The sequence below is a fragment of the Cervus elaphus genome, chromosome 30 (assembly GCF_910594005.1).
Source record: "Cervus elaphus chromosome 30, mCerEla1.1, whole genome shotgun sequence".
NCBI classification, from domain to species: domain Eukaryota; kingdom Metazoa; phylum Chordata; class Mammalia; order Artiodactyla; family Cervidae; genus Cervus; species Cervus elaphus.
In genome coordinates, this window is record NC_057844.1 from 6,696,344 (window position 1) to 6,840,522 (window position 144,179).

General features: G+C 35.9%; 1 protein-coding gene across 4 annotated transcripts; it reads right to left on the reverse strand.

The window, feature by feature from the left end:
- Positions 1-9,193: 9,193 nt before the first annotated feature.
- PCDH17 (protocadherin 17) lies at positions 9,194-120,550 on the reverse strand. 4 transcript variants are annotated; one of them, XM_043892148.1, is made up of 5 exons: positions 115,744-120,550; positions 115,534-115,617; positions 80,600-80,658; positions 80,294-80,466; positions 9,194-13,904 (listed from the first exon to the last, which is right to left on the reverse strand). In XM_043892148.1, the coding sequence occupies exons 1-5, from the start codon at positions 118,102-118,104 to the stop codon at positions 13,222-13,224; spliced, it is 3,360 nt and encodes a 1,119-aa protein (XP_043748083.1). In that variant the 5' UTR covers positions 118,105-120,550; the 3' UTR covers positions 9,194-13,221. The 4 variants fall into 4 exon arrangements, with proteins under 4 accessions (XP_043748083.1, XP_043748082.1, XP_043748081.1 ...); XM_043892147.1 differs by having other exon boundaries at positions 80,294-80,463; positions 115,534-120,550; XM_043892146.1 differs by having other exon boundaries at positions 115,534-120,550.
- Between the last annotated feature and the right edge of the window lie 23,629 nt (positions 120,551-144,179).

Here is a 144,179-nt window from a genome sequence, read left to right on the forward strand (position 1 = left end):
CCCAAGGAAAATGCACATATATAATGATGCATGTGCTTCAATGACAAGGGAAAGTTTATTGCACCAAGTTTCATGCTCTAGATCACAGGAGGTCAGAAAACAGTGCTTTATTACATTAGGCTGTGATCTACAATTAGCACCCCCATCTGTCTGAGGCCAATAATAATCAGACAAGCAGGAGTGATGCTGAAATTTGGCAAGACATTCTATGTCTCACTTGTCTTTTACATTTCCTAAAATGAACATACCCTCACAATGAACTTTGTAGGACTCAACATCACCTGTAGAAATTACCTTTATTGAACTGCAAGCACTCTAAAGATGAAGAAAGAGAAGATTGAAGCATAAAGTCAGTGCACTAGTCATGAGGGGAGAAAGCACCTGGGTTATTCATGCTCTCTCCAGACTCCAGGTTCAGTATTGCCAAGACGGGATGAATGGGTTCAGTTCAGTTCAGTTCAGTTCAGTTCAGTCGCTCAGTCGTGTCCGACTCTTTGCGACCCCATGAACCGCAGCACGGGTAAGAAGGTTCTTATATTCATTATCTTCTGTTCTCTCAAACTGTTCCCATTTCTCTCTTTGCTTTGGTGTCTCATTCAAAATAGGGCAGGTGGCATGTGAGAGCTTGTCTATATGGATGTGAGAGTTGGACTATAAGAAAGCTGAGTGCCGAAGAATTGATGCTTTTGAACTGTGGTATTGGAGAAGACTCTTGAGAGTCCCTTGGACTGCAAGGAGATCCAACCAGTCCATCCTAAAGGAAACCAGTCCTGAATATTCATTGGAAGCACTGATGCTGAAGCTGAAACTCCAATACTCTGGCCACCTGATGCGAAGAACCGACTCATTGGAAAAGACCCTGATCCTGGGAAAGATTAAGGGCAGGAGGAGAAGGGACGACAGAGGATGAGATGGTTGGATGGCATCACCGACTCAATGGACATGAGTTTGAATAAACTCCAGGAGTGGGTGATGGACAGGAAGGCCTGGCGTGCTGCAGTCCATGGGGTCGCAAAGAGTCAGACATGACTGAGTGACTGAACTGAACTGAACTGAGGGGCAGGTGGAGTCACAACATTTTCTGTGAAATAAAATGCAAATTTCACTACGTAAATAAACCATTAGGAAGTAAATTACCTTGAACAGTAGTGGTATTTCAGCTGTTATATTGCTTTTCTATATAGAAAGATTCCAGCATAAATAAAACCCAGCAAGTTTGTGCATGTGCTGGAGGGTGACCGAGTCCCTCTAGAAAGAACACATCATAGGTTCAGACTATGGTTTTCCCTTTCACAATGTGTTCCTGGTCTGTTGGTAACACCAGCCTTCACTACAGTGTATGTTAACTTTACTTTTAACTCACTTAGTGCATATTTAGCTGAGTTTTACCAAATAAAATCTCAAATGTGGATTGGCTATGGTAACTACTATTTGTATTAATTAGCCTGTCAATGTGCAGACTTTCATCTTTGCCACTGGAGTTCCTGTCACCCTTTTAACACATTACCATTATTATTTTTAAACCAGAGTCATTTCAAGTTCAAATTCATAAAATGTGCACTGGAACCGCCCACCCTGCTTTACAGATGGGTAAAACAGAATATGTGTCAAAAGAAATAAAACTTTTAAGAAACCATTTGCACTCACCTTCCCCTCACCTCATTTAGAAAGTCAGTCTGACATTTTTGGCATTCCACATATTACTTTGAAAGAATTAAAGTCAGGTCAGAAGATGCCCAAGAAATCAATAGAAACATTCATCCTATAGCATCTGGACATATTTACGATCCCCTAGCTTCTGTTTTAACATTGCCATTTGTTGACCTGACACCTCCCACCACCATCACTTTTTCTAATACCTGGCCCCACAAACTCCCAGTGTCATGGGAGTGACAGATTCCACACACACGCATTAAGGACAAGTGACTTGAGTTTGGAGCATAAATTAATCTTGTCATTTGACCTCTATGGCAGCAGTAGACCGGACGTTTGAAATAGTCCCAGAGGCAGATTCTTCCCTCCTTTTACATCTGGGGAATTTCATTTTACCTGCCCTTCCTAGGGGATCAGCGTTTGACTGCTTCAGGAGTAAAGAGCCATTCCAAGCAGCACCTTTCCATGGAGATTCTTTCAGTGAGTTATTGATACTGATTTGCTGTTGTTCAGCCATGTCTGAATCTTTGTGATCCCATGGACTGCAGCACACCAGGCTTTGCTGTCCTTCACTATTTCTCGGAGTTTGCTCAGTCTCACGTCCATTGAGTCAGTGATGCCATCCAACTGATTTTAAACGTGATGGCGCCCTTCCTACCATCCTTTGGTGGCTTCTCCTTTGCCCTTGGCCATGGGATATCTTTTCTTGGTGGGTTCCAACATTCTCCTGTAGGTGGTTGTACAGCAGCTAGTTGCAATTTGGTTTTCTCACAGGAAGGGATAAGCTCATGTCCTTCTACTCCATCATCTTGGAGTGACTCAGTACTGATCAAAGCCTGAGATTATACTCACAACTGCAAGACACATTGGCATGCCAATCTCCAGAGCAGAATATATCTATAAGAAATTTTAAATAAGTCCTTATGTTAAGTAATTAGGAGAATTTCCAGAACTCTTCTCAAAACTCAGGAAGAAAACATATCAATTCATTTAATAGTCAATGATTGTTTCCCAAAACCTAATATTTTTCACCCCTCTTTTCCTAAATACGTCCTTCCTAAGGCAGGATATCTCAAACCAGACATTAGTGACATTTTTTTGTTAGGTGTGGGGGAACAGTCTATTTTGTGCTGCAGAATGTTTTGTTCTTTATAAACTTCTGTTTGTTTATTTTTGGTTGCTCTGGGTCTTCCTTGCTGTTGGAGGGTGATCTGTAATTGTGTCGAGTGGAGGATACCCTTTAGCTGTGGTCAGCAGGCTTCTCACTGTGGCGGCTTCTCTTGTGCGGCACAGGCTCAAGGGAGCTTGGGCTTCAGTAGTTGCTACAGGTGAGCTCAGTAGTTGTGGTGCATGGGCTAAGTTGACAGTATGTGGGATTTTATTTTCCCGACTAGGGATCAAACCCGTGTCTCCTGCATTGGCAGGTAGATTCTTAACTGCTAGACCACTAGGGAATCTCTGCAGGATGCTTAGTAGCTACTAGATGCCAGTAGCAACCCAGTTCCCCCCACTTGTTAGCAATCCGAGTTTCCTCTGTATGCTGTTCAGTGTATCAGTTTGGGGTGGACGTGTTTACACTACTGTGTAAGATGGATACACAAGGACCTAGGGTATAGCACATGGAACTCTGCTCAGTGTTATGCGGCATTCAGGATGCAAGGGGAATTGTTGTTATTCAGTTGCTCGGTTGTGACTGGCTCTTTGCGACCCCATAGGCTGCAGCACGCCTGGTTTCTCTGTCCTTCACTGTCTCCCAGAGCTTGCTCAAACTCATGTTCATCAAGTCGCTGATACCATCCAACCGTCTCATCCTCTGTCTCCCCCCTTCTCCTCCTGCCTTTAATCTTTCCCAGCATCAGGGTCTTTTCAAATGAGTTAGCTCTTCACATCAGGTGGCCAAAATATTGGAGCTTCAGCTTCAGCATCAGTTCTTCCGATGTGTATTCAGGGTTGATTTCCTTTAGAATTGACTGGTTTGATCTCCTTGCTGTCCAAGGGACTCTCAAGAGCCTTCTCCAGCACCACAGTTTGAAGGCATCAATTCTTTGGCACTTGGCCTTTTTATTGTCCAGCTCTCTGTGAAATACTACTGGGAGGGCACAACTGAGCCCAGTTGGGAACCAGTAAGCAAAGGCATTATTTCTTATGGTGGTGGTGGTGATGGTTTAGTTGTTAAGTCACGTCCGACTTTTGCAACCCCATGGACTGTAGCCCACCAGTTTCCTCTTTCCATGTGATTCTCCAAGCGAGAATACTGGAGTGGGTTGCCATTTCCTTCTCCAGGGGATCTTCCCAACCCAGGAATCAAACCCTGGTCTGCATTGCAGGCAGATTCTCTACCAACTGAGCTATGAGGGAAACCCATTATTTCTTATGTCAGTGTCTAAGTAATCAATAATTAAAACCTCCTCTCTGATATGCATGGAATATTATGGAAGAATTAAGATAATATATCTATATCAGCCTGGAAGGCCCTGGGTCAATGGACATAGATTAAAAAAAGAAAGAAAGAAAATTACACACGGAATCACTCTGCCAAACAGGTACCAGATTGGAAAATCTGGGAATGTTAAAAAGTCAATTTTCCATGAGATGAAACTCATCTATGCTCTTGGTCTTTACCTTTCTCTTCTCTCTGCCTCCTAAAGCTTCAAACATGATTACAATTTCAAAGAAAGAGTTATTTCTGGGAAGCTGGAAACATACACATAAATACTCTGCTGAGAGCTTGAAGCTGAGAATTGCAAGATTCAGCAAAGTTGGCATTGCCTCTAGGTAGTTGGACCTGACCCAAGAACAAGGTGCTATTAGGCAGCATCTTATAAAGAATGGATCACCAGGCAGCAGCAAGCTGTCCTCGTGTTATTTTCCTGAATTCACATTCAGCTTGGCAAGACTTTCACAGAGCTCTCCCAGTTAGTGAACCTAATTCAGGTTTCCTCGAGTTTTCTCTTTCACTGGAGTAGAAATTCATGTGACATGGCAGCATCAGTACAATCCCCATCTTGACCTAACCTACCTTCCCAAACCTTCCTAGCTTTCTATTTAGAGAATATTCTGACTTTATTTAAATGTTTTGCACACACTGCCTCTCTCTGCTTCCATAACGCATTTTCTGTACGTCTCTGCTGCCAAAACCCTGTCCCACCTTAAATTCTCAATTCAAATGCTGCCTTCCCTCTCCACCTCTCATCTCCTTAGCCGAAAGTACTCTGTCTCTTTTTTACCCACTGCAACTTGTACTTCTTTCATAGTACCAACTACAAACTGCATTGTGTAAATAACTTCCTTTCCCAGTGTATTTTAAATCTATGGAGACAGAACCTGCATTTTGTTAATATCTGTATGCTCTATTATATTCAGAAACACAATACGTGCTCCATAAGTTAATATTGAATTGAAGTGAAATGTCACATTCTTGGGAAGGAAAATTACCAGAGAAGTCACTTTTGACCCATTCATTTATTTCCTTTTCTTCTTTGGATTATGAACACAGATTAAATTTTAGTAGTTATCCAAAATGAGAGAAATGATGAAATATGTATAATAGTTGAATTTTAGAGGTATTTGAGGGGAAAAGGCAGACAGAAATCATAAGCATATGTCAGAAGGAAGGGTCTTTTCTTATCTTCAGTAAAAGCCAAACATTTCACATGATGAGTTTTCAAAATGAGAATTTCTTAATGTAGGCACTAGTAATAGTAGAGTAAGATGATTCACTTTCTATCACTTTTTCAAATTTTCAATGAAGTAGTGAGGCACTCTTGCGTAAAGATTTTTAAAAAACCCTGTATATTAATTTATTTACCACCTGTATACCTCTGTTATATTTTATTAAGCATTTTGTCAATTTTAACACTCTACGTAGGCTACATCTAAAAAACAGTTGTTTCCTAACAGTTAATAAAAGCAATTTGAACATTTTCTACTTGCTGTAACTATTAGATTGCACATCACTACCTCCATAATTGATCCATGAATAAGAAGACATATACAAATGTCTTTATATGAACATACATAATGGAAAAATAAATAGATGATAAAGACTATATAATACTTGATATTGATAGAAAATTATGAAAATAAGAGACTGGTCATATGCAGGATGTAGATAATGATATAAAAATTAATGCTATAAAGATATCTATATAAATAAACCTGATTTTTAATAGAAAGAATAAAAATTCAAAAATATTACATCAAAGCAAATTATCATAGTGAAAACATATTTCAGCTGCAAAAATAAGGAGGAATAATATCAAAATATGATGGCAAATAGATAGTTGAGATATTCAGCTGATCAATAAAGTGAAGGAATGAATACCATATCCCATCTATCTGAATTTAAATTTTCAAAACATAAAACCGTTAGTGATAAAATTACATTAAAATTTATTTCTGGACCTCTTGAGAATAAGGTTGGTTTTCTGTAAATTGCAAAGAGAGATATTTAAAAATGAATGAGTAAGCAAAACTCAGGAAGAATCAGAACACTTCACTTTTGATTAACCAGACTGAAAATGACTTAGGTAGCTATAGTAATCTCTCTTTTTCATCAGATTACTGAAAACAGCAATGATATAATATTTTATCAAATGTGGATGAGGAAAGTCATAAATGAAAAAGTGTGCTCATCCTTTATCCATATTGCTACTACTTAAATTCTCTTCTTTATTTTGTGATACTGCCTTTTGAAATAACTTGACTCTCATGCCTCCATATGGGCATACGGATCCATATGTATGAATGCAATATTTAAATGTCCTTTCAATATCATTAGTTTATGTGATTATTTCTAAGAAGTCAATTAGTAATCTTATTGATTCAGCATATGCATAACCTTATGATGTAAAGGAATTAAATAAAATCTATGAATATCTTCCATGAGAATATATTAAGTTCATGAGAAAGCAAATCTTCCATAAAGTTTCAGGATATTTTGGAGACCATACCATCAATGCTGTGAAACAACTTTATAAATGACAGTAAAGAATTGAAGGCAATCTTAAGAGAGGCTCAATTCTTGCGATGTCTTTTGTTTTTCTTGTAGAGTATAATCCCTATTCTCTATTTTTAAATTATTTAATGTTGTTATGAACCATTAACATAGAGACTATCTAGGTTATACGATGTGACTGTCAACTATAAGTGAAAGGCATATTACTGGCATAATTTAATGTTTTAGTACAATAAATTTAAAATACTAGAAAGGCTAGATGTTAAATAGGGCAAGATTTTGGAATCCACAAAATCAGCTGCAAATAGAGGAACTGCTCAGTAAGTTCAAGTGTGGTCTTAAGACTTCCAAGCTCAATGCCTTTGGTTAAGTTTATTTACCTCCTTGAGCTTCAGAATTTCTAATTTTGTAATGCCTTCTAAATTTGTGAAAATTCTCTGGGAACTGGAAAATTCTCTATAAATAGAACTTATCAGTATTAACTAGGCTTGTGTAACTATTATTTGACCTGTCTGATGTTACAAACCCTTAGGGAAATAAGCACAATTTTCATATAAATAGTGCTGACCAATATTTTATACAAAATATCATGATAAACTGTGTAAGTTGAACAATAACAAAGAAAGCTTCCAATATTGTTTCTGTGTTACAACAATCTTTGAAAAATATTACGAAATAATTTGATTGAATATTGTACCTTCAGGAAAATAGATTTTGAAATATAAATAATAATTGAAATTTAGTTCATTAGAATGCTACAGATCATTTATAAATTGTTATTCTCAAAGTGAAATGCTTCATTTGTAAGATAAAGAATGGAACACATCTAATGGGTGAAGTCAGTCTGTGTGATACAAAATTTGTAAAAAAAAAAACAAAAAAAACAAAAAACAAAAAACTCAAAAATATTTCCTCTCTAATCAATATTTGTATGTAAGATACTCATTAACATTTAGAGTAGCTTCAAAAACTAATCTATTGTTTGGCAACTTTTTCTGAATTATTTAAAAAGGGAGAACAGGGAAAGAAGTTGCACCCTTTTATAAATCCTAATGGACAGTGGATTAGCCAGCATTATTCATTTCTAATATGAACAGAAAATGATATATTTCCTTGGTGAACCATGTGCAACCATCTACAAAAGCATTTAATAAAGAGTTTGAAGATGGTCCATTAACTTGATGATCTATTTCTCTGTGCTGTATTGATGCTGTAGTGATGTTTAAGAATTTGTTCTCTTCATATCCTACAAATGATTGCTCTCTGATTGTCAAATAATTGTATCTTTGGGGCATATCTACTTAAAAAATACCCTAATCTGAGGGGCTTTAACAGCTCATTGACATGAAGGAAGCTTGTGATACATGTTGCACACATGACTTCCTCCTCATTGCAACCTGGCCAGGTAGAGTTGTTCATCTGAATGACTTTCAAATCCTTCAGCCCTGGTCAACTGGTTCAGGTGAGTCAATTAACACACTTGAAAGCAATAAATGATGTAATAACAATATGGTTTTGCTCTACTTAACACAGAAATATTTTTATTATAAAAGGTAATATAAGGTCAATTAATATGAGGCAATATAATTCAAGGCAATATAACATCAATTTCTATGTTAGCATATACCACCTAGGTACAAGCTATAAGTACTCTGAGGGTAAAATGTAATTATTTTAGTTTTTTGTACCTTAGGACCATTGTATGGAACCTGACATCTAAGTGGTGCTCATTGAAAAAGAAACAGACACGTTAACCAACAAATGAGGACAACAATGGATAGGACATTTAGTCTATTCTAGTAAGTCTAAACCACAAAGATTTTAAATATGGAAAAGCAAAGCACATTTCTTGATGTAATTTATACTGTCAGAAGAAAAGTAAAATTAAAAGAAAAAAATCAACAGGGGCAGAACATCATGTTGGTTTGTAATCACTGGGTGTGAACTGGCAGAGATGTGGGATGCGTGGTCTAGCTGAGGGAAAATGCAAACAAGCAAATCTAGTTCATAAAGAGTAGAACTTACCTCTGTTTCTCCCACCAGACTACTGTGACCCAGGCACCATTCAGATTTTACCGTTTACTCCTGGGGCATAATTGCCCAAGGAAAACACAGAGTAGGAATTCAGTAAACATTTGTTTAATAAGTAGAAAGAGAGGCTTATTATTTTAAGATGCCACAATAAACATGTACTAACTTTAAGACACCATTTATAAATAGGTGGTTTTATCAGTCATGTAAGCTTCTGAGAGGTCTTATAAAAATGATTTTTCTGAAGTCCTTTAGGATCTTGTACCAAAGTATCTTCAAACCAATCATAAATATGAAAAGTCACTAGTATCATTAGGCTATGACTCCATGGTAAGTATTTGACTATCCAACTTATCAGGCTATCTGAAAGCCTGGTAACGAATTCCCACTGAGTAACATTATTGTTAAATAAGTTTTCCAAAAGCTTATTTTACTGGCAAATAAAGGAATAGCACAAACATTTGTGATGTCACAACTGCTTTCCAAAATAATTATGATCAGGGTCCCTGCGGTACACAGTGTATTAGAGAATTCAAGGGAAGGCAACACCACTATTAGTAATAGCTTTTTATTCAGAGTCCTCATTTTCCAGATAGGTCACATTAAACACAGCCATTAAACAATAGCGTTGAGATAAATCCATACAACGTATGTTGCTTTGTTGTCCTTGTTCACCAATCACTTGGTGCAGCTAAGAACCGTATGGAGTGATGGGGCTGACAAATGGGGATAGCCAACCTATGAAACACGGAGCCAGGAAAGTCAGACTTTATTCAGGACTCATTCAATCACATTTCGAATCAACACATCTTGATAGCCAAAACTCTCATTTGAATTAATGCTCCGATAAGTGTTGTGTGTTGTCAAAAGAATATAATTAGACAATAATGAGTGGGCATATATTATGCCAAACCTCAGTCTACTTGTTGACCTCAGCAACTTCTACTCCATTAGGCAACAAACAGCTTTTAACCTGGTTCTAATAAAGCATACTGCTCCATCACTACATTGCTTTTTTTTTTTTTTCTTTTTTATGGTGTCATTTTTTAAATTGAGCAGTACCTAGATCCTTTAAAGGGAAGTCATGTTTTACAAGATCTCAGCTAATTTAGAAAAAACAAAACAAGTCAATTTCCCAACCAGGAATTCAATTAATTTATGGAGTAGTGAGCCAATATTTGCATATTGCCTGCAGTAAGGATTAAGTATGCCAGGTTAAGAAATAACATGAAAGCATTCTTTGAAACTGCATGATGCGTCTCTTTTATGTTTACTTTGGTATAGGTACAACTAACACTGATTCTCACTACTTTTAATTTTGATGAAAAGATCTTTTATCATTAACACATTAACATTGAATGGAAACACTGCTTTGTTACCGGTACATTTTTTAGTTCATCAGTAAACAATTTTTAGAACTTTGACTTTCTTATGAAAAATTCTGTAGATTCTTTTTCTGTGCTTGATACAGTTATTTAAGGACCTAAAAGACAAAGTATTTTTTTATTTATTTTGATTGTGTGTGACTTTTTTGAGGGGCTAGTAATCGGAGCATGTGAATTAAGATAATTTTTCACATTCTGAATTGTGACAAAAACCCCTTGAAATATCACTGCATCACCCCTTAGAGCAAGTTGCTCCCCAAAGGGGTAATTTTGGCATCTCAGAGACTTCCATGGAAGCCAAGCACCAGAGGTCTGTGATAAAGGCAGTTGCCAGCCAAATGAATAAAAGCAAGATTCCCTTCAACTCAACTATAAAAGCTTAGCGTCCTGACTGCTGAATTACCACCAACTGGTAAATAAATAATCACCACTAAATACAGATAATGTGTTAAACAGCTAACGCTAGTAAATCACTGGTGACAGAGAGCCTAAAGGTAATCCCTCACACGTTGGCACAACCAATTCTTAAAATCTGATAGTGTTTTAATGTCTTCAGACACCTCTAATAAATTGAACAACTGGTTACTCAGCATTAAGAACATTTTAAAAATGAACCCTACTCTCTTTGTTGATTTCATTTACATACTGCCTTAGATTTTACTACTTGGCTATTGTCTAGAAAGAGAGAGGCAAACTTGGTAAGACTAAATGGAAATCAGTTTTCCATCAAATCGCAGCTATCAAGCTAAATCAACCTGTAGTCTCCTGGCAAAAAATAACATCATATAACAGAGACGACACATTTCAGATACATAAATTGTCCAAAATATAGTCAATTAAGTTTCACATGTACAAGATCCTTGCTTTTCTAATTTAAACATTTATGAATAATAAAAACCAAGAGTAGAGCTTTGGAAAGGCTGTTACTAGGAACCAAATACAGTTCTCAAGAGGATAAGGCTGATGGGAGTCGTCCACTCTTCCCTTTCAAAGCAGTTCTGCAGACGAGGTACAGTCTTAAATCTTGACAGCATTTGACGGAAATCTTTTCAGTTGGATTTTTCGAGGTTTAAAATTACAAAACTCAATTCACCTCTGTGTTTGTTTTTGCTTTTGTTTTTGATATAAGGATTTTTATGACATTTACGCTGTTACTACACTGGCTTGGGGGCCAGGAAAGAAGGCACAGAATTCTCCACCAGTTTGCAAATAATGCATTTTTCTGCTCCAGTGCACAAACAGCCTTTATTTAACTCAGCACCACATATTCTAAGGTATGGGCTGGAAACTGTTTGTCATGAAGCTGTAAAATGCCAAAATTTTTAAACGCTGAAGGAAAATGTCAATCAAGGCATTTTCCCATCTGCTGCTACTTCTGCAAGTGCTAATTTTACTTTTTCCCAATTCCTGAAATTTGAGGTTTCCTAGCCTCATATGGAAGTAAGTTTGAAACTTGCTAAATGTCACAAGGAAAGGTGCAACAAAATGAAGGAATAGAAGGTGTATTGTTCTCAAAGGACACCAATAAAAAGAGGCAGAAGAGCACTGAAAAAAAAAGGCAAACCTTTTGTTAAGACCAAGACCTCTTGTAAAACACGACACAATGCAAGTAACCAGTGCTGGTACCACACATGCATTAAAGCATTTTGCATGGTTTTGAAATATAATGGGAACACACATCTTGAACCACTTAGGATACTTTTGAGAACTAATCAACAGTATGATATCTACATAGGCAGAAGCTGCAAGTTATCGAAAAACATGAAGAAGTTTCAGGTATTGGTACAAATGTAATTCTTGTGATTTAGCGTGACTTTAATAAAAGCTTCCACAAAGGACTTGCACATAACCGTGACTGACAGATGTATTTTTTGACCTTTCAGTTAGCTCCATCAGCTCACTCAAACACATTTTGAACAGATTATGTACTGTAGTACTTGGTAGACTATACATTAAACAAGAGACTTTGCTCTGAGGCACTGCTTCCAACACTCCATGGGGAAAAGGAAGCAGGAAAAAACAAAACTCATAGAGTTCGACAGCTACCAAGGCAACACTTGCCATTTACAATATAAGCCCAAATATTTTTGCAACACAACTATATATTAATTTAATAAAATACACAATATAGCTCTTATACACTCAACAATTTGGCTCATATGCACTGAATCTGCAATAAATCAATAAAAATATGTCATTTGATGTAAACACATTTAATCTTCTTACATTTGCACATTTAAATGGTCATGTGATTTGTGTATGTCTAAAACATTTTCACGTTCCTGAGCTATTTTAGTGTCCACAAATGAATAAAACATATCAATCATGTTAATTGTCTCTGAATATCAGCACTCAGTGGTAACTACTTTTCAGAACTTTTCCAGGGCAAATTTAAAACATATCCATTGTTACATATATGTTTGTTGGACACTAAAATGCTAAAGAGGGATTTTAAACCTTTAAATTTTCTTCTCCTTTCATGAAGTGAGTTAGTCTATGTGTGTGCAGGACAAAATGGAATATATCTTTTTACATTTAACTTTCATACGACATGAGGTGTTTTACAAATGACCCAGTTTTTAATTTTTTTCGACTAATGATATGGAATGTTCTCTGTGTTTATATGTGTGGCAGGTAACTTTATACAGAAATGTTTACCACAAATATGTGTTAATGTTTGGTGTAGCTTGGACTACTGCAAGGTCTTTTCGGGACGTTCAGTAGAAGCCTGTGGTGACTGCTAGAAATTCTACCACAGATCAAAAATTATGACCCTGCTTTGTATGGGGTTTATAGGTAAACAGTTAAGTCAGCATTAATCATGGAGGACAGTCTTAGAGCCATCAGAAAAAATCTTCCATTCTCACACTGCATACCTTCCTAACAGATTGTCAAAAGGTAACTTGCTTCATCATCCTCTTTTATCTCCTCTCCTTTTTCTTCTCTGTTTGTCTTTCCTCTTTGAGCTTCTGTTAATTCTGTCCTAATATAATTCTGGTCAGAACAAAACCATCGTTATCTCTGAAAAAGAAACAGCAGTGAAAAGAACATACTCGTGGGCACTTCAGATGTTCACTAAGAACCTGAAAGCAGCATCGGTCTTTCTTCATCCCTGTAAAACGGGGTTGTCACCAGGAGGGATCAGTTTTCAATCAAAAGAAGAAACAGGAAGATGCCAGTGCCTTTTGTTCTTCTTCACTTCCTCACAGCCACAGGGTCATTTCCCCGGCAGTCCTGCAGAAGCTTGTCGATTTCCCTCACGACCTCCTCTGCATCCACCGACTCTCTGCCCAGATCCTGGCTGGGGTGGTCAAGTTGCTCCAGAACGGTGCCCATCTCGCTGGAATCCCGGCTGGCTCTCGAATGCACGTCTGCGAAGACCCTTGCCATCTGCTCAGAAGCCAGGAAGGGAGGGTCTCTTGGCTGCTTGCTGGGGGACAGATACTGACTGTCAGTGGGCAAGTACTGGCCGCTCGCCTCGGCCAGGGCTCCTGGCTTTGCTTCGCAACCATCCAGGGAGCCTTTTGTGGAAGTGCAAGGCTCGATGCACGCCTTGGTCGGGCTGCTTGATGCTGAAGGGACCTCTTGGAGGAGAGGGCTCAGGGCACGTTTGGCTTTTAAATAAGGTTTCACATTGGCAATGAGAATCGTGTGCTCTCGCTTGTCTTTTCCAAATGTACAAAAAGTCTTTTTCCCAGTGGGATTCACAGTTTCATAAGTCTCGGTCTCAACATTCGCTTCAACTGTGGGTACAAAGAGATTTGTGCGGTAATCTGCATTTTCAGCCTGATTGGTTGCAGGGAACTGTGGCATCCAGCACCTGTCAGAATGACCAAGCACTCGGCATTCATCTGTGCAATTAACACACTCTTCCGGTTCTGCAAAACAAAAGGAAGACAGCAAAGCCAATCACTAGGGTTGCCTTTACATTTCTACCGAGACTGTGATCCGCTCTCCCTGGGTTTGCTTGACCTCTGGTCTCTTAATTAAAAAGGAAAAGAAAACAATAATTAAAACATTTCAGGATGGTTGCATAAACCTGCTGGTTGAGACAATGGTTTTATTTAAGTCTATTCTCTAGATATTAACGAATTCCCATAGCCTGGAAAGAAGTAAAAAGTGGCCATTGGAGAATCATTCTCAGTAGAATAGAACATCACTGTAAACTAATCCCCTGGGGATATCAGTTAGTCTTTGTTCTGTATAACCCATCCTGGAAACAGGGAACTTCAAAAAGGATTACCAGGATTAATTTTTCAAATCAAATAACAGTACAAAAACTGAATTGCAAACATCCATACCAAGTCCTAAACTGTTTTTTATTTTTTTCATGTTTTATCCCTATTTTGCTTGTAATTGTTATTTTGGTAACAGTCATGAAATAAAACTTTTCCTTTAAAAGCATACTTTTCTTACTGAGAATGGCAAATAGAATTTTCTATCAAAATGTGTTATAAACAACCTTGTCAAAAATGTACATAGGCCTATTGTAGTAGATTTGCAGATGGATCACGTAATCAGGTTTCTTCACTTCAATTTTGTTTGTTTGTTTTGTTTTTGGTGTAAGTACGTGAAAATGGATTTAGTTAACAGATATAGTTCAGAATGAATGACAAATCTTGATTTCCTAAACAGTAATACTTTCTGGGAGAATTTCACTTCTCTTTCATGATAACATGTAGATAATCTAAATAAACCATTCTTTTAATCACCACTGTTTCAAACATGCTGAACAAGAAAATATGAAAGAAAATTCCTTCACTATGACAACAGTCCATGAACTCAATATTTTAAATTGTAACTTTGAACTATATCTTCCCAGTTTTCCCTTTCACCAACAAATGGTTGTCTCCTTATGTTTAATGATCCTTTTTAAAACAGGGACTTTTTTTCAGGAGAGGATATTTACAATTTAACTCCATGTGATGGGAATAGAATTCCCTATACATTTGGGAACTCTTGGGATTACCATTTAATTGATGCAAGAGGATCTCTATAATGTATAGTGTCCTATGTGCAAGGGAAAAATCAGCAAATTTAATAGCACTGATAAATTTATACAGCTACATTTAAAAGTCATATACAAAATCTGTTTATATTTAAAACACATAAATAATTCCTTATCCAAAAAGAAAAAAAAGAACACAACTTAATTCACCTCAAAAGGTTTTAGGATAAAATAATTTTCTATGAAACTAAACTCTTAGAAAGGAATCAAAAGAGTGTTTTGACAGAACAAAAATTCTATGATATTTCATAGCATGTATCATTCACACATGAAATGTTAAAAGGAAGTATCTAGGTGTCTTTTCCCTATTTTAATTGTCTTTCTTCTTAAAATACATTTACCTAGCAGTGAATAGAATATGTTAAGCTTATTATGTAATGCAGTCAAGAATGCTGAAATGTAGTCTTAAACTAAACTATCTACTATCTACTCACAAACTCAAATACTGTCTATGATGTGAAAGGTTGTCAGACAGATGGACACAAACAGAAGCAGAGAAGCTAGGCAATTTTCTGAAAACCTCCCTGTGCAGATTTAAAGTAGAGTAGGATTCAAACAACAGGATATTGAAAAAGTTTAATATCAGGTATCTGTTTAACATTATGTATTCTGAAAGTAAATCATTAATATTATACCTGTGTCAGTAAGTTTTAGAAAAAACATATGTATCATTTCACTCAACTAATTTTATTCTTCAAAGATCCAGTGAAAAACTTTACCATCCATTTCACTTGGTAATATTTCTATATCTTTTAGAGTTGTGATTTTTAAAAACTTCATTTACAGCCCATACACTCTCTTTGAAATACATTAATGTTTTATTTTTCAATATTGAATGGCCTCAATTTCAGCAACTTGGAGAGCCCAGCTCTGAATGAATTCAATATGTATTTAAGAAGAGAGTGAACGAGATAGAGTAATGCAGATGTATGAAAGTATAAATCGACCTTGAATTTGAAACCATCAACATAAACCCTGCAGTTTTACTATTCAACTTCATGACACAACTAAGGGAGAAAATTTCAAGTACTGATTATGACACATTACATGCTGTTCCCCTTGGGATTAGACTGTAATTCTGATAGCAGCCACTACACTAAGGAAACCCCAACTCTGTGGTTTCCCCAGTTTAGTGGTTATCATGTTCCCCCAACACGCACAAGGTCCCTGGTTGGAAACTGGGTGGAAACAGCTTCACTTTTGGGCTTCCCTGTGGCTCAGCTGGTAAAGAATCTGTGTTCTGTGTGGGAGACCTGGGTTCGATCCCTGGGTTGGGAAGACCCCCTGGAGAAGGAAAGGCTACCCACTCCAGTATTCTTGCCTGGAGACTCCCATGCACAGAGGAGTCACAAAGCGGGTCACAAAGAGCTGGAAATGACTGAGCAAGCAGCACTTTCTTTATCACTATGGTCATATCTGGCTATTATATAAGATCCCAAGGGGAGGGATCTAAACATAGTCACCTTAATTAGGTCAATTTTAACTTATATGATCTTTTTTTTTCAAAAGATATAGTCACTCAAATTATGAGAAATACTTGCAATTCAGCTGCCACCATAAACTACACACACACACATACACATGTACAAATCTCTATTTGTATGTGTGTAATAAAATTGAGCTTACTCCAGCAGCTAGTGCAAACAAAATTTTAAAACTCAAATGCATTTCCAATGTATTCCTGAAAATTAAAAATCAGTAACTACCATAAGAGAAATACAGGTGAATGAATAAAATGCACAGAAAAGTTATATATTAGTAATATAAAAGCTACATATTGGTAATATAAAAGTTATGTATTAGTAATATAAAAGATATATCTCTATAAGCGTATATATGAACATTTTCATAATTTACAGAATTTTATATATAATTTACGTGTATAAATCTTTTTATTTAAAATCACCAATAAACAACATTTTAATCTTTCTCTTTTCCCTTCAACTGAGTGTGAAATCTCTGACTGAATAAACAACTTGACTACTGATTTTAAAATTTTATATAATTCAAATAGATTTAGAAATAAAGATGTTTGAAATCTGCATATTCATTTTGGCTGACAAATCTGAAAGCTCTTTCGATCTTTTTTTAAACCTAGACTAAGCTGTTTAACAACTTAATCTTAAAGATATTAGGCAAGCAATCATTTTCTGCCAAAATATACCTTCAAAGGAACAGTCACTGTGAAAGTTACATATGTGTGAGGAAAAAAGATTTAGGTAATACATGAAATTATCTGTTCCCAAAGTACTGGATTTTAGCAATCTTCCACAAAGGTTACCAGGACCTAATGTTCATAACGTGATTTTAATACTGTGATGTCACTACATCATTAAGAGTGCACTGCCGTTTCAAGATGGGTAAGAGGTGCCAACAATCGCTATGTATGAGACGAAAATTTGAAGTCAAAACACTATTTAAGCCAGCAAGGATTATTAAAGATGAAGGGGCATCTGTTGAATATAGTATTTTGGGAAAAGTCAGAGGAAAAATATCCTTGCGTGTTGTGACTCTAGTGTTCACCCCAAAGGAAACATGTTGAGGAACCAGTTCGTAAAATGCCTTACTTCAGAGTAAACCTATCTCTTTATTTGAATCTGTATCACTCCCAAGAAGTAAATTATAAGATAAGCTTATTTTCCCTGTCTTCAAAGCATTATACCACACCGCCCAAAGAGAGATATTAGCAACTAATTTGTTAACATTTAGGGAAATACTAGAAAACATAAAAGGGTTTCCTCCCCTTAGTTTCAGCTTTGCCTGCTGCCTCTGGAGCCCACATATTTGTACATCTGAAAACATGCATATTATTTCTGGAATAGGAGTCTCACATATGCATTTGATTTATTTTTTATAATGATGAAATAAAGTCTCTGTCACAGAAATCTGAAAACCAAAATCCATAAATCAGAACATTAAGTAAGGAAGCTCTGAAGGGTTGTGGTTGTGGGGGAAGGCCATCTGAGAGAGTTTTCTGTGCTTCATGGCTGTCAACAGAATAGCTTTATTTCTGTTTTGTAAATAGCTTTAAATAGGAAAAGTGCTCTTCTGTTAGTGTGGTGGTTGCTCCTGTTTCTAACAGCATCTTAAAATTAGAGTTGTTTCCAAGTAGACAACTCTATAAATGGAAGTTCATTTTTCATTTGTTCTCAGTTTTCTTTTTTATTTCTAGTTTACCTTCTTCCGAGCTTCCCTGGCGGCTCAAACGGTAAAGCATCTGCCTGCAATGTGGGAGAGCCGGGTTCGACCCCTGAGTCGGGAAGATCCCCTGGAGAAGGAAATGGTAACCCACTCCAGTATTCTTGCCTGGAAAATGCCATCGATGGAGGAGCCTGGTGGGCTACAGTCCAACAGGCTGCAAAGAACTGGACAGGACTGAGTGACTTCACTTCTCACTTGACCTTCTTTCACCAATGTAAGCTTTCATCAGACCTAATTAGCTGTCTGGGAAAGCAGAGAGCTGGCACCCATCTATATTGGTGGCTGGCCCAAGTGTTCTGGAGATGAACTCTGCAGAATCTAAATTGACCCCTCTCACAGATTATCTGCCAGTAAACAATGACAAACCAAACCTTAGACAGAGAGTGTATACCAGTGTTCTACTGAAAGTTTTTAATGATGTAACCACATCTTGCTTTGCTATTTTTCTCTTTCTTCAGCACACACACACACACACACACACACACACACACAATTTCAAACAAGCATGCACACTTCTCTATGAACACAACAAATTACAATTAATCCAAATATATTCCAACAGAAAAAAACACCAATACTAAAATACAAACACTAAATACCAGTACAAAACACCAATACTAACTAAAATTCTAGTCAGAATACAGTTCAACAACCTCAAATAAAATGTATCTTTCAGTAAATTGACACAATTCATAACATCCTGTGAACTGACAGCTTTCTACCGTAAACCGTTCTCTCCTTTTTTGACAATGTTGATGATTATTCACTTATTTCCCTTTATCATCCTATAAACTCCTTACGCTTGTTACCATGATAGGGTGAGTCATTCCATATAAATAGCACTTTAACAATCTATTCATTCTATTATTTGCATTTATGATTTCTATGTCCCATTTACTAGCACATTAGTTAAAAATAAACCTGATTTCCCTCTATCTAATGATGAAGGGGCTAAAAATTCCACTTTCAATATTATTTCTTAAGACAGCGTTGGAAAGTTGTCTCAAAACATCTTTCTCTGCTTTGGGGGGAAAAAAAAGGAGTATCCTCATAATTTCATTACACACTTTTTTTTTCTGCTAGTGTTCACATGACTGCCAGGATTAATTTTAGTACAATTTTTAATACGCTTGGTGTATCCCTATGCAGGGAAGAAAAGGGAAAAATGTGGCATCAGAGAACAGTCACTTTTCTTTAGCTGAGTGATCTCATCTATTGCCTTGTATTTTCCGTGTTTCTCACTTGTGCATAGTGATCTAGGTTGTTCTACTCATCAAATAACTGATACACAAATGCATAGATGTGGAACGTGTTTTTACTTCTTTTGCTTTTTAATGTAAGATCATGTATCTTATTACAACATGCTCCTTTGCTTATTTCCTGAGGATGCTTGTTACATTTTTCCAGTGATATCATGATATAACATTGTGTATAGACTCCAGGAATTAAATTATTTCCTAATAATTGGCCATAAGTGATTAGGATTTAGGAACATAGTTCACAAAATAAAAATACTATGAGATAAACGTATATATTTTAGGTGGGTGCACTGCCAATTTGGCTTCCAGATTTGACCTCAGTTGTGAAATGCCATTCATCTGCTTTTGATAGGCAGAGAGCACATTTTGAAGAGGAAGTTGGTATAATACTATCAAATAGTCAAACCGCGACGGCTTTGAAGTACCAGTCCTCTGGCGAGCACTTGCATCACACAATGTTTCAGAATGTATTGTCCCGGCTGCATTCAGACACGAGAAACCACTGATCTATATCACATTCAACTGAATCCAATTGCAACCGGGTCTCTGGAGTGCCTGGAGCATTTACATTTACTATTCAATGCACCTGCACACCTTCAGGGATGGTTTCAAGTGTTTGTGACTCTTTAGACATAATAATAGGGTTTCCCAGAATGAATTTTCTGGCATATATGTTGACAATCACAGATAATGCTCTGAGACGAAGAGAAAAGAAATTAAAGGGGAACATATATTAAGGAATAAAAGCAAAAGGATTTTATTTCCTTATAGGAAATCTGATATGGAAGCACCAGAAATTTAAAAAAAAAAAAATGAGAGTGTAAACCATGCATCAGGAACCTGTGGCATAAATATAACCATGTCTTGTGGCACACTGTTCTGAAATTAACTCTCAAAACATAGCTGTTCCCCTCCCCTGATCCCACACTAGAGATGCAGTCATCACTGCGGCAGAGGCAGAACCTTGGAAGTGAAGTCACAGATAAATGTGGCCATCTCTTTCTTAACAGGTACCCTAAGGAGAACTGACTCTGAAGCGCAATTCTATAATAACTGGAACAAATTTGTTTGTTTTCTTTTGTTTTTTTAATAAAGGACTCTGACATGACCTCTCGAGGAAAAACAATTCAACTGAAATGCCCCACCAGATTAATGACAGCTCTAATTCAGTGAGAGTAGTAGATGTGTGTGATTCAACAGTTTTAAAAAAAAAAAAAGTATATTCAGTCATTCATAAGGTTAAGAATGAACTAAACTCTGACTTTGTGCATTGGAAGTTTTTAAGCAAAGGCATCTTCGATAGAATTTTGTGGAATAGGTATTATGTCAAGCAAAGGTATGTGCTAAATGAACTCATATTTACCCACCTCTAAAATTCACCAGTCTGGAAGAATGTATCTTTTCACCAAGGAGTTTACACTTTGACTGGAAGCTAGAAACTTGATTTGAAATTAGGATAGGGAAAATAATTCATGAGAAATTATAATTTAAACTATGTTATAGTAAGACATATATGTTATAGGAAGACAAGACTCTTGAGAGTGCCTTGGACTGCAAGGAGATATAACCAGTCCATCCTAAAGGAGATCAGTCCTGAGTGTTCATTGGAAGGACTGATGTTGAAGCTGAAACTCCAATACTTTGGCCACCTGATGAAAAGAGCTGACTCATTTGAAAAGACTCTGATGCTGGGAAAGATTGAAGGCAGGAGGGGAAGGGGACGACAGAGGATGAGATGGTTGGATGGCAGCACCGACTCAATGGACATGAGTTTGGGTAAACTCTGGGAGTTGGTGATGGACAGGGAGGCCTGGCGTGCTGCAGTCCATGGGGGTCTCAGAGTCGGACACAACTGAGTGACTGAACTGACTGAACCGATAGGAAGACAAACAACAGAAATGCAGAGAAAAGCATAAACTGTAATATTGTGAAAGGCTTTGTACAAGAGATAGTGCTTGATCTGCAACTCAAAAGATGATCAGGGTTTCAACAGCCGGTGGAGAGCAGGGAGAGGATGATGTAGGTAAAGAGAGCAGAACCTGAAGCAACCAGCACAGAGAAACGTGCACTTCACGGGATGGTGAGAGACCAGCTGCAGAGGTGGAAGGACACAGATTGCAATACCAAAAATAAAATTACATGGGAAAAATTGGCTAGAATTTAAAAGAAAGTGACAAAGCTCTGAATAAAGGACCAAATTTAGTGCAACAGGCCATGCAGCACCAATGTAAGTATCCGAGCAGTTTACTGCATGAATCAGAAGATTTCTAAAATACTCAGGAGCTCAACTGGAACACTCCTGAGCAACACTTACAAATATAAAACACTGGGATGGCCACAGGGCAAGTAGTATTCAAATCAACACTACCTCTGGAAACAAACATATAGCATTTTGGCTGCAACCAGGATTTGTTTCCAACAGAGCACCAAGGACTTGACATGACTCCCTGGCACCATCATTCCAACTCCAGGGCTACCCCAATCTGCTTACATCCCACTTCTAAACTAAAGAAAGCCTTCATGTGTGATGAGTAAAGAGATATTTGTATTAACAACATAAATACTGTGTTTCATAATTCTGAATTCAAAAAATATCTTTTTCTTCCTACATCTACTTTATCTCTCTTCCTGCTTTCTCAAATATGCTGTTATTATTTAGTTCAGTTCATTTGCTCAGTCGTGTCCGACTCTGCGATACCATGGACTGAAGCATGACAGGCCTCCCTGTCTATCACTAGCTCCCAGAGTTTACTCAAACTCATGTCCATTGAGTCGGGGATGCCATCCAATCATCTCATCCTCTGTCGTCCCCTTCTCCTTCTGCCTTCAATCTTTCCCAGCATCAGAGTCTTTTCCAATGAGTCGGTTCTTCTCATCAGGTGGCCAGAGTATTGGAGTTTCAGCTTCAGCATCAGTCCTTCCAATGAACACCCAGGAGATCAGTCCTGATCTCCTTTAGGATGGACTGGTTATATCTCCTTGCAGTCCAAGGGATTCTCATGAGTCTTCTCCAACACCACAGTTCAAAAGCATTAATTCTTCAGCACTCAGCTTTCTTTATAGTCCAATTCTCACATCCATATATGACTATTGGAAAAACCATAGCTTTGAACAGATGGACCTTTGTTGGTAAAGTAATATCTCTGCTTTTTAATATGCTGTCTAGGATGGTCATAGCTTTTCTTCCAAGAAGCAAGTGTCTTTCAATTTTATGGCTGCAGTCACCGTTTGCAGTGATTTTGAAGACCAAAAATATTAAGTCTGTCACTGTTTCCATAGTTTCCCCATTTATTTGTCATGAAGTGATAGGACCAGATGCCATGATCTTACTTTTCTGAATGTGGAGTTTTAAGCCAAATTTTTCACTCTGCTCTTCCACTTTCATCAAGAGGTTCTTTAGTTCTTCTTTGCTTTCTGCCATAAGGGTGGTGTCATCTGCATATCTGAGGATATTGATATTTCTCCCTGGAATCTTGATTCCAGCTTGTGCTTCATCCAGCCTGACTGGATATACATATGATGTACTCTGCATATAAGTTAAATAAGCAGGGTGACAATATACAGCCTTGACGTACTCCTTTTCCTATTTGGAACCAGTCTTTGTTCCATGTCCAGTTCTAACTGCTATTTATTAACCAACCATAAGATTGCATATGACCCCATATCAGTAAGATTAAATATTCTGGAAGTTCAGAAGAGGGAAGGGCTAGAAGAAATAAGATCATTATAGGTATCTAGGAGAGAAGTAATAAATACTCCTACAAGGCAAGGAAAATGTTACAAATAAAGCAGATGTTGAATCTCAGAAAGTTTTCAAAATTTATTCTGGCTACTCAGAAAAATAAATAATGAAAATTCCTGAAAATATTTTCCAAAATACATTTCTATTTTAGACAAAGATAATGCCTCAATTTTCCTATTGTATTATTTTTTTTAGCATACTCCATGCCTCTTACTTCTTAATTTATTTGCCTCATTGAGTTCCCTATACTCCTTGAGGATCAAGACTCAGGCCCTGGTATATTCTTTCATGCTCTATTCCTTGAGAACACACTCAACAGTCTCACTTCTGAATTTGAACAGAATGCTACTATGGATATAAAGGAAGATTATATTAAAAAAGAATCAAATACTATTTATTGGCTATCTATAATACAAATGACCACTCCTTACAGATTACTCAGCTCATTTATGAGAACGTAATGTCAGTTTTCAAAACAATCCCAGGACCTTACAAAATTATGCATAATAGCTCTGTTTTGCTATCAGATACACAGTACTTAGAGTAACATCAGATCTGTTAAATGCTATATTTATATAAAATTCCAAAGTTCTGTATTTATTACTGAGAATTATCTTATTATTATTGGTACCATTTTCAATACTATAAATAAATCCTACCTGACATATATCCACTGAAACATGGAAGTCAGAATATTTTCCACTTAAGATAACTTTTTAAACTAGTGATACTGTTATTGACATTAAAATATGTATTTAAATAATCATCTCTTTATAATTTTAAATTACAAAAACAGTGAGTATTCTAAAAAACCTACATGTCAGCATCTGTAAGTTTTTTTTCTTCTCTCCTAGGTTCTCCTTTTGTCTTTTTTTTTTTTGTACTGCATTGTTGGGTCAAATGCACCAGTTTCTCTCTTTTGATTTAAGGTAGCTGCCTCAGTGTTTTATGGTTTATCTGATAGCTTCCATCAACATATTAATTAATTAATAAGCTTTTGTAATGTTAGATTCTTAAAAAGGTTAATGCAACTTCCAAAATTCCTGATTTATATGCAGTGAGAAACCTACACTCTGGCATGCAGTAGTTAGTAAAAGCTGTTTGGTTTACAAGGACAAATTTAAATTTCTAGCAACTTAAATAATACTGTGAATTTCAGACCCAAAACTATTCAAATATACTGCTAAGGAAGAGACATTTTCCTTCTGTTTTATCACTTGTCTAACTAACCGTATCTCTGATAATGACACCACTATTGATGATATGGATGAATACATCTAAAATTCAAGTCATTCTCCTAGCAAAGTGGTAACTCTGCAAAGAAGGTCAATGAAAACACACCTGTTAAGCCAAATTCTTTGTAAGAAGCAAGCAAGATCGTCTTTTTAGTGTTTTTCTCTCTTGTCTGCTATTTGATTTCTGTCCAGATGAGTATCTATTTACAGTGTAAGTCTCACTGTTCACTTTGCTTCTATCATTTGTTTGTTTTCCATTGCTAGAGACAAATAAACAGAATTGGTATCATTTTTAGCATTCTCAGAAAACAGTTAACTCAGATGCAACTAATCCCTTCCTACTTATTATTTAGTAATCAATGCCTGACAGTAGGATTTGGGAACCCCAGAAGGTGGATTTTTTAAAAGAGATTTTAATACTGTTATATTTTAATGATGTTCTGATCTCCAAAAGCTCCATTAAATTCATAGAACTCTACTCTAGAGACAGAACTAAAGTTTCAATTTGGTTACCTTCAATTAGGTGGACATAGTTCCAAAAGAACAGACGAATGTCTTGTTCAGGTCAGTATTTTTTAAAATGTAATTTTTAAAAATAAATAAGTAATACAAAAGATGTTTTCTTTTAAGATTTAAAATGGGAAAATAGATGAAACTATGATTATCAACATATATAATTCCTATAAAATTACTTATTATAATCATTTAAAATAAACTGAATCTACATATCCTCAATATGAATGTATACACATGCACAAATATGTATCTTCACCAAAAATGCGTCCTGTTAGAGAAATCTTTCTGAGAGAACTGTTAAACTTGACAATGAGTCAAGGTAGATTCAGAAAAACAAATAGGTCTTTTGAACCAAAGCAATTTGGCCCTCATCATACTAAAACAAACCCTACCACAAAGTTGCTAATACTACCACTATCATTGCTACTATTATTATAGTTCAAAATATATGAACCGTAGGAAAAGAGAGAGTGACATTTTAATTGACATTTTAAATAAAGCCTGTTCTCGGAATTACATCTCTAAAATCATTAAGTTAGTTCTTATTACCTTTACTATAACTGCAAGTTTACAAAGCTGGTGTTGTTTACCCTGAAAGAGTGGGGTCACCCCAAGAATGAATATTTAAGCAAAGTCAATATACTCAATATCCATGTACTAGAGTAAATATACATAAATGCATGTTATCATGGGTTTTACTGACAATAACAGGCCATTTTTCTAATAATAGTTTTAATATTTCATAATCATTAAAACAGACTGAAGCAAAAATATTGGGGAAAAAAGTATGAAACTCACATACAGAAAGAGGATACAGGGCCTTCTGGGTCACCCTGATATGTAATCAAACTGAGCATCAAAACACTATTGGAAAAAGCTATTCTTGAATCAGAGCAAAGATTAAAATGTGTTTTAAAAGGATATGAAACATGTGCACACATAATGCAGTATAAACATCAAACGGTGCCTACAGTGGTGTTTTAAGTACTTTTTATCTTGGAGAGCATTTTCTGATGTTTAATTAATAGTCAACTAAACCCAAAGCATAGAACAGATGATAAACAAAAAGGGCCTGAGTAATAATAACAGGGAAATAACTGTAAGTATATGAGAACTTATTTTATTTTCAGACTTATAATCTAAACTAATCTAAAAGGAAATCCATATTGAAGTCACAGGGGAAATTCATAGAGACAGTCTTTTTTAGATTGAGCATACTGTATTTGAGCTTTTCCCTTTAAAAATATGTATGCTCAGTCTCAGAAAGAAGTGATCCTTTGTGCTGTCAAAGTCATTTTTGAGTAGCTGCTTAACAATTCCACGGTCATAATGAAAACAGTCATAATCTGAACTACTCAGTTTGTTGTTCAAAGCCCTCCTTAATCTGGCCCAAAGACACTTGCTAGACAATTCTATCATAAAACAACAACAACAACAACAAGCAACACCACCACCACCAACAAACAAATTCTAACAAGTCTAATCTGTACACTTTCTTTCTCAGCAAATCTCTGTAATCTTTAGGAAATGGCAGCGATTTTGTAACTGAACTCTAACATTCCTTTAGAGCCTTATAGGACTTAAGTCAGTTGGAGAATGTATTAATACAATCTGTCATTGACACATAGTCAGGATTATAAACTGTCTGCTTAAAGGAGAGGAAACTTGAATTGAGAAAGTAGGACTCTCATCTTAAATTTTTCAGTTCAGTTCAGTCACTCAGTAGGTTTTGACTCTTTGCGACCCCATGGACTGCAGCACGCCAGGCCTCCCTGTCCATCACCATCTCCCAGAGTTTATTCACACTCATGTCCTTTGAGCCGGTGATGTCATCCAAACATCTCATCCTCTGTCATCCCCTTCTCCTTCTGCCTTCAATCTTTCCCAGCATCAGAGTCTTTTCCACTGAGTCAACTCTTCACATCAGGTGGCCAAAGTATTGGAGCTTCAGCCTCAGCATCAGTCCTTCCAATGTATATTCAGGACTGATCTCCTTTAGGATGGACTGGTTGGATCTCCTTGCAGTGCAATCAACTCTCAAGAGTCTTCAACACCACAGTTCAAAAGCACCAATTCTTTGGCGCTCAGCTTTCTTTATAGTCCACTCTCACATCCATGCATGACTACTGGAAAAACCATAGCTTTGACTAGATAGACATTTGTTGGCAAAGTAATGTCTTTGTTTTTAATAAGCTGTCTAGGTTGGTCATAACTTTCCTTTCAAGGGGCAAGTGTCTTTTAATTTCATGGCTGCAGTCACCATCTGCAGTGATTTTGGAGCCCAGAAAAATAAAGTATGTCACTGTTTCCATTGTTTCCCCATCTATTTGCCATGAAGTGATGGGACCAGATGCCATGATCTTAGTTTTCTGAATGTGGAGTTTTAAGCCAACTTTTTCACTCTCCTCTTTTACTTTCATCAAGAGGCTCTTCAGTTCTTCTTCACTTTCTGCTATAAGGTGACTTAAATTTTTAGGTGACTTATTTTCATTTTTGAGGTTCAGATGAGTGTGTTTCTCAACCTAATATTACCTAGTATTAAAATACAAGGTCCAGGCTAAACTAAAATTAAATTTTACTATTTAACTTGGCAAATTTCTAATAAAATGTTTTAATGTTTATTAACTGAATTGATAAAAATATACATGATCACAAAAGAAAATTATTAGCTAATTATTATAAATATGATTATAGTGTTAAGTACTGTTACACACTGGGAAACTGCTAAATTAGGAGTATGCAGAAAAATAGAACTTTTGTATCTATTTGGCAGTCATTTTATTATTAAAAACATATACCTGTAAATAATTTTGCATAAAATTTCAAACATAAATGATGTGTTGTGAGATTAAGCATTTATTTTAAAAAGTATGCAGTCTAACATTAGGTCACTGAGCTACTTATTTCCATAAACATAAGAGCTGTAGCTATAGAAACCACACATTTCTGCACTTCCCCAGTGGTTCAGTGGTTAAAAATCTGCCTTTCTATGCAAGGGATGCAGGTTCGATTCCTGATTGGGGAGCTAGGATCCCACATGCCAGGGAGCAAACAAGCCCATGCACCATAACCAGAGTCCGTGAGCCGCAATGAAAGGCTGCTCATGACACAACTGAGATCTGACATAGCCAAATAAATATATATTAAAAAAAAAAAAAAAGAAACCACACATTTTGGAGGTAGTGACTTTAACAAAAAGATAGTTATTCTGATTACTGAATAACTTACATATATATGATGACTGTGTTATATATAATAATTGTAGTATAACAATAAAGGAAATATATATATTCTATATATAAGCAGAAAAGATTACGTTCAGTGAGCTCCAATAATTGAGTTCTAAATTGAAGAGTTTTATACTAGCTTCACTATTTTGATACTTTAAAAGAACTATATAAGTTTGAAATAGTAAGATGACCCCAATATGTCTGATGATAATCAACAAATAAATACAACTGGAAAGCAACTGGGCATACCATTATGCATGGACCCTTTGTACACACCATAAAGGAACACATTCCCGCGCCAGATGGAAATGAATGGCAGGAGCCTTGCTTAAGGGCACAAATCCTCAAGAACCATTTAGTGAGTGTTAAACAAAAGCGGCCTCATCCACGTAACAACACCTACTGGTTTCCCTGGTGCTCAGTCACAGGGCCCAGATGGCTCCATGTTTCAAGCTGGAAGCTGGCCATGGAGGCACAGGTGTGTACTCACACACACAGTCACAGGCAGCACACCCACACACAGGGACAGAAAGTGGGTCTCAGACTGAGAGAGAAAGAGTCTTAAGAATACACAAAAGGACAAACAAAAATGTACATTTTACAAACTGAAATGCTCTATGGGTATAAATATTATCTTTGATTCAATTTTTACAGAACTGGAAAATAAAACTCTTATACCCAAGTGGACAGCAATTTAATGAACATGAAATCACAACTATCTAAGGATAATAAAAAAGACTATAGATGTGTGTGTGTGTGTGTGAGAGAGAGAGAGAGAGAGAGAGAGAGAATGTCTGCACATCCACATTGTCAAACTTCCCAGTTCACCCTCCAAAATCAGGAACAGATATAACTTTTTGACTCTAGTTCTGTGCCTCAGGTCTTTTCTTATTTTCTCTCCAATCTCCATTCATTTCCATGCAAACCTGATGCAATCTTTTTCTGGCATCAGTAAAGCTACACAAATAAATACAACAGGGATAGTTAGACTGCTATCACATACACGTATATTTTTCAAGCACAGCAATATATCATATATGTATAAAAATCTGTATTAGTGTGATGTGTAAACATTTTACAAGGTAACATGTAAAGGAGCCTTTAAAGCATTTCTACAAAATAACACTTATCTAATGCAAAATGAAATTATATTTCCAAAAGGAAACAAGAATTTGGGGATCCAGTTTCTGAGGTAAAGCATAATTCTTCAGTGCCAAACAGTGAAAGTTTGCTCTATACCCATATATAACATCCAAAGAAAACAACCAGTTCCGTTTTCTTGTCCCAATTCACTTTTCATTCCATTAGTTTCTTACTTTGCTTTTCCTACCTACATGCTTTCCTAAGTGAAATTAGTGCAAGTAGTAGATTTTTTATATTAAATAATTAAGAATTAAGTCACTTAAACTCACATAGGAATAATAAATATTAACAACAATATAAACAAATATTTATATTCTCTTTTTAATCCTTAATATCAGATAGATTTTCCTGGTCTACTAATAGTACCAATGCACATATCACTGGATAAATTACTTATTTACTATGCTATTTTTCTTTAAAAATAGTCTACATGTTCTGCCTGGATATATATACATATATGTGTATGCATATACATATATATATATATACATATATATAAAATGTATGTGTGTCTAGTCCTCTGACTGCCATCATTTAACAAGTAAAATTCGGATTACAGAAAGCAAGCTAGCAGATGAAGAAATTGCTCACCTGGAGGAGGCAGATCAACAGACTGAAGTCTACTTGTGATGGTGTGTAGGGTGAGGATAGCAAAGGAAAGCAAAGTCGGGAATGCTTGAAAAATAAAATATTTTTAGTTAACAAATAGAAAAGCCAAGTTGGAAAATAGGGCCGATAGAATCACGAATCCTTCTCTACTGACTTCAAATTTTATACTACAATTCTCTAGATGGATCAATCCTTATGGACATGGTTATTGGCATTTCCCCAAATACAAAAGACAGTCTTATTGGAAGGAAATTACTTTTTTGGAGTATTTCAGTTTAGATGAGATAGAAGCATGCAAATTAACTATATGAATGCCTAGGACAATAGGGAAAATAATCTTGTGATGATGATAGAGTCATTTTTCCTAAATAAAATAAAAACTTTTCTTCAGTAAAGAAGATGTAAATAAGCAGGATCAAAATTAAACTTGCAAACTGTTCAATATCCCTAGAGAGTAAGGCTTTCATAGTTTTAACTGCATTTTTTTTTCTTAATGTTAGTTACACAATATATGTTGTTTGGTACTTGAAACAACAGACTGTGTGCAATATATTTAACTCTTTACTCAGTTGCTTAGAAAGTTTTGATTTTTAGAATGTACTGAGAGTACTAATGATGAACATATGCATTTCTGTAACATTTTCCACTCTTTTTCCACACAACATAAGTTATTAAATATAAAATTAAGGAAATGTGGCTTTTGGGTGTTTTGTTTGCTTTTTCTGAACTTCTGCCTAACTTAGGTACATACTGATCAACTTAGACTAAAAAAGGAACATTTCATTTGCATTAATGCTATTGAAATGTGCAGTTAATATATGAAACTGATTGCTGCCTAAACGTTCTGCCAAAAAAAAAAAAAAAAAAAGCCTGCCCGTGAGCAAAGTAGCTTTATTTTCTAAATAGTCTCAATTTCTTATTTCAACCTTTATTCAGCATCAGTTGTTTGCCCCTCCCCAGCAATGTAATTACGCAGAATCCAATGTAAAACAGGTTGAGTAGTTAATAACAGGCTGCTCAAACACTTTTTTTGCCCTGTTGCCCTACAGATGTTTCCTTTTTTTTCCCCTCTGTCTTCGTGTTTAATTTGTGTATGTTTCTCTCTTCTTCTTAAAGTATATTCCCACAACAGATGGAAACACCTGAAAATAAGTCTGCCTCATGCACAGGTTTAAATAATGCTTATTGTGATTTTTAGCACAATAAAGAGAATACAGAACACATAGAATATTAGTTTAGGGGGAGAAGAAGAATTAATCTATAAGTCATCTTGTTATGTACTCAATTGAAAATTCTGAAAAGACAATTTAGTTCTTGCTGAAGACAGATGAGAAAAAGTTATAGTCTACAATCTTCATTTATTCTTACTTTGTTACCAGATTCATTTGTCTTTTATAAATTTGACATGATTCTCTTAAATTTTCAGTCCTACCACAAACAATTTTTTTCTATTCACTGACCATTTTACTGTGTAAAAGGCACTTCACATTCATTTGATAATTATTCAAAAAAGAAAAAAGAAATCAATATCTAACATTTTTTCAGATATATTAAAAAATATCTTATATTTTTAAAATAGCATAACCAAAGTCACATAAAGTGTAGACTTTTTATTCAGAAAAATGCACCACATTCAAATTAGGGATAAAGAAGCTAAAGGTTATGCACTGGGTTGGATATTGTACCCCAAATATTCATGACCACCCAGAATCTATGACCTTTGTAAACAGGGTACTTGAAGATGTAATTAAAGATGAAGTCATACTGGATGATAGTTGGCCCTACTCAAAATTCTGGTGTCTTTTTAGGAAAAAAAAAAATACACAGAGAATCACACGGGGGGACAGTCACCCAGGGGCACACCCTGTGACAATGGAAGCTTGCAGTACTGTGTCTAAGATTGCCGGCGATCACCAGAAGCTAGCTAAAGACAAAGAGTCCTCCTCCAGAGCCATCAGGGAGCAGGGGCCTGATGATACCGTGATTGGTTGGTTGGTTTAGTTGGTTTCGTTGCTCAGTCATGTCTGACTCTTTGCGACCCCACAGGCTGTAGACAGCCAGGCTCCACTGTCCATGGGACTTTCCAGGCAAGAACACTGGAGTGGGTTGCCATTTCCTTCTTCAGACACCTTGATTTGGGACCACTAATCTCCAGAAATGGAAGAGAATAAATTTATATTATTTTAAGCCACATAGTTTATGGTATTTTGTTATGGCAGCTTTAGGTAACTAATAATGATTTTGGTACCAGAAGTGAGGTGTTACTTTTAATACATAACCTAAAAATGTAAAAGTGACTTTGCAATTGGGTGACGGATAGAAGATGCAAGGTTTTGAAATTTATGTTTTTTAAAAACCTTAAATTGCCTTAAGGAAGCTACTGGAAGAAATATGGATATTAAAGGTGATTTTGCCGTGAGCTCAAGAAGAAGCCAAGGAGAGCTGTACAGAAAGCATCTGTCATCTTAGAGGAAACCTATGTGGTTATCACGAACAGAATGTAGATAGAAGTACAAAAAATACAGCTGCTTCTTGTGAGAGCTCATAGGGGAATGTTACTGGATTCTGGATGGCAATTGTTGTTATAAGTGGCAGAAAACCTGGCCAAATTATTCTGCGCAAAGTAGACTGTATAATCAATGAACTTGGATATTTAGCTGAGGAGATTTCCAAGCAAAGTGCATTAGATGTGGTCTGGTTTCTCCTTGCTGGTTATAGTGCAATGTAAAAGAGATTAAATGAAGAATGGACTTTCAAGCAGAAAGAAACCACCACTTGATTTGGAAAAGTCTCTGTTTATCCAGATAGCATGCTCTGGAAATAAGGACAATGGTGGACAGTCATTTGCTACAGAGATTTGGCATATAAATGATGGATCCACTCAATCATCTCAAGAGAAGTCAGAATTAGGAATGGGATTATCAAGGAATAATCTATGGATGTGTATCTAATGGCATGGATCCCCTCAACATCCACAGAAGACAAACATTTTTGACAATTACATTCTACTAGAAACACTGCAATTCGAACTGAAGGGGACAGATATGGGATAAAATGCAGGGACAGTGTGTCCAAGAATACAGATGCGGTGACCAGGAAGGGTGGGCTAAGTGCAGAGGGTCAGGACAAAGCATTAAGACACAGTAAAAACACAGACAATTACTTTCAGGCCTTGAAAACTAATGGAAATTCCCCTGCTGTGTTGTCAGCATCCTTTAGATTCAGTTCAGTCACTCACTCTGTCTGACTCTTTGTAACCCCATGGACTGCAGCATACTAGGCCTCCCTGTCCATCACCAGCTCCCAGAACTTGCTCAAACTCGTGTCCATCGAGTCAGTGATGCCATCCAACCATCTTATCCTCTGTCGTCCCCTTCTCCTCCTGCCTTCAATCTTGCCCACCATCAGGGTCTTTTCCAGTGACTCAGTTCTTCACATCAAGTGGCCAAAGTATTGGAGCTTCAACTTCAGTATCAGTGCTTCCAATGAATATTCAGAACTGATCTCCTTTAGGATTGACTGGTTGGATCTCCTTGCAGTCCAATCGACTCTCAAGAGTATTCTCCAACATCACAGTTCAAAAGCATCAGTTCTTCAGTGCTCAGCTTTCTTTATCATCCACCTCTCACATCCATACATGACTACTGGAGAAACCATAGCTTTGACTAGATGGACATTTGTTGGCAAAGTAATGTCTCTGCTTTTTAATATGCTGTCTAGGTTGGTCATAGATTTTCTTCCAAGAAGCAAATGTCTTTTAATTTCATGGCTGCAGTCAAAATCTGCAGTGATTTTGGGGCCCAGGAAAATGAAGTCGGTCACTGCTTCCATTGTTTCCCCATCTATTTGCCATGAAGTGATGGGACCAGACTCCATGATCATAGTTTTCTGAATGTTGAGTTTTAAGCCAACTTTTTCACTCTCTTCTTTCACTTTCATCAAGAGGCTCTTCAGTTCCCCTTTACTTTCTGTGATAAAGGGTGATGTCATCTGCATATCTGAGGTTATTGATATTTCTCCTGGCAATCTTGATTCCAGCTTGTGCTTCATCCAGCCTGGCATTTTGCATGATATACACTGCATAAGAGTTAAATAAGCAGGGTGACAATATACAGCCTTGACGTATTCCTTTCCCAATTTGGAACTGGTCTGTTGTTCCATGTCCAGTTCTGTTGCTTCTTGACCTGCATACAGATTTCTCAGGATGCAGGTAAGGTGTTCTAGGACCCCCAATTCTTGAAGAATTTTCCACAGTTTGTTGTGATCCACACAGATCCTTTAGATTAGTAACACCTCATTCTTTCCAATTTCTCTTTCAGAATGAGAATGTCTAGCCTACGCTTCTTCCACCACTATTTTAGAAGCAGATAACTTGTTTTCTAGTTTGATAGGTCTGTGGCAAGAAGTAAACATTGCCCCAGGATGGACCATGCCACACCTGATTGAGATGCTGATATTTGGACTTCTCAAGTTGATATCTAGAAAAGATTCAGGACTTCGAGTTCATGCTGGAAAGGGTTACGACAGTGGGGTGAAGTTGAAAGGGGGTAATGGATTTGCAAACTGGATAGACATGAATTGGGGTCCAGAGGGTCAGTCCACCCTCTGGTTAAATTAGCATCCTCCCAAATTCATGTCCACCTAAAAACTCATGATGTGACCTAATTTAGAAACAGAATCTTTGCAGACATTATTACTTAAGATGATGTCCGTTAATAGTAGGAATGGCCCTAATCAAATGACTGGTGTCCTTATAAGAAAAAAAAAAAAAAGAGAGAGAGAGAGATTCAGAGACAATCATACAAGGGGAACACGATATGATCACGGAGGCAGACACAGGACTGATGCGTCTGGGTTTGCTACCAGGCACCAGAAGCCAGGAAGAGGCAAGGTGTGTCTAGGAACTAATGCATAATGTCAAAAAAAAAAAGAAAAGAAAAGCGTAAAAACTTATAAAATATAGAATACTCAGTTACCTGTCCAGAATGACAATGGGGAAAATAAAATGTAGATTCTAGAAAAGTGAAACAAGATTGATATGAATAAATTAAAATGTTGTTTTCAATATTATGGCTTATAAATAAGCTAAACTTAGCATCAGAGATTAGTACATAAATCACTAAAGCTGATACCAGGAGTAGAAGTCTACACTGAAATTACCCAGGAAAAATATCTGTGTAAGATTGTTCTCAATGTTACCAAAAACTGTGAAACAGAATTTTTTGTAATGCTTTGTCCTTATTTCCTCAGATTGCTAGCTTCTCAACTTATATTACTTTCAACTTTTTATGTATAATAATCATATTTTACTGTCATCTGCATGGTAAATTTGCTTAAAATTCCCATGTATACTAGGGGACTATTAAAAATGTGCACATATGTACATGAGTATTTGGAATGACAATGAAGAAAGAAATAATCTCTTACAAGAAAGTATATCTTCATATGTGTAAATGTAGCTTCAAACACATGCATATTTTTAGTGAGAATATTTTTACTATGGATAGCTGGAATATATGATTCAAATCCACAGATATTCAGCATTATCTCAAACCATGTATTAATAAATTTCCTATACCTTTGGAAAATGAATGTATTAACATTAAAATATTCAGTTTTTATACATGGATCAAAAGGCAGTTGACTATATTTTTCACCCAAATAGAAAAAATAAGGCAGACATATATTTCCTTTAAGAAACATGATACTGAATTTCACTAAAATATACTGTACATTTGCAATAGTGATATGCATTATTAGCAAAGGCATTTTTAAAGTTACTTCAGTACACACATGTACATTGTGTTTCTTTAGGGCTTTATGTCTCAATATATTAAAATTAACTCATTTTTTTCAGGGAATTCCCGGGTGATCCAGTGGTTAGGACTTAGCACTTTCACTGCCATGGGGAACTAAGCTGCAATCCGTGTTCAGTGAACTAAGATCCCGCAAGCATCACGGCATTCCCCCCCAAAAAAGAATCAAAAATAAATAAATAAGTCGTTTGTATAAGGCACTTGTCCTAGTCTGTTTGGGTTGCTACAACAAACTGTTATAGGCTGGAAGCTAATAAGCAATAGAAATTTATTTATCACAGTTCTGGAAGCTTAGAAAACGTCTAAGATCAAGGTACCTGCAGATCCAGAGTCTGGAGAGGACCTGGCTTTTGGTTCAGGGTAGGCTGTTTTTTTCCCTCTGTGTCCTCACATGGAGGAAGGAGGCCTCCTTTACAAGAGCATTAATGCCATTCATAAGGACTCCACCCTCATGACTTAACACCTCCCAAAGGCCCCACTTTCAAATACCATCAGCTTGGGGATTAGGTTTCAAAGAAAGAATTTGGCAGTAGGATACAAACAAATCTTCAGTACATAGCAGAATTCTACTTCATGAAATAAAATCAATATTGTAGGAGGGGAGAAGACTGAGAGTCATAGATCTAAAAAGAAATTGAATATATTTTTCAATTGATCTGTTATAGAACTAATAAATAATAATAATAATAAAAACTTGATACATTTTTGTATGTTGTATTAGTAGCTCAGTTGTGTCTGACTCTTCACAGCCCCATGGACAGTAAACCACCAGGCTCCTCCGTCCATGGGATTCTCCAGGCAAGAATACTGCAGTGGGTTGCCATGCCCTCCTCCAGGGGATCTTCCCAACCCTGGAATCAAACCCAGGTGTCCTGCATGGCAGGCAGATTGTTTATCATCTGAGCCACCACAGAAGCCTTCACACACATATGTATATACACACAAATACATATATATGTTAATTAGTGGGATTGATGGCGCCCTTTGCAATTTCAAAGCGTTATCAATCCATCCAAGTTACATAATAACTCTAAAAGTGACTGAATCTAAGGATGTGGTAAAAAGTGACATTGGTATCTTACACACAATGCAAGAAAATATCTCTTGCTGTTTTGTGATATTTTTCACAGTAGAATCTTTCTGCTGTGTTATTTCAGTTTCTTTAAATGAAAATCAATGCATGGTTTTCTGTAGCATAGCAAATTACCCCCTGTCACTTTGTTTCAAATAATGTCTTTTAAGTACCATGCCTACATCTTAGGTTTCAGTGGGTTCTTAGTAGAAAGTTTAGTCACTGAGCCAGGCTTTACAATAGGAAACAGCTACTAAATTAAATTTTATCCTGATATTTGGTTCTCAATTATTATACAGATATGGAAATATGATGTAAAATTAGTTTTTAAAAGCAGATTTATATTATCAGAATAGTAATCAAAGGAGAAAAACTCTCGATACACTTTGGGTTTTCTACAGAATTTCTACTGACTATTGGACAGCTCCAGTGAGTAAATTTTGTAATCTATGATGCCTACCAAAATGTCAGGAGGGCATAATAGCCATACTATCATAATTATCCTTGACAAATGCTACAGAAAAGGGAGACTGTATTTAATTCATATTACTTTGATGATAAAACAAAATGGCACAAGGACAGTTACAGGCTGAGTTGTGATTAAATCACAGAGACCACAAACCTGCATGACTGAATTCTCATTCTTTTAGTCTTGAAATTAGAAGACAGGTATCTAAAACCATTCAAACATCCAACTAAAACAGAATAGATCTTATCTGAAAGTTTCTCTGTGAATTTCCTCCACTCAATCAGTTCAGTTCAGTCGCTCAGTTGTGTCTGACTCTTTGCAACCCCATGGACTGTAGCACACCAGGCCTCCCTGTCCATTACCAACTCCCAGAGTTTACTCAAACTTAGGTCCATTGAGTAGGTGATGTCATCCAACCATCTCATCCTCTGTTGTCCCTTCTCCTCCCACCTTCAATCTTTCTGAGCATCAGAGTCTTTTCCTATAAGTCAGTTCTTCACATCAGGTGGCCAAAGTATTGGAGTTTCAGCTTCAACATCAGTCCTTTCAATGAACACCCAGGATTGATCTCCTTTAGGATGCACTGGTGGAATCTCCTTGCAGTCCAAGGGACTCTCAAGAGTCTTCTCCAACACCACAGTTCAAAAGCATCATTTCTTCGGTGCTCAGCTTTCTTCACAGTCCAACTCTCACATCCATACATGACCACTGGAAAAACCATAGCCTTGACCAGACGGACATTTGTTGACAAAGTAATGTCTCTGCTTTTTAATATGCTGTCAAGGTTGATCATAACTTTTCTACCAAGGAGCAAGTATCTTTTAATTTCACGGCTGCAATCACCATCTGCAGTGATTTTGGAGCCGAAAAAAATAGTCTGTCACTGTTTCCACTGTTTCCCCATCTATTTGACATGAAGTAATGGGACCAGATGCCATGATCTTAACTTTCTGAACGTTGACTTTTAAGCCAGCTTTTTCACTTTCCTCTTTCACTTTCATCAAGGGGCACTTTCTGCCATAAGGATGGTGTCATCTGCATATCTAAGGTTATTGATATTTCTCCCAGCAATCTTGATTTCAGCTTGTGTTTCATCCAGCCCAGCGTTTCTCATGATGTACTCTGCATATAAGTTAAATAAGCAGGGTGACAATATACAGCCTTGACGTACTCCTTTTCCTATTTAAAGCAGTCTGCTGTTACAAGTCCAGTTCTAACTGTTGCTTCCCGATCTGCATACAGACTTCTTAAGAGTCAGGTCAGGTGGTCCAGTATTCCCACCTCTTGAACAATTTTCCACAGTTAATTGTGATCCACACAGTCAAAGGCTTTGGCATTATCAATAAAGCAGAAGTAGATGTTTTTCTGGAACTCTCTTGCTTTTTTGATAATCCAACGGATGTTGGCAATTTGATCTCTGGTTCCTCTGCCTTTTCTAAACCTAGCTTGAACATCTGGAAGTTCATGGTTCATGTACTGTTGAAGCCTGGCTTGGAGAATTTTGAGCATTACTTTGCTAGCATGTGATATGAGTGCAATTGGAACGAAAACTGACCTTTTCTAGTCCTGTGGCCACTGCTGTTTTCCAAATTTGCTGGCATATTGAGTGCAGCACTTTCACAGCATCATCTTTTAGGATTTGAAATAGCTCAACTGGAACTCCATCACCTCCACTAGCTGTGTTCATAGTGATGCTTCCTAAGGCCCACTTGAATTTGTATTTCAGGATGTCTGGCTCTAGGTGAGTGATCATACCATCAAGCTTATCTGGGTCATGAAGATCTTTTTCTATAGTTCTTCTGTGTATTCTTGCCACCTCTTGTTCATATCTTTTGCTTCTGTCAGGTCCATACCATTTTTGTCCTTTATTGTGCCCATCTTTGCATGAAATGTTCTTTGGTATCCCTCAATTTCTTAAAGAGATCTCTAGTCTCTCCCATTCTATTGTTTTCCTCTATTTCTTTGTATTGATCATTGAAGGTTTTCTTATCTCTTCTTGCTAATCTTTGGAACTCTGCATTCAAATGGGTATATCTTTCCTTTTCTGTTTTGCCTTTAGCTTCTCTTCTTTTCACAGCTATTTGTAAGGCCTCCTCAGACAACCATTTTGCCTTTTTGCATTTCTTTTTCTTGGGGATGGTCTTGATTCCAGTTTCCTGTACAATGTCATGGACCTCCATCCATAGTTAATCAGGCACTGAGTCTATCAGATCTAATCCCTTGAATCTGTTTCTCACTTCCACTGTATAATCGTAAGGGATTTGATTTAGGTCATACCTGAAGGGTCTACTGGTTTTCCCTACTTTCTTCACTTTAAGTCTGAATTTGGCAATAAGAAGTTCATGATCTGAGCCATAGTCAGCTCCCGGTCTTGTTTTTGCTGACTGTATAGAGCTTCTCCATCTTTGGCTGCAAAGAATATAATCAATCTGATTTCAGTATTGACCATCTGGTGATGTCCATGTGTAGAGTCTTCTCTTGTGTTGTGGGGAGAGGGTGTTTGCTATGACCAGTGCATTCTTTTCAAAATTCTATTAGCCTTTGCCCTGCTTCATTCTGTACTCCAAGGCCAAATTTGCCTGTTACTCCAGGTATTTCTTGACTTCCTACTTTTACATTCCAGTACCATATAATAAAAAGGACATCTTTTTGGGGTGTTGGTTCTAGAAGGTCTTGAAGGTCTTCATAGCACCATTCAGCTTCAGCTTCTTCAGCCTTACTGGTCAGCACATAGACTTGGATAACTGCCATATTGAATGGTTTGTCTTGGAAACGAACAGAGATTATTCTGTCATTTTTGAGATTGCATCCAAGTACTGCATTTTGGACTCTTTTATTGACTATGATGGCTACTCCATTTCTTCCAAGGGATCCCTGCCCACAGCAGTAGATATAATGGTAGTAGATATAATGAGTTAAATTTGCCCTTTCAATTCCATTTTAGTTCGCTGATTCCTAAAATGTTCAAGTTCACTCTTGCCCTCTCCTGTTTGACCACTTCCAATTTGCCTTGATTCATGGACCTAACATTCTAGGTTCCTATGCAATATTGCTCTTTACAGCATCGGACCTTGCTTCCATCACTAGTCCCATCCACAACTGGGTGTTGTTTTGCTTTGGCTCCATCTCTTCATTCTTACTGGAGTTATTTCTCCACTGATCTCCAGTAGCATATTGGGCACCTACTGACCTGGGGGTTTCATCTTTCAGTGTCCTATCTTTTTGCCTTTTCACACTGTTCATGGGGTTCTCAAGGCAAAAATACTGAAGTGGTTTGCCATTCCCTACTCCAGTGGAGACAATAATGATAACATTAAAACAGTAATAATAACATTAAAAAGGACAAGATGAGTCAGCATTCTTATGACAGAAAGCAAGTATCACTAGTGAATATCCATGCAATTGAAAGTACTGAGTGTATACACAGACACACACACACATATATTCCACAATTGCTAATGAGCTATGTTCTGAAAATTTATTCATTATCTTTACTAGGGAATTCAAAATATACTTTACTATATTTAAAAGTCATAATAAAATAGATTTTTGGTTTAGTTTACAAAAACTAAAACTGCTAAAGTTACAGTGTGGTTGGACAATAGTACCATGACTACTAACTCTGGCTTTAATTTGAAGATCTAGCAATAGAGAGCAATAGAATATAATAGGAAGTGGAGAAAGAACACCTAATTCCATCCTTCAAAGATACAGAAGTGTTTTCATGAAGACAAATGAAGCGAGCTGCATTTACTCCCCTTTCCTTATCTTTTCTCCATTTAACACACTTTCTCTTATCCTAAATTTATTTGACTTCCTTCATATTTCCAATCGGGAGGATCACCTTGGCCAATTTACTCTCCCCATAAGTTCAGTACTCCCCCACATTACCTATAGATTTTTCCTTTCTCAAGAGAACTTTCTTTCATGCCAAGCAGTTTATATCTGGCATATGTTATACCTAAAAGCAATCTGATTAAAAATATCTAAATTCATTTGATTTAGCTGCTAATTCTCTCAAAATTTAGGGGGAAAAAAGAGGGAGTTTTTTGAACTCTTTAGTAGCTTCCTGGCCAAAGAGATCACATCTTTACAAAAATGGGAACACATAAAACTAGCTAAATGTCTCAATTGTAAAATATTCATAAAAGTAAATTGATGACATAAAAACAAAATAAAGATAGACTACACAGATTCACATGTGCACTTGCTCACACATGCACATGCAGTTTTGCAGAGACACAGTCACATGAGAGCCTGCTGGCATCCGCAGTCACGCCTATTTCCTTTTACTGCTTTCTGAATGCAGTCAGCAGCAGGGGTTCAGAATGTGGCAAAGACCGTGAGGAAGGGAGAGTGTCCTTCCATGCATGTGGGAAATTTATAGGTCAGAGAAGGCCTGTCTTGCTACACACAACTGCATATGCACTGCTGAGCCCATTCAGTACTCGGAGAGCATAACTGAGGCCATGAGGGAATACTTACACCATCCCTGAGGGCCATGAAAATTTCAGTGTCTAGAGCTGGATTCTTACAAGTGTCAATTGTGTTTAGCAACTGAACTATTAAGGAAGGGCAGAACTTGAATGTGGTAAACCCAATAGCTGGATCTGCATTCTGGGTCAAATCTCTTAAATTCTATACTCTTTCACTTTCTCATCTATAAAATGGGGGTATCCTCATAGGATTATTGTGGGGGTTAAATGAGCAGATGCAGGCAAAGCACTCAGTTCACAGAACCACTGAATGAACACTAGGATTAGGTTATAACCCTATGGCAGGATCAGCAAGTCAAGGAATGTATAACACAATTTGGACACCTAAGTTTGAAGGCAGAGCCTCTTTCAAGTAAGAGCTACTCATTTTTGGACTCTTTTAGAATCACAAAGCAAAACATATAATTGGTGCTTTTAATATGCTCACTATAATATTACTTACCATCCCAATTTAAGCATTGAATGAACAGAACACATAATCTTCTGAGAAGTGAAAGTGAAAATCAATCAGTCATGTCCAACTCTTTACGACCCCACAGACTGTACAGTCTATGGAATTCTCTAGTCCAGAATACTGGAGTGAGTAGCCTTTCCCTTCTCCAGGGGATCTTCCCAACCCAGGGATCAAACTCAGAGTCTCCTGCACTGCAGGCAGATTCTTTACCAGCTGAGCCACAAGGGAAGCCCAAGAATACTAGGGTGGGTAGCCTATACCTTCTCCAGTGGAACCTCCCAACCCAGGAATGGAACCAGGGTCTCCTGAATTGCAGGAGGATTCTTTACCAATTGAGCCAGCAGGGAAGCCCCTAATCGTCTCAGGGTGAAACTAGTTTACAGTTGACATGAAAAAGTCATAAATGCACAGTACTGTTTCGTTCTGAATGATTTTTGAAATGATGGAATCAGAATCCCAGAGCTGTATCTCTATGCTTCTCTAACAGAAAAGTGGGTTCAAATACACAAAAGCAGAAATAGGCAAGATACATGTTCCCAAAGAAAAATATTAATAGATGGAAAATAAGTCATTACTGCTCTGTAAAAAATATTGTCATAAAACAGCAAAATTATGGGTATTTTAAAATTAGAACATGAGAATCAAACACCTGTAATAGTCATTTGATGATTCATAATCATACATTTACTATCTTTTAGTGGAAACATCTGAGAAATACCAGAAAGGTGAAGAATTTGACATGGGCCACATGCAAATTAGAAGCAGACCTGGAGGTCAGATGGAATGTCTCACGTCTACAATATATTTTTCCCCACCCTCCACTTTTACAATTTATGTGACAAAAATCAGAGAGTCAAAAGAGATAAAGCAATGCTGAGATATGGTAATTTGATAAACTACAGAGAAAGTGATGTTAATTTTTGCTTTCTTTGATATTTTTAGTAAACTAAATTCCATTTTAATAAATATTTTCCATTATATCTTTACTATTAGAAGAAAATAATGAGGAAGGTTTATTTATAGATGGGCCTTCTATTCATTATTTACTTATGGTTTATGGCCACTCAAAGAAATGATGACACAGGAAAAGTACATCTTATTTAACTCTTATTGAACATTGCAGAAATAACTGTCTTTATAGAATTGCTTGGCCTGAACTTTTTCTTTGTTCTAGTTCAGGTTTCCATGTATATGACTGACTGCTCACATACAGAATGATAGTTGAATTATTAAATAAATTTGTTTTATGTTTTCCAAAGGTATTGGGCAATATCAACAAAGCTCTAAGCAAAAGAAAGCAAATATTCACTCCTACAATCAGGCCATCTCTTAAATAAAACATATTCATCTAAGCTAGACTCCTTGTACCTGTTTTTATATGTATACTCCATCTTTGTGCAGTTTAAATCTCAAAAGAGATGCAATTAGGTGTGATAATTTATATTTTAGTAATGAGAGGGATGCTCGGGCTTATTCAAGAAAAAAAGTCTTAATTTATAGGCAGGAAAACAGCTTCAGAGTAGACAGTGGCAAAACAAAAATTATTCTCCTGATTCCAAGTAGAGTTCTTTCCCCATATTTCTATATCTAAGTATTTTTCTTCTTGTTTTGCTGTAGTCACCTATACTAGGGCAACCACATAATCTGTTATCCAAACAGAAGTATTTTTGAAAGAGATAGAAGCCACTATAAATAATTATGTCTGGACAATAGGTATAAACAGAGATTTTTTTTTTTTGAGGAAACCATGACCTACCCAGAGTGTAAATAAAAAACAAGTATAGAAATCTTTGATTTGCTCCAAGATCATTTAAAATAAAACAAAAATTTCATTTGGGATCCACATTTTGTCTAGAAAATAATATAAATCTTTATCTTTTAAAATCAGAAAATAATTGTATATTTATTGACTGCATTAAAATATGTTTCATCCATATACACAGAAAAAAGCAGTAGGGAAATATTTACTGCATTTTTGAGAAACAATAGTTACCACCATGAACAAACATAGGGGAATGGTTGATAAAATCCATATAAAATATTAACCTAATCAAAAAACTTCAAATCAAAAAAAAAAGAACTTCAAATCAATTAAAAGCTATAAAAAGTAGCAATAAAAATGTCTTGTAAAAAATCTAATAGAGAAAGTAGCAAGTAAAGTACAGCATATAAACATAAAAGGATAAAAAGGCAGTAGATACAGAATAAAAATGTAAGTACGTAAAGAGAATGAGTCAACTAATCATACAAAGAAAGATATGTAATGTACAAATTTGATGAAGGAATCTGATGGTGCTCACTTGAGTAATCAAAGAATGACAGATCAATAATGAAATCAGAAAGAGAGCTAAGAGAATAGTTTCTTAAAAATTCAGAAAATTAATAGAAATGTTTGGCATTTTTTATTAATTTGGGGATGAAACAAGGCAGAGATATTAATTATTTCACACATACAAATTTTCAAAACACAAATGAATGAAACATAACTATAGATCTCTAATAGCTCTTTTGACACAACTTCAATGCCTGCAAGGGAATGCATGCATTACAATCATACAAGCTGAAACCATTCAGATGTACCATGGCCAATAATTATCTAGGACACTAAGAGATGTTGACAAAAGTTAATCTAATAAATCTACCATTATCTCTAATGCTTAAAATCTGTGCCTTGAGCTAAACAGTTGTCAAATGGGGCTCTGTTTACATAGAAATGAATCAGAGTGGGGGACAAAGATGTCAAGGCTTTTTAAATTATATTTTTTGTTTCAATTGTTGGCATAAAAATGGTTAGCTGGTATATCTCATATTGATTTTCTACAAGATGCCAAAGGTCATTGTTTTTCCTCAGAAATATATGCTCTGTAACATGAGGGTGAACCCTCATTTGAGTTCTCTAGCTCTGAAAGTTGTGTTTGGTGGTGTTCAAGGCATTTCTACAAGGCAACATCTCTGATCATTTTATCTTTATGGCCTGAAAGAATTAGCTAAAGAATGAAAGACAATATGTAATATTTTTCAAGAGCGTCATATTACTCCAAGATTTCTGTACAATAGATAAATTCAATTCACTACACAGTGCTCAAAATTACTAATTGAAACTATGCAAAACATAACACTATGTCAGTATTTCCAATTACATGAGCAGGAATAATTACCAGAACCCTGTAATCAGCATCTGATTATCAGGAAAACTAAAGAGAAAGAACTTTGATTTAACTTCAAATCTGTTTCAAAACTGTGACTCTATACATATGCTGTGTAGCCTCAATTTCTCTATCAGGTCAGTAAGAAAAGTTTGTTCCCATAAGAGTCTATCTTCCAGTAAAGGCACTGAAAATAACTGTGTGAACAAAGAATCTTCTGCTATTAAAAAATAAACAAAGCATCCTCTCCTCTTTTTATATCTATTTCTCTATACATTCTCCACATATTTATATACTAAAAAGCAATAATTCAACCCAGAACATTTATTGGTCTATGATGTCACAAAGAACATCAGGTCAAGGTAAAAATCCACTTGATGAAATCTAGGTGTACACTGTTACCCCGAAATCTACACTTTACTTACCTATGAAGATTACAGATATTTAGTATCATTGAATTTAGATGCCCCATTTCTATTACTTGTTTACACATGGAAGGAACCAAGAATATCTGGGATACTATGCTATACTTTTTGAACTTTCCAGATGGCACTAGTGGTAAGGATTCCTCCTGCCAATGCAGGAGACACAGAGCCAGGGGTTCAATTCCTGGATTGGGATGACCCCCTGGAGAAGGAAGTGTCAACCCACTCAAGTATTCCTGCTTGAAAAATTCCATGGACAGAGGAACCTAGCAGGCTGCAGTCCATGGGTTCACAAAGAGTCAGACACGACTGTCTGCATCCACACGCATACTATATTTTAACATTTTTAAAAGAATGATGAAAACCCAAAATAGAATTAAGATCTATATGATTTTGTATAACAAAAATATTTTAAATTCATTTAATGTGAAGTACTCCAGACTTGAAGTCTTGCTCGTTTTGATTCTGACCCCTTTCCCAACTTTCTTTGTAGATTAACAACAACAAAAATTACTTTTGTTATGCATTACAGGATGAGGATGCTAATAAGCATGTAGACTCCAGGGTTCAGGGTTTCGTTACAGTATTAGTATTCTCGGTGCTCAGCCACTTAGTTTTGTCTGACTCTGCAACTGCTTGGAATGCAACCTACCAGTCTTCTCTGTCAGTGGAATTCTCCAGGCAAGAATACTGGAGTGGGTAGCCATTTCCTTCTCCAGAGGATCTTCCCAACCCAGGGACTGAACCACATCTCTTGCATCTCCTGCGTTGGCAGGCAGATTCTTTACCACTGAGCCACCTGGGAAGCTCATTGCGATCTTTTAAAAAACCCAACTTTCCAGAATATTTGACTTTTAATACCATATAAGAGGATATAAAGACAATCATCTCATCTTGCAATTTGGTAACAACTTTTTTATAGCTCATTTTTAGTAGAAATGTGTCATAGTAAACCTAAATAAGTAGCAGAGAAGAATATAACTGAGCTATTAATGTTGGATATAAGAGACAGATAGCTTTTTAACATAATTTCCTATTTTGATTATTTGGCAAGATATTTGCATCTTTTTTTGTGTGAGTTGTATACAGTGGATGTTAAACACATTAACCAACACAAATGTAAACGTTGGGTTAACAAACCTAGCATCTTTTCAAGAATAAAGTATCTTAGATTTCTAGCACAAAACACTCATGAAAAAATTTGCTAAATTGCAGTTCTGCAACATGGCTAATGTGCATAAAAAACATTTTATTTCATGAATAAATAAGAACTATTCTGTACAGCATAAAGTTCTAGAAAGAGTGGAAAACCAGCCTGTATTTATAGAGTTTTCACTTAATAAAAATAAGTACATAGAGTTCAATGGAGAGAGAATCATCTGAAAATGTAAGCAGGTGCCCAAAAAACTAGAAGGATGTCTCCTTAGAAGATGGATTTCCCCACTTTAGAATAAAACAGCAAATCATTGCTCTAAAAAAGTAAAATGCTAATAAATAAATAAGATCATAGACAAATGATTACCCTTGATGCAAGTATTTCCTAATGATTTCTTCACGTCTACTTGAAAATTCAAAAAAATTAAGAATTATTTAAACAAATCGAGTGGGCTATTATCAGTTTGTTGAGAGCATCAATCAACTGTGAATGTGGGAGGAATTTAAGTAGATAAAAATATTGCCAACATTCACATATGATTCTTTTCTCATATTAACACTTTAGAAAAACTTTAGCAGTTTCATTACCACTCAGAAGGAAAATATTTTTTTTTCTCATAATGAATTTCAATTTATAAACCCTACATAACTTTTATTGTTAATGTTCAAAATGTGTAATATCATATTGTTTGTAATAGAGAACTACTAACTTCCATTTTCCAGTATAAATGATAACAATAAATTTAAATGTCACTATTAATGCTTTGAAATATGTAGTATATTTTGCTGGATACAGTTTAAGACTATAAACAATTAATTCTAAGGCACTTAAAAGCAGTCCTATTATTTTTATGTTCCTTGCAAAAGTATTATGTGTATTTTCCTTTGTTAAAATAATCTATTTAAAGTAACACTGACATTTTTATTGATATTCTATTTTAATATGTTTATCATTAGGTTTATTTCTTAAAATTTTAGGACTAAATACAATTAGTTATACAAAATTTCAAGTCCACTTTTTTTAAAGGGACTTACCTTGTATGTTTTTATTTAAAAGCCCAGTTTCTGGCAGCATGTCATAGCCAGGGAATTAAACTAGAATTGCTAAAGGAGAGGCTATGATTTACAAACAAACTAAATGTGACATATCCCTCTTTCTTATGAATTAGTTTTTTAAGATGTAAAATAAGGACAATTTGACTATCCAAAACTGAAGATTTAAATAATTTTATACAATCTGATCTCCTTTTTGCATTCTAGGATCAAGATAGTATTTTCATAAAATGCTAACTGGTCTGGAAAACCAAAGTAATCATTACAAATAAAATGTGAAGATCAACCTATTCCTACTTCCTACTAAGAACAGCTGTTACAATAACATCGTATATAGACAGAGTTTAAACCGTGTTTACATGTATCAACACACTTAAACTTCATCTTTAAAGGAGATGGAGCAGTTGTTATTAGTTCCGAATTTCAAAAGAAAATCCAGAGTTAAAGGGACAAGTAGCAGAAATAAACCAGCACCTGGGTTTTGGGCTTCATGTCCATTTCTTCAGGAAACAATGAAGATAATTTGAGCAGGCTCAAGTACAAGAATAGTTGCTGATTCATAATCTCTTCTTTGGTAACCTGCAACCAACTTAAATTACAGAGCTTTTTCCTGTGAGGACAGTGCTGACATATGTAAAAGGTTGGATATAAAGTAGAGACGGTAGTAAATGACAGATATGTGCTCCACTGCATTGGTCCATAATTTTTAATTCAACCTCACTTTTCTATCCAAAATTTACCATGCTGCAGACAAGATTATTTTGATGGGAGAAATAACAGACTATAACTTAAAAATGGGTTATTTTCATCAAAATCATTTCAGTAAATATAATTTCACCTGAAGACATAACTTACTTTTAGAAACCAATCTTCACCCTTCCTTTCCCCTTTCTATTTCCTTTCTTCCTTCCTTTCTTTTTCTTTCTTTTCTTCGCTTCCATTTGTAATCTCAACCTACCTTGTATGTTTTTATATAAAAACCCTGTTTCTGGAAGCATGTCATAGCCAAAGAATTAGGCTAGAATTCCTAATGATTTACAAACAAACTAAATGTGATCATGTCCCTGTTTTTTATGAATTTGTTTTTTAAGATGCAAATTATCAACATACCTGGAGCCATTGTTTTATACCAGATATCTAGATAAAATATGATAGAGAAAAACCCACTCAAATTTCCCTTCTCTTCCATACCCTTGATTTTAATTTATTTGGAAAGGGAAAACATAGTTTATTTCATTTCTTGCAGCCAGTGGGGAACTCTTTTAAAAATTATATTCAACCATACAATGAGACTTTCACTTACTGGAACAAAAGTGTGTCCTACTTAGCAGGTACACTGAGCAGTAATCAAGCGGTTAATAAAATAGAAAACACTGAAGTCTATATAGCACAAAAGGCCAATATCTCTCTACTCCTCATCAGGGAGTTATAGAAACATCCTGACCCAGCTCTTTGGACACACAGGAGTTACCATCTGATTCAGATCCTTGATTAATATACTCTAGAATGATACATCTGGCAATGGCCTACATAGGATTTCTCTGAGGACTGAGGGAAAAAATAGACACTATTAAAATGGAACAATTATACTACCATATATTGCTACTGTTTTACAATCTGTGGTAAATTTTTTAAACAAAAGGTTATTATTATTTTTTTTTTTTTAATAATCAAATGCTGATTTCAAGAGGAGAGATTTCAATTCAGGATGTGTGAAAATAAACATAAAATTTTTCTTGATATTTATTTTAGGTACTGAAACTAGTATTAAGTGTGTTTATTCAACAACAAATGAACTCACACAGATTTCATTTTGGAAGATTAAACATTTGTTTCCCACTTCTGAGTTAGCTAATGCTTCATAACACTTATCTTAATGCTGAACTTGCTCCTTTTCACAGGATAAAGCCCAGCATATAAGATCAAGACTGAACAGGAAAAAAAGTTCCTCATTCTCATTGAATCCTTTTCATATCCATTACTTACTGGATACTAACAATTGCTCTCTATGGTGAGATGCAAGGCATTGCTGACATAATTCCACAGATAAGAAGGTAGCTCTTACAATGTAGCAGTTAGAATGTGCCCTAAAATCTACTAGAGACAACGCCTATCCATCAGGCATTTGTAACAACAAACACCTTTTGCTGAAAAAACACAGCGTACAACTTATATACATGGGCTGGTTTACCTGCTTATAGCATTCCCATCTCAATAATTGAATTAACTTTTGCCACATCAAGGTAGGCTTGATTTCATTTTATATCTACCTTGATCTGGAAAAAAAAACCCATACAACTTGTGTACTGCCATCAATTATCTGGGCCTCCTTGATATGCCATTCTTTATGTAAATTGCCTTAAGAAAATCACTGAATACTGTAATATGACCTCTATAATTTATGCATCAACAGTGTATACATTGGAAGCATTCTTACAAACTATCTTGACTTTAACTGGTTTCTGAAGACATGATTTGAATTGTTATAAAAGAATATAGGATATAAAACTGCAAAATCTCAATACACTGTTTTTTTATTTTCTTCTTAAATCAGGGATTTATAAAACTGCATTAGTTTGTCTCTGACAACATGTACACCCTCCAAAGACAATAAAGAGATCATAAAATGTGAAAAAAGCAACATAAAGTACTTTATATAATTAAGAAAAGTACTATTTGGAGTAAAGTGCTATGTAATAGTTTAACCCTTCTTAAAATATATTTCTTTGTAGCTGAAAACTTAAAACTAAAGCACTTATGAATGCTGAATTATTATAATATTTAAAGTAATAAATACAAGTGATTTTATGCAATTTTATTTCATTCACTATTGCCAAATAAAATACGTAGAATCTACCTCCACTGATCTATCTGTAGTTCTTCTAATAATATGCTGAAGCTTTAAAAAATAAACTATGAAAAAGCAAAACAAAAATTTTAGTAGATCTGAATCTTGAAATTTGAGCATTATTTGAGAAAATATGAGATTGAATATACCAGTTTCCTTTTTAAAAATTTACTTTGAATATTTCAATTCTCAATGAATTATCTTATTGAAATAGAAAAAAAATGTTGATCTATATTCCATTGTTCACCCTTACTACTTTAAGAACACTAGCTTTCTTGGTATCTGAAAACTGTGAAAGTATCTTAATGTGGAAGTGCTAACAACAGACACATCCCTTAAGATAAAGCGTCAGAAGCTGTAGCCTCCAATCCAAGCTGCGTCATGGATTTCTTTTTAGCTATGAGAAAGCTATGAATCCAAATGTCACTATTTCTTCAATTGAAGAAATCTTTAAAGTTCCTAAAAGTATATCTGTTTATGTGAGAAATGAACATAAAATAATTTAATTGTAAAATAAACTCATATAATCCAGACTGCATATACAGATTATTTTACTGCCAAATATATGCATTTATATAAATATGTGTGTATACATATTTTTATTTTGAAACAGTCACTTTGAAAGTGAAATTTACTTTTATAGTCAAAATTGGAAAAATTAAACAGATTTTTCCTCTTCTCTGAATAGGAATCTAAAATAGAAAAAAAAAACAAAGAAAAATAATAATCTAGGATTAGTGAATTTTAAAATACACATTATTCTGTGTTCTTCCCCACTATTCTAGATTAGTTCATCTAATACTGCTACTTTTAGAAATGTCCCAATGATATGTGAAATACACACATCATTTTAGAATGCCCAGAAGTAAATTTTCTATATGAAGAAAAATATGTAAGCTACTATAGAGGTAGCTAAATCAGTTTATGGTTTATTTTAACTCATCTTAATAAAAGACTTACAAGATTACCACATATCAGCCTAGCTAACCTCAAAAGATATTATAATATTAAAAATGTAAAAAGCAAGAGTAAACTTGCACAGATAAATTTAATTGCTGATAAGCCAAGAGAGAAGCTATTTAAAGCAGCATTCAGTTGATGTATGGAAGTGAAAACTGTCAGCATGCTTCCTGGATATGGCTGAGAAATGAAGAAGCTCTCATTTATTTATTCATAAAATTGCAGACAACTTAACAATAAGCATAGAACTGTTTCTCAAAGCATGAAAGTGCTAAATATCAGTGTCTGTATACCAGGAAATAGTGAATGAATGATAAGAGAAAGTTGTACCAGTCTTGCTTGTGAAACATCATCAAGTTGAAATTATCTTTCTGAATTTTATAAGCCTTTAAACTTCCTGTTCTCACTGGCATTTATTAAACCATAAGTCACCTTAAATAGGTTTATCTGTATTAAAAATTAATAAACTCTAGTATATATTCAAAGAAAGACACAGTCTAATATGCATTCATATTAAGATTTGCCTTTAATTCAAAAATAAATTACCTTTATTAGTTGCCATAATATTAATATATTTATTGATTTAGGCAAAGGCAACATATGGAAGGACAATACACTTTCACTTTGGTAGCAACTAAATTTACTCTAGACATGCTGTTTTATCTATGAATTAAATTTTAAATAATTTTTTTTTCTCATGGATTCCCTTTCAAATGATCCATTTTCACATCTAAACACACAGGGAAATGGTTAAAGCTATTAAACTTTTAATTGATGTGTACACATTCTACATCTAAGAGTAACAAAAAAAGCTAGTATTCTTTTTAAAATTAAAATTCAAATGTTGAAAACTTTAACACTTAAAAAAATCATCATAGAGGAACCAAATAGAAAAATATCAACCTTTACTTCTCATTTTTAAATCTCTCCATTCTACTTATATTTTGATTTTCCTGCACAATCACTTTTTATCCCATTGTTTTTTAAAAATATTCCTGTATATAATTCCTATAAATTCAGATTTATCTTGAAAAATCTGCTTCAATTGATGTTTTAAAAAGCCTCTTACATCCTAAAAAAATGAAACGTTTTGGATAATAAATAGTATAGTCAACCCATTAAATTCTGCCATGAATCAATGAATGAATGAAATTAATTTCAAATGAAAAAAAGCTCGTTTCATTTTCTTTCTATTTTTTTCATTTAACAGAATTTAAATATTTGCCCATAACTTTTAGTATTCAATTTAGGAAACATTTTTGATTAATGACTTGGCAAATAGCCATCAAAAATCATTAACTTATTATAATTCCAATAAGAAAGGACAGAAATTAAAAGTATATTGTAGACATTTTTCAGAAACTGTAGTTTTTAACTCAAATGCATTGAATTTAAATGTCTATGAAATGATTCTGCATTTAAGAATCACAAGAGACACAATTTTCAAAGGTTATATAGCTACACTATGTGATGAAGGACATATAATATAGCTAGTTAGAGTAATGCATTAGTGAACATGCTCTGGTTAGATTATTTTGAAATTTGTACCTGGCAAGAGGTAACGACTTCACAATTTATATATTACACATCATCACACATAAATGATGCTATCTGGACACATACTATAAAGATTTGTACTATGACTCATGTATTGAATCATTTTTTGCTCACCCATGAAGATTTTCAGTTTTATTCAGAAGTCAAATTCTCTGATAATAGATATATACTAAATATATTTTTCACCTACTAAAAATTCATGATTTTAGTAATCTTCACCTTTTTCATTTGACTTCTAAATAATTTGATAAAATAAGGTATATTCCCTCATGAATATTATGGCAATATGTTTGTTTTCCAAACTGCAGTATCTGAAAACAAAAGTCCTTTATTTCATTAAATGATCTCTTTTCATTCTAATTGGATAAAGAGCCTTTGAACACAATCCACTAAACTCTATTACATTAAGCTGATATACAGTAATACTTAAAACTAATTTGTGAAAACATTTTTGCCCAAATAAGACCAACAATATAATAAAAACTCAGCATGAATACAGTTAAGGTGCTGGTTTAAAAATTCAAATAATTATTTTTTCATACATGATTTTTGAAGTCTAGTTAAATATGAAATATGACAAACTAACTATATTTCCTGCAGAATATTTCCTCTGTGGACATAATGGACAATGGGCTGGTTTTGCATGTGAAAAATTTGAGAAATCTATAGCTTATTTATTTTATTTTAAATTCTATGAAATTTTAGTGTTTAATCAAGAAATTTTAAGAAAAGTTATGTTTTTTGAAACAGTAATTTGCTCCTAGGACCACTTCTTAGGAAAATAATAAAATATATTATTGTAAAAGATATCTTCAACAGTATACTGCCTGTAAGAGTAATTAGAATAGTTCATTAAATATCAAAATAATTATAAAGTATATGTATATATGTATTACATACAATTTTACCAAATAGAATTATGCTTCATTAAAGAATTGTTCAATCAAAGGTTTGAATTTTGACTTTAAATACTGAGAGGAATCAGACTACTACATTGGAAGAAATTAAGGGATAAGGGATTTGTTCAAGACATATTGCTAAGTGTTAAAGGAAATGTACAAAATATATTTTGGATGAATCCAATTGTGATGTATACAGTTATAGATTGCTGCTGCTGCTGCTAAGTCGCATCAGTCGTGTCCGACTCTGTGTGACCCCATAGACGGCTGCCAACCAGGCTCCCCCGTCCCTGGGATTCTCCAGGCAAGAACACTGGAGGGGGTTGCCATTTCCTTCTCCACAGTTATAGATTAGACATAGAGATACAGATAGATCCATTAAAAGACACCCATTGAGAAACTATGCAAATAGGTCCAAACAGGTTTGATTTACTCTATTATCCCCATAAAAATCTTATATTTTAATATAAGAGAACCCTATTTCAATGATTCTTTCAATAAACAGGGCCATAAGCATCATCAGTAAGATAAATAAGCATGAATTGTGTCTTTTCCCTGCAGCCCTAATATTATCGATTTACCACTTTCTCCCCTTCTCATCTGACACCACCTTTGCCTCAAAGTCACCTCCTCTCCCCAGCAGCGTTGGACTTGGTGCTTTTTATTCCAACTCCAGGCTAACAGGAACTGCACAGGTCACTCTCTGCTTGGAACTCTTCCCTAGAGAGCCACCTGGCTGTATCACTTCCTTCATGGCTTTACTGCCCCAGTTCCTTCCATATGGTGGCTAGAAAGCCATATTTTCAATGAGGACTCTTGTCTGCTTTTTCTAAAATGTACCTGGCTTATTGTAGACACACAGTGAAAACATGCTACATGAATGAACCTTCAGTTCAGTTCAGTTGCTCAGTCATATCCAGCTCTTTGAGACCCCATGGACAGGCTTCCCTGTCCTTCATCAACTCCTGCAGCTTGCTCAAACTCATGTCTGTTGAGTTGGTGATGCCATCCAATCATCTCATCCTCTGTCATCCCCTTCTCCTCCAGCCCTCAATCTTTCCCAGCATCAGAATCTTTTCCAATGAATCATTTCTTTGCATTAAGTGGCCAAAGTATTGGAGATTCAGCTTTAGCATCAGTCCTTCCAATGAGTATTCAGGACTGATTTCCTTTACGATGGACTGGTTGGATCTCCTTGCAGTCCAACGGACTCTCAAAAGTCTTCTCCAACAGCACAGCTCAAAAGCACCAATTCTTCGGTGCTCAGCTTTTTTTATAGTCCAACTCTCACATCCATACATGACTACTGGAAAAACCACAGCTTTGACTAGACAGACCTTTGTTGGCAAAGTAATGTCTCTGCTTTTTAATATGCTGTCTAGGTTGGTCATAGCTTTTCTTCCAAGGAGCAAGCATCTTTTAATTTCATGGCTACAGTCACCATGTGCAGTGATTTTGGAGCCTAAGAAAATGAACCTTACTGCCTAGAAATATTTATTAATATATTATCATCCTTATCATTAGCAGCAATAGGTTTTTGAAAATTTGGATGGTACAAATGAATTCCCTCTCTAATGGATGCTTATTGCTATCACCTGTGTAGAATTAATCATATTTCTGCACTGAGAAAATAACCAGATTTCAAGCAGAGCTGGCATTACTTTTCAGTTTTCTTGTGTCAGTATGTAATACAGCACTGTAAGGTGGTAAGAAGGGATAGGCTACCCACTCCAGAATTCTTGGGCTTCCCCTGTGACTCAGCTGGTAAAGAATCCACATGCAATGTGGGAGGCCCTGGGTTTGATCCCTGGGTTGGGAAGATCCCCTGGAGAAGGGAAAGTCTGCCCACTCCAGTATTCTGGCCTAGAGAATTCCATGGACTGTACAGTCCATGGGGTCGCAAAGAGTCAGACACGACTGAGTGACATTCACTTTCACTTTCAAGTTAAGGTCACAGTTCAAGACACAGATATGCAACTGGTATTACTACTGAACCAGTACTAGAACTGAAGTCTACTGATTCCTTATCTAACATTCATTACAATATTTTTAAAAGTTTCAAGTCATCTTCTGTATATTTGATGATAAAATAAAACAACTTTATATACTATATGGCATTTCTGCAAATACTTAGGCAACTATAGCTGATAACTAAATGTCAGTATATATTTCCAAACGACAAAAATGATTTTGAGTTAAAGAGAAAGATCAGTCTCAGATATAATAGTCAATAAACTTGCTTTTACTCAACAAAAAAATAGATAAATAAAATGATTTAGTATGTTTTGCTAGTATAAAAATGGAAATTTTATTATACTTGCTGTATACAAATACAGCTTTCCCCATAGAATTTTTAAATGCATTAACTACCTAACTGTGCAGAAAGATAAGTCCATGACCTCTAATGATTTCAGAGTAAATGGAAGGAGTGGTGGTAAATGAACTTAGCTTTTTCAGCAAAGGAAGCATTTCCAGGCTGTTTGGAAGCCACTGCTCTCTAAATGATTTAAATGAACAACCTTTCTCTACACAGCTTATCCTGAATAAGTGCTCTTACAAGATTCCAACAATTCTGATTACATTTGCATCTGATTAGGGAAAATAATCTATCAGACTCCAGAATCTCCCCCTATACAAGGGAGTGCCCTCCACAGCTTTGGTATCCGTAACTCATCCTCTTGTGTGAACAAAAGTCCCATTACACTTTTCAAATATTCATGGTGGAATTAGTGTCCAAAAGTATACATCTTTTATCCATTTCAATCATAAAATTATGCCACATTTTTCTGAATTTAAATGTAAAGCGCTATACAGATCAACATTACCAGATGGCCAACACCAAAATCAGATTGATTACATTCTTTGCAATTAAAGATGGAGAAGCTCTTTACAGTCAGCAAAAACAAGAACAGGAGCTGACTGTGGCTCAGATCATAAACTCCTTATTGCCAAATTCAGACTTAAAGTGAAGAAAGTAGGGAAAACCACTAGACCATTCAGGTATGACCTAAATCAAATCCCTTATGATTATACAGTGGAAGTGAGAAATAGATTTAAGGGACTAGATCTGATACACAGAGTGCCTGATGAACTATGGATGGAGTCTTGTGACACTGTATAGGAGGCAGGAATCAAGACCATCTCCAAGAAAAAGAAATGCGAAAAAGCAGAATGGCTGTCTGAGGAGGTCTTACAAATAGCTGTGAAAAGAAGAGAAGTGAAAAGCAAAAGAGAAAAGGAAAGATACACCCATTTGAATGCACAGTTCCAGAGAATAGCAAGGAGAGATAAGAAAGCTTTCTTCAGTGATTAATGCAAAGAAATAGAGGAAAATAGTAGAATGGGAAAGACTAGAGATCATAGAGATACCAAGGGAACATTTCATGCAAAGATGGGCTCAATAAAGGACAGAAAAGGTATGGACCTGACAGAAGCAGAAGATATTAAGAAGAGGTGGTAAGAATACACAGAAGAATTGTACAAAAAAGATCATCACAACCCAGATAATCACGATGATGTGCTCACTCACCTAAAGCCAGACATTCTGGAATGCAAAGTGAAGTGGGCCTTAGGAAGCATCACTACGAACAAAGCTAGTGGAGGTGATGGAATTCCAGTTGAGCTATTTCAAACCCTAAAAGATGATGCTGTGAAAGTGCTCCATTCAATATGTGAGTAAATTTGGAAAACTCAGCAGTGGTCACGGGACTGGAAAAGGTCAGTTTTCATTCCAATCCCAAAGAAAGGCAATGCCAAGGAATGCTCAAACTACCGCACAATTGCACTCATATCACACGCTAGCAAAGTAATGTTCAAAATTCTCCAAGCCAGGCTTCAGCAATACGTGAACCACGAACTTCCAAATATTCAAGCTGGTTTTAGAAAAGGCAGAGGAACCAGAGATCAAATTGCCAACATCCGCTGGATAATCGAAAAAGCAAGAGAGTTCCAGAAAAACATCTATTTTTTCTTTATTGACTATGTCAAAGCCTTTGACTGTGTGGATCACAATAAACTGTGGAAAATTCTGACAGAGATGGGAATACCAGACCACCTGACCTGCCTCTTAAGAAACCTCTATGCAGGTCAGGAAGCAACAGTTAGAACTAGACATGGACCAACAGACTGGTTCCAAATAGGAAAAGAAGTATGTCAAGGCTGTATATTGTCACCCTGCTTATTTAACTAATATCCAGAGTACATAATGAGAAACACTGGGCTGGAGGAAGCACAAGCTGGAATCAAGATTGCAGGGAGAAATATCAATAACCTCAAATATGCAGATGACACCACCCTTGTGGCAGAAAGTGAAGAAGAACTAAAGAGCCTCTTGATGAAAGTGAAAGAGGAGAGTGAAAAAGTTGGCTTAAAGCTCAACATTCAGAAAACTAAGATCATGGCATTCAGTCCCATCACTTCATGGCAAATTGATGAGGAAACAGTGGCAACAGTGGCTGACTTTATTTTTGGGGGGCTCCAAAATCACTGCAGATGGTGACTGTAGTCATGAAATTAAAACACGCTTACTCTTTGGAAGTAAAGTTATTACCAACCTAGATACTATATTAAAAAGCAGAAACATTCCTTTGCCAACAATGGTCCATCTAGTCAAGGCTATGGTTTTTCCAGTAGTCATGTATGGTTGTGAGAGTTGGACTGTAAAGAAAGCTGAGCGCCGAAGAATTGATACTTTTCAACTGTGGTGTTGGAGAAGACTCTTGAGAGTCCCTCGGACTGCAAGGAGATCCACCCAGTCCATCCTATAGGAGATCAGTCCTGGGTGTTCATTGGAAGGACTGATGCTGAAGCTGAAACTCCAATACTTTGGCCACCTTTTGCGAAGAGCTGACTCATTAGAAAAGACCCTGATGCTGAGAATGATTGAAGGCAGGAGGAGAAGGGGATGACAGAGGATGTGATGTTGAATGGCATCACTGACTCGATGGACATGAGTTTGAGTAAACTCTGGGAGTTGGTGATGGACATGGAGGCCTCGCGTGCTGTAGTCCATGGGGTTGCAGAGTCAGACACGACTGAAAGACTGAACTGAACTGATACAGATCAACAATGAATGTGAGGTCCTTTCTCCCACCCACAGAATCATTTTTTTTTCCTTTTTTTTTTTAAATTTTGTTTTATTTTTACTTCATTTTGTCTTTTTGCATTTATTCTTTAAAAAAATATATTGTCAAAGTCATCAGGTAATGTTTTACAAACATCATAACACCTGAGATTCCCAGACCATTCTCTGAAGATTCTAGTTTAGTAGATTGGAGCCAGGCCTGAGAACTTACATTTAGGCTTTTCACACAATTCTTAATATTAGCTAGCATTTAGAATCCATGTCATAGGCAAAAATCAAAATGAAACAAACAAAAAAGCTCCCATTGTTATGTGGTGGTTATTGAAAAATTATCATTAAATACTTTCACAATTACAGAATGATTTTGAAAATAGCACAAAAAAACTCCCGCATGTCCTTCACTGTATTTCCCAGTTTTAACAATTTGCTCCATTTGCTTTATCATTCAGAGAATCATTTTATAGCTATTCTTTTGGTGATGCAACTTTAGAGTTTTTGTTAATGAAGAGTTGGTTTCTTTCATAAGAATGACCGTAAAGAGCCAGTCAAGTCAATAGAATGCAAATTTAAATCCAGTTGAGACTGTGTTTAATCGAAATTTATTTCTAACTTGAAGACTTTAAATGGTCTACAAAAACCTTCTGGGAAACTTGATCGACATCAAAAGGACCGTTTCAAACAATAGGAATATAAGTTTCAGTGCTCTCTCTCAAGTCATTACTGGTGTTTTGTGGGTCAATTTCAAATTTGATAATTCCAGACCATTTTCTTTTCTTTAAAAGTTTCAGAAGTAATTTATTTTCCACTTGTGAAATACAGAACATAAAATTACTTTTAATAATCAAAGGTAGAAATGTAAATGAGAATAAAATAAAAGTTAACTACCTAAAATTTCATTTCATCAAATGAATTTGGAATTGGAGCAGTGTGCCATTCTTAGACTTCTATTATAACCATTAATTAATATTCTGAATATGTATTAGAGATTACTGATTAAGAGATGTCTGGCAACTGGAAATTTTCCTATTTTACTCCTCATTCTTAGTTTATGCATTAAGTTCATGATGTGCTTATGAGAAAATATGAATATTTAAAATAAAAGAGCAATCATTATCATAACAAAAAAAAGTTGTAAAACAGACCACAGTGACACTGTAGGCTGAAAAATTCCAAACATTCCTTGTTCATTGCTCAAGAGATTTCAAATTATTTAACCAAAGGATATTCCTGAAGGAAATGATTAAATTTTCATTTAACCTTGGGAACTCAAATTTGTCTTCCTTTACCCTAACTAATATAACACTATCAACAATTGTAATTTCTAAGTCTAAAATTACATTTTAGTTTTATTCTATATGCAGTTTATTATGTCATACATCTCTCCTCTAAGTCACCCACACTTTGTTTTTCTGATAGGTTTCATATCCAATAAATTGACAAATACTGTTAATTACTTATTTCTACTGTGTCTAATCTTTATCTTTACAGTAACACTGACGAGGACATTAATTCTGCCTTTATCACTTTGTATGGAAATTACTGAATTAGATTGATCTCTTGGAAATCACCACTCCCGTCCTACAGTTTGTCTACGCAGTACTAGGAAATGGTGTCCCTAAGTGATTACTCCTTGGAAGGAAAGTTATGACCAACCTAGATAGCATATTAAAAAGCAGAGACATTACTTTGCCACCAAAGGTCCATCTAGTCAAGGCTGTGGTTTTTCCAGTGGTCATGTATGGATGTGAGAGTTGGACTGTGAAGAAAGCTGAGTGCCGAAAAATTGATGCTTTTGAACTGTGGTGTTGGAGAAGACTCTTGAGAGTCCCTTGGACTGCAAGGAGATCCAACCAGCCCATCCTAAAGGAGATCAGTTCTGAGTGTTCATTGGAAGGACTGATGCTGAAGCTGAAACTCCAGTACTTTGGCCACCTCATGTGAAGAGTTGACTCATTGGAAAAGACCCTGATGCTGGGAGGGACTGGGGGCAGGAGGAGAAGGGGACGACAGAGGATGAGATGGCTGGATGGCATCACCGACTCAATGGACATGAGTCTGGGTAAACTCCGGGAGTTGGTGATGGACAGGGAGGCCTGGCGTGCTGCGATTCATGGGGTTGCATAGAGTTGGACACGACTGAGTGACTGGACTGAACTGAACTGAACTGAAGCGATGCAGTAATTATATTAGTCTCCTCCCCACACATTTTCAATGGTCCCCTACTTGTCATTAAAAATGCTAAAAAGTTTCAGTTAATATCTAAAGTTCTGCACAACTTGGTATCCTCATTTTTTCCTCTTCCAAAGTTAATAGTTTTTAAAATAATTTCAAAATTTTAGAACAGTTTTAGATTTACAGAACAACGGAGAGGATACTAGAGAGTTGCATGGATCTCTCACAAAATGGGCCTGTCTTAACATCCTACATTCATATGGTACATTTGTCACAATGAATGAGCCAACATTGATACAATAATGTCCATACTTTATTCAGATTTTACCTCATGTCATTTTTCTCTTCAAGGATTCCATGCAGGATATCATTCCTCAATATTTTTATCGGCATGAAGGGAATATAAATTCCATCCTACAGCTTTCACAGGTGTAGGTAAGATATACTTTTATCTCACCTAAGTTTTAAAGCTTATTTCCACATAGCTGCTGACTTTTCACATGGTAGATCTAAGTTGTGTTTTTAGACTGGTGTGTCTCAGTAATAAAAAGTCAAATGAGATGTTCCAAGAACTTTTAATGACACAAACATCTACTGAGGTGAGCAACAAAAGATCAGGACTTAGGTTTGTTTTGTGTATAATGTCTTTCCCTAGTGCCATGTACGGTTTCTGGAACAAATATTTGAGAAGATAGAAAAAATATGTATCGTTTTAAGGTGTCAGTTTAATTTATACATCAGTATAATTATTACCAAGTATACATCAATATAATTATTACTAAGTGGGTTTATTTACCTTTTGGAATATTTTAATGGATATTGAACATTAAGAACAGAAGCAGAACTATAAAGGGGTACTTATAGTTCTAAAGGAACAAACTACTTTTAGTCTCCCTTAAATAAATTAGAGGCAAATTATAGATAACACACTAATTACTATCTATCACATCTACTTATCTTTGAAGATGTTAATAAGGATTTATATGGCAACATACTATTGACTCATTTGAATTTCAGTACATCTTTGAATTAAAACAAGATAGAAATCTATCTTCTTTTAAAGCAATTCATGATGCAGATAGGTTCCCCCGCATATAGAATTACTGACTGTACTGTGTTATTATTAAAGTGAAATTGAGTAGTTTAACATTATTGAATTAATATCAGAGAAAAACTGGTTATATCTGAAGGAAATGATAGCAAATCACTCAAACTCTGATTTAATGGTTTTAATAAAAGTATCCAGAGTGTTCAAATTAACTGATGTAATAAATATACTGAAATGAATGTACATATTTATATTCAAAACACAATTCCAAAAGCAAATTAAGAGAAACACGCAACCTCTATTCATAAAAACCTATTACTCAAAACGTAAAAGGGCCTCCCTGATGTCTCAGAAGGTAAAGAATCTACCTGCAATATAGGAGACACAGGAAATGTGTGTTTGATCCCCGGGTTGGGAATATCCACTGGAGGAAGAAAATGGCAACTCATTCTAGTATCCTTGCCTGAAAAATTCCCATGGACAGAGGAACCTGGCAGGCTACAGTCCATGGGGTCACAAAGAGTCAGACATGACTGAGCAACTAATGCACATTCATAACCTAAAAATAAGTAAATTGCCCTATGACTTTTTTTAAAGACTTCTCTTTTTATTCTTTTCCACACTCAAAATTTTGTAAATGATGGTTAATAAAATATTGTCATGTGGACACAGAAATAATTAGGTTGTTAATGGGTTTTGAATACTCTTGTGCTAATGAATCTATTTGAAGACGCATTATATATTGTTCACACATTTTGTAATTTCAAGGACAAGTCTCTAGTAACCTGATATAATTTCCAAGCACAATTACAATACATTGGAGAAGTTAATGATATTCTTGTGGATATAGGCTAAGTGTAATTTAAAAAAATAAGCTTTTGTCATTCAAATATTGAAGATAAATATAGGTGAACACAAACTCACCTATGTTTTCATACAAATATGTGTGGGTATAAAACAGAAAATAAATTTAGTAATCAAAAGATAGATAGTCACAGTTACATCCCATAAAAAAATCTAGTAGGAAGTGTATTTCCTAACCTCTGGAGTTTTATGTAGCCTAGATTTTAAAATCTCAATATTTTATAGAAGAAAAGAGAGAGCAAAAACATACTACCGGTGTTCTCAGTAAAATGTAGGGAAGAAATCTAGAAAACTTTGGCCTTTAGAGTGTTGTTTCTTTAACCTTTATTATTTTAAATATATGTTCTTGTATGAATTCAAGGAGATCTCACATCATGCCCTGAAGAACTACACTAGCTCTTCTTTTTAGTAACTATTCAATGTAGGAGTACTTTCATGCCTTTTCTTAGTATCATCTATTATCACTTTTGGCTAAGCCTTCATTTCCACTATTATTTTTACCACATCTCTATTACTTTAGGTGGACTTATATAAACTGACAATTTAAAAAATCAGTACATGTATTTCAGCAACAATATCAGGCAGGATACAATCCACGGGGTCGCAAAGAGTGGGATACGACTAAGCATGTATGCATGCATGCATGCACACATCAGTATTTCACAAATAAATGAATCCTACCTGCTGGGATCAAAATCTAATTATTTTACTGCAAATGTAGCTCTGGGCCCAGTGATACGAAGGAGCACTTCTAAGCCCTATGGAATCTTTACTGCTGCACTCACTCACAAGATAAGCTTTCATTTTGCTAATTTGTCTCCAGTATTTCATAGAAGCAACCTGATTTACTATTTTCCTTAACATGTCAGCTTATCTACTTGCTCTAATTTTTGTATATATCATATAGTCCAATATTAATGAGACACTCAAAAGCTAACGCAAATGTATCCACTTTTTCCTCAATAATGCAGTATATTTTGAATGCCTTCATTAACATATTTCAAATACAGAAACCATATTTCAAACAGATTGTACTTTTTGCATCATCCATTTCTCTTTTCACCCAATTCTATTGTACTATATACTTTGCATGGTGCTTTAGCCAGTCAATACTATTAAGTAATCCAACCATATTGTTTAGACTTGGTGGAAGTTTTTAATATTGCAGAATTTGATGACTATCTCTTACTCCCTTCCCAGATGTTAAGGTCTTTATTCTCCAAATATTGTCATTCCAATGACTCCCTTATTTCCACTATCGTTTAGACTGGTTAGAACTTTGTTATTTCTCATGTGGCCACTGCTATTCTGAAATAATGAAAAGACCCATAAAATTAGAATCAGATCCCTAGGCTAAAATTCTGACTCAGTCACATAAAAGTCTGATGATCTTAGATTGGTCATTTCCTCTATTTGAAATGGAAATGACAGTGCCTATCTTGAAAGTGAAAGTTGCTCAGTCATGTCCAACTCTTTGCAACCCCATGGACTATACAGTCCACTGGATTCTCCAGGCCAGAATAAAGGAGTGGGTAGCCTTTCCCTTCTCCAGGAGATCTTCCCAACCCAGGGATTGAACCCAGGTCTCCCACATTCCAGGCAGATTCTTTACCAACTGAGCTATCAGGGAAGCCCTTAAAAAACTACCTATAAAACTACTTTGCCTACCTTATAAAGCTATTAAAAACTGTATAGAGTAAATGAGATAATTCAGTTAAGTTACTGGAAGTAATTAAATGTTTGTTGGATTTGTTAACTATAGAACTGGCTTTTCTAAAGATTAATTCAATGTCATGCTATTTACCCCATCAAGATCCTTTTAATGTTTATCCAATGACTTCAAGTTCCCTAAAATCTTAGTCTTAATCTGCAGTTTTATCACAATAACCCATTTTTTAAAAAACTAAACATTGGGGTAGCCCCTACATTGGAGAACAAATGTATCACCTTTGTGCACAGAGTATGCAGATCCCTGGGAGAGACAAGTTCATGCTAAGAAATGCTTCTGCACCTGAAGCCTCTCTCTTGAGTGAGCAAAGAAGAAACTGCAGGAGCCGTCCAGGATTGTTGTATAATGAGCTAGCAGGAGAGTTATCAAACGTGAGGATTCACATGGTCAGTGTCAGAAGTCTAACATTTTTACAAGCCCTCTGGGGAAGCCATTAAAGAGTTTTAATTGGAGTGAAATCTGAACTTTTATCTCAAACAAAATATAAGTTTGAACTTATATCTCAAACAAGACAGCCAGGAAAGCAGGTGACCACCTACCCTGGGAAGGTATGACGGTGAGAAAAAGAGGTAGCCTCTGATGGGTAAAATACATCAAAGGTAAGTGAGCTGAAGAAGTAGAACTGGCTCATGGTAACAATAGGACTCAATGACACAGCTAAGATGAGGAAGAGATGGGAAATAAGAGGAGTCCCTGTGTTTCTGACCGGAGTGACTAGACAGATGGTGGTACCAGTAACTGGGATTAGAAGGGAGCTAGTTGGGGGAGCTTGGGAAAGTAGAAATAAAATGTGTTGGGGGTAGAAAAATGAAATAAATAGAATTTATTCCATTTTTGCTCCATTTTAATTGAACAAAAACCTTGATCAAATATCTAGAGAACTGTGACATTTCTTAAGAAATATATGGACTACGGTGTTTTACAAATTATGGGTTGTGAATAAGTGGAATTAAATTTGTGTCTATAATAGATAACTTGAAGTAGTCTGTCAGAGGCTTAAAAGTAAACTAATGCTAGAGCTTGATACAGATAGTGCTTTAAAAACAGAGTGTATTTTATTTATTACTCAAAAATAGTAAAAGTATCTTTTTTTTATCAAACTTAATGGAAATGAATGAAGAGGTAGAACACCGTATCTGGAACTATCTTGTTACATTCTGTGTTTAGCAGCAATTACACATTGATAAAATAGCCCTCACATATGAAGATGGTTTTTAGAAGTATATGCAAAGTATTTTCCAAATAGTATTAAAATGTTAGCATGGCAAATATTGTGCCTTCTTTCTAATGACTGGGTTAACTGTAGGATCTGTAGTGCTGAAATAAATGTTATTTGGGGTAAAGACAAACAGTCTATATAAGGATGAAAAAGCAATCATCTCCTTATCAGATACCACTGCAGAGGAAATCATTGATGATACTAATAAAATTATGTCAATGAGATGACTATATGTGGTACTGAAGAGCCATTCATATTTCTATACACTTAGACATACATCATCAGATTCAACTCTACTTTCAAAAGTAAGATACCCTATTTTCAATTTAGAAATACTAGTATAACTTCCCTGTGAACTCTCCTTTGCACATTATTATTGAAGACTGTAAATAAGCAAAAAGAACCAGAATGAAGAGAGCACAGACGTGACATCAGGGTGATAAGTGCTACACTGCTGAGGGCATCAACCACGGGCAAGCTACTTCAGTCCCTTATGCTCAGGTTTTTCATCTGTTAGAGATAACAGCCATTTCATCAGCTTGCTATGAGGACGAACTTGCTTAAAGGTGCTTGGTGCAGTCCTTGACATATAGTAGCTGTTCATTTTCTTTTCAGTGACCTGTGACTATCAGCTGTTCTTTTGTTATCTGACTGAATAAGTCCATACAGTTTGTTATACATTTATAATCTTTTAAGGGTTTCATTAAGATTGATATTTAAGGTACAGTTTTCAGCTCTGCTATAAATAAAAATGAAAGAGAAAAATCAACTTTGTTCATAATTGACAGACACAAATAGATGGTCCTTTGAAGTGAATAATCTGTATTTTGAGTTACATTTATTACTCAGAATGATTTCTATGAAAACTCTTGGGCTCAGCAATTAAATTAGGATACACAAAAATTAGAAAATATTAAACATGATACTGTCCCTTTGAAATTTGATGAATGATTAGTGTTGGCCTTTGATCTCCTTTGATTTCCAACCCTTCTTTGGTATAATATTAACTGAATCATCTACAACAAAATTCTGATCAAGTAACTCAAAGTTTTTAATGGCCTATATAATTAGATTCAAAATTCTTAGTGTGGCATTTAAGGTGTTCATAATCTGACCCTAGTCCATTTATTTGGCCCAACTACTCTCCATTATAACTCTATACACCAAACTCCAATAAAAATATCCCTATTTATCTGCCACTCCTGGATCATGCTATGAAAGAAAGTGAAGATGAAGTCACTCAGTTGTGTCCGACTCTTTGCAACCCCCTTGGACATAGCCCACCAGGCTTCTCCGTCCATGGGATTCTCCGCCCATGGGATTCTCCAGGTAAGAACACTGGAGTGGGTTGCCATTTCCTTCTCCAGGGGATCTTACCAACCCAGGTATTGAACCCCGGTCTCCTACATTGCAGACAGAAGCTTTACCGTCTGAGCCACCAGGGAAGCCTGGATCATGATATGACTTGTGACATTTCTAGCATGATCTTGGATCTTGCTATTATCCCATCTTCAGATATTCAACTCACCTATATCCTGCAATCCTACTCTACTTACAAGACACTATTAGAGGCTCATCTAATTCATGAAGTAATTCTCTATTAATTTTTCCAGCAGAATTAATTTTATTTTTACTTATTACACATACTACAGTATTTAACAAATGGAACTATAGCTAGATGGACAGAGGAATGACAACTTCAAAAACTAAACACCTTGAAGGTAGAGTCATATACATGGGTACTGAAATAAAATGTATGGAATTAATTCATTCATATATTAATGCTAATGAAAGTCATTCCTGAACAGGAGTCACAACTCAAAGAGTGAAAAAAAAAAATTATCAGGTATATTTACTTAAGATTCAATCTGTTGTCTATTGTTTTCCAACCGTGTGGAGGAACACATGTCATGAAGGCATTCTGCATGTATTAAAATTTTCTGAAGTTTTCTTGCCATCCTTCTTTTAAATATCTTTAAAAATGTCAGCTTTTAGAGGTAAAAGCTCAGATGGCTATAAAAGGATATTATGTAATAAACAGAGTAATTAAAATTAGGAAGGAAATGACTCAGGGCAAAAACAAAACAGAGTTTCATCCCTCAGTATGAATTTTCAAAACCTCAAAAAAAAAAAAAAAAATCCAGGGCAGACGAATCAATCTCCATGAAATATGTATTTTGTTTCAAAAATATATCCTGTATCAGAGGTAGCAGGGCATTTGTTATCTGTCTACAAATCCTAAAAGTACTACTCAAAATCTTCTTATGACATGATTAAACATTTAAGTGTCCTTCCCAAAGTAAGTGTTTACCACATTAAAATGATTATAGAATATTTTCATCTCCATTTGATCTTAAGTAAGACTCCCCCCATTGCAGATTTCTATTATGACTTAATAGGAAACTCGGTTAAATAGTTTCTCTTGTTGATAGATATATATTTTTTATTATCATGTTACTACTGGGATCATCATCAATACTATTAGTTATCAAGAGTTTAAGGAATGAAAAGCTCCAATATGCAAATTGAGTACAAGTCTACAATTTCTTGTCCATTTTGAAATAAAAAAAAACATTTCAGGTCTGGATGTTATTTTGCTACTCATTTGGTGGAAGAAACTGACTTGAATTGACATAGGCTATCTATATTATTCATTTATTCCATTTAGTGTGAATATTTAAGACTTTTCACTGCAAAACTGATAATGTGTTTAATTGCAAGTACTGGCACAGATCCCAGTGGGGCTAAAACATAATATATGGTATATGCAATATATCATCTTTCTAAATAGAATGTGAAAGAATATAATTCTAGAAAAATCTAGACTTTAGGCTTACGCATCACATCTATTTTGAAAACTCCATGCAAGCTATAAAATTGAAAAGTACACGAGGAGCTAATTTAAATATGTTAATGTATTCAGGTTGGTATAGTATGTTATTTTGTCAACAATTATAAATATGAAATAATAGCAGTATTTGTTTTTGACAGATGTTCATTTTGCAATAGATTATCTTGGTAATTGTCTGAACTTCTCTAGCTTTTCACAAATCTGAGTGTCATTTATATTATACAAGTGTTTCTGTGAAATAATGAGCTTAATGAAATCTGCTTTCCACTTTATAGAGATCGGAACCAACAATTACTTTACTTTTGCCTCTACATCCCTGTTTATCTTTTCAAATCTTCTGTTTTCTTTACTTTACTTTTGCCTCTACATCCCTGTTTATCTTTTCAAATCTTCTGTTTTCTTTACTTTACTTTTGCCTCTACATCCCTGTTTATCTTTCCAAATCTTCTGTTTTCTTTCCCTTACAGGAAAAGTTTATCTTCACTTTAAAGCTAGCCTCCCCTTTTATGCTCAGATAATATCTATTTAATTCAATTCTTCAATAATTCCTTCTAGGTGGATTGTTTACTTCAGTATATTGATACTCAGTTACCTTGAATAATTAAAGCAATTTCCATCTATAATACCACCTTCTTTAGCTTTCCTCCCCTTTCTTTCTCTTATTCCATTACTATCTTGGAATAAGAAAAATGTCTGTCTCCAGTTCCTGACGATGCTTCAGTTATATAACCTTTAAAAATCTGTTTCCCTTTTTCATTATCCCATCATAACTTCTCTCATGGAAACCAAGATAGACCTGTAGTAATCAGATTGAACTGGTGTCCTTGAGCCTCATTTTTTTGTTTGTTTGTTTGCTTTTAATTTCTCTAGAGTCAACACGCCTCTTGTCTATCTTTGACCACAGTGACACTATCACTGCCTATTTCCCCTTCTTTACTGACTGCTCTTTCCTGTTTCCATTTGCATATTTTCTTCCTTCTATAGGTTTTCCTCTAGACACACCTGAACTATTCACTATCCCTTAAATATCACGTCTGTATCCTATGGTTGGTTTATGGATTTGTTCTATTTCTTCTATCTCAGAGTAAAAACTTTGTTCATTCCTTAAGCCCTAGCTCAAATTTCATCTTATGTATGAAGTCTTCCTGGAATAATGATCAATATTCTATCCCTCCTTTTGAAACTCTCACACTTTTATTTATATCTAATCAATGGTGTGTTTCTTTCTACATTTTATATTTTCTGACTATAACTTCTGTGAGAATGGGGTTCATGAGTCTGAAGAGGGTTCGAGAATCACATTCTCATTCAAATGTAAGGTCCATGCGAACAGGAATATTTATTCTGTTTATTACTCCATCCTCAGCACTTGGAGAAGTACCTGACACATACCAAAAACCTAACAAATATTTGTTGAATAAATATTCAGTAGAGCATCTAAGACAGTGCCATATACTATATATACTAAGTTACTGCAGTCATGTCCAACTCTGCAACCCCATGGACTGTAATCTGCCAGGCACTTCTGTCCATGGGACTCTCCAAGCAAGAATACTGGAGTGGGTTGCCATGCCCTTCTCCAGGGGATCTTCCCATATACTATATACATACACATAATAAAGAAGAAATGTATAATAAATATACACAATAAATACTACACAAAAAATTACTGAGTTACAGTAAAAATTCAAAACATGATTTCAGGTAAATGTTCCTTTAAGTGGTGAGTTCTGGAATCACACATTTATGCCAGTGATGTGAGATCATGTATTCAGAACTGTCCTCAGATTTTGTTTTGAATAAAAACAGACTTGTCTAGATTGGCTTAATGAATTGATTTAATTTGACTCTAGATTATGATGGTTGGAAATGAAATCTAAAAACTCTTGGCTTCAGTCAAATAATTCATGTAGCTGTCCTCCAGATTTTGCATTGTCATACAACATAGCTCGTATGCCTTGTCTCTGCTGATTGGACGACTGTTGAACTTTACTCCTTACTGTTGTTCTCAGCCAGATTCTATCACGGCTGCTATTGCCTTTCCTCTCAGCAATCCCGTCGCGGGTTGACCTTAAGTGTGATACTATGTCAGCGGTCTCTACGTTTGTGTCGCCAACCTCTCCTCTCATCCAGTTCAGTTCAGGCGCTCAGTCGTGTCCAACCCTTTGCGACCCCAGGGACTGCAGCACGCCAGGCCTCCCTGTCCATCACCAACTCCCGGAGTTTACTCAAACTCACGTCCATTGAGTCAGTGATGCCATCCAACCATCTCATCCTCTGCCGTCCCCTTCTCCTCCCGCCCCCAATTCCTCCCAACATCAGGGTCTTTTCCTCTCATTACCAAATGGTAATTTTAAGTTGTCTCTCTGTTAATCTCCTAAATGGTTTTGACTTTCCAAATGCTTTCCCCATGATACTCTCATCCTGTTTCTACCACTTTGCTAAAACTCAGTTACCCAATTCACAATTCTGATTCATTAGCACACCAAGTTGTATACTACCTCAGTGCTTTCTGAAACTTTTCTCAAAGATCTATCAAACTGAAGTTTTCTCCTTGCTTGTTTTTCTCTCTAGCATTCTTGAATGGTAGATTTCTTTATTAAATTGATTCCTGTGTACAAATAAACATTGATCTTTTAGAGAAAAAGCTAACATCTCAAATATTTATGTGTTAATTTACTATATGTGATATATACTACATAAGACTTACTTAAATGCATTAAAATGCATTAAATAATTCAAGTGATATTCCATTTACTTGGGCATCAAATGATTTTTTTTCCTTTAGAAATCCTTATATCAAAATCAATTTCAAGTGAACACTAAGCAATTCATTATAATCATAAAAGTAATGACATATCCTAAAACTTTTGAATCTTTCACTTTATTCCATTCCTTTCTTTACCACTCTAGGCCTCATACTGTCTTGCCTTGTGTTACTTGCCCAGCTTTCTAATTGTATTCCTATTTCCCAAGACACTGCCATAATTATCATCCCTTTAAGAAGAAGTTTGAACCGTTACCTCCCAGGGCTACATTTCAGTGGTCCCATCATTGGGCTTCTTATTCACCTCCCCAGGCTCTATTCCACATTCCTATTCTCACACATCTCTATTCACATGCCTCTAAGCAGCTTGCCAAACTTTGCTTCCTTTCCTGTGTTTCTGAGAGTGCCCGTCATCTTCCCACCCACCCCAACTTCACCATGCCAAATGAGCTAAACATATGCTGAAGAATCAGCTCTGATGTCTTCTTCTCCAGGAATGTTCTTTGATCCTCCAAATCCGGGCAAGGTTTCCATTCTCTTGACTTCATTAATACTCAGGACAAACCTCTCAGTGCACCAATCTCATGACTTGTATGTCAAATTCCCTTAATACAGTGTGAACTTCTTGAGGACCCAGCCTGTGTTTTCATATATCTTTGTATCCCTGACACAATCATTTATTAAAATATCAAATGAATGAATGGAAATCTCTTCTGGCACCCACCATTCCTTAGCATGCTAAGAAGGTATCAAGGACCCACAGTTAGGAGACGTGTAGGTGATGTATCCAGATTGAAAAGAATATTTATTTCAGAATGCCTCGTGACAAATAATCCAGAAGCATCAGTGTACAGCTTAAAGAATGATATATTTAGTTGACCTTTTGGAACTTAAATTCAATATCTTTATTCAATATATATATGATATATGGATATGTGAAGTATTTATTCAATATGTATGAAAGAATCAAGCTCTGGAGCATAGAGGTTGACTTCTTCAGATTAATAAGGAAAAGAAGTATGATGATGAATCTGAAGTGCCTCTTCAGAGATTTTGAGGTGTCTCTTAATGTGACACAGGAATGACACAGAAGGAAGGTAAGGGCTCTAGACAGAAAATTATAAACCTGGAACGAGTACTACCTCTTCTGCTAGCTTGAAGACCCCATGGAAGTCAATCTGTTTTCTTACCTACACAATAGAGGAGTTATACTTGAAGGATTCTTACCATAAAGTTTTGCAACATGGCTTTCAAAAGAATAGAGAACCTGCAATGTTATAACATGTTATTAAAGTGATATGACAGGAAATTACTGGGAGGTTTTAGACCAAATGACATGATTTTCTTGCAGTTCTTAATTAACAAAGGAGCTGATAACCATTTTATATTTTTAGCATTTATGGGCTCACTCCTGCTTTCATAAAAATGCATATGACTAGTATAGAATTTTATTTATAAAAATTTAAAAATACATTATAATGATTTATATATATTATTTAAAAAATTAAAATCCTCTAGTTGATTGGGAATATTTCAGAGTGTGTAATTCTAAGGCAGGGGAGGGTTCTGTTGTCCCAAGTATACAGCAAAACTATCTTCAAAAGTTTGGGAAATACTCTCCCAACATTTCCTAATTGGGATGTTTCAGCAAAAGTCATTGCTGTGCTTATTAAAAGCAAGAGAATCTCAAAATCACATTGAGTCTATAGTAAATCATGCAACACTTGTTAGAGAGGCTTTACGATGAGCAACAAATGTGAGGGTGATAAAATCTCTCTATTTTCATGATACCAGATGCTGAATTCTAGAAGCAGATGTTTGCACATGAGAAAAAGAGATGTCATTGAAACTTTTAAAGTTAGGTGAACTATGGGACAGTTGCAAAGCCTGGTAAGCAAAAATAAAGTGAAGCTGCTCACAGTTTGAGAAACATTTTATCTAGTAAAATGTAAAGCCAGATGAATTTGGAAGGTACTAAAAGACAGCACAGGGAGGTGGCGAAAATGATATTACAGTGCTCTTGGATAGATGCAGCCTAATAAAAACTCACAGGGCTTGAAAATAATATGAATTCTTGGCAAATAATACGATTTCTTAAACACTATGTATGCAAATCATAAAGCAGAAGTTCCCCTAAAATTTCATAAATGATTTCTCTCTGGCATTAAATATTTAACAGTTCCTTCCCGCCCCCTATATATGGCTGTAATTTTCCATTCCCTTCTTAAGACAAATTTCCTATTAATAAGTTTATAGCAACATTTCTTTTAAAAATTATTTTCAGAGACTGCCAGATGGCTGCTGAGAAGATGGACACAGTCACCATCTTCATGTTCTTACTTCTGTAGATTTGCTGTTGCCTGTTCTGGGTAGGTCTAGGAAAATACACTGCTTGATTCGAAGGTAACCACAATGTAGACGAGAAAACAGAACAGAAGCTTGAGAATATAGAAGTACTATGCTAGCACTTTTCTATTCAGGGTCAGTTCTAGGGGAAACTGTAACATACGTCACATTTGTGTTCAGCCTCCCAACCCTCTGTCTCAATAAGCTCCTCCTGGATCCTGAATGCACAGCTCCCCCTTCACTCCGGTGAACAAGGATCACGACCTCTACTCTCCTATTTCCCTACTACTGCTTCTTAGACAGCTCCGTCATAGTAAAGACGAGGTTGTGGAAACTGCTTCCTTTCCAGACATAATCAGAAATATGGTGACATTGCAATCATTATGCAGTGAATTAGGGAGGGAGAGTAAAAGGAGTGGACCTCAGAGTCTCACCAAACTCTGAAATCATATAACAAATACTGCAGTCATTGAAACTAGTATAAACCTGCCTCGAAATATGGGGTCCACAAGCAACATTCAAACACTCACTTAAACAAAAAAAGGAATAGCTACAAAAAAAAAAATCCCTTAACTTTAGTTTTGTAGTTTTCTAGAATGTCCTCTGGAAAGAGGAAGAAATCTTTTCCCAAAGAGGAAACAGCTACTGACCCTGATGAGTCAGAAAACAAGAGGGTCCCCAAGAGAAAGCGGAAATTGTCCAAGGAGGAGCCACTCAGCAGTGGACCTGAAGAGGCTGCTGCCAGCAAGAGCAGTGGCTCCAAGAAAAAGAAAAAGCTCCGAAAGCTATCCCAGGAAAGTTAGAATGGACATCTTCCTAGTGGGACATAACTTACAGAGGTATTCCCCGTCCCATCCCCTAGAGCCCAATAAAAATAAAAACAAACAAAAACAAAGAATGCAATTTAGTTTTAAAACTGAATTCACTGGAGCAAACCTACTTTGTTTGGTATTTCATTTATTCTCAACTTTCTACTGATTATATTTTTATTAGATTATAATCAGGGATTCCGTTGTGAAATGTTTTGAATTCAGAACATAATTTAGGAAGTCAGATTTTTCTGGCAGTAGAGAGAACAGGGGAGACACAGACTTGAATAAAGGAAATTATAAGGCAATTAAATAAAATAAGAAATGAAAAAGAATGTGAAAGGAGCAACTCCTGAGGCTCAGAAATGTCCTGCAGTCCAGTCCAGGGAGGGGACCAACAATCTGGCCCCCACAGGGTATTACACTCCAGGTGGGTGGTGTTCCATTGCGGTCTCTAGCACAAGCCAGGCCATCTGTACTCGGGATGAACAATGCTACTCCACTAGTGTCAGACTTCAATTCAAGGACTTGGTTTCAGTGAACTATAAACATATCAGAAGACCGATTATCCTTGAAAAACTGAGAACAGTCACTGAGCTATCAATAAGAAGCTCAGAAAAATTGCTGGTCAGCATTTATAAAAACTGCACATTTATTATTTGGGAATCAATAGCGACTACTGAATTTTAGGGAAAGCTTATTACATCTTTTAAAAGAAAAAAAAGCAATTATTGCTAACAATCAAAATACTTTACAGGGCTTCTGATGGATAGAAATTCAAGGGTACCGTACTTCCTTGAAGTCAAAGTATAAATGGTATTCTGAGGTATAAGTAGTAAGTTACCTTCAAAATTTTTTGAAAGAGTTTTTCTTCTTTGTAAAATTGTGACTCTTGTTTACAGAAGTAACATTATGTATTTTTACTAGTTCTTGATATAAATTAGCTTTTCTCATTCCAAAATATAAAATCAGCAAGAATAAAATCAAATGTATTTTAATCAATTTTCTGTGTCATTTTCCAATAAACAATGACTTATTAAATAATGTGTGTGTGTGTGTGTGTGTGTGAATGTGCTACTATTGGCACCATATGAATTCAAAAACATTCAGATTGTTTTATTATCTCCCTCCTTCTATCTACCAACTAACCTATCTATCTACATTTAATATTTGATGGAGAATATATGGGGGAAAATCTAATTGACAGAGAGGCAGACAGAAAACTGAACTCAAACAGTAAGAAACTAAGTACATTCTTTGAGAGGTGTTTTGTTTTGTTTTAAATCACACTAAGAGAAACTAAAATAACTTCTTTCTATTAGAGGGTTTATTAACATAAAATCCTTAAAGCTATCTTCAGCTATAGTGCAGTACACCACACCATCAATTAGCTACTGAATCCTCTCAAATTTTTTTTTCTGAAATAATGGGCAACACATACTGGTGCCGTATATCTGGGATGCTTAAACTGATGGTAGCAAAAATACACAAATAACAGCAATAAAACAAATGGAAAAAAATCTAATGGTACAAAAGAGAAAATAAAACAGCAACAGTTGAGTTAAAGAAATAAAATTTCAAATGTACTAAGCTATTTGCAAAGGAAAATCATTATTAGCATAGAAAATGTCCATTGAAAATATGAAGATTATTTTTTAAATTGATTTTAATTTCTAATTAAAAAAGTATTTTAATTTAGAAAAAGAACATTATTTTTCTTAATAGAGATAATTTAAACAGGGAAAGAAGTCAACTAAACGAATATAAAAATAAGAAATATAACATGCTACAACTTTTTAACTAAAAACTATTAAAGCACTCCTATAAGAAAAAAGTGATAAATAGGTTTCTTTCTGTTTTGTTTTAAAGGAAATTTATTTCTGTTTTTTAGGAGATTTTTTAAGATATTAAAAATTATAGTTTAACATATGAAACTTGGACATGAGATAATTATTTGAATACTGCTGTCATCTTCTTTCATCTGTAAAGGAAATTACTCTTTATAGGTGAGCATTAAATTAACTTAGCATTGGTGTTTGCGATGCTTTTCAAATAAATTAACAGAGTACAATGACCAAGACAATGGCTGATTGCTTCTTCAAACATTTATTTATTTATTTATTTTCTGAGTAAACCATTCATTATATGAATAGTATAAAGCATTGGTTAAGAGGACAAACCCTGAAGGCATGCTATTTTATTTCTAATGCTGACTTCACTACTTACAGCATGGAACATTGACAAAGTTTCTTAACATCTATAAACGTGAGAGGAACTATATTCATCTATTTATAAATGCAATGAATACTAAAAAGAATATTATGTTTTAGCCACTAATAATTCAACACATATAAATCATTTTGATATTTTCCCCCGAGGTTCATATACATGAACTCAATAACCTTCAACGTTTACTTGATATCTAGTCATAGCAATGAATCAGAATGTATACTTGAGCAAATTCTCCTATTTGGAGATAAAGTTTTATAGAAAAGATATAAATTTTGGTCATATATAAATCTAAGATAAAATTCCAACCTGTTCTGCAAGTTAACAAGTTCCCCATAAGCTCAGTTTTTTTTTTTTTTATATGTAAGATACAAATGCTAGCTATTTTAGAGTTTTCGGGTTAAATAAGCTAATGTTGAAATGAATTTAGCATAGTTTATGGTAAATAGTAAAAACAATAAATACTAGCCTCCTCTTCATCTAGATAGGCAGGTAGATAGAAGTATACACAAGATACATAGATAGGAAAAAGACAAAGAAATAAGGGAAGGGAGCCAGGGAGACAAAAAGATGATCTAGGTGATGGACAGAAAAAGACAGATTGGAGGTAGATAGAGAGCTAGGTAGGGAGATAGACAAGAGATAAAGGTAAATGAGAGAGGAGATAGGAGAGAGAGAGACACAGAGAGAGTCTCCTATCTCTATTACAGTTACATACAGTTTCTTGAAGGCAGGCTCCAAATCAAATTTATTTCTGATGTCCCCAAAGTATCTAACTTTCCTTACTATTGAAAACATTTAATAGATATTACTAAATAAATGAACTGAGTCAAATCCATCAATCAATCAATGAAATACTATTTTAGTTAATCCTTCAAAAATCATGCTTTAAAGTACAAGTCAGTCTCCTACGTAATTCAGAGATTATCTTCTAAGTGTGGCTTTCAGATTCATAACTTTCTCATGTTTGTTAATAAGAATACATGGAAACTACTTTTTTATGGGAGACATCTCTATTGGCATTCTCACTCATAGACTAGAAGTTATTTTATGTGTAATACTAATTAAAATACACATCAACTATATGTTCTTTTAAGAACAATAGCCACCCTTCCAAGATATTACTTTTTGATACCAAAATAGGAAAAAATAATAGGTTTTCAGTATAAACTACATTTTCAGATATAAATGTCCTTTACCTATAGTTTTTTTTTTTTTCTTATCAATTACATTGCTCATTCAATGTATGGAAAGGAATTAAGAAGTGAATAGTGAGCAGCAGGCTGCTTTTAATTAACAAATTTTCTCATGAAGATATGACAGTAAATGTAAACTCTTTACTTACTCTATGCAGCTTTACAAATAGTAGCCAATGAATTACCTGCAAACCACTTTATCACACATGTAGATGAGTCTGTTAGGCTATGTATTCACATACCAAAATCCAAAAATTCATTACCTAAAATGTGCCTAACATATTTATATGACATTATCTAGTCAAACCCATAAAGACCACATAAGTCACATAAAGTAAACACTCAAATTTGCAAGAACTGCAAATATTAGGTAAGTATTCAAATAACTTTTGTTTAAAGTAATTTTTAAAACAATATAGACTTGTTATGCAAAAACTTGCTACAATATATCTGGCACTTATTACTTAGAAAAGAAGGCTTTGGAGAGGGTCATTCTTAAAATAAGGCCAGCATAATTATATTGAGTGCAGAAACTTAAATATACATATTAATTAATTTCTGTATCAAATGCATATATGTGTGTGTATGTGCATATTTGAATAGAAACTTCAACATGATTAGAGAAATTGAAAAGCATTCTATCTGCTGATGTATATGTGATAGGAGAGATTGCACTAGAGGCAAAAATTTACTTTCTATGAATCATCTATCATTAAATGACTTAGAAGAATAAATAAGTTCAAATTGTTTAAATATAGCTTCTCAAAACTTAAATATCAAAATACTTGCATATTATCAATATTTTGAAAACTAATATTAACTAATATAATATGCATTTGTAACTCTGAAATTCAATTTATGCAACAGTTCTTTTTACTTTTTATAACTGGATATAAAAAAGCTTTTTCACAACATCTAAGTCTTACACAAAAGAGTAGCTTAATTGTCTTTGGATGAATCATTAATAAACATTCTACTGTGTTTGAAACAATAAAAATATCATGATTAATAAAAAGACATATTGAGCTAATAAATTGAAGTTAGACTTTCAGAAAAGACATATATTCATGAAGAAGCATTTCTATTTTACCTCTATCAAACTAAACAAGCTCATGTTTATTTGATATCCAGGAAGACTTAGATGTAAATCAAAAGAAGGAGCCAGAACTCTGGCTTAGCTGTTATTTGATTCTTGAAAAACGACTTTGAAGCTAAACCCCACACTAAAAATAATACCAACCCTGCTAAGAGCTATACAATTTCAATCGAGTTTTCATTTCACCTAAAAACGTTAAATTTATTCATTTAATCTTTATATTAATATATTAAAATGTGCATATCTAGTTAGCATATACCATATTTTCCTTTACTAAAATGCAAAACAGCAAAGGTTAGTAAATGTTCATAAAAATAAGTATAATCTAGTGACTTTGGCAAAGTTCTCATTTTAGGAAGATTTCAGGCTAGAATCCATGAACTTCATTTTTCTATGCTTACTGAAGTATTGAAAAATTGCTTTTTGTCTGAGGCAACCTCGGAATTTGCTGTTTGTTTTGCTATATGATAAAAGCTCCATTCCAAGGTGATAAACTACAACTAGTATTCTGAGGTTTAATATGCTTAAGCTTCATACTCTGTAAGCATTGGAAGGCTTCACTCACCTTGTTCAAGTGGTTGGCTTTTAGTTGACGTCGTTTTCATCTTGAGCGCCTCCCTAACAGACATGTCACAGCAGGAGCCTTTGTTAGTGTCTTGGTCACTGTCAGCCTGATCACTGTCCCCGTGCCCACTGTCTCTCAGGCTGGCTCTTTCTGGGTCCTTAAACGTGGAGCTACTGAAATACATATAAAGAAAAAGAAGAGAAAGTATTGTCTCTACGAGTTTGAACCTGAAGTGTAGACTCTTGCAAAGCAATTTTGACACGAATGCAAATGGGGAAGCCGAGAAAGTTATTTAATAGGCCTTACCTTTGAACAAACTGCTGCCTGCTGCCCATGTAATTGGGCTCTGCGGGAAAATTGTCTGTCTGTGAAAAAGAAGGAAAAAAATACGTATAGTTGTACACTGGACAAATCTCCTGCAGAGCAACAAGATTTCCTAGTGGAAAAATGATTAATAATTCAAAAATTCCCTTAATCTTCAGATTTGTACATTTTAATTAAATTGGAAATTGCTGACATGTAATTATGTACTCAGAACAATTAAATGATTCCAGTCCACAAATTACCTGTTAAAGTAAACAATGAGCCCGTCATAACTGGCATCCTCTGTTAGTACCAGGATGGATAACACTCTCTGCGTTGTTTCATTACTTAGATATTAAGATTGAACATTTGTGGGAGGAGTGGAAAAATGACCTAATTTCTCCATATTAAAAGCATGAATTATTTAATAATACTCATTTTGAAACAAACTGGCATCATCTGCTGGGATTCTTTGCCCTCCTTGATGTAACATCATTTAAAGTCATCCCCGCCTCAGTTAAGAGATATAAGGCCTTTCCTTCAAATTGTACCAGTGACAAACACCAGCATAGCACCTATGACTGGACTCATCTCTGTAATTCATTCTTAGCTGCATCCTTACACTGGAAATTGTACTCAATACAAGAGAGAGGGGTGTTAGCTCTTGATTATTAAAACAAAGTGAAATCAAAATGAGAGTTAAAATGTTACTTAAAACATGGAGAATTAAAGACACTGAGAAATGAGGCTTGTTTTTGTGGTTGTTTTTACTGCTTCCAAACTGACATGGAGGTCTGCCAAATAGAACTGAATTCTCCTTGTACCATGGAACAGAGTCTTTTGGGAGAAAGAGAGTAGATCTTTCATAGATCTCCCTATACTGTACATTCATACACATTACTTCTTCTTGCAGCTGACTCAGCGACAAAGGTTCTCCTGTTTTCTGCCTCACTTCATATCACACCATTATGCTCTGAAGCAGCTATGGGTTACTACAAGATCATCAAGTGTGCAAGTATCCGTGACACAGAAGCGCATAATTCATGAAGCAGAGGACCCAAGGTAAGGCTTAATGCAGAGCACTATGTGTTTTCCTTATAAATAAGGCTAATTTAAACTAATAAGACTCTTTTCTTGTCCCATGTTAATAATTTATTTGGCTTTTTAAACTATTACTGGAAAAAAAATGTTGAGAGTAATAGCTTAAAGTACTCTCTAAGGTTCACTGTCTGTTAAAAGTCGGGGGACAGGAAAAACTTGCACAAATTTCTTAAACTGTTTCTTGCTCTGTGGTTCTAATGACCTTTGTCAAGATAAATGCAAAGATGATGGTAAAGAAGGTAGATTAATTTCTCACTCCTAATCTATTTTAACTAGTAGTTGGTAGCAGACTTATTTTTTAATGTTTTACAAATTTCCAGATTCTGTGAAGCACCTTAATTGCTTCCATAACTAGCTATCCATCTTTAAAAAATAAATATCTTCCATTAAAGTAGTAATGGAAACCAACACCAAGAGCAAAAATGTTTGCAAAAGAATTTTGCCAATTTTAAAAACTAAAACTACTTAGAAACTCCACATATAAACTTAAAATCATCTAGTTCATTTTTTTTGAATTGGCTGAAAACATGAATCAACCCGTTATTGCTGTCAGCTGAAAGTTAAGCCTGAGTATTTATATCACTTCAGAAAAACAGAATCCAGTATTAGGGAGAGTGTGTGCCCAGTCTTGTCTGACTCTGTGCGACCCTATGGACCATAGCCAGTCAGGCTCTTCTGTCCATGGGGATTCTCCAGGCAATAGTGGAGTGTGTTGCCATTTCCTTCTTCAGGGGATCTTCCTGATCCAGTGATCAAACCCACATCACCTGGGCTTCCTGTGTCTGCTACATTACAGGCAGATTCTTTACCACGAAGCCACCGGGGAAGCTCATTAAGGAAAGAGTAAAATGTAAAGTGAAAAGTGTTAACTCCTGATATTTTCTATATCAGGGCTATTACAGCTAATCTTGTAATGTTAATGGCTTTGGTTATGTGGAACTTCATACAATATGGATCCCTATTCAGTTAGACACAGAGAGATAGACTAGGAAAACTTTTCTTCCCCTGATCTAACAGAGACAGTAACTAAAAACGCTTGCATAATATCAAAGTTCTAAGCAATTCTAAGAGACTTAAACTAAGAAATGAAACACATTTTCCAATTAAGTGAAGGGTTATTTTAAATTATTTGCTAGTGTGTGTGCAGACCTGTCTTTGTATGTTTGCATGTATGTCTCAGAGTGTTTGTGACCACTGGGCAATGGTAATGCTACCAAATATTGTTTTAATGAAAATAAAAACAAACAAACATGAGACACTTAGGAAAAAGAGAATTTTGGAAAGGAAAGAAAGAGAAGAAAATAAAGGCAGGGAGAAGGGCAAGAGGAAAATAGAGGAGGAAGAGTAAAATAGAAAGATACATACAGGAGGAGAAATGAGAGTAGTTTAAAAAAAAGGCTAAAAAATGTTGGTTTCTTATTATGGAATTTCACAAAGTACAATTTTAGAAGTCTGAAACTTAATAGTAGCAGAGATTCAGAAGTTTACTAATAACGTCTGTCTGCATTTTTCCATTAAAATAGGTAGGCATGTGAGAGAAGGTGTGTGCTTATAATTACCATAATGAAATAGCCATTTAGCCTTTAACAAACTTATGACTAATGCACTATAAAAAACACACTGATTTTAATATAGAAAATAACATTTTCATTATCCAGGCTCCAAGGGTGTCTGAAAACTCATTAAAAATAATCTGAATATAAAATAACAGCATTTACAGTGTAAAACAGAAAACAGACAAAAAGCCACATATCTCAAGTGCTAAATTTAGAAATAGAAGGGCTTTTAGCTATTTTCCAACATGTATTCTAAAAATCGAGTTCCACATTGTATATTTAAAATTCTTAAATTTTAAGTCTAGAAAGAAAGTAAAATTTGAAGTCAAAGACATAGACTTTTAGGTCTCAGCAGAGTAATTAAATTATGAATATGTTTAACTCTTGAAAACTTTATTCTTTCCATAAAAATGAATCATTAGAATGTTTTCCCTTCAAATGCAACTTGAACACAGCAACTTTTACCATTTATTTTTAAAGCATATAATTTGTTTATTATTAAAAAATGGATCCATGGAATTCATGAGTAGTAACACAAAAGTTCTAAAGTAAACATTTTGAATTAAACTGTAGGATATGATGATCATGTAAAACTATTTCACTCAGAAATAAAAAGCCAAATGTTTTGGTACTTTTTTTTTAAATGATCATTTGCTCAGAATGATTACTTAAAACAAATCTAAACTAATTTATAAAACTGCTTGACCCTCCTAATTGATTTTTCTGGTTTGTTGTACTGATTTTTGATGAAGATAAAAATTTAGATACTCTTTACCTTCTTTTTTTACATAAAACATAAGCAAATAAACAAGTAATCAAGTAAAGAAAGCAGATAAAATCTGTATGATACAAATGGTTTCTTTGATATTTGCCTTTATGCATTTCTCTTCTAGTACTCAGCAAATTGTAGTAAATTATAAATGATACTTGAAATCATAATTTTTATTAGCAGTAGGTGGTAATTAGCTATTCCTAAGATATACTATTTTCTACTACTTGCTCATCTGTTAGAACTCTAAAAATAAATCTATAAAATACCAATTTAAAAAATTAGTATCTCCGAAAAAAAAAAAAAAAAAGAATGCACCTACTAAAAGCTGGACCACGTTACCTGAAATTGGGAAAACTTTTTATTTGTGGAAGTAGATTAATTTGATATGACCACTTATATGTACATAAAAAAGTTGAGCTGAAAATAGCAAAAGGAGTCAAAATAATTTTTTTAACTATTAGAAGCATACAAATAGAAATTTTAAAAATATGTCCAACATTTGACACAACATCTATTAATGATAAAAATTTTCAGCAAATAGGGATAGAAAGAAACTTCTTCAGTTGTAACAACAGCATCAATCAAAAAAGAGTATAACTAACATCACTATGAGAAACCTAGACAGCATATTAAAAAGCAGAAACATCACTTTGCTGACAAAGGTCCATCTAGTCATAGCTATGGTTTTTCCAGTAGTCATGTATGGATGTGAGAGTTGGACCACAAAGGTTGAGAACTGAAGAACTGATGCTTTTGAATTAAGGTGCTGGAGGAGACTCCTGAGAGTCCCTTGGACTGCAAGGAAATCAAACCAGTCAATCCTAAAAGAAATAAACCCTGAATATTCATTGGAGGGCTGATGCTGAAGCTGAAGCTCCGACATTTTGGCCACCTCATATGAAGAACTGACTCATTGGGAAAGACCCTGATGACGGGAAAGATTGCAGACAACAGGAGGAGGGGGCAGCAGAAGATGAGACGGTTAGATACCACCATGGACACAATAGACATGAATTTTAGCTAGTGGAGGACAGGGGAGCCTGGCATGCTGCAGTTCACAGGGTTGCAATGAATTGAACATGACTTAGCGACTGAAGATGACAAATATCACACTTGAAAGACTGAAATCATTCACCACTTCTATTTACCACTGCATGAAAGCCATAGTATGGTCAATAAGGCAAGAAAAGTAAAAGAAGGACACACAAATTGGAAAAGGAGGAAAAATTTTTCCCATAGTGTTGTTGTATACTCAGGTAATAGTATTGCTCAAGCAGAAAATGAGGATCAAGACAAGTGAAAACAAACAAAACTTCTCAAAATCAACAAATAAATTAAGCAATGTAGCCATATTCAAGGTCACCACACAAAAATCAATCATATTTCTATATTATAGCAATGAACTATTTGGAAACTTAAATGTCTGAAGCAACAGATTTATAATATTTCCCTGAGAATCAAATACTTAAACAAATAGATAATTTAGGAAAAAAAAAAAAAACAAGTACAGAATCTGTATGTTGCACATTACAAAAAGTGATGGAATAAGTCAAAGAAGGCCTAAATAAATGGAAATATATATCACGTGTATGGATTAAAAAATTCAACATAGTCAAAACATCAATGTTCCTCAGATAATCTATACATGTAATATAATTCCATTCATATTCTTTGCATGACTTTCTGTAGCTATAGACAAGAGGATTCTAGAATTTAAAACAAAAAGAACTATAATATTCAAAATATTCTTGAAAAGAAAAAGATTAAATTTGAAGGAATCACATTACACTATTTTAAGATATACTATGAAGCTACACTAATGAAGACACTGTAGTCTTGGAATTGAAATGTAGTCTTGTCAATGGAAAAGACACATAGATCAATGTGACAGAGGAGACTATTCAGAAGTAACCAACAGAAATATTCAACTGATTTTCTACCAGGTTGCAAAAGGCAATTCAATAGAAATAAACAACTTATTAAAACAAAACAAAAAAAAAAACTTTAAAAACTTGAAATGGACCACAGATCTAAATGAAAATATAAAACTTAAGAAGAAAACCCTGCAGAAAATCTATGTGACCTGGTGTTAGGCAGAATTCTTTGGCATAATACCAAAAATATGATCCATAGGGGAAAGAAAAGAGCAAAATTAGCCCAATAACTTGGTATTTACCTTAAATAAATGAAGACTATGATCACACAGATATCTGTACATTTTTCAAGAGCTCTCTTTGCCAAAACTGGAATCAGCCCAGATAACTTTCAACCGGTGAACAGACTGTGGTATATATATAGAATGAAAACTATAAACAACAACAACAAAAACAAACAATTGATCCAACAACTTGGATGAATCTCAAAAGCATTATGTTGAGTGAAGGAAGCCAATCTCAGAAGAATTGTACACTGTATGATTCTATTTATAAGACTTTGCAAAAAAGCAAAAACTGTTACGACAAAGAATAAATCAGTGGATGCCAGGGTTAAGATTGACTATAGAGATATAGTATGAGGAAGCTTTCTAGGGTGATAGAACTCTTTAGTATGCTGACTGTGGTGTTAGTTTCATGAAGTTATACACGAACACACACACACACATTCAAAAAAGGTTCATTTTACTGGATGCTAATAACAGGTAATTCCAAATATAAATGTATATAGTGATCATCTGCATCTCATACACACTGAAGATACGTCTATTTTACAGACAACTATAAAACTAAAATTGTTTTCATTAAGTGGTCTCAATAAAGAGTATTTCTGAACTTTGTCTTTAAAATTTATACAGTTAACTTTCAAAACACTATGTAGAAATCCCATGTTTATTTGGACAGGCTACAAAGGGATTTGAGATATAAAACTCTATATAGCCACACTAACAAACCCAAGCAACACAAGACAGTCATCTTAAATATGAATTATTTAGCTTAATTTTCTTTTTTTTCAAAGATCATTTTCTTGTGTGTAGTTCTTGTTTACCCAGCCATAATTACATACTTTAAATAAATAAAGATTTCAGACTGCATTTATGGCAAAGAAGCTTTTCCTTTCAATGCATGAAAAAAACGTAGCTGTATCATGAAGCTGTATCATGAAGAACTAGGAACCAGCCTTAAAATGGTGAGATTTTTAATTTAGAAAATATCTCATGAAAGTGACTCTATATTTGGAAATAAGTGAATCTTTGTAAAGACTAAAGACTCTGCATATGAAATTGCTAGCATCTAAGATGCCCCAAAGTGTATGAAAAATTGTCAAAATAATTTTACAACTTTGATGGTATCAAAGGATAAGACTATCTAAAATGTGGGGTTTTATATTTTATATGAGATAATATGTGAAAATTTCTTAGTTGTATAATAGCTTTCCTGTTATAACTTTTTAACTTTTTTATTTTTTGACTGTACTTCACAGGTTGCAGGATCTTAGTTCCTCAACCAGGAACTGAACCCAGGCTCCCTGCAGTGGAAGCGCAGAATTCTAACCACTGGACCACTAGGTAATTCCCACTTTTAAAATTTTTTAATCCTATAAGCAGCATTGTAATAATCTTGAAATGATGATAACTGGATGAAAGTCCAGTAAATTGTAAAACACTACCAAATTTATAGAAAATGAGAAAACTGTGGAATGAGAAAAATAAAATCCTCATCATTTTGAGTCTTATTTCAAAAGAACTTTAAGAAAAAAATCAGAATACTATTCTCCAATTGTATCTCTACAAAAGGAAGAGAGAAAAATATTGTGAGCATTAGGAAAGCAGATTCTATAGTTATTTTTTCACCGTCATAGATACTATTTAAGTAAATGATGCTAGAACTCAATCTATGATTAGTGCAATAACTATGTGATAAATATATACCCAATACCTTGGTGCTAATTTACCAGCAATATCTGATATTTCCCATCATAGAGTCATGAGGCAGACAGGAAACTTCCTATGGAGAGATCAATTTTGACAAACCGAACAGCTCTGGCATTTCCAGAATCATTGTGGAAACACAGAAGACAGTGGTTTAAAAACTGCTGGCATTTTTTTGATGTTATTTTGTGTTTCTATGTCTGTTTTTTACCAAAGAGGAGGCCTTTGGAACAGAGGTTGAGTAGGTAAACTCATTCCACAAGCATACATTTAGCTCAAACTATGCACAATATAAAAATCTAGCATTCAACAATGTAAAATTTGCAATATCTGAGATTCAATCAAGAATTACAAGGCATGCAATAAACCAGGAAAATATAAACCATATCTAGGAGAAAGATCAACCAATAAAAAAGAGACCCTGGCATGAAAAAGATGACAGAATTAACCAACAAGGACCTTAAAATCTCTTAGAATATTGAAAATATGACCAGGAATGTAAAGCATGACCCTGAGAGTAAGTGCCTCAAGTTTTGAGCCCTAAGAACCTCTCTTGCGGTATCCTCCTCTCGGGTCTAAAGGCAAGAAATAGAGTCAAAATGAAAGTTCTAAAATTGAAAAATTAAAACTAAAATTCAAAACTATAATATTTGAAAATAAAGATACAATAAATAATACTGACAACAGATTAGACAATGAGGGACAAAGATGTAGCATTTTGCACCAAGTTCTAGAAGCATCTACCTCACCAATTATATATATATATATATATATATATACGTACATGTATATACACACACACATATACGTATATATGTGTATTATAATATAAATGTTTTATGTTTATCTGAATAAGCTTTATACATCTGTGTCAGCAGCCTGTTTATAATTTTGCAACATATGAGAGCAGACAGATATGTCAAATACAAAAAGGTTCTTTCAAAGGTTGCAATACAAATAACAAAGAAAGCTTTCATTCTAGTGTTATTGATCTAGAATTGGAATTATTGAAGAAAAACGAAAGTGTGTATTTGACTCTTAGAAGTCATCATTAAGAGAAAACTTCTCACAAATGAATGTTCAGTTGGATGTGTAGTTATAGTTTCAGTTATACTTAGATGATCAGTGTTTTCCTAATTCAGAGGAACAGGGGAGTGAAATTTTGAAAGTACCTTTGAATTAAGGACAGAAGATTGATAGTATGTATTGATGCCACTGGGTTGAAAACAAAATGAAACAAGTTGAACTTTTCCCTTAATTCAAAGGCACTACTTTTCACATTGATAACAAGCATTCTCTTTGCAGCAGTCTGAACACAAGGGAGTGTTAAGAGGTGAATAATTCACTTTAAGCCTTTTCATACTGACATTGCTTCTGATAGCTCTGCCTTCAACAGAATATATGGTGTGGTTCTCTACACATTGCTGAAGTAGGCAACAACATTTTAAGTCACCACTTATAAAGTTATCTGACAGCACCTATGGCTTTGAAATTTCTAAAGTGCATGAGGTATGGCAATAACTGTATTTATCAGTGATTTCCAAAATAATACATTTTATACAAATACAATGTGGTCCACACTTGTGTTACATTACTAAAAGCACAAGGGAAAAAAGAGAGAAATTCTTACCGCATTGAGCAAACACTAACATTACTTTAAATTAAAAAATGAGGGGACAAGCTATATCCTGTAAGTGAAACTTGTAAGTCCACTATTCAACTCGGATGACTTAGATGAATTTTTGAAGTGATGTGGCTATATCTGAAAAACTCTTGAAAATGTTAACCCTTTTATAAATGGCATTGATAAGTTTAATAATAGCTGGTATGCCAGAAATTAATTATGCAATTTGTGATCTTAAAGTCATCTTTGACAAGAAAGAAGAAAATTGAAATACTCAAAAAGTAAAATGAGAGCTATTTGTTACCTAGAGAGGCACACAAAATAGAGAATGCTGCACATTCTCTTTATATATTTGCTGAAAGTTGGATCCACCAAATGCTAACTGCGCTGTTCCACTGGCAAGGGCAGCACATTAGGCATGAGTTCATGTCTTAGGAAAAGAATCCAAACCAGTTTACTGAAAGATTGCTAACTTCAACATTCCTAATTAATCCATTCTCTTCAGGATGCTAAGCATCTCCATCTCAGCCCTATGCAATATGCAGTTCCCTTTTTCTTCCAAGTAGCAGAGGAAGTTTGATGTTCTTTTGTTTTCTTTTTAACTCTTCATCAGACAGTTAGTCTTAAGAAACTCTTCTCTGCTTTCCTCCTATTGTACTTTTTCCACCTCTATGAAGAATATGGAAGGAATTTTTCCCCTGGAGGGAATATCTGAAACTAAATTCTCTGCAAGTGGGCCTCCAAGAAACTAATGACACAAATATACATCACCAACAAAAATTCATTATAAGCCTGAAATTCTAGAATGTTCCACATAAGAAAAGAAAGAACAAAAGGGGAGGGAGAAAAATTAGTGACACATTATTTGACTTCTTATCACTATGAATGCTGTCTTTCTGCAAAATACATTTCTTTAAAATCTAATTTTATTAATTTTGAGAAACTTGCTCATAATCAAATGGAAATTTTAAAAAATTGAATTATTTGCTTCAAACCAGCTTTTAGTCCAATTAACTTAGCTAATATGTAAATGCTTTGAAACTCTACCTCACTGCATCTAAATGCATGTAAATGGTATCACCGTGCCTATTCTGTACTTGGAGATTTGCAGTATGCTGCCCTACATTAGGATCTACAAAATAGTATTATTGATATTTACTATTCATTCTCTTCAGTTACCCTAGGAGACACAATACAGTCACTGTCCACATTTATTTTTAAACAGAGAAACTCCAGCTGACTTTAATAGGGTCACTTGTCATATGCCCAATTCACTGTAGAACAGTAACACTTGCCAAAGACTGCCAGGAACCATTGGTTGATATACTGCGACTCTGAGAAATAGAGAAAAATAATGCTTCCTCCCCCAATATTTTCAGAAATAACTTAATGAGACATTAACGTGAATTGCCTTGAAATGATCTGAAAAATTATTGTTACATACTAAGCAAAATAGTACTACTATTACCCCGATAACAAGACGGCTCTTTGTGCATTTGTACCTTTCTTTTTATACTTTCATGTTAAATTATTTTAATATGCTTAATATTATATTTAATTCTAATGACTATATTTTTCCAGTCACTCAGTCATGTCTGACTCTTTGTGACCCCATGTACAGTAGCCTGACAGGCTCCTCTGTCCATGGAATTCTCCAGACAAGAATACTGGAGTGGGTTGCCATTCCCTTCTCCAGGGGATATTTCCGATGCAGGGATCAAACCCATGTATCCTGCATTGCAGGCAGATTCTTTACCATCTGAGCCACCAGGGAAGCCCTAAAAAGGTAATAATGGCATCTATTATCAAATATATAATGCATACAGTAAGCTTAACTGTATAATTACCATCAATATAGTTATATAATATCAATTGTTAAAATAGGCACTTCTGAACACTTACCTTTTAAAGTGCAAATTTAAGGTATTACACTTAGTCAATCACTAGGTAAAATTCCTAAAAAGCAAATAACTAACCTAAAAAGTAAACCAATCTGTATGGCTGTTATCCATTTCATTAGTTTATTTTTTCACAATACACTAAAATTTAAAACTTTATGCATTGAATGATTTGGTAAGCACAATTCACCAGTCTTGCGCCTCAAAATATTCACAGTCAATTATTTTTAAAATGATGATTATACTCACAAATGCAAGAAAAAGTTATCAACAAGATCACTTTCTGATAAAATTTTGCATCAGCCTTTCAAGTCATTGGCTATATAGATGCATTCCAATTCTTAAGAGAAGAAAAAAGTATGAGGAATTCAATATGAAATTAAATGGTGTAGCACCTTTCTCACATTTCCTTCCTCTAATGCTTGATACACATAAAGGATTTTTAACTCTTTATAAGTAATGATTCAGCCAACCAGTTGAACAGACAATGTATTTTACAGTAATTAGTATATACTTTTGAGGAATTCTGAGTCCCCAACATGTTGCAAGCATTTAAAGACAATTTACTAACTCCTTCCAAAGAAAAAATTATATAAAAATGTAAACTAAAAAAATACCCATTGGATTTGAATTTCTGGCTTAAAAACAAAAGAGTAATTTAAAAGCACAATTATGGAAATTAGAAGATAACATACAGGAATCAGGAATCTGGAAGACTTGTCCTCAGAAATGAACATTACAAAGAAAAAGGCATTCCTATATTTGAGGAAAAATTAATTATTAATCAAATTTATGAGTATTAGATTACTAGAATATTTTTCATTTCCCTCTGAAATATAAGAATAAGTATCACATTTAAAATGCATGATTCAAAGGAAATAGTCTATTTTAGTTTAGTGTTCTTACCTGAAATTAAAATAAAGTTAAGTGTCTTTACTAACGTTAACATATTTTTAATTAAACATTACCACAAAATGAAATGAAATATCTCTACTCTTTATCAGGCTGTCACTTAATTCTTAATTCAAGCACTCCCCATTCTCTCCTTGCTTGAAGACTTTAATTCTAAGAATTTTTCTCCTCTAGTACTCTTACCTAGAGAATCACTTCATGAGACAATAAGAAAGCATTCTTCCAATATATCAAATGTCTAGTTTTGGAGTAACAGATAGTCATTTTTATTTTGTTAGAAACCATTTAAAGTCTGGGCTTCCCTGGTGGCTCAGCAGTAAAGAACCTGCCTGTCAAAGCAGTAAACTCAGGTTCTATCCCTGGGTTAGGAATTTCCCCTGGAGAAGGAAATGGCAACCGAATCCAGTATTCTTGCCTGGGAAATCCCATGGACAGAGGAGTCTAGCAGGCTCCATGGGGTGGCAAAAGAGTTTGACATGACTTGTAAAGTCCAAGTAGTGCAGTTTTTAAAAGACACTCAAACAGAACAAATTAAGAAATATTATTAACAGGAATGACCTACAAAATTGGTTGGTGAACTCTGGGTGGTTATGGGTCTCATTCTCTGTTTTTGAAAATAAAGTTTTATTGAAACTCAACCATGCCCTTTCATTTATATGTTGTCCTTGGCTGCTTTCGTGCTTCAATGGCAAAGTTAAGTAGTTGTGACAGAGACCATACCACCCCTGAACTGTAGAACAGATACTATCTCTCCCTTCATAAAAAAAAAAAAAAAAGTTACAGCCTCCTGACTTAGAAAGACTAAGTCTCACTTCTTAACATATAATTAACCTAGATAGCATATTAAAAAGCAGAGACATTACTTTGCCAACAAACGTCTGTCTAGTCAAGGCTATGGTTTTTCCAGTGGTCATGTACGGATGTGAGAGTTGGACTGTGAAGAAAGCTGAGTGCCAAAGAATTGCTGCTTTTGAACTGTGGTGTTGGAGAAGAGTCTTGAGAGTCCCTTGGACTGCAAGGTGATCCAACCAGCCCATCCTAAAGGAGATCGGTCCTGGGTGTTCATTGGAAGGACTGATGCTGAAGCTGAAACTCCAATACCTCGGCCACCTCATGCGAAGAGTTGACTCATTGGAAAAGACCTTGATGCTGGGAAGGATTGGGGGCAGGAGCAGAAGGGGACGATGGAGGATGAGATGGCTGGATGGCATCACCGACTTGACGGGCATGAGTTTGAGTAAACTCCGAGAGTTGGTGATGGACAGGGAGGCCTGGCGTGCTGCGATTCATGGGGTGGCAAAGAGTTGGGCACGACTGAGTGACTGAACTGAACTGAACTGAACTGAACATTTTTTACTCTACTCACTTCTATAGATAAAATATTAATAGTAATGAGGCATTTTCACATATATGATTAGTTGCTCAGTCATGTCTGACTCTTTGCAACCCTTTGGACTGTAGTCCACCCGGCTCCTCTGTCCGGGGGATTTTTCAGGCATGAATACTGGAGTAGGTAGCCATCCCCTTCTCCAGAGGATCTTCCTGACCCATGGATCAAATTGTGTCTCCTTTGTCTCCTGCATTGCATGTGGATTCTTTATCTGCTGAGCCATCAGTTCATGATTTAGAAAAAACACAAGTCATTTTCATCCTCTGTGAGACACAGACTTCCTCACAGAGTATGCATTTAGAAGGTACCTGATTGAAAAACGAATCATATTTTTAAGCAGATTTAGGCCTTAGGTGATTTGTAATATGTTTATATTCAATTCCAAACAATTTAAAACTGCAGAAACAGTACCAGCATGGGAACACTTGAAAGCAAAATGCACCTAGACACATGAAGTTTCCTGAACTGTATTTTAAGTTCTTCTAGAGTGTTCTTAAGAATAACAGTAACCCAGTCCTTCCCAAAGAAAAGAATTCTTCAGTTTGCTGAACATTGTCTCCTGTGCTTCTTTACATTTTGGAGGTTGATGTCATCACAGTATTTCAACTCTTCCAAGTCTATTATCTCCTTTCAGCCTGACTGACTGGTGCTATTATAATTATTTCTATTTTATGGATGGAGAAACTGATGCCTGTGGACTTCATGAAAGACTAGCCAGAGGTTCCAGTGTGAGTAAGTAATATGAAGAAGTTCTTTTGACTCAAAATTTTGCACTCTTTCAAATAAAAAACCTGCAAGTGCTATATGATTCATCTTACTTTTGTGTGTATTATCCTTTTCTTTCTATTCTATTCTATTTATCATTGTCTGAAGTATCTCACAGATTATTTTCATTCTAAGCATGCTTGTTAACCAACACTCTCTACAGACTTCTAATACCAGGTCAGACCCACTTCAATGGTTTTATTCCTATAACTGGTCAGCCCTGAAATCAAACACAAATAAAAGTAATGACGTCTACTGGACAATTTTTGATGAGAATAAAAGAATCAAAGCCAGTTCTATAATTAAATATGAGACTCCAGGGCTGCTTCAAGAGTCTCCAAAGTTTGAAAGTATTTTCATTATTTAGGAACAAGTAGAGAGCCTCTTGGGTTATGGTTTTTCCAGTGGTCATCTATGGATGTGAGAGTTGAACTGTGAAGAAAGCTGAGTGCTGAAAAATTGACGTCTTTGAACTGTGGTGTTGGAGAAGAGTCTTGAGAGTCCCTTGGACTGCAAGGAGATCCAACTAGTCCATCCTAAATGAGGTCAGTCCTGGGTGTTCATTGGAAGGACTGATGCTGAAGCTGAAACTCCAATACTTTGGCCACCTCATGAGAAGAGTTGACTCTTTGGAAAAGACCCTGATGCTGGGAGGGATTGGGGGCAGGAGGAGAAGGGGACGACAGAGGACGAGATGGCTGGATGGCATCACCGACCCGATGGGGATGAGTTTGAGCAAACTCCACGAGTTTGTGATGGACAGGGAGGCCTGGCGTGCTGCGATTCATGGGGTCACCAAGAGTCAGACACGACTAAGCGACTGAACTGAACTGAACTGGCCTCTTGACTCTACTGCTGGTTTCCCACTGGAGAGCCCCTGTGACAACATGCTGTACATGGGCTCCAGCGGAGTGTTTGATGCCTACTATGTGGAAGCCTTAAAGAATTCTCTTTTAAACTGACTTGCAGTTTAGGAAGTAAGTTGTATTACTTCATAGCAGCAATTTTCATGCTATAATATGTTCTCATACTCTACAGATACCTCAATAGAAATGCATGTCAAATATGATATCCCAACTGGTGTAGGAGTAAACACCCTAAACTCTGAGTCAGATGACATTAGTTCTCTATTCCTGGCAAGCTGTGATAACATTTCTGTGCTTCAATTTTCTCACATGAAAAGAAGTGCAAATGAAATCAGATGCTGTCATATGTCTCTAACTTTCTAATGTTCATTGCCTACAACAATTCTTTCATGGAAACTTCTCTTCAGTTTCTACCCAGTGAGCTTTATTTCTCACAAGGTGTCCCGAAATAAAAAGCACAATTCTAAGGAAGACTTAATAACATCTCTCCCCTTCAGAGTTTACTTTGGTGGTTTAAGACGTTTTAGACATCTAGAAACAAATTTTCACAAGACAAATTCTATCAAAAATCAATCATATTTTAAAATGTCTAACATTAAAGCAAAAGTGATCACTCTTAATTGAGAGAGGTCAAAATAGAAATTTACAGTAAAACAAATTTGCATTCCAGTAAAATTACATTTTTATAATCATAAATAATCTAGGATTGAGACCTACTGAAATTTTGCTTTTCCAGGAAATATGTCTACATATTAGAAGCCCAAAGTATAACTGCTCCAGAATGTTTTCTGTCTTCTGGTGTTAACAAAAATACTAATATTGGTTAATATTTATTTGGAATTTAGTATCATGAATATTATTTTTCAGCACAATCATATTTCAATCTTAACACTTACGACAGCATTATGAGTAACAAATATTATTATTACCCCAGGTAAGAAAACAGGAAAAAAGAAGTTAAGCAACTTGCTCTGGACTGAAAAGCAAGTTTTATTTGCTTTTAAAAGCCGAGGCCTTGAAAATAGAATCTCACTGTAAGGAATCTGCCAATCATGTGGATATGGGGAAAGTGGGATGAACTGAGAGAATAACACTGACACATATACACCACCATGTGTAAAATGGATAGCTAGTGGGAAGCGACTGTATAGCCCAAGGAGCTCAGCTCTGCAGTGACCTCCAGGAGTGAGGTAGAGGGGTAGGGGTGACCTCGAGTGAGACAGAGGAGTGAAATGGGGAGGCCCAAGAGAGGGAGACATACGTATACACATAGCTGACTCACTTTGTTGTACAGAAGGAACTAACACAACATTGTAAAACAATTATACATCAATAAATAAGTAAAAATGAAAAATAAATAAATAAAAACTAATTTGAATAAAAAAGAGTCTGTCAATGAGAGTAAGATTGAATGAATTGTAACATGTTCATAATTGGCTAAGAATTCCAACATTTATATGAAAATACATCATGGACATAGAAAGATACCTATGCTATATTTATACAAATTTGAGTAAAAAGCAGCTTTAATATACTGTTTTGAATATATCAGATTTTAAAATTGAAATACAGCTGCCCACAATATTATACAGTATATACTGCTTATTGTAAAAATCTAGTTGTGTGTGTGTGTGTGTGTGTGTGTGTGTGCATATGTGTGTGTATGTATGTCATGTATTGCACATCCCAGCAGGGACTGGTACAACAACTCAAAATTAAACATATTAATATTTCTTTGGTAAAAATATCTTTGTTAACACTAAGTGGGATAAATAAAAATTAAAAATAACCTTAAATCATTTCAGGGCTGAGTTCTCTAGATTTTATAATTAGAGAAGGGGCTGTGGATCTAAACCAAACAGCCACCTCTGAGTCCTAATTTATAAGCAATTATAACTTTTTAAATTCAAATTTATCTTCAATCTACAAGTGTATAGTGAATTCTAACTATATATCAAACATTGTTATAGATATGGCTTATTTAGCAGAATTTTTCCAATAAGTAAGAATTCCTCTTAAAATTAGGGAAAAATATAGGCACTTAATATAAAAAAATTGACAAAAGAAACCCAAAGACACATAAACTGAAAAATAAATTGAAATTACTTTAATTGAAAAACTGAATTTTTGCATATCAGGGTTTTGTAATAGTTGTTGTTCCCAAGAGTAAACTGTCTTCTTATGGAAACTAGTGACTTGCTAAAAATCAAACAGGAAGGGATTAACTTTTCCTGTGGTCAAATGCAGTCCCTGGAGGCTGACTACAAATTCCCAGTTTGATGATCAGTTCAGTCGCTCAGTCTTGTCTGACTCTTTAAGACCCTATGGACCGCAGTACATCAGGCCTCCCTGTCCATCACTAACTCCCGGAGTTTACCCAAATTCATGTCCATTGAGTCAGTGATGCCATCCAACCATCTCATCCTCTGTCGTCCCCTTCTCCTCCTGCCTTCAATCTTTCCCAGCATCAGGGTCTTTTCCAATGAGTCAGTTCTTCACATCAGGTGGCCAAAGTATTGGAGTTTCAGCTTCAACATCAGTCCTTCTAATGAATGTTCAGGACTTATTTCCTTTAGGATGGACTGGTTGGATTTCCTTGCAGTCCAAGGGACACTCAAGAGTCTTCAACACCACAGTTCAGAAGCATCAAGTCTAGAGTAGTTGAAATCCAAAAGGCACTTGACCAGCAGTGACTGGGTCTTAACTACACAGATATAGAGGCACAGTCTTAACGGAGCAACTTATTTTTTAATATGTCACACACAAAAAATTAATGGTCCAAAGATTTTATTATTCAATATGTATTTACATATCCATTGTCCTTGAATAATTTTTCTTTATAGGTTACCTAATTCTACATGGGATTTTTGGTTGGTGTTTGCATAGTTATTTTATTAAAATGTATAATTATTCCTGAAACTTTATTTAAAGTCATTATCTGAATATTTTCTGGGTATGCCAGGTCTTCTGGACAAATATTCTCTAGTTTATTTGCAAACACTTAGCTTTTCAGAAAAATCTGTTTTCAGACCTGTGCCAATTGATATGGAAATTATCTTTTAATATCTTTGGCCATGAAGGATAGTTAGGTGCCTTTCCTTGCAAAATAGAGATTTTCCTTTCTTCCAAGCAATTTTGATTATTTTTAGAGCTGTAAGAATTTTTTAAGAAAATTTTTAAAGATCACTTTCATTTACAGTAACTGCACTATTCCCCATCTTGTATAATACATCTTTGAGCATCTCTTACACCCAACGGATTGTACTCCCACCCCTATCTTGCCCCCCTGCTCACTGGTAACTACTAGTTTGCCTTCTCTATCTACAAGTCTGCTTCTTTTTTTTGTTATATTCACTAGTTTGCTATATTTGTAAGATTTTACATATAAGTACTATCATACTGTGTTTATATTTCTCTGACTTATTTAATTTAGCATAATGCCTTCCAAGTTCACTGCAAATTGCAAAATTTCATTCATTTTTATGGCTAAGAAGTATTCCATTGTGTATTATATATAATACATGTTACACATCTTTATTCATTTATATGTTGATTGACAGTTAGGTTGCTTTTATATCTTGGCAATTTTAAATAATGCTGCTATGACCTATGAACACTGGGGTGTATATATATTTTCAAATTAGTGTTGTTTTCTTTTTTTTTTTTTTTTTGCAGATATATATCCAGGGGTGGAATTGCTAGGCCATACAGTAGTTCTAGTCTGTTTCTTGTGAACCCTCCATACTGCCTTTCATAGTGGCTTCACCAGTTTACATTCATTCATATCCACAGTGTACAGGGTCCCCTTTTCTCCACGTTCTTGCAAACATGTTATTTGTGTGGTTTTTTTTTTTTTTATGGCATCCATTCTGACAGCTGTGAGGTGAGGGGTTTTGATTTGCCTTTCCTTGATGATTAGCAATGTTAAGAATATTATGTCTCTTTATTTCTGGTCCATTAGACACATTTTTTTTTACAAATATAAGATGCAAAGTAGATACATTTCCCAAGAGAGATAAAAAGCAGAAGAATTGTTCTATTTACTGATAGTCTGTTTCCTTTTTCCTACTTTACGAAATAGGGAATTGGATGATCGCATATAGTTTGAAAAATAGGTTTTTCCTCTCTCTGAAGGAGCATGAGTTTATTATTCAAGCAGAGTCAGGTAGTTTATAAAGCCATGCACTTGATAGAAAAAAAAGACAAAGTATAAAACTCTTCCTAGTCTAATTTGATTTAAGGATCTTGATACTTTTTTCTTGAGAGGACAGAACGTCACAAATATGAAATGGTGCATCTAGTAGCATGGTGCATAAACAGCTCAAACTGAAAGCATAACAATAAGTTCTCCATCTATTATTACAGAACCAATAAATAAGCAAAATGAAAATCATGACACATTATTATATTACTCTGTATTGCCTCTATTCATTAAAAAAAAGATGAGTGCAATTGAAATAATTTCATATGTCAAATGACATGCAAGGCCTTGCAACTGAGATGATGCTAAAGGGGATATTTGTAAAGGGCAGAAGTGTTATCATATATGGTATATATCAAGATTATGATAAAAGTATGAGAAATCAGAGTAATAGTTGCTTCACACCAAAGTGGTAGTAGCATAGTATCTAAAACATTTACATCATTCACCCACATCGTGTGTTTTCTAAGAGAAGTCAATTAAAAAAAAAAACAACAACATTCAGAAAAGCTTCAGAAAAACCCTTCCCTGTCAATGAACCCTTAATGCATTCTTTTTCAGTTTCCATGTCGATTTAATATACTAGATTACATTAACAGTGCTGGCTTGTAAATAAGGAAGATCTGAATCCTATTAATGGAACTATGCTGCCAAAATAATCAGCTTCATACTTAACAAGTTTCCAAGTATTTGGAAAAGCTGCGAAATGGGATTATAAGGTTAAGCTTTGTACATCTGGCTCATCACTATATAAATATTTCAGAAATTTGATCTCATAGGCTGAAGAAACACCTGTTTAATCATGATTCTTTTCCAAGTTACATGAACTTGAGTGAACAGAGCAATACACAAACACTGACAAGAAATCATGATCAATTTACATAATTATTTCTTCTGTTAGGCATGTAATTTTATTACATTTCACTCTTCTGAGTGAAGTGTAAGAAATATTTTAGGAGGGTTCTGTAGCATCATATTTATGTTGGCATAACGGGCTTGAGGAGTGCCAAATTTTTTTTAAATTAAGGATAATCACCTGTAATACTAAATATTGTTTTTTCATATGTCATGGTAGGTAATTTCAGTGTAATTGGATGTTGTAACTATAAATTAGTGTAATATAGATCTGGAGAATAATTAATGAGAAGTAGGAGTTTGTGAATAAAGTAACATAAAAAGTTTGCCAGTCCTTTCAGTTAATAGAAACCTTAATGAAGTTGAACATTAGTTGCTTTAACCAGATCCAGAATTAAATAACTATGCTGATGCTATTGTCAAATACACACCAGCCCATTAAGCCTGAGTTTATTTTTTGAAATTTTGTTCAAAAAGGTAATTGAGTTAAAAATGTACTGAGTATGGTTCTGATCAAATTAACTTCAAATATCCAACTTGAAAACATAGACTTTGGAACTATGATCCAAAATGGCAGCTAAAGGTCAATGAATCAAATTTCCAATTATATTTCCTGGGAGCAGATGGGTGCAATAAAACCTAATGATTGAATTTTAAATGCTTTCATGCACCTTTTATCTATTTCCCAACATGTTGATTCTACCTTAATGCTCTAACAAGATAATAGGTTTACTACAATTAACCAACTGAAATGATATCTCCATTTTCCAATTATTTATATCATATTACCTGGGGATACTGAATTAGAGCCCCTTTCCTTTTCCAACCCCTAGCACCTTTGCATCCCACACTTCCACCAAACAAAACCCAACCTATAATATCATTAAATAACAGATGTGTCCTTGGAGATTAAATTTCTCTAGTTAGACGATGACTATTTAAATAAAGCAGTTCACTGAAGCTTAACAGGAAATTTCAAATGAAAATAACTTTCAAGAATTTGTTGACAAAGTTTAACCATAAATTCCCTTTCCTTATGTTAGGAACTGATATGTTAGTCTATTTCTCTGACTTGCATAGTCATAAATAAATAAAGAAGATTTATCAAGAGGTAAAAAGCTAAGCTTTCTATTTTCAGGAGTGGCAGATGGAGAATCCTTTCTCTACTATATCTCAATAGAGCACACTCTTGCCTGAAGAACAAAATGAGGGAGTCATGTGGAGAGGTTCATTTTATCATTTTTATATAAAAAGAATATCAACACTTTACTTCTTAAAATATACACTCAAGTCTAGATTAAAGGAAATAAGAAGATTTTAGTTTTAACTAAATAAATGTATCTTGTCTATTAGGTGCATTTTAATAATGCCAAACATAGTACTTTGAATCCAACCCATCTGAAATTCAACGTACCCCTGTACAGCTCCACTATATGAAATCAACTACATGATCTTAAGTCCAATGTACATATGGTCAGCTCTCCATATCCTCAGGTCACACATCCCCAGATTCAACCAATCTCAAACAAAAAGCATTTGGGGGGAAAAAATTCCAGAAAGTTCCCAAAAGCAAAACCTGAATTTTCTATAAGCTGCAACTATTAACCTAGCATTTACATTATACTTACAACTATTTGCATAGCGTTTACATTGTCTTTGATATTATGAGTAATCTAGAGATAATTTAAAGTACATGGAAGGATATGTGTAGGCTACATGTAATTACTATACCATTTATATATGGGACTTGAGCATCTTTAGATTTTGGAATTCAGGGTGTCCTAGAATATATCCCCCACAGATACTGATGGGCAACTGCACAGTTAAGTACTAATTTGGTGAGAAATACCACCATGGTCTCAATCAACCTATACATATATTTTTTTTTCTTTTAAATATATATACATATTTTAAAATATTTAAGTTATACATAAATGTAGAAGGTTCTTAAGTTATCCACATAAAAATATATTTTCTGAATGGATATCACAGGAAAGACATCAGAGGGCAAAGATAAGAAAAAAAGAATTAGAACAGATCAGTATAAAATATAAACAATAATTTCGTTCCATTTGCTTCACTCAAATTATGTGTTTTGATGATACTTTTCAGTTATTTAAACAACTTTTTGAGAAATTTAAACAGATGACACATGTGTTTAGATTATTTGGTTTTATGTGAAAAGAAATTAAACTCATGAAAACTAGTACTTTTGCAAAACATTCACATTCTACCAACATTATTTGCAAGTCACCTTTCCAGAAGATTTCTCACCTGTATTCTTAAAAAAAAAAAAAAAAGCATGTATGATAGTTCAAGAATAAGCACATTATGGAAAGAAGTAAAATTCAGACAGATTATGCAATGTTAATATTTCAGGTCCAGCTTGGGTCCACTGTGTAAGGGAATGTCTGTCCTGGATACACGGCCTTTGGTATCTAGTAGTGCCATGAATCAAGACCCAGCCTGACTGCTCATCTGGACAGAACAGCACTGACTGTTGATGGGCCTTCTTCCCCCCCAAATAACAAATATTCCAGGGTGAATTTACAGATGGACTTGAACTATAATGTTTATATAATTGTGAATATAAATATCCCCATTGAGAACTTATTATTTATAGGCTAATCAATGTAATATTTGACACTGTTAGTTCACTGTTTATGAAAGTCTTTTGTGTTTTCATAAATGGTAGTTGACAATGAATTCTGAACTTCCTAAACTTATATCTCTATGCTCCTTTCCATTGTTTTTTTCCAGCATTTTGAATCTCGATTCTTCTGTCTAATGGGGATAATTAAATTTGTAATATGGTGTGAAAGCTCATTCTGCTTGAAGCCTTTATTTCACCAAGCCTCCTTATTGTTTGACCTGAATTTTGCCATCAAAATTTAAAATTCAGATAAATAGCAATTAAGTTCTGTAATAGTTTAAAAGCAATGTGTGTATGCATGTGTGCATTTAGTCTGTCTGACTCTTTGCAGCCCTACGGACTGTAACCTGCCAGGCTCTTCTGTCCACGGATTTTCCAGGCAAGAATAGTGGAATGGGTTGCCATTTCCTATTCTAGGGTATCTTCCCAAGGCAGGGATTAAACCTGAGTCTCTCGCATCCCCTGTGTTGGCAGTAAAGTATTTCAATTAAGAGTTCTTTAAAATATTTCATGACTTACTCTTGAATTAATGATTATGGCTTGAACTACTCTGAAGAGTGTGGATACATTTTAAACAAGAGTACTGAGATGGGAAAATATTGTTTACTCGAATGTGTAGTTTATATTTCCCCAATATGTGAACTTAAGCATCATATCACCTACATATGGTAGATTCTGAAATTTTAAGAAAAGTTTTGTAAATTGGATTATTATTACTACATGAATTTGATAACTGCCCGTAGTGATTTTCTTCTCCCATTTATAAATGGCAAATGGCTGGTATGAAAATGATTAACTCATAAAATTAGATGTCAATAAATACAAATAAATTTAATCAAAATTTACTTGTTACCATTTATCTATGATTTCATTTTATTAAAAGTTAATTTAGAAAATAAGTACATTTTATGGAGTCTCTATACATATAATTATCTTAAAATTAAAACATAGAAAAAAGGATCACATTAGTTTCTTTTTTTAGTCTTTATTGAGTTTATTTATTTGGTGTGGTACACAGGCTTAGCTGCTCAATAGTGTGCGGGACCTTAGTTTCTCAACTAGGGATAGAACCTGCATCCCCTACATTATAGTGTGGATTCTTCACCACTGTACTGCCAGGAAAATCTCTAGTTTCTTAGTTTACTACAGCTGTGGGGTTTTCAAAGCCTTAACATATATAACATATAACATCTGACATTTTTATAACATACAACATCTTAACATTTAACATCTGAATTGCATAGTTTCAATATTTTATAAACCATACCAAGTAATAGAACAAAAGAAAGACATTCTGACCAACACTGTTTCTGCTGATATGATGTAAATTAAAGATAACATATATACTATATATATTTATATTTATATATGCCTGTATTCTAAGTCATTTCAGTTGTGTCTGACTCTTTGCCCCTCTATGGACTATAGTCCACCAGGCTCCTCTGTCCACCGGATTCTTTAGGCAAGAACACTGGAGTGTGTTGCCATGCCCTCCTCCAGGGGATCTTCCCAACCCAGGGATTGAACTTTCATCTCTTAAGTCTCCTTCATTGGCAAGTGGGTTCTTTACTACTAGTGCCACCTGGGAAGCCCATATTTATATATCTACACACGTAAATATAAACATATTGTGGAAATTGTGAACCTTGACCACCTATTTTCTTCCTATGGACTGGCAATATAATCAGTATAACTTGTAGAAATTTTCATTGCAGTTATTAAAAATGTAATAACTATGGATAAAATGATCAAATAAGCCGCCTTCAAATACATTATTTACCAACAGATCAATATTTCAACATGTTTCTATAAACAACCTTAGCTTTAACCTTAATAACTTCTAGGTTTGAATCCAAGACCCGGCTCACACCTGATCAGTGATCAAATGACATCACATATAAGTCATATTTTAAGTGCCTACTATGTATTAAACTATGTTAGGGTCTGTCAACTACAGAGACAAACAAGATGGATGTGATCACTGTCTTCAACCATTCTCCTATCTAGACCACTCTGTGATAAATTAACTTTATGAATAAAGAGTTATAACACTGAACCAGAGATTCAAAACTATTCAAACTTAATAACATTAGTTATTTTGTGTGTAAATCAATTAGGTCTTTATTAAGAATATAGTTTACACATCTCAGGACTTCCCTGGTGGCTCAGACAGTATAGAATCTTATTGCAATGCAGGAGACCAGGATTTGATCCCTGGGCAGGGAAGATCCCTTGGAGAAGGGAACAGCAACCCATTCCAGCCTTCTTGCCTGGAGAATGCCCTGGACAGAGACCGGTGGGCTACTATAACCCATGGGGTTGCAGAGCCAGACATGACTGAGTGCCTAACACTTTCACTTTACACATCATAATGAAAAGAAGGAATGAACAGAAATTGTGGAGTGTTAAATCTCTTGCTAGCTATCCAGTCTCAATATTTTTATTGTGGCTCTTTAAAAATCTTATGCATTAAGTAGCTAGAGATGAAGCACAGAATTAAAATATTTCCATCAGCTTCTGTTGATTAGATATTATTTCATAGTTCAAAAGACTGCACTTTTCTTTTTGCCTGCTAGTCTAAGTCCTGCTTTTTCAACACTGCCAAATGGTCCTGCTACCATTTACTTCAAACTTAACCCAGCAACAGAGTGTGATGGAAAATAATAACTACTTCTTTGCTGAGACGTTACATGTCAACTTTTCACCTAAGGCAAAATTTAATGGCTGACTTGTGAATCTTCATTTCTAGAGATTTATTATGGAAACACTGACATAACCTTTAACCAGAGCAAACAGAGCCACTCTAATAAGCAGGTAACACCAAAACTAAAAATGCACAAGGAACAGAAAGATCCTGGCAGGAATTAATCTGCCATTTTCACACATCTGCCCAAGGGAAGCATTGTAATTGCAAAAATTTACTCTAAGACTGCTGAGACTCATAGTAATTATGTTTCTTTCTTTTTTTTTTTTTAATAGAAATAGCCACAGGTGGTAACAAATTGGGTTTTGAAACTGGGAACCGGGCATGCATTCTAACCCAAATTACTATGTAATTGTCTCGATTATAAAAAAAAAAAAAAATCATGGAAAACCTATTGCTCAAAATCAGGAAAAAAAAAAAAAGTCTCCTTAAATGTATTCCCTGTCTGGTTTCTCCCAGCTTAGTCATTCTGCTTCATTTGTTGGTATTGGCACAGCTGACGTGAGGGCCACACTGCAGAATAGGCTTTTGTCAGTAACCTTATCTTGACTGGGAATGGGATTTGTTTACTAAGATAATTTCCTTATTTTCTGCCTTATTATCATCTAAGAATAAATACTAGCCTTCCTAGAAGGTCAGGATCTGGAAATTTATCTAATGGTTACTATCCATGCATCTGCCAACATTTAAAGTATCAGGTTTTAAACTATTTTTTTTTCAATCTATGTATTGTATCAAAATATTTCCTATTTTTCATATAATATCTTCTCTCAATAAAGTGTCTTTATCCTACATTTAGATTCATGTATTAGCACCAATATATTTTCATTGCTCCTAAAATTACAAATGCACTCTGTGCCTATGCCATGCCAAGTAAGAGTCACCTATATCTCCAAACATTTCTCATTAATCAGAAATTTCTGATTTAATCAATCAAGATTAAAGTAAGAGAGTAAGGGTTGGTTTAAAACAGAAAAAACACAATTCATTAATGTTACACAAGGTCATCCAAAGCTAAAATAATAAACATAAAGCAATCGAGTGTCTTGCCTTAAAACTATGTGAAGGCAAGTTTGACACAATCTTTAATTCTATCTTAATGGGAATGCTTGTAATGATAGATGATTGATTTATCTTTCATTTTGTATGGTTTATATCTCCTCTTATTCATATTCTTAGTGCATTAAGTTGATTTGCGATAAACTATTTTAAAACAGATGCAAAACTGCCAAAGCAAAATAGAAATTTTGTGTCTTAAGAAGACACAGTAATAGAAGTCACCAATATCGAGCAGTTTCCTGGGTTTTTGCTGATAGAACTATTGAAGTCAAAGCTAATTATTTTTCAAGTTGCCCAGAAATTTTTATTTATTTGCATCAGTAAAAGTGCATTTTGGTAACCTCATACTATGGATGGATAATCCTTCTCGTGGCAATTATAAGTGAGTTGTTTACATATATATGTCAGTTTTGCATATTCGGTTGCTCTGGTGTGGAAAAATAGCAAACATCTATCAAACATTCAGTCCTAAAATAATCTCAGTATATTCTGTTAAAATATGCTGTGTGCAAAATAAAATGAAGATCTTTTAGCAAAGGTTTTTACATGGGAATCTGTGAAAATAAAAGGAATAATATATTGTAAGTATGAAAACTATAGCTTTGCATCTTGAAACTGATACAAATGCTTGTATTGCACATAAATAAACATTAAAAATTGTTCTAAGACATTGTCTAAAATTGTATTCTAAAAATAAAAATGAAATTTTGACCCTGTGTACATTTCTTTCCTATAATAAAATAATTGTGATTCTGCTTTATAAAAGCTATCAAAATTTGGGATATATGTATATATATATATATGCATATATATATATATACATATATTTTGAGTTTTACTGAATTGGAGGACATGAAAATTCTAGGTATAAGTATAATTCAGTCATTGCTTAACAATGATTACTGATTCAGGTAGAAATATTGTAAAAGTATACCAGTTGATGACTTATGCTTAAATTACATTTTTAAAGTTACCACCAAGTGAAGCTTAAGAAAACATACCTAAGCACCACAGTTACTGGAAAGAAATTAGTTGAGTCACGTAAGTTAAACCTATCACTTAAAAATATATATGCCATCAAAATAGCATTAGAAAAGTTGAGAATATAGTCACTATCCATATTATATATATCCATATTAATATAATTTACAAACATGTATCCAGTGTTTCTTGAAAACAGCATATATCTAAAAAACGATTATGAATATATAGCTTTGAAAACATGAAATAGAGCTTTAATGTTCACACTTTCATATTCTACAAAGGCTGCTTCTAGTTGATAAAAGAAGTAAACAAGAAATTTTCCTTTAAATGGCCCCTTTAATATGTTTCACTAATTAAAAATCAATCAAAAATATTACAAACCTAAAAAATAAATATTTTTCTTACAGCGTGTATTCTACCAAACAAAAGTTTACAAGATAATAGCCGTCATTACCTTGCCTGTTTTTCATTCAACACAAATATGGTTCATGACCATTTCAGAGAACAGAAATATAAATAAGAACTTAAATCTTTAAATATTTCATAATGTATGAAATAAAATGCATTTCTTATACCATTAAATTATTTTAATATATTCCATTCTCCTAATCAGAACAAAGTCTATTTATGCAGATTAGTTACATCTAAAGTCTAATTTATCCAACCTGTATTTATCCTTTGATCACAAAGCTTGTTAACTTAAATGGTCTTTTATTGTTATGATTCATTTTCCCATAATTATGCTGTTTAACTGCCTTATTTTTTGAATAAATATATGCAAACGTGCCAATCATATTTAGCACAGTTATGCTAGATGCTCAATGAACTGTAAGAGTCATTTCACTACAATAAAACTCCTTGGAATAGATCCAGGGCAGAGACTACAAATACCAGTAATCAGAATGTCACCAGGATCAGAACAGACAAACAGAAGTGTGTCACATGTATATCAATAGATTCTCTCAAACACTGTCTGAAACCAATTTTACAGTCTATCACTGGAAGAACACAGTGCACAAGAGTGAAAAATGCCACCCACACTCCACAACTTTGCATCTGTATTTTGTTACATCTTTTTTTTTTTTTGCTTTACCTTAAAAATATTGAATTTATACTTCTGCAGTAGCAAGGAAGCAAGACCAGGTTTCTGCTTAGTCACAGGACAGAATGTTGATGCCATTAAGAACTTCTTTATTATAACATAATTTATTTCAGGAGACCAAAGGATAGCAATAAATCACTGTCAAAGCTAGTGGTGAAAGCTATGACTAACTGTAAAATACTGTGTGCCTTTGAAGGGAATTCTTGTCAACATCTCCTTTGCTAAAACAGGTTGACAATAGGTTAGTGTAGGTCCAATGAAGATTTAAAAGTGTTTTGTAGATGAGTGTCAGAAGTTAACACTATCTTCAAATTGATAGGCAAGATGACCATTATGTTAGTCTCTAACAAATAGACAGTCATTGGTTGAAGGAATTCAATAGAAAAAAAAAACACCCTCTCCCTAATGACTTTACTAAAAGATGGCTTTAAGATAATGCCCAGTGGGATTTATTAAACAGAAGAATCACTGAGGGGAATACATTCTGAAGCAATGACTAAAATCACAATTAGCAGGTGCATTTGTAAGAATTTACCCACTATTGAGTGTATTGCAAGACTTCTCAGCATAGGGGAGTTAAGTTTCACTTCCTGACTGGCATCAGACCAGTTCCAGAGGCTTCACCTTCCCCCTCTGGTTTCATCAGCAGGCTCCCAGCATACACTCTCACAGTGCCTCTAGACACCCCACCGCACTACCCGAAGACTCAGAAAACTTGGGTTTCCGCATTGCAGGCCGATTCTTCACCATCTGAGCTACCAGGGAAGCCCCAATCTACATAAACTCCAACCTACTGTCCACTGAAAGCCAGTTATTCCTGAACTACTCTGGAATAACTGCCTCTATTTTAAGGAACTTCAAAATGTTTGAAGCTTTAAACAGTGAGATTATCAAGTTTAAAGATATTTTCAAGGAAAAAGAAAGGTTTGAGTTCAACCTAGAAAAGAAAATTACCTTTGAAATAAAAAAGTATAAAAATGGGCTAATATTTGTGCTTGACCCTTTATGTACATTATACTAAAAATGTAAGGACATATACACATGTATATGCATACATTAATTTGGCCAGGAAGTTTGATTGTTTGCATTTTCATAAATATGGGGAGAGCCAGCCTTCACTGAATTAGGCATGTAAACCTTTATTAACCTTAATTTTTTTTTAAATTTTCTTAATTTACATCTCTTACTTATATAGATGTATTTCTACCACATTTATTACATAAGCAGTACTAACAGTGAAAAATTTGAAACCTGACAATAGTAGTGAAACATGATAAAGTATAAATATTATCCTTTTCAACAATATTAAATATTTATCTACAGATTTAAATATGTATACTTCTTAGTCTTATAAGAGATAATATTTGGGATTATTTTAAAACTAACATTTATTTTAACCTCATATATAAATGTGTATCTATGCATCATAAAAAAGTGAATAAAATGTATTATAAGAGCAACTTTATAAAGAAAAGTTTTTAGAAAATATGTTCTTATTTTATTTTTTGAATGTGACTTGATCAATATAGTTATAGGCAACAGGTAATGCTTTAGAACATGTAAATTTATTTTCTTGACTAAAAATATGTTCAAGCAGTTGAAATAGAAATTTTATTTAGCATGCTTTTCTATGGCCTTCTATATTTCATGATTGCACACAGCCTTAAATAACAAGAAGATGCCAAGAATAAAATCCTCCATGCAGATTTCTATATAATAGTATTTATTGATATTACAAAATTCACTCATAGAATTCAAGAAAAATTGTAGAAGTCACTCAAAGAACTTAAATAAAATTAAAAATCATCTTACTGTTACATTTTAAAAGACTGATAAAGATGTAAGAATAAGACCTTAAAGATAATAAAGTACCATCTAGCTAATATTTTGAAAATTTTCTTGAAAACTAAGAAATAATTGTTAAAGAAACTATTACCTCATGAGCAGTTAAATCAGCTGATACTAAAAGTGAGCCTCAGGGTTCTAGTTCATATAGTAAAAATGTTATGACTTTTGATTTTTTATTTATTGTAAAATAGAGAAATGCACAGAGATTTACACTGCAGCTGAGATTTTCAAAAGCACACGCAAAACTAAGAATAAAAATAATAACATATTAAGAATGATAATTTGAATTTTAAACTCGTCTCCAAAGAAACTCAAACTGCTGAGTATCCACCTTAACTGCTGAGTATCTTTTAAAGTTCATCCCTACTTTATTCGTACTATTTTTAATATATAGTAAAAACAGGAAGCCAGCTTCCCTGGTGGCTCAGATGGTAAAGAATCTGCCTATAATGCAGGAGACCCAGGTTCAAATTTGGTTTGGGAAGATCCCCTGGAGAAGGGAATGGAAACCCGCTCCAGTATTCTTGCCTGGAGAATTCCATGGACAGAGGAGCCTGGTGAGCTACAATCCATGGGGTTGCAGAGTCGGACATGAGTGAGCGACTAACACTTCAACTTCAAAAACAGAAAGATATGTTTTATGATTGTGTATTCACATGAATTTGAAGTAGAAATTAAACCTACCTTTTAAAAAACTTTAAAAAATGCAATTGGGCAAGATAATTCTAGAGGCATGCAGTAAGATAGGGATATTCCCTTCCTACTCAGCCCATCACAAACCCTAGAAGTAGAGACGTATATCGAGTTTATGGAAACAAGTGCATTTACCCAATAAAACTGTTTCATCTTGGAATAATACTGAAAAAGATTCTTTAAAATCATGAATGAAAAAAAAGTTATTCACATACTTTGTGCTTGTTACTGAAATGCCTACCATTCCAGAGTATGAAGTGAAAATAGAGGTCTTGAGAACTCATCCGGGCCCCAAGCCAAAAATCTCTTATATTAGAGAAGTAGGAACAAGACAGACAATGGTTAATGTTGCTAGGAAAGATGTATTTTGTCTTTCACCCTTTCATTCTAAGATACTGAGTTTATTGTCTACATTATGATTCTAGAGTCCTCTATGCCTCAATCTCATTTTTATATATTTGGATTGACTGAAGGTATTTTCATATGTTTAATTCACTTTTATTGAAAAGGCCATCCAGGTATATCAAAAGGATTTCCTCTTCCAGGATAAAAAGTCTAAAGTCAACCAGAATGTGAATCTTTTAAAATTGAACTGTAAAACACTGTGTAAGAATGTATTCCTTTCAAAAATTTATTTTAGTATATCTTATTCTGTTGGCTCAACATATTTTCTCCTATGACAGCATATTAAGATGACTACATTTTAGGTGCTATCAAAAAAAAAAAACAAAACAAAACTGAAAACACAGATGTTCAAACAAAACTGGAAATTCTCCCATCAGTGAGAAGTCCCCAGCCTGCTCCCTCTTGCAACCAGGACATCATTGAAAACACCTGTGGAAAATTTACCTGCCTAGCTAATAAATAATTCTTGATAAGTCACCTTTAGCAGTAACTCGTGACAATTAATAATGACCTCCACTTGATTTTAGATTCTCATACTAAATTATGAAATAATCCACATGAAAACTGCTCCGATGAAGAGTGTTTTTATAAATTTGTATAATAATCTATTTGTCTAACTGACCATAAAATCTGTATTCCTGTTTTCTTCCAAATTACTTTTGTGGCTTTAAAGTTAATAAGATATTTCATTATAATAGTATTGTATTATGACTCACACTACTGAGGATGTTTTAATCACTAGTCAATTGTTTGAACACTTTATAGACTGACTTTACATGGGCTAAGAAACTTGAAGAAAATCTGCAATAAAATACCTTTCCACAAACCACTGTTTTTATATCAGCTTATATGATTTTTCAGCATCTATTCTCAATAAAAATTCATGCTGAAAAATCTATAGATATTAATCTTAAAATTTTAGAGCCTGCAACTCACACAAAATCTTTTGAGAAATTTTAATTTGAGTTGTACCATAAGTCTTATAAATCCCAAAGTTCCTAAATTTCATTTCACCACCCTTTAACAGTGTATCTCAAAACAGTATTTTTTTTTTCATTTCATCAATAGAAATGCACTGGGAATATTCTAAACAGCACCCAAGATGCTGGAAAATAAAGATAAACCAGACCCAACAGCTCCTAGTCCATCCATATTCTGTGGATTAAAATTCTTCCTTCAGAAATACACGGGTTTAATAGTATGTTTCCTCAGCAGGCTGTGTTAAATAAACACACACTAATAAATGAACTTGAAACAAGAATATGGGATGCCTGAACACTTTAATTTGAGCATGTCACTTCAGCATAAAGTGGTTGCAGCACATTAGTTTTAAAAAGAAAGAAAAGAAGCAAGGTCACTGTACTCAATTTACTCTATTCCCCATAATAGGCACTGAGAAAAACCTGACACACTTAAAAGGAAATTAACATATTAGGAACTTAAAAGGCATCCCTTATAAGACTGCAAAAACTCAGTAGAAAACAAAAGAGCCTGTTTTAACATTGTATATTGAGGATATTCCCAGGCTAGAAGCAATATGGGCAACTGAGCCAGGTTGGAAACCATTTCAAGAGCTTAAACTTATCCTGTGCCTTTATGTCATGAAGTAAGATTCTGGAAGAAAGGGAATAGCAGGAAAACAAGGAAGTTTGCCTCCTTTGTTTTCTGTTCAAACTTTGTTTTCTGTCTCCCCAGCCTTGTTTGACTCTGTGTGTGTGTGTGTGTGTGTGTGTGTGTGTGATTTGCTCTGGCTCAAGTTTTACTGCTAATGAGAGGAATCATCATCATCTGTCCCTCGGGCAATGGCCAGCTTCAAGAACAGTATGGTGTAAACACTGTAAAGGGACCCCTGTCCAGCAAAACCTCCTGGGTACTTCCACCCAAGATCGCTCCTCACTAAACTGATCAGGAATCAGACTTGCTGAGGATCTCACTGCACAAACTTCATTCTTATTGGACACTAAATAAGAATTCAACTCATAGTACTTGAAGTGGAAGATTACGCATTAACCCTCTGTGATATCTTTTTAGCTGTCAATGGTAAAACTCTAAGAAAAGTATATAACAAGTGTATTTATAGAAATTATCAAAAATACCAGTTTTACCCACAGACTTTCATAGAAACTATAATTTTTCATGGGAGAAATTTCTTGTTCAGTTGTATAGAGATCTCCAAAAATCACGATTACTAGTGTATAGTAAACACTGTAAAAAATGGGATTTAAAACTACAGTGGATACTTTAGTATGCAGTAGTGTTCAGTATGAGTCTGATTTATAAGGACATTAAAATATTATGACACTGTTTTGCTGAGTTTTACTATTTGTTACACTTCTGTTTAAAATGATAAGATTATGAAATTCTACTACTGTTTTATAATAATAAATGTTTTTAATAATAAAAAACATTACTGAGTCAAGTGTCACTAAAAGGTATTTGTTTTTTCAAAGCACAAAATTCTGAGCAAATTGTTTTCATTTGCCCCAAACTAACTTTCCTCCCAAAATGTCACTTTCAGTAAACTCAATTTCAAATTGCAAGTATTGCTCATCCAGAGTAATCTTTAGCAACACACAATGATAAGCAAAAATTAAGTTTGTTTTTATGATACAACTCCGTAGTAGATAAAGAAACTAGGTAGTAACTAAACACAGCACAGTCAACTGCTTTTGTTAGTCTAGCGCCCATGCTGGGTCAGTTAGGTTTTTTTCATATACCAATAATGTGAATCTACTATCTGATGTATATTAAATATCACTTAGATATACTGAAAATATGCAGTATGCAAATTAAATGCATCCTGGAATTCTTTTTTGGTACAGGTGCCTTTAGTGCAACTTTGCCTCCTGTTTTCACAGCAGAGAATGAGACCGCCCCTCTAGTGTATCTGTTCATCTCTCAATGACCGTAAGGAAACAGATCAGGAAAATCACAGGACAAAATAAATAGAAACTTTTCATAGATATATACAAGTCATATCTAGAGCCTATACTTTTTCAAGTTTCTCAAAGATCTTCAGAGTATAATTCACATTTCCAAGCTTAAGCTACACTAATGCTCTGTCTGCAGTTTCAGCTGAAGAATTAATAAGATTTGTGTCCTTTAGAATACTTTTCAAAGAGAAGCACTGATTTGGGGGGTGGTGGTAAAAACTGATATTGAGTCAGGCTCTGAAAATTCTGACTGGTTGTTGGTTGCTATGCTGTACTTAAGTAGTTCGCTTCTTTTAAAAAGTAGTTAACTACTTAATATTGGGGAATCCATTTCTGTCTTTTGCTATCAGATTTTTTTTTTAATGAAATACAAACATTTTAAGTGAATTAACATGAAAAAAAAAAAAAGTTCTATTCTAGTAATCCTCTTTTGCGGAGAGAAATGCAGACCAGCAAAGTAAAATGAACTGTGAACACTGAACCCAGGTAACATTGTAAAACCTATAAAAAAAAAAATAAACGTTTAAAATGCAACAAAAGTAAGACATTTTACATCTTGTAGGTTTTCGACTATTCACATGGGAGGGGTTATGTGTAGAATATATTGGTCAGGCAGTGGCCAAAGTGGAAATCCTAGTAAGTGCCCCTCTCACAGCAGCTGGCAGTGTGGCTCGTCCTGTTTCAAAGGTTTCAGGACAGCTCCCCAAGCCAACAAGAAAGTGAAGTCCCAGTGACGCTAAAAGTCTCCTACCTGAATTATGGACATCCGCGTGGCTGGGGTCTCGCTCGCGTTTGTCCCTTGCCCGGTGAAGCTGGTGTGGCAGCCCGCGTGGCCCTGGGGAACAGTCAGGTTGTTGGAGGCCGGTTTGAGATACATCACCTCGGACCGCGGCGAGCTGAGCGGCAGGCGCGTCTGGTAGTCGAAGTACATGGGGGAGGTGGCCAGGGAGGGGCTGCTCACCACATTCATGACGTTCATGGCGTTCCTCTCCTCCACCTCGCTCTGCACCAGCATGATATCGTTCTTGTTGATCTTCTTCTTCTTGCCCTTGCCCCCGCCCAGCTGCGGGTGGCTGTACTCGGCGATGCGGCAGTTGTAAGTGCGAATCTCCTTGTTCTCGCGCTTGCACTTGACAGCGATGGTGATCATGGCCGCTAGGAGGATGATGGAGATGGTGCTCAGGGTCACGATGAGCGGCAGCGACATGTCCCAGTGGCGCTGCTCGCCGTTCACCCGAGGAACGCCCTCGGGCAAGGAGCCGCTCACCGAGCGGATGATGAGCTTGGCCACCGCGGACAGGGTGGGCTTGCCGTGGTCCGTCACCTTCACGACCAGCTCCACCACTGGCGTCACGTCTTCCCAGAAGGGGTGCAGCGTGCGGATCTCGCCGCTGGATGGGTCGATTTCAAACAGGTGGTCGTCGTTCCCGTCCACGATCTCGTAGGTGAGGCGCCCGCTCTCGCCGAAGTCGCTGTCGAGGGCGCGCACGGTGCTCACCAGGTAGCCCAGGCCGGCATTGCGCGGCACCTGCAGCTCGGCCGTGTCGTTCTGCAGCGTGGGCAGGACGATCACCGGAGCGTTGTCATTCACGTCCAGCACCGTCACCCTCACCGTGGCGTTGCTCTCCAAGTGCGCGGGCGCCCCGGAGTCCTTAGCAAGCACCTTGAACTCAAACGCCTTGGTCTGCTCATAGTTAAAGGAGCGCAGGGCGTAGATGGCCCCGTTGGTGGGGTTCACGGACACGTAGGTGTAGATGGACACGTCGCCGATGTGCGAGGGCAGGATGGAATAGGACACCGTGCCGTTTTGGCCCAGGTCGGGGTCCTGGGCCAGCACCGAGCCCAGATACTCTCCCGGGATGTTGTTTTCGTGCACCTGCAGCACGTAGAGCCCCTTCGTGAAGCGAGGCGGGTTGTCATTCTCGTCCAGAATCTTGACGGCGAACGACTTGGTGGAGTTGAGTGGAGGCGAACCCCCGTCCCGCGCCACGATCGTCACGTTGTACTCGTCCTGGGTCTCGCGGTCCAGCGGGCGGTCGGTCACCACCGTGAAGAAGTTGTCGTAGTTCTCCTCCAGCTTGAAGGGCACGGAGCCCCCCGGGCCGCCCAGGCCGCCGCCGCCGCCCGGCCCGCCTCCTCCCAGGACCCTGCACTGCAGCTGCCCGTTCTTGCCCGAGTCTCGGTCGGTGACCCGCACCAGGGCGATGACGGTGCCGGGCGGGGCCGCCTCGCTCAGCGCCCCCTGGCGCACAGAGACGAAACCGATGGACGGCGCGTTGTCATTGCGGTCGATGAGCTTGACCGTGACCTTGCAGTGGGCCGGGATGGGGTTGGGACCCAGGTCTCTGGCCTGCACGTCGATCTCCAGCATCCCGTTCTCCTCATAGTCCAGGTTGCCCTTGACCCGGATCAGGCCGGTCTTGGGGTCGATGGAGAAGAGCTCCCGCACGCGGTCGGGCACATAGCTGCTGAAAGAGTAGAGAACTTCGCCGTTGGGGCCCTCGTCGGCATCGGTGGCGTTCAGATCAATGACCACGGTGCCCAGCGGGGCGTTTTCGGGCAGCTCCACCAGGTAGGAGGGCGCCTCGAAGACGGGGCTGTTGTCGTTCGAGTCAATCACCTTCACGTTGATCTGCACCGTGGCGGAGCGCGGCGGCTCGCCGCCGTCCAGGGCGGTCAGCACCAGCGTGTGATGGTTCTGCTGCTCGCGGTCTAGCGCCTTTTGGATAACCAGCTCTGGGAACTTGGAGCCGTCGCCGCGGGACTTGACGTCCAGCGCGAACAGGCCGTGGTCGTCGCGCGTCAGCAGGTAGGTGCGGAGCCCGTTCTCGCCGGCGTCGGGGTCGTGCGCACTGGTGAGAGGGAAGCGGGTGCCCGGGGCCGCGTTCTCTGAGATGTCCATCTCAATCTGGTCCGAGGGGAAGGAGGGAGCGTTGTCGTTGATGTCCTGGATCTCTACCTTGATCATGCAGATCTCCTTGTCATTGGCGAACACCTCGAGGGACAGCTGGCACTTGGCGTTGTGGCGGCACAGAGACTCGCGGTCAATGCGCTGCTTGGTGTAGAGGAGCCCGCTGTCCGCTTCCACGTCCAGAAGGTGCGGCGCCGAGTTTTCCAGCACCCGATAGCTGCTGGACTTGCTTCGCCCGCCACCACCGCCGCCTCGCTCTGCGGGCGGAAGCCCCGGCTGCAGTCGAGCATCTTTGCCGATGTTGCCGATCACCGTGCCGGCCCCTTGCTCCTCCGGCACTGAGTAGTTTAGGTTTTTGAGTGTCAGGGCAGGAGCCCATAGGAGGAAACAGCAACAGATGGAAAGGTACATCCCAGACCGGCGGGGTGTTGGCAGAAGCAGCCGGACTGGAGGGGCTAGCGGATGGGTGCGCGCCAGCTTGGGGCCCCGGGCGCAGCTTCCGCGCCCGACGCGAGCCACAAATCTCTGGATCCTCTCTTCCTTCCGCTCCCGGGATGCGGCACCCGGCGGTCTCTCCTTATTCCGCTCAAGTTCCCCGAACCTGTTGATCTACAGCATCCGCACTGGGCTGGGAGCAGCGGTGCAGCGGAGCTGCAGGGGCTCTGAACAAGGCGGAGGCTCCCTGCGGCTGGGGGCGAGCCCGGGGCTTTGTCTCTCCCTCCTGGACTTCGGGTGACTCAAACTTGAGCGATGAGACCAGCGATAAGAAGGAAATCGCGTCTGGGGAGGGTGGTAATGAGCTGAAGAATCCGTAGGTTTTCCTCACTCCCGCTAGGGCGCTGCAAATCCACTCCAGCTTTTTGCCTCCGGAATACTCTTCACATCGAGTGGGGGAGGGAGCTGGGAGGTGTGTCTCTAGGCAGATCAGAAAGTGAAATCCTTACTTGTTTCTCTTCTCCAGTGATGAAATTGATGGGAATGAGGAACAACGAAGAGAGAGAGTCAGATATATTGAAGCTTCCCCGGAGCCTTGTGAGATGTCTGCTTGCTTCGCGGGTTGGTCTGTTTTCAGGCAGCGTTTTGCTGCATTTAGAGATCTAATCTTGCATTGGCGGCTGAGGCAGCGGTGGCGGCAGACTGCATCTCCAAGCCAAGGGTGTTTCTTTCTTTTTTTTTTTTTTCCCCCTTCTCTCTCTCCGTTCCGAGCAGCCGAAGGGAGGGGAGGAAATGCAGCGCAAAGAACTAGTGTCCGGATTTGTAGTTTCCTCCCTCCACGAGGCTCCTCCCTCTCTTCCTCGGAAAAGGCTCTCCCCCAAGTCGAGGAAGCCACAGCCTGATCGGCGTTTGCGGTTTGAGTCTGTTGGGAGGGGGAAAATGTAGAGATGTATCTCCGCCTCTGTTGGTAGAACGCACTCTGATTTCTCTATGCTGAGCCAGTAGCCACCGCTACCATCCCATTCTCTGCCCGCGAGCAAGGACTTCTCTCCCTTGCAGTTTAATTCCAGTTTGCTTTTCTTCCCAGGCGAAAGGAAATCAACAGGCAACTCATGGTTGGATGTGCAGATTTGAAGGGGGAGGGAGAGGCGGAATAAAAAGAAGGGGGAGCCACCCTCCCAGTCCTCACACACACACTCTCCCTGTCTCTCGCTAGAAGGGAAACAGTCTCTGCATTCACAGGGCTGGGCTGTCAAGTGCCTCTCTTTTCTTTCTATTCAGCATCGCCTTCCAATGGCCCTGCCTCCCAGTCCTCTTCATCTAGAAAGGAAAACCTTGGCGAGGAATAAAAGTGGTGAATATTTGAAGCGAATAAAGTGCGGGCTTTTTCTTTTTTCTTCAATTTTTTTTCCCTATAGTAGGAGTGGGCTGGATGAAAGGAACACATCAAGGTTTGGCGTGATGCATTCTGCAGTCTCGCTCTCACAGTCTCTCTGGGCGAGTCGCGAGGGCAGCGGACGAAGAGCTGCGGCCGCGGCGGTCCAGCCGGGGCACTCGCCCCGGGGAGCTACCGCCCAGGGGATGCTAGGCACGGGTCTGTCTACACATTATCTCGGGTTCTCGAGGCGCCTCGACAAACGGGAATGACACATCCAGAAATGCAGGTGTTCCGATCTGCCGGATGAGTCAGAAGCAGCGGAACGAATCGAATTCACTCTCGCCTCATGGTCCTCCCTTCACAGACATTAGTTGTGGCTTCTTCCTAACGCTTTCTCTGACTCACTCTACAGAAAGAAAAGCCAGATTCATGTTTTGGGAAAAAAAGAAAAAGCGAGAGAAAGGGAGGGAGGGGAGGAGGGAGGTGAAGCTGAATCCAGCAGCACTTTTACTCTACCTCTTTCTGCCGGAGTCCGAGGCTCTGGAAAGCAAGGCGTCTGTTTTGCTAGGTGTTTTTATTTTAAAAAAGAAAAATAAAAAAATAAAAAAATAACCTTCCCTTTTTGTTAGGCGTAAAGGAACCCCCAAATCTTTCAGAGTCTTGGGTGAGAAAAAAAGAGAAAAAAATCTGGATTAGAGAGACTGTTCACAGCTTAGCTCCGCATCACAGTTCACGATTTTCCTGTCAGTGTTTTCTATTCACAAAGTCCAGTACTGATGTGCGTAGTTAATTGTGCAGTCCGTTGTGGAGGCTTTTTTTTTTTTCCTCCTTTTCTGTCACGGGTGGTCTCTTTCAATCTGGTGCCTGACAGGATCAGCTCACAGCCTGGGAAAGACGTGCGGATTTCAAAGCAAATAAATCCATGTCCGCAGGCACAGCACCGGTGGAAAAGAAAGGTGAAAATTCAACAGTTGGAGCGGCGTCCCCCCCGGCCGCCCTCCGCTGCCGCATCCGCCGGGCTCGCAGTCCCAGCTCTCTCCCCAGCGCCTCTCGCTGACTGACTCTATTCACCTCACGCCGCCGCTTAAACATCGATACTGATTCCCCGCCAGCCAATAGGCGCGAGGCGCCAGACCCGGCCTCCCCGGTCCCGGTCCAATGGGAACGCCGGACAGACGGAGGGGGCGGTGCCTCCGGCCCCGGCGCCTCAGAGCCATTGATCAGAGCCGCGAGACCCGGCCCGGCCGGGCTGGCCCAGCCCCGCGCTTGCCGCGGCGGGGGCGCCCCGGGCCTCGCCGCAGGGTCCCCCGAGTCTTAAACTGCCGGGAGAAACGCCTCCTCCGTCTTCCTCTGGAAAAAAAGAGAATCTGAAAAAAAAAGTTTGACAGCGATTTATTTATTGTTTTATCCGATGTACGCGGAAGCCGGAATCGCAGCGTGCTTGCAGAAATAAGATAGCTGCGGTCTTCCTGATGGGCTTCTGCTCTCTCTCTCTCTCTCTCTGTCTCACACACACACACGCACGCACGCACCGTACACTCACCCATACCTAGGAACGCGTAGATCTTCCGGCTGCGCGTGGACCCATCTAAATGAGGCGCAGAGGGGTGTGTACGTGTTTCTGAGGCAGGGTGTGTGTGTGTTGTGTATTTCAGCGTGTGTGTAAATGCGAGGGTGCTAGCGCGCCCGCTTCTGCCCGCGCCGGTGCAAACAAACCGCGAGCAACAGCAATCAATACGTAACTTTCTGCATCCTCGGAGAAAAATCAGCGGTCCCCAGGGACCCCGGCAAGGAAAGTCACTTGATTATGAAAGTGCTTCAGAAGAAAAGCAGAAGCCCAGTGAAAGAGAGGCCATGTCTCCCCAGAGGAAAAAGCGCCTCTCCTTTAAGGAGAAAGGCTCACGGTCAATTCAAGCTTGGAGCTTGTTAAAACCCAAATCTAGCTAGTAATACTTAGAGCTTTACCCTTTAAAGTCGCCAGCATCTCAGCCCAGATTCAAAGTAAAGCTGACATCCATATATTCACTCATAGTAGTTTTCGAGGTATTCTGTTTACCTTGATCTTGTTATTAAAGTTCCATGTGGAAATTTGAATGCTGTGTCCTTAAGACCAAGTAGGTGTTGATGACCGTATTTGCCAAAGCTTCTATGCGTAGAAACTGAAACATAAGCAGGAAGGCAGATCAGTGGGAGATCTGGTAAGATTCGTACTTTCTACCACTACCACCATACACGTATATAAACAAACACACACACAAATACACTCCTGATTCATCTACTTTTTCTACAACTTCACTTCCTAATCTCAGAGATTCTTTCTCCCCAAACTATCATCACAAGCATCCACAAGGGAGGACTTCTTTGTTCCTGATCCAGTCATTCTGGGAAAGAGTTAAGAATGCAAAAGAAAATTGAAGTATTGAAATAGAAAAGGTGAGTGTTTTGATTGCTAGAGTATTGATCGCAATTCATAAATACTAAAGTGAAGTTGCCATTTATAAATTGTGAATGACTAACGTACAAGTCTGTAACATGAATCATTCAAGATTCAAAGAAATCAAATCCAGACCAATTACAAGAAAGTTCTGATGACTGTTGTTGGGATAATTGCTTAAAGATTCAGGTAAAGGAGCTATTATTTCTCAGAGGAGTCAATGAAATAACCTATAATATGAATTTGCAGATGATTGGATCCAAAGTTAACCAGTTCTTTAAAAGACTATCTTTAAGAGTTTAAAAATGCAAAGAGGAATTCTTTACAGCCAGTCCTTCAAATCCTAAAATGTATTTGGATTTTGTGAAGAGGTAGTTTGTCATGCACATTCATTTGCTAGACAGGAGAGCTAGAGCTTTGTTGAAAGCTAGGTTATTTTGCCAAGTGAGTGCCTAACCACACTGCCCTGTGAAACATTTCTCAGGCAGGGGTTAGTACCTCTATCCTAATGTGTGTATCTTGAAATCTGAGGTGTAGAGGCTTTAAAAGCAGCCACTAACTTAAGTCAAGAGTAGAGGTTACACATTAATTTATTAATCATTACTTTTTTAAATATGAAAAATCTGGTTTTTTTCCCATTGCTTACTCATTCAAGGAAAGTCATAAAATATTCTTACTTGAGGTTTACAATAAAGCAAAAACAAGAGAATGAAAAACTTCTTAGGACATGGTAATATGATTTATTGGTTATTCTTAATTTGATCTTCTATTATCCAAATGAGGGGAAACCCACAGTGTCTCAAAAAGACCAGCACATCATCATAGACACCAACTTGCCCACCTCCCCTCCAAAGTAATTGTGTCATACCTCCCCCTAGTGTATGGAAAGAGAACTACCATGCTTATGGTGACTACCCCAGGGTTTCAGTCAAGGGGAGCAAAACAAAACTACTGCGTATCAGGTATCTTCTTGTTGTTTTAGTTGCTAAGTTCTTTACGGCTAAGCCACCAGGGGCGCCCTTAATTCTAATCTTTGTCTCATCCCTATTTCATTTTTAAAGGAAATTGAATCAAATGATACTTCCCATTGTTTGACTTCCCTTTAACCAGATAGAATTTTTAAAACTATAGTCACTCCTAATTTGTAACACAAATTCTGTTTTTCCTAAACATTTTTTTCTGTTTTCAATATTGTTTTTGAATAATTTCTTTCTAACTATTCTTAAAATACTGAGCTCAATTTAAACAAAAAGAAATTATGTAAGTATTGTTAACATTACAAAGATCCGATTGGTTTTTATACCATAAGAAGCTATGAACATATGAGATTTAATAAGGAATCCAGAGGACCATAAAGTTGAGCATAACTCATGATATCTAGAATCTCATATTTCTCAAGAAGAAACTGGTTGATAATCATGATTTGAAATTACAATCGATAGTCTTAACCTTAAACCAAAATCATATTATTCTTTTGTTGTTGTTTAATCATTAAGTCATGTCTGACTCTTTTGTGACCCTGTGGGCTGTACAGCCTGCCAGGCTCCTCTATCCATGGAATTTTCCTGGCAAGACTACTAGAGTGGGTTGCCATTTCCTTCTCCAGTGGATCTTCCTGACCCATATTCTTCATTGCAGGCCGGTTCCTTACCGCTGAGCCACCAGGGAAGCCCCATGTACTCTTCTTTTATTATCACATATATTGAACATCCAAAGCTTTTGTGTGATTCAAACAAAATATATATGCATGATGCCTCATTAAGAAAGAGTACTGAGAAATACTCACATAGACATAGCATTATTTAATTAATAAGATAACATATTATAGGTGAGTTTTAAAATAAATTAAGTTGGAAAGCTTCAAACAAATATTAAGGTCTCTTTTTATAGACTGATAAAGGGTGATTAATACTATTACATTAAATCAATAATTGAATATCATTATTATTCATGATTTTTAATTACAGAAGATATTTAATTTTGCCTCCAAGAGACTCTTTAACATTTATATTGACTAGCTATAGTTGTAGTTCCAAGAGTTTATGCATGTTGTCAAAATGGCAGCAATTATAACATTTTTCCAGAACTTGTCCTACTTGCTACATTCTTGAATTCAATAAAATACAGTTCTTAAGAGAAATCTTTGCTGCTGATAGTTTCAAATGTTTATATAACTGAAAAATTCCCTTCCCACTATTTCCTTTTTTGTAATTTTTACCATTATTTCACTACCTGATTTCATATATTTTTATTTAACAGATGATTTTTAAAAATGACTTTAACAGCTAAACTGTTTTAGATTTAATAAGTATCAAAAATTGCCATATCATATTTAAATTTACAAGTGAATTTTTTATTCATAGCTAGTTCTAGTTCCCATTGTCTGTTAGACATACCTGAGGTTCACCTCTACATATAGCTATTGATCAATTGCTAACTTTTAATCAAAGCTTCCCCTTTCAATAAAAAACAAATTTATACTACTAGTAGAACAATGACTAAAACATCTTTCTCCTTTATGAATGTGAATAAAGATAAGTAAAATATGTTTTTAATAAAGTAATACATATTAAGTATAATTTTTAAGTTTCAAGAGAAACATTGTATAATTAAACTATTTTTATTACTAAATCTCTCCTCTATAATAAATTAGAAAAGAGTAAAGCATATCTATAAACCATATGATAAATTGAATGTTAACTTTTTTCTCATTTTAATTAAAATGATTAAATCTTGCTACTAAAAAATTTGTCAAGAAATGATATATATTAAATATGTTCTATATGATATGTATGTTATATTACAATATGATATAGTCACATACAGGTACCCTTCTCCTGGACACAGGAAGTAAGTTCCCAAAGAACAGTCAAATTAAAGTTACAGGATTAACCTTACAAAAACTTGGAATTTCTAGTAATTTGACATTCACACAATAATAAACTAAATTTCCAACTGGTGCTACATATTTTATATACATATATACATTATTTTATATACATATAAATCAGAAGTGGCCATTCATAAATGAGTCACCAGTGATCAACTTTTGAATATATTTTAGTCTGTTTATTTGAAAATATTGAGGCTTAAATTTAAGAGGTAATTTAAAATTTGTATATTTAAGTTTTACAGTTGCAAACTATTTGGAGCGGTTTAAACCAAATATGTGCATGTACTTGTGTGTAGAGTAGCTGAGACAGAGGTCATACAGAAAACAGGAATTGTTGCACTAAAAATATATATGTTACAGTGTGTCTAATGGATTAATTAGCATACATTAAAAAGGGGAGTTGGATTACATTGTGTAGAATGTAAGTCTGAGAAAAGTTATCTTCAACTTCATAAATTTCTAATGGCATTATTTATATCTTTTTATGCCTTAGCTAGAAATAAGAGGTCGGTTAATTGTGAAAACTCCACGCTCCTGCCCCATAAGAAGTTGCATGCTAGCTCCCCCTTGTGGCCACTTTGACAATAAAAGAGACAGGCATTTGTTTAGGAAATTCTCTGCGTTAAAGAACATATATTTCTTCAATCATTCTTTGTATACTAGTTTTCAAAACAAATAAAAAAGTTTTTTAATGAAATGGCTAATTTACAGATGTAACTGATGACTTGTTAAGATAAAATGACTGAAGCTGGGAACAAAAATAATTATTTCATGAATGGTGCAACAATCCCATGCTAAGTTAAGCGTGTTAGGACAATTTTAAACCTTATAGTTAAGCATGTTAGGAGGATTCTAAAACTGAGAGACCAGCCCTTGGAGGGAACCGGGGCAATGATTCAGTAGGTGGCACTCTTTCCTCAGAGTCAGTTTTGCTATGATGACCTGAAATGATGTTTCAAAAAGCTATGTCATTGGAGGTCCTGCCTTTCAGGTGAGGCAAAACCCAAGAGCTTATAATCACTTACGATTATAACAGGGCAGATGTTTCTTTCCATTATTCTGAGGTATTTAAACATCCTTTCATATAGCTATCGCTCAGAGATCAATGAAAAGAATAGAATATATAAGAAGTACACTGAGCTCTTCAGAAAGCAAATAAGTACTCTACAAATCCTCTGCATTTTAATTATCGTCATAATCATTAACCCTCCCAAGTCTCAGTGACAAGGTCTTACTTGGATAATTATGTCCTACTTATGTAAATTCCTCTTTTCAGTGAGCTAGACACATTATTTCCTCTTATCTTTTAAAAATTCGGAGCAGTTCAATTCAAAACCAAGCACTGTTAAACAGCTATTGTCTGTCACCCTGGAAATAGCAGACTTTTGTTTTAGGTAGAGCACATTTGTTTAGCTTTTCCCTTCTAAACATACACAAACAAGTACACATCTAATAACATTATTTCTGCTCTCAAGTGATGAAGTGATGTTTTTGAAATCATGCTAAATAAATGGAATCACTGGAATGAATCATCTTTAAAAATAATATGGCTGGATGGATTTTTAGGGTTGCTGAAACCTAATTTCTAACATCAGCCTCTCAGAGAGTGTCCACATCTTTCCAAGTCAGTGTTAACTGTTTCTAGAAAAGATGAGAGAAAAAAAAGCCATGGTCACTTATAAACTGCCAATACTAAAACAGAAATATAATGAAGTATTGTATTTTAATTAAATACTGAAAAACTTAAATCCAACTTTGGTGGTAAAAGAGCAATGTGTCTTTATTTCTCACTAAAATTAGTTATTGCAGTGTAAGTTTGATATGTGGCAACCATAAATACAATATTAAACAAAAGAAAGTTAAAGGCTTGAGTACTTGTTTAAATATTGTCCAGCTCAACTTCAAAAATGGACAAATTAAATCCTGAAATGTATTGGCTATAATAAATAGATGAGTTAGGATTATCTATGTTTTTATTATAGATGATTTGATCGAGGCATATGAACCAGAGGAAAGCATAAAAAATAATTTAAAATTATTGCACTGTTCAGTCGTTTATACAAATATAAATGAACAATATTCTGAAAGTGTATCAATAACATACAGTGGTAATTAAATTCTTTCTTGACAAGGATCCTTTTGAGAATCTGCTGAATGCTGCAGAACTCCTTTCCAATAAGTCTGATGGTGATCTATAAATTCAGTTTGTAAAAATATTTTCACAAATACTTTTAGGAATTGTATATACTTCACTAACATACTCACTGTGTACAAATATTGAAATAACTCTTTTCAAAAATGGTACAAAAGCAGGTTTGCTCTGCTAATATTAAAATTTTAAGAGAAATGAGAGGAATTTGTGTGATGTGCTGCACTTCATGATATATTTTAATAATTGAAAAATCAATTTTTTGAAAGAAAAAGCTTCCTGTACTTTGATCAGAAACCTCACATGCAGAGGGAAGCTTAATTGATTGTAACTATTGTGCTACAAGCGATCCTCACAAGCAGCAGGGAAGTAAAAGATTACCCAGGGAGCAGCCTCTCCATTTTACTACTCAGGTTTAGCAGCCAAAAGACCACTGAGATAGAGAAACCTTCCTCACTCTGATCAATGAAAGATGGACATATAATTCCGCCTAGTTAGAGGTAAAGGGCCCTGTTACTGTGAACAGACAAAAACAATTGGAGAACATACTCATGGTGAGGATTTAAACATTTATTTTATGACTCAGCCATTTCAACAAATATAAATTAGCAATATGCCAAAAGTGGTCACTAGATTGTTAAGTTATGGACCTTTTCAGGAATTTGCTGAATGCTTTAGAACCAATTTCCAACACATTTTCATATAAAAACATACATAGAAAATAGTACATAGTTTGTAAGGGAGCACTTATAAAGATGCAACCTATAGAATTCCTTGTGCTCCGCAGACTCCTGATTAGAAGACTCTTGAGCACCGTGGACAGCATAGTGTATCTCTCCAAATTGTTTCAGTCAAGACTGAAAGCATTTAAGAAAAGGAAATCAAAGTACTTTGAAATGCATGCATACATGAAAAGGGGGAAATAGTTCTGATTAATCCAAGTCTAAAATCTTGTTTAATTGGAAATATTAGTTTCAAAGTGAATTGGTGACATGTGTGGCTGTCACCTATTCCTCCCTTGCCTCAAATCTTGCTAAATTATGATTGACAATATCATTAGAAAAATAAGGGGAAAATAACGAAAAGTGTGCATCTTGTGAAAAAGGCAACGACATAATTGAATAACAAAGAATGTTTTGTGGATATAGTTGAGATGCAGCTACATGGAAGGAAACTTCTGAAATCTTAGCTTCCCAGAGTCACTTACCTGGGTGTAAGAGGCAGAGATTTGGAAAAATGTAAATATCATGCCCACTGGAAAGAAAGGCTGAAAAAGCAGGTGGTAGGGAGAAGGTGGTTGCATATTTTATCAGTAGTTCTGGGAATTGCAGCAGATGACTGAGCCTTTGCTTTTGTCTGGATCTGATCAAAATCTGCACAGTCTCTTAGGGAGCTGTCTACCTGTCTTTACCCTCTGTGAAGATGAACCAGGTAAATGTATTACTCTGAAAGATAGGTACTGCAGAGGGGAGTTTCAGAACCACATTCAGGAAGTATATATTCTCTTGTGAAGTGGAATTAATGCAGAAAATCTTTCCAAAATTTTGGTTCATATTCTCAAAATATTTTTGGTTATAGTGAATCCAAAATATTTGAAGAAGTAGCCATGCAAGGGAAATAGTACAACATTTGAAAAGTCATGACTGAAGTTTGTAAAACTACAGTAGGTTCAGTCAACAACAGAAAGAATACTGGGGGAAAAAAAGTAGAGAAATATATGAAAAAAATCACCTTTTTTTCCCCCTGTAACTCAGAGAAAAGGAGTCAATGTAGAGAAATTAACTCAGATAAAAAACAAATACAATGACAGGTGCAGGGTATCCATTAACAAAACACAATAGTAAATAACAGAAATTGTAAAAGAGACAAAGAATAGGGTGGGAAAACGAGGAAGATCAATAACCTTGAAAATATGAGGGAAAAGGTTTTGGGGCTAAACAAATAACCAGTTTTATTAACTGAAACATTTTATTGATTACCACATGAACTGTAAAAGTCAAGTCAGAAATAGTCCTTTAATTTTTGAATTTCAAGGATGATAAGAATTATTGTTGTGTTATCTCCAGGTGATGCCCCCCAGTGCAGCTCTGTGGGCAGAGAGAGCAAATGAGCAGCAGTTGCTATATTTGTTCAAATCCCAAGCCCACTGGTCCCAGGGGTAGGCTTCTACTATGTAGGATAAGTGACATTTTCAGAGAGCAAGCTGATGGGAAGAGGAGCAAGACAGCATGGAAGCTGAATTCCTTGACTCGTAGGCAACTATTAGAGCTAAACCATAGCAGAAAACAGAGCTCTACAGTGTCCCAGAAGCTCCTTAGCATTTGGACTCAATTTAAGATTTTTATAAATAATGCACATTTCTCCTCTCATGACAGCCTTTATTAGATACACTCATTCTACACTCCTCCCTGTAACAAGCTAGTGACATTTCAGTCTTACATAAACCTTGACTCCATATACTCAGAGTCCTACCTTCTCTTTTCTTTTCTCTGTACCAGAGTAAAAGTGCAATGTTCACAGTTATGCACATTTCTGCTCCCTATTTTGTTTCTTTCTTTAAGGTTAGCTGAACAATACATTTCCTGATTTTACCAAATGATTTTTTTTAAATTTCTAGTAACTAATTTTGGTGCATTTTTTTTTTCTCCTACAAGATAGATTCTTCTTCTAAATTTCTCATCCTAACAATACTACTGTGGTGTTGGAGAAGACTCTTGAGAGTCCTTTGGACTGCAAGGAGATCCAACCAGTCCATCCTAAAGGAGATCAGTCCTGGGTGTTCATTGGAAGGGCTGATGCTAAAGCTGAAACTCCAATACTTTGGCCACCTTATGAGAAGAGTTGACTCACTGGAAAAGACCCTGATGCTGGGAGGGATTGGGGGCAGGAGGAGAAGGGGACGACAGAGGATGAGATGGCTGGATGGCATCACCGATTCGATGGGCATGAGTTTGAGTAAACTCTGGGAGTTTGTGATGGACAGGGAGGCCTGGCGTGCTGCAGTTCATGGGGTCGCAAAAAGGCGGATACGACTGAGCGACCGAACTGAACTGATCAATACTACACGTTTAATACAGAACTTCTGGCTCCTTCAAATCAAGAAAAATGGAATCATCACATGAGACCAAAAAAAAAAAAACACCTGTACAAGTGATATTGAAGAACAATCTACACATGCAGAAATACAATTCATTTACCTATTTAGTAAATGAGATGTACATTTGAGGTTCTGGAATTATAATAGTTAACAACGCAGACAAGAAAATTCGTCTGTCTGTGATTTAGTGTTATTGGCCAAATTCACATCTATTTGACCAGAAGAGTGAGGTCCCATTTTTCAGCCAGGAGTTTCCCTCAGTTCCCTGAGGCTGTCTGCATTACTTGTCATGTTTTCCTCTCCATCTTCAAAGTAGCAGAGCCGGTTTCTTCTCAAGCTTTGAACCTCTCTGACTTCCCTATCTGTTGCATCTCTTTGCTGCCAACTGGAGAAAATCCTCTGCTTCTAAGGGCTCATGTTATTAGATTGAGTCCACTCAAATAACTCGGGCAATCTCAAATTGAAGTCTGTAACCTTATTTACGGGCCTCTCTGATGGCTCAGACGGTAAACAATCTGCCTGCAATGCAGGAGACCTGGGTTTGATCCCTGGGTCTGGAAGATCCCCTGGAGAAGGGAATAGCAACCCACTCCATTATTCTTGCCTGGAGAATCCCATGGACAAAGGAGCCTGGGGGGCTACAGTCCAAGGGGTCTCAAAGAGTCAGACATGACTGAGCGACTAAGCACAACCTTATTTACACCAGTGAAGTCCCCCTTTCCATATTCTGCAACATATTTGCAGATTACAGGGATTAGAATGTGGACATCTATGGGAGTGGTGTTTTGCCACAGGGCTTTACACTAAGAGGTCGGGTAAATAAGTTACAGAACAGCTGTATGTTAGCATTCTACTTCAAAGTTAATGTAAGGTAAAGTAATGAAATGCAACAGCCCAGAAATTTACATTAAACAGCATTTAATAAAGCAGTGTATACAACATTACAACTTTCTCAAAACTTGTATATACATACTTGTACATAAAAGTTAAGTGGGCGGTAAGCAACAAGCACTTGTAAGGACATTCCATAAGCATTTATGTCTGGGTGGTAGGGCAGTGGGTGGCTTCTTACTATTGTTGATTTTACAAATTTTCTGTTTTGAACAGAAAACAATTTATGTTAAAGAAAATACACTATGTCTTCTTTGGAGAAATGTCTGCTCAGTTCTTTGGCCCATTTTTTGATTGGGTCGTTTATTTTTCTGGTATTGAGCTGCATGAGCTTCTTGTGTATATTTTGAGGTTAATTCTGTGTCAGTTGCTTCGTTTGCTGTTATTTTCTTCCATTCTTAAGGCTGTTTTTTCACCTTGCTTATAGTTTCCTTCGTTGTGCAAAAGCTTTTAAGTTTAATTAGGTCCCATTTGTTTATTTTTGCTTTTATTTCCATTCCTCTGGGAGGTGGGTCATAGAGGATCCTGCTGTGATTTATATCAGAGAGTATTTTGCAGACATTTCTCCAAAGAAAACATAGGTGGCTAACAAACACATGAAAAGATGCTCAACATCACTCATTATCAGAGAAATGCAAATCAAAACCACAATGAGGTACCATTTCACACCGGTCAGAATGGCTGCTATCAAAAAGTCTACAAACAACAAATGCTGGAGAGGGTGCAGAGAAAAGGGAACCCTCTTACACTGTTGGTGGGAATTCAAACTAGTACAGCCACTATGGAGAACAGTGTGAAGATTCCTTAAAAAACTGGAAATAGAACTGCCATATGACCCAGCAATCCCTCTGCTGGGCATACACACTGAGGAAATCAGAATTGAAAGAGACACATGTACCCCAATGTTCATTGCAACACTGTTTACAATAGCCAGGACATGGAAGCAACCTAGATATCCTTCGGCAGATGAATGGATAAGAAAGCTGTGGTGCATATACACAATGGAATATTACTCAGCCATTAAAAAGAATGTGTTTGAATCAGTTCTAATGAGATAGATGAAACTGAAGCATATTATACAGAGTGAAGTAAGTCAGAAAGAAAAACACGAATACAGTATAATAATGCATATATATGGAATTTAGAGAGATGGTAACAATGACCCTATATGTGAGACAGCAAAAGAGACACAGATGTAAAGAACAGTCTTCTGGACTCTGGGAGAAGGTGAGGGTGGGATGGTGTGAGAGAATAGCATTGAAACATGTATATTATCATATGTGCAACAGATCGCCAGTCCAGGTTCGATGCATGAGACAGGGCGCTCAGGGCTGGTGCACTGGGATGATTGACCCTGAGGGATGGGATGGGGAGGGAGGAGGGAGGGGCGTTCAGGGTGGGGAACACATGCACACCCATGGCTGATTCATGTCAACATATGGCAAAAACCACTACAATATTGTAAATAATTAGCCTCCAATTAAAATAAATAAATTATTTTTTTGAAAGAAAATACACTAATAACCTAGTAGTACTATTTCCCCTCACCAATACTTTAATTCCAATCACTTTACTCTTGTGATTCAGTGGTTGAGAATCTGCCTACAATACAGGAGACATGAATTTGGTTCTTGGGTCAGGAAGATCCCCTAGAGGAGGGTATGGCAACCCACTCCAGCATTCTAACCTGGAGAATCCCATGGACATAAAAGTCTGGTGGGCTATAATCCATAGGGTGGCAAAGAGTCAGACACAACTGAAGTGACTGAGTATATGCCCTTGTTCATATAAGCAATGTTAATTTCCATGTTTGCTTTTGTTCTTCTCACCTGGCAAGTCTTTTCCTTGCAGAAATTATTCAGTTTCCTGAAGCACTAGAATTCTACAGGAAACAACTGACTGCTAGTGATTACTTTCTCTTGTTTTCTATTGTTACATTCATCATAAATAATTTTTTCTCCAAGTAGAAAAGCAGCATCCTTGGGGTAGGCCCTTGACTGATATTCTGATTTATTTTAGTGCATTGTTGGGAAATCAGTCAACGTTAAAGAGAAGAATTAATGTATATGAACATGAAATAAGAACCCTTGATTTGGTATACTGTAACATAACATTTCCAGAGAAGCCAATGGCAGCCCACTCCATTATTCTGGCCTGGAGAATCCCATGGATGGATGAGCCTGGTGGGCTGCAGTCCATGGGGTCACTATGAGTCGGCCATGACTGAGTGACTTTGCTTTCACTTTTCACTTTTATGCATTGGAGAAGGAAATGGCAACCCACTCCAGTATTCTTGCCTGGAGAATCCCAGGGACGGGGGAGCCTGGTGGGCTGCTGTCTATGGGGTCGCCTAGAGTTGGACACGACTGCAGCGACTTAGCAGCAGCAGCAGCAGCAGCTGAGTTGATTTAACAATGTTGTATTAGTTTCAGGTGTACAATAAAGTGACCCAGTTATACATGTTCATGGATCTATCCTTTTTCAAATTATTTTCCCAGTTAAGTTGTTACTAGTATTGAGCAGAGCTCCACATACTACGCAGTAGGTCCTTGTTGGCCATCCATTTAAAATATACCAATGTGTACATGTCAGTCTCAAACTCACTCACTAGTCCTCCCCTGCACCCTCCCCCTGGGTAACTGTAAATTTCTTCTCTGTGAGTCTGTTTCTGTATTGTAAATAATTTCATTTGTATCCTTTTTTTTAATTATTATTTTTAGATTCAGCATACAAGTGATGTCATATGATATTTTTTTGTTTCTCTGTCTGACCTACTTTACTCAGTGTAACAATCTCTAAATCCACCCATGTCACTGAACATGGGATTATTTCACTCTTTTTAATGGCTGAGTAATATTCCATTGCATATATATGCTGTTCTGTGCTGTCATGTCTGACTCTTTGTGACCTCTGGATTGTAGGCCGCCAGACTCCTCTGTCTATGGGATTCTCCAGGCAAGAGTACTGGATTGGGTTGCCGTGTCTTCCTCCAGGGGATCTTCCTAACCTAGGAATCACACCTATATCTCCAGCATCTCCTGCATTGCAGTCAGATTCTTTACCCACTGAGTTACCTGGGAAGCCCTGTATATGTACTATATCTTCTTTATTCATTCTTCTGCCAATGGACATTTAGGTTGCTTCCATGTCTTGCTACTATAAGCAGTGCTGCAATGAACACTGGAGTGCATGTATCCTTTCAGACCATACTTTTCTCTTTGACTATATGCCCAGAAGTGAGACTGCAGAATCATATGTAGCTCTACTTTTAGTTTCTTAAGGAACCTCCACATTATTTTCCATAGTGGCGTCACCAATTTACATTCCCACCAACAGTATAGAAGGGTTCTCTTCTCCCCACACCCTCTCTAGCATTTATTGTTTGCGGATTTTTTGATGATAGCCATTCTGACTGGCGTAAGGAGATATCTCACTGCAGTTTTGATTTTTGATTTGTATTTCTCTAATGATTAACAATGCTGAGCATCTTTTCATGTGCTTCTTAGCCATCTGCATATCTTCTTTGAAGGAATGTCTATTTAGGTCTTCTGCCCGTCTTTTAATTTTAATTGTTTCTTTTGGTGATATAAAGCTGCATGGGTTGTTTGTAAATTCTGGAGACTAATCCTTGTCAGTCACGACATTTGCAAAAATTTTCTCCCATTTGGTGGGCTGTTTTTTAGTTTTGTTTGTGTTTTGTTTTATTGTGCAAAAGCTTTTGAGTTGAATCAGTTCCCATTTATTTCCATTACTCTAGGAGCCTGATTGAAAAAGATATTGCTATGATTTATGTCAGAGAGTTCTGCCTCTATTTTCCTCTAAAAGTTTTATAGTATCTGGTCTCCTATGTAGGTCTTTAATTAATTTTGAGCTCATTTTTGTGTGTATGGTGTTAAAGAATGTTCTAATTTCATTTTTTATGTGTAGCTGTCCAGTTTCCCCAGCACTATTTGTTGAAGAGACTGTCTTCCCTCCGTTTTATAGTCTTTACTATTTTGTCATAGATTAATTGACCATAGGCATGTGGGTTTATTTCTGGGCTTTCTGTCCTGTTTAATTGATCTATATTTCTAGTTTTGTGCCAGTACCATACTGTTTCGATGACTATAGCTTTGTAATATAGTCTAAAATCTGTGAGCCTGATTTCTCCAGCTCCATTTTCTTTCCCAAGATTGCTTTGGCTATTCAGAGTCTTCTGTGACTTCATACACATTTTAAGATTTTTTTGTTCTAGTTTTGTGAAAAATGCCATTGGAAATTTGATAGGAATTGCATTGAGTCTGTACCTGATTGCCTTATATAGTATAGTTGTTTTGACAATATTGATTCTTCCAATCCACGAACATATCTTTCCATCTGTTTATGTTGTCTTCAATTTCTTTCATCACCATGCCTTTGGAAGCTTTATTTCTAGGGTTGTTTTTTTTTTTTTTTTTTTTTTGATGTGATGGTAAATGGGATTGTTTCTTATATTTCTCTTTTGATCTTTTGTTCTGAGTATAGAAATCCAATAGACTTCTGTGTATTAATTTTGTAACTTGAAACTATCAAATTCATTGATGAGCCCTAGTGGTGTTCTGGTAGCATCTTTAGGATTTTTTATGTATAGTATGTTATCTGAAAACAGTGACAGTTTAACTTATTCTTTTCCAATTTGGATTCCTACTATTTATTTTTTGTTTCTGATTGCCATAGCTAGGAATTACAAAAATATGTTGAATAAATGATAATAGTGGGCATCCTTGATTTGTTCCTGATCTTAGAGGAACTGCTTTTGACTTTTCACTGTTGAATATGTTAGCTGTAGGTTTGTTGCATATGGCCTTTATTATGTTGAGGTATGTTCCCTCTATGCCCAATCTGGAGAGTTTTTTTTTTTTTTTTTTATCATAAATGGGTATTGAACTTTGTTAAAATCTTTTTCTGCATCTGTTGAGATCATGATATGGTTTTTATTATTTAAGTTGTTGATGTGGTATATCACATTGATTGATTTCCAGATACTAAAAATTCCTTGCATCACTGGGATAAATCCCACTTTATCATGGTGTATAATCATGGTATATGATGGATTAGGATTGCTAATATTTTGCTGAGGATTTTGTGTTTCTGTCCGTCAGTGTTATTGGACTGTAATTTTCTTTTTGTGTTGTATCTTTGTCTGGTTTGGCTGTCAGGGTAATGTTGGCCTCATAGAATGATTGTGAGAGTGTTTCTTTCTCTGCAATCATTTGGAACAGTTTAAAATGGATAGGTGTTGGTTCTTCTTTAAATATTTGATAGAATTCACCTGTGAAGCCATCTGCTCCCAGACTTCTGATTTTGAAGTCTAATTTTATAATTTTCTAATCACAGTTTTCTAATCACAGTTTCAGTTTCAGTACTTGTGACTGATCTGTGCTTTTTTTCTATTTCTTCCTAGTTCTTTCTAAGAATTTGTCCATTTCTTCCAAGTTTTCCATTTTATTGGCATACAGTTTGCTTGTAATAATCTAGAATTGTATTGGTTTATAATTACTAATTTTCTGATCATCCTACAGGTCATTTGTTCTCAAGTGTTCCAAATGTTTAGAAAGGTGCTTTCTAGGTCAATATTTTATTAGGTTATCTACTAAATATTTTACATATTTGAAAGTAACTGGTTTTTGATTTATGATTATCTGTAGAGAGCTGAGTAGGTCACAGTCTTACTTTTGGTTACTTTTTCATTGTTTGCTCCTGCATGTGTAGAAGCATAAACACAGCTGTAAAGAGCATAGATAAGCTCTCAAAATGTTACATGGCATTTTACCCAAACATCTGTCAAGTAAAAGGTTAGAATTTTCACTTTGAGAAGAAAAACATACACCAATTAGCAATAATATTCAGCTGCCTATTGCATGACTCTCTGGTAGGTGGGGATTGATGTGTTTCTTGATTATATAGAGGGCATTTCTACATGGGGCTTTCTTTGGTGAATATCTGTAAGTTGATTCAAAAGATAACTTTTACATATTGTTTTAACATTTAACACATAGACATTTATCTTCAGCATGCAATTTGCACTATATACTGGACATGTTATCAAAAATTATCAGTTATATTAATTAATAATAACCTTACATATTCCAAAACACTAGTGAATACAATTTTTCTGAATTTATAAGAATTACTATCAGAAATCCTATGTTGAATGAAATACTTGAGGTTATGATAATATTAATATTTTTAGATGTCACTAAAATTCTTAGAGGTATCTAATGTCAGAAAACTGCTAAGTAGTAAAATTTCTAAAGGTTTTAATGAGAAGTTTTAATTATTTAGATTGGAATTAAAATGTAATTTGAAAAATATTGTACCTTTGTGTGTTTGATATGAAATAGTATTTAGAACAAAATAATATTAATATAAAATTTTTTGAAATGTTGTTCAGTCATAGTATTTATAAAAGCAGCAACACCATGCCACATTGGTAAGATACACCACATAGAGAGGGTCGTTGTTGTTCAGCCACCCAGTCATATCCAACTCTTTGCGACCCTGGACTGCAGCATGCTAAGCTCCCTGTCCTTCACCATCTCCCAGAGCTTGCTCAAACTCATGTCCATTGAGTCAGTGAGGCCATCCAACCATCTCATCCTCTGTCATTCCCTTCTCTTTCTGTCTTTGATCTTTCTCAGTATCAGGGTCTTTTCTAATGAGACTTTTCAAATGAGTCTTTTCATTTTCTCTAATGAACATCAGGGTCTTTTCAAATAATAGGTAGGGTAGGTATGTGATTACAGTACTAATCACACCTTTATATTACTTATTTTTCTCTCAGTAATGATAAATCAGGCACGTCTTTCCATAGCAAAACATTGGGTTTTATTGTGTGACACATCATCATGTGTTATTAAACTAATTCTTAGTAGATATAAGATTGCTTTTGATGTTTTAAAGTATTGAAATTTACACAATTATTAATATATTTTTCTATACATGTGGAAATATCTTCACACAAAACACATTCATGAGAAGTTAATTAGCTATGTCTAAAGGATGTATATTTTAATAAAAAAAAAAAAATATAATGTGCTAGAAAGATAGGTGGTTTCCCAGGTGGCATGGTGGTAAAGAATTCACCTACAAATGCAGGAGATGCAGAAACTACAGGTTCAATCCTTGGTCAGAAAGATCCCCTGGAGGAGGAAGTGGCAATTCACTCCAGTATTCTTGCCTGGAAAATTCCTTGAACAGGGAAGCCTGGCAGGCTACAGTCCATGGGATCACAGAGAGTCAGATAAGACTGCAACTAAGCACACACAGTAAAAAGTTAGGAGAACTATATTCTTCACAAATGTCAGTGTCGTAAATGACAAAGAGAGGCTTTGGAAATAATTCAGATGAAAGGAGACTAAAGAGACATGACAATTAATTGTAATGCCTGATTCTGATTCTAGACAGAATTCTGTACTGAATTTTAAAAATGATATAAAAGGCGTTATTGGACAAAGTGACAAATCTGGAATACACATAGTCAATTAGACAAAAATGTATCAATGTTACATTTTTTCTTGCCAATAACTGTGCTGGGGTTATGTAAGGCAGTATTCTTATTTTGAGAAAATATACATAAAAATATTCAGAAAATAAATGTCTATGGTATATAAAACTTTCAAATGATTCAGAAAGAAAAATGTGTGTGTATACACAGATTGTATACACATGTGTATATAAAATACACATAAGCTTATATAGATGACTTTGCTTGCACTCATGTGCCATATAGAGAAGATAAGAAAACAAATATTGTAAAATATTTATAAAAGGTAAATCTGGTAAAGGATATATAAGTATTCTTTGTACTACTGTTATTGTTGCAATGTTCCTGTAAGTTTGAAATTATTTCTAAGTAAACATTTATAAAAATCAATAGACATTTACAAGCAGCTCTCCAAAAAGCAAGACTGATGGTTCCTGTTCCTCTTTTGTTCCCCCTCCCTCTCTCTTTAAACAGCATTTACCACTTGCATCACTCTATCTTCCTCTCTCCTTGCCTCCCTCCTTTCTTCCACTGTCAGCGTTCCCTGATGCAAACTCAAATGAGGTAGGCAGTCCTGGGCAAGGCAGGCTTACATCAGCATAGGAGCCACCCTTGTGAGGTGTGGGAGCCCCCCATCAGTGAAAGATTGGCTACACTCAAGAGGATTGACATAATGGGAGTTCTATTTCTCAATCCAGCAAGAAAACCATAAATTTGGAAGTGGGTAAAGGCAGTGTGACCTCTGTACTTTTGAAGTGAAATTGAAAGTACTGATTTCATGGTTATCAGCATATATGCATAGATATGTATTCATTTTCTGACTTTTTCCATCCAAAGAACCTGGGGCATATGAAACTCCAGTATCAATGAGCTCTTCTAGTTCCTACTTGTTCTTCAGGTATCACTCTCCAATTAAGAAATCATTGAAGAAAGGGTTGATTCTAGGTCTGGGGTAGAGACACAAGTCTGAAAAAAATTGTTTTGTAACGAAGTAAAGAAATGACCAAGGAATGATAGTGATAAAAAAAAGAAATAAAAACTAAGTAGAAAAGATTCCTACTGGCCAAACTGATAGGTTAGAGTATCAAAATAATGTTAGTGGTAGATTATAAAGACCAGGCTTGCCTGGTGGCTCAGGCAGTAAAGAATCCTGCTGCAATTCAGGAGACCTGGGTTCAATCCCTGGATCAGGAAAATCCCCTGGAGAAGGGATATAACATAATCTCACAAAGGTAGTTATTACTGTTAATAAGTAACATTACAGTGGCAAAATGTGTTATCAGCATTAACATTATCTATGAACAAAATCACTAACATTAACAAAATCTATTAACATTACAGTGGCTGATCTATTATCAGCAAATGATTAATATTAACACCACCAATAAAGGTACAAATAGATATTGTGTGCTGTGCATTGATGTGCAATAAAATGAAGCAACATATGTGATATCCCTACTGAAAATACTCAAGAAAATACTGGAAAAACCCAAAATGAGAGACTGTGATAATCAGAATAAGGTCCATATCCCCAGAATGTCAGTATTTTTGGCTATATGGCAAAGAATTAAGTTTACAAATGGAACAAAGGTTGCTAATCAGATGACCTTAAAATAGATTATCCTGGATTATTTCGGTGGTTACAATGTAATCATAAAGGTTCTTTTAAGTGAAAAAAGGAGTCAACAGAGAGAGAATCGTAGAGGCATCAGTGTGTAAGAAGACTTAGCCCAATGTTGCCGACTTCAAATAGGGAGGAACAGGATCACAAGCCAGGCAAGTTCTTTACCACTGAGCCACCTGGGAAGCGCTCATCGCTTTAACTAAATGCAAATGCAACATCTTTTAAAGATGAAAAATAATCAGTTTTCAAAACAGAAGTTTCTTTAAATGTGGTTCATTGCAAAGATATGAATTATTAATTTGAATTCAATGTAGAATGACTAAGAACAGAATGGGATCAAGGAGAAACTTGACAACAGAAAAGACTGTCAGTGAATTTGCTTATACTTTTGTTGGTTTGAAAGTGAAAGTGAAGGTCGTGTCCGACTCTTTGCAACCCCATGGACTATACAGTCCATGGAATTCTCCAGGCCAGAATACTGGAATGGGTAGTCTTTCCCTTCTCCAGGGGATCTTCCCAACCCAGGGATCAAACCCAACCCTCCTGCATTGCAGGTGATTCTTTACCAGCTGAGCCACAAGGGAAGCCAGAATTTTGCAGTCCTATGTGCTACGACTTTTCTAAATTATCCCTTTAGGTTGCTTGTCAGCACAGAGCAGGAGGGCTCAGATTTCCTGCTGAGAAGCCATCCCAACCTGGAGAGGTTCAGGGTAATAAGGCACAAGATCTGTGAGAAGTTGTGTTCAGTTTGGGAAGCTACCCAGAAGAGGGCAATTTTCTAGGTGGTCTAGAAGAGAAGGACCTGTGTTGATAAAATGTTCTGATTCATGCAGAGGTAGTTGGAATGGTTAGATCATGCGTGAGAGAAAGGAAACAGTAAAAGACAAGACCAACAAAGTAAGGAGAATCTTGTGAAGAATTTGCTGTACCATGCCAGGGTGTTGAATGCTGAAGCATATTGTGTGGGGATGTGCTTTGTAAGTCCACAATTTTAAAAAGATCACCCCTAGCATCTAGGAGGATGGATTTATAGAAAGGCAAAATGAGGGGCTGAGATATCAGTAGGCTTTTATGCTGGAGAGGGAAGGGGATGGTTAGGAAAACAGTCATAATGATGCAGAATGTAGCACAGAACTATAAAGGAATATGACATACTGTAATATGGACCCTACACTTACGGCAGACCATGACCCCTGTAAATTAAAAATCTGCTTAATATCTTGCTGATGCTACAGTAGGAGTTAACACCCTCTACTTTTTGAGCCATCGTCTCCCTTTCTGTTGTGAATCTGAGTTTCCAGTTACTTTCACAATACCCTCCATCTTGTAATCTCTTGGTCCATGTTAAATATTGGTCTAACTGCATACCCTGTGTAAATCTTCAAGACCTAAAGAATTTTTTTCAAAGGCATAAAAGGGAATTAATTTTCCAGTAGTCATGTATGGATGTGAGAGTCCATATAGAAGGCTGAGTGCCAAAGAATTGATGCTTTTTTGAAAGTCCCTTGGACTGCAAAGAGATCAAACCAGTCAATCCTAAAGGAAATCAGTCTTGAATATTCATTGAAAGGACTAATGCTGAAGCTGAAACTGCAATACTTTGTCACCTGATGCGAAAAGCCAATTCATTAGATAAGACCCTGATGCTGGGAAAGACTGAAGGCAGGAGGAGGAGAAGGCAGGAGGAGGAGAAGACAGAAGACGAGATGCTTCAATGGCATCACTGAGTCAATGGACATGAGTTTGAGTAAGCTCCAGGAGACAGTGAAGGACAGGGAAGTCTGGCACACTGTAGTCAATGGGGTCGCAGAGTCCAACACATCTGAGCAGCTGAACAACAAATGATATGCATTATTGTATATAAAGACATGCATTGCTAAATATAAATTATGTGCTTGACTTGTCTTTTTTGAGTAAAAACTTTTGTCTGTGTAAGACTGAGTACCTTGATAAAGCAGCAAATCTTTATCAAGAAGATTTAAATCTTCCTGATCCAGAGATCAAACCCAGATCTCCCACATTGCAGGTAGATGCTTTGTTGTCTGAGCCACCAGGGAAGTCCAAAGAAGCAAGACACTGCTTAAATCACATGCTCTGCTTATACAATAATAATTGTATTGAATTAAATAAGTGTATTGAGCTTAAAAACCTGAAACGAATGTAGGAAAACTTTAAAGAATTCAAAAATAGGTTTTTTTACCTTAAGTATATATTTAAATGCACTTATTCTCTTTTTAAGGCCAAAATGAAGCATTTCTTCCCTCACTGAAAATTGAGGGATTAAGTTGTAACTTTCTGGGCCTATTGGACTAATTTTTACTTTTATTTATGTGCTTACATTTGGAGGTAAATGGTAATGGTAAATATGATATTAACTAGAACTCATATTCTATCAGTTTATAAAACACTTTATACTTATGTTAATTGTGCAATACTTGTCTGAAATAGATATGTCAGAAATTATTATTCTCATTTTTCAAAGAGGAAACTGAGGATCAGAGAGATCAAATAACTTCCCCAGTGTCACATAGCTATCAGATGTATAACCAAAGGATTCATGACTTTTTGAATCTATTTTATTTTTCCTTTTTTTGTTGTTGCTGTTTTGTTGTTTAGTCGCTAAATCATGTCAAACTCTTTGAGACTCCATGGATTGTAGCCCACCATGGCTCCTCCGTCCGTGGAAGTTCCCAGCCAAGAATACTGGAGTGAGTTGCCATTTCCTTTTCCAGGGGATCTTCCTGATCCAGGGATCGAACTCACCTCTTCTGCATTGGCAGGCAGCAGGTTCTTTACCGCTGAGCCACTTAGGAAGCCCTTTATTTTTCCTTACTTTATGTTAATAATGTAAAACGGGGAATGCTAGATGAGGCAGCTGAGCTTTATGCTTCAGGCTGAAGGTTATGAAGCCAGTCTTCCTCAATGTGAATCCTGTTTCCACCATTTACTTGCTCTGTTACTGCAGGCCATTTTCTCACTCTGTCTGTGCCTGTGTGTTCTTTAAGTAGCTAATGATCTTTTAGATATAAAAACCTTGATGCAAGTCTTGACAAGTAATGTGTGAAATAAATGTTTTTATTATTATTATTAGAATATAAAATAAAAGTAAGTGGTATTGATCTAATAAAATAAATCAACACTATTGGAAAAAAAAAAAAAAAAACCAGTTCATGATATATCAGTGTTAAATCAGTTACTGAATGCAAATTACCTAACTCAGAAGCTGTAATAATAAAGTTCAGTATTTATCATCATCAGCAGCAGCATTATCATAATCATCCTATAAGGAAAAAGTACATGATGTGGCCTAACATAACATATCAAATCAATACAAAGGAAAAATTTAAACTCAAAAAGTGCTAGATAGATTTTTCTCTTTTCGAATGCACAGAAACAAAAGCCCTAATTTTTTTTTTAATTGATATATAGTTGCTTTAGAGTATTATATTAGTTTCAGGTGTACTACATAGTAATATAATATTTTATATATTATATTTCATTTAAAGTTATAAAATAATGACTATCTTTCCTTGTGTTGTAAAATAGACACTTATTATCTTGTTTATTTTGTACATTGTAGTTTATGTCTCAGTCCCAAACTCCTATCTCACCGCTTCCCACTACCTACTCCCTGTTAGTAACCTCCAATTTTTCTCTATATCTATGAGTCTGTTATTTAGTCATTAAGTCGTGCCTGACTCTTTTGGACCCCATGAACTGCAACACACCAGGCTTCCCTGTCCTTCACTGTCTCCCGAAGTTTGTGCAAACTCAAACTTTGTCCATTGAGTCAATGATGCCATCCAACCACCTCATTCTCTGTCACCACCTTCTCTTGCCCTCAATATTTCCCAGTATCAGAGTCTTTTCCAATGAGTCAACTCCTTGCATCAGGTGACCAAAGTATTGGAGCTTCAGTTTCAGCACCAGTCCTTCCAATGAGTATTCAGGACTGATTTCCTTTGGATTGACTGGTTGGATCTCCTTGCTGTCCAAGGGACCCTCAAGAGTCTTCTCCAACACTACAGTTCAAAAGTTTCAATTCTTCACTACTCAGCCTTCTTTATGGTCCAACTCTCAT

Coding starts and splice junctions, on each gene's coding strand:
- PCDH17 (XM_043892146.1), bottom strand. CDS start 118,104: ATGTACCTTTCCATCTGTTGCTGTTTCCTCCTATGGGCTCCTGCCCTG. Junction 80,467..80,599: donor AGGCAGCAGTTTGTTCAAAG/GTAAGGCCTATT, acceptor TATGTATTTCAG/TAGCTCCACGTTTAAGGACC. Junction 13,905..80,293: donor AAGCCAACCACTTGAACAAG/GTGAGTGAAGCC, acceptor TTTGTTTTGCAG/AACCGGAAGAGTGTGTTAAT.